At 41.5% G+C, this 142613-nt stretch overlaps 8 protein-coding genes and 22 non-coding genes across 35 annotated transcripts; 2 read left to right on the forward strand and 28 right to left on the reverse strand.

The window, feature by feature from the left end:
- Window positions 1–624: 624 nt before the first annotated feature.
- Window positions 625–2569, reverse strand: LOC147858003 (small ribosomal subunit protein uS19-like). The gene is made up of 5 exons (XM_087327959.1): window positions 2422–2569; window positions 2133–2281; window positions 1338–1395; window positions 1123–1257; window positions 625–943 (listed from the first exon to the last, which is right to left on the reverse strand). The coding sequence occupies exons 1-5, from the start codon at window positions 2422–2424 to the stop codon at window positions 830–832; spliced, it is 459 nt and encodes a 152-aa protein (XP_087184085.1). The 5' UTR covers window positions 2425–2569; the 3' UTR covers window positions 625–829.
- A 2604-nt stretch (window positions 2570–5173) lies between these two features.
- Window positions 5174–6644, reverse strand: LOC147858004 (uncharacterized). Its single transcript, XM_087328026.1, has one exon. The coding sequence runs from the start codon at window positions 6586–6588 to the stop codon at window positions 5446–5448; it is 1143 nt and encodes a 380-aa protein (XP_087184152.1). The 5' UTR covers window positions 6589–6644; the 3' UTR covers window positions 5174–5445.
- A 4002-nt stretch (window positions 6645–10646) lies between these two features.
- On the reverse strand, window positions 10647–18043 carry LOC147858005 (TIM-barrel signal transduction protein). 2 transcript variants are annotated; one of them, XM_087326906.1, is made up of 9 exons: window positions 17818–18041; window positions 16522–17193; window positions 15930–16136; window positions 14168–14383; window positions 13867–14056; window positions 13116–13363; window positions 12837–13015; window positions 11834–12087; window positions 10647–11077 (listed from the first exon to the last, which is right to left on the reverse strand). In XM_087326906.1, exons 1-9 carry the CDS (start codon window positions 17923–17925, stop codon window positions 10914–10916), a joined length of 2238 nt encoding a protein of 745 aa, XP_087183032.1. In that variant the 5' UTR covers window positions 17926–18041; the 3' UTR covers window positions 10647–10913. The 2 variants fall into 2 exon arrangements, with proteins under 2 accessions (XP_087183032.1, XP_087183033.1); XM_087326907.1 differs by lacking the exon at window positions 10647–11077 and having other exon boundaries at window positions 11958–12087; window positions 12799–13015; window positions 17818–18043.
- Window positions 18044–22473: 4430 nt separating this feature from the next.
- On the reverse strand, window positions 22474–37621 carry LOC147858006 (MADS-box protein AGL42-like). Of its 2 annotated transcripts, none has more exons than XM_087327317.1 (8): window positions 37493–37621; window positions 36447–36810; window positions 33064–33145; window positions 32077–32138; window positions 31817–31916; window positions 29751–29792; window positions 22980–23021; window positions 22474–22795 (listed from the first exon to the last, which is right to left on the reverse strand). In XM_087327317.1, the coding sequence occupies exons 1-8, from the start codon at window positions 37596–37598 to the stop codon at window positions 22598–22600; spliced, it is 996 nt and encodes a 331-aa protein (XP_087183443.1). In that variant the 5' UTR covers window positions 37599–37621; the 3' UTR covers window positions 22474–22597. The 2 variants fall into 2 exon arrangements, with proteins under 2 accessions (XP_087183443.1, XP_087183442.1); XM_087327316.1 differs by having other exon boundaries at window positions 33064–33148.
- Window positions 37622–46718: 9097 nt separating this feature from the next.
- On the reverse strand, window positions 46719–47889 carry LOC147858007 (uncharacterized). The gene has a single exon (XM_087326605.1). It carries the CDS (start codon window positions 47832–47834, stop codon window positions 47109–47111), a length of 726 nt encoding a protein of 241 aa, XP_087182731.1. The 5' UTR covers window positions 47835–47889; the 3' UTR covers window positions 46719–47108.
- Window positions 47890–52174: 4285 nt separating this feature from the next.
- On the forward strand, window positions 52175–65486 carry LOC147858008 (histone deacetylase 5-like). 4 transcript variants are annotated; one of them, XM_087327099.1, is made up of 13 exons: window positions 52176–52384; window positions 54130–54334; window positions 55071–55217; window positions 59116–59228; window positions 59340–59551; window positions 61630–61694; window positions 61811–61984; window positions 62088–62186; window positions 62260–62682; window positions 63629–63822; window positions 63919–64036; window positions 64797–64861; window positions 64940–65486. In XM_087327099.1, the coding sequence occupies exons 1-13, from the start codon at window positions 52245–52247 to the stop codon at window positions 65109–65111; spliced, it is 2127 nt and encodes a 708-aa protein (XP_087183225.1). In that variant the 5' UTR covers window positions 52176–52244; the 3' UTR covers window positions 65112–65486. The 4 variants fall into 4 exon arrangements, with proteins under 4 accessions (XP_087183227.1, XP_087183226.1, XP_087183225.1 ...); XM_087327101.1 differs by lacking the exon at window positions 64940–65486 and having other exon boundaries at window positions 52175–52384; window positions 63919–64040; window positions 64713–64844; XM_087327100.1 differs by lacking the exons at window positions 64797–64861; window positions 64940–65486 and adding an exon at window positions 64168–64693 and having other exon boundaries at window positions 52175–52384.
- Window positions 65487–67481: 1995 nt separating this feature from the next.
- On the reverse strand, window positions 67482–69796 carry LOC147858009 (Ribosomal protein L3 family protein). The gene is made up of 2 exons (XM_087327459.1): window positions 69101–69796; window positions 67482–68065 (listed from the first exon to the last, which is right to left on the reverse strand). The coding sequence occupies exons 1-2, from the start codon at window positions 69741–69743 to the stop codon at window positions 67776–67778; spliced, it is 933 nt and encodes a 310-aa protein (XP_087183585.1). The 5' UTR covers window positions 69744–69796; the 3' UTR covers window positions 67482–67775.
- A 42379-nt stretch (window positions 69797–112175) lies between these two features.
- Window positions 112176–112248, reverse strand: TRNAA-AGC (transfer RNA alanine (anticodon AGC)). Its single transcript has one exon. It is a non-coding gene; the product is annotated as a tRNA-Ala (tRNA).
- A 752-nt stretch (window positions 112249–113000) lies between these two features.
- TRNAA-UGC (transfer RNA alanine (anticodon UGC)) lies at window positions 113001–113073 on the reverse strand. Its single transcript has one exon. It is a non-coding gene; the product is annotated as a tRNA-Ala (tRNA).
- A 207-nt stretch (window positions 113074–113280) lies between these two features.
- Window positions 113281–113353, reverse strand: TRNAA-AGC (transfer RNA alanine (anticodon AGC)). The gene has a single exon. It is a non-coding gene; the product is annotated as a tRNA-Ala (tRNA).
- Window positions 113354–114105: 752 nt separating this feature from the next.
- Window positions 114106–114178, reverse strand: TRNAA-UGC (transfer RNA alanine (anticodon UGC)). The gene has a single exon. It is a non-coding gene; the product is annotated as a tRNA-Ala (tRNA).
- Window positions 114179–114385: 207 nt separating this feature from the next.
- On the reverse strand, window positions 114386–114458 carry TRNAA-AGC (transfer RNA alanine (anticodon AGC)). The gene has a single exon. It is a non-coding gene; the product is annotated as a tRNA-Ala (tRNA).
- A 752-nt stretch (window positions 114459–115210) lies between these two features.
- On the reverse strand, window positions 115211–115283 carry TRNAA-UGC (transfer RNA alanine (anticodon UGC)). The gene has a single exon. It is a non-coding gene; the product is annotated as a tRNA-Ala (tRNA).
- Window positions 115284–115490: 207 nt separating this feature from the next.
- On the reverse strand, window positions 115491–115563 carry TRNAA-AGC (transfer RNA alanine (anticodon AGC)). Its single transcript has one exon. It is a non-coding gene; the product is annotated as a tRNA-Ala (tRNA).
- Window positions 115564–116315: 752 nt separating this feature from the next.
- Window positions 116316–116388, reverse strand: TRNAA-UGC (transfer RNA alanine (anticodon UGC)). The gene has a single exon. It is a non-coding gene; the product is annotated as a tRNA-Ala (tRNA).
- Window positions 116389–116595: 207 nt separating this feature from the next.
- Window positions 116596–116668, reverse strand: TRNAA-AGC (transfer RNA alanine (anticodon AGC)). The gene has a single exon. It is a non-coding gene; the product is annotated as a tRNA-Ala (tRNA).
- Window positions 116669–117420: 752 nt separating this feature from the next.
- Window positions 117421–117493, reverse strand: TRNAA-UGC (transfer RNA alanine (anticodon UGC)). The gene has a single exon. It is a non-coding gene; the product is annotated as a tRNA-Ala (tRNA).
- A 207-nt stretch (window positions 117494–117700) lies between these two features.
- On the reverse strand, window positions 117701–117773 carry TRNAA-AGC (transfer RNA alanine (anticodon AGC)). The gene has a single exon. It is a non-coding gene; the product is annotated as a tRNA-Ala (tRNA).
- Window positions 117774–118525: 752 nt separating this feature from the next.
- On the reverse strand, window positions 118526–118598 carry TRNAA-UGC (transfer RNA alanine (anticodon UGC)). The gene has a single exon. It is a non-coding gene; the product is annotated as a tRNA-Ala (tRNA).
- Window positions 118599–118805: 207 nt separating this feature from the next.
- TRNAA-AGC (transfer RNA alanine (anticodon AGC)) lies at window positions 118806–118878 on the reverse strand. Its single transcript has one exon. It is a non-coding gene; the product is annotated as a tRNA-Ala (tRNA).
- A 752-nt stretch (window positions 118879–119630) lies between these two features.
- TRNAA-UGC (transfer RNA alanine (anticodon UGC)) lies at window positions 119631–119703 on the reverse strand. The gene has a single exon. It is a non-coding gene; the product is annotated as a tRNA-Ala (tRNA).
- Window positions 119704–119910: 207 nt separating this feature from the next.
- TRNAA-AGC (transfer RNA alanine (anticodon AGC)) lies at window positions 119911–119983 on the reverse strand. The gene has a single exon. It is a non-coding gene; the product is annotated as a tRNA-Ala (tRNA).
- Window positions 119984–120735: 752 nt separating this feature from the next.
- Window positions 120736–120808, reverse strand: TRNAA-UGC (transfer RNA alanine (anticodon UGC)). Its single transcript has one exon. It is a non-coding gene; the product is annotated as a tRNA-Ala (tRNA).
- Window positions 120809–121015: 207 nt separating this feature from the next.
- On the reverse strand, window positions 121016–121088 carry TRNAA-AGC (transfer RNA alanine (anticodon AGC)). The gene has a single exon. It is a non-coding gene; the product is annotated as a tRNA-Ala (tRNA).
- A 752-nt stretch (window positions 121089–121840) lies between these two features.
- Window positions 121841–121913, reverse strand: TRNAA-UGC (transfer RNA alanine (anticodon UGC)). Its single transcript has one exon. It is a non-coding gene; the product is annotated as a tRNA-Ala (tRNA).
- Window positions 121914–122120: 207 nt separating this feature from the next.
- TRNAA-AGC (transfer RNA alanine (anticodon AGC)) lies at window positions 122121–122193 on the reverse strand. Its single transcript has one exon. It is a non-coding gene; the product is annotated as a tRNA-Ala (tRNA).
- Window positions 122194–122945: 752 nt separating this feature from the next.
- On the reverse strand, window positions 122946–123018 carry TRNAA-UGC (transfer RNA alanine (anticodon UGC)). Its single transcript has one exon. It is a non-coding gene; the product is annotated as a tRNA-Ala (tRNA).
- Window positions 123019–123225: 207 nt separating this feature from the next.
- On the reverse strand, window positions 123226–123298 carry TRNAA-AGC (transfer RNA alanine (anticodon AGC)). Its single transcript has one exon. It is a non-coding gene; the product is annotated as a tRNA-Ala (tRNA).
- Window positions 123299–124050: 752 nt separating this feature from the next.
- On the reverse strand, window positions 124051–124123 carry TRNAA-UGC (transfer RNA alanine (anticodon UGC)). The gene has a single exon. It is a non-coding gene; the product is annotated as a tRNA-Ala (tRNA).
- A 1363-nt stretch (window positions 124124–125486) lies between these two features.
- EMB2813 (DNA primase, large subunit family) lies at window positions 125487–131010 on the forward strand. The gene is made up of 19 exons (XM_087327936.1): window positions 125487–125689; window positions 125809–125870; window positions 125965–126065; window positions 126334–126415; window positions 126519–126578; window positions 127597–127654; window positions 127751–127770; window positions 127853–127936; window positions 128019–128083; window positions 128174–128222; window positions 128302–128349; window positions 128438–128527; window positions 128639–128698; window positions 129015–129074; window positions 129166–129240; window positions 129325–129410; window positions 129919–130012; window positions 130127–130231; window positions 130619–131010. The coding sequence occupies exons 1-19, from the start codon at window positions 125542–125544 to the stop codon at window positions 130682–130684; spliced, it is 1413 nt and encodes a 470-aa protein (XP_087184062.1). The 5' UTR covers window positions 125487–125541; the 3' UTR covers window positions 130685–131010.
- Window positions 131011–142613: the final 11603 nt, after the last annotated feature.

Below are 142613 nucleotides of genomic sequence, written 5' to 3' on the forward strand. Positions count from 1 at the left end.
TCTGATCATTTCAGCAAGTATTTGGAAGCTTTCAAACCACCATAAGTACATGATTTGTTCTATGGTTTACAAAATTAGTATAATATTGCCATAGGGTCAATATATGGGATAACTCTTCCCAACCTCCCTATTCAATGGATCAAACTACAATATCCATTAGCGACTCTAGTTCTTTGCACAAGCTTTGTAAAGTTGGCAACTCATTTCAATATTGGCATATCCAATACAACATTTGGCTGCATTGCACAATTGGCTACTGAACTCCTTAATAAATTCATTACTTTTTTGAGATCTTAGTAGAATGATTTGGCTTCGCCCTCATAAAGAGGTATACAAAAGTAAGCTGCTCAAAACAAATAATAAGAACATATAATTTTGAGCGTATCATATGCTACACCAGTCTAGTCTAACCTTTTGACTGTTTCAACACAAATATATCTCAACAAAATAAGACCACAACAGCCTATGATTACAATCTTGACAGACACCTCAATGCCAAGGACATGCCTCATTGTCTGCAGAGTACACCTTGCAAAAATCAGAGATTCAAACATCTAGCAAAATAATTAGAACTTGTTATATGTAAATTTACTAAAAACGATCTGATAAACTAAAATAAATCACTAACAAATCCTCTTTTTTTAACAAATAGTCCCTCGGACATGTGAGTGAACATAAAAAAAGGCTTACAAATCAAAGAGAGACAATAAGCATTACTCAAATGTCATACAAAATACCAAAATGATTCACAGCATTTTTGCCAAAATGCCATACAAAACGCTTCTATCTACTTCAGAGGATTGAACCGAACTCTACAAAACACTTCTATCTACTTCAGAGGAATGAACCTTGAAGAGTGAGTAGCACCAATACCAGGTCTACCATGCTTCACAGGCTTGTAACTGATAGAAAACTCAGCCAAGTAGTGTCCGATCATCTCAGGCTGCAATAGAAAACATAAAGCAATCAGACAATCTGACGAGTCAAATAATTGTCTTATGAAATTATTTCATCACTGAAATTGTAATAAGAGATATATATATCTATCAGATTGAGATATAATCACCTTTATTTCAGCATGTTTTAAGGCCCAAACTTGGAATAACAATAAAAACGGATTACCTTGATTTCGACTTGGTTAAAAGTCTTTCCATTGTAAACACCAATGATGCTTCCAATCATCTCAGGTACAATGATCATATTCCTAAGGTGCGTTCTCACAGGCTCAGGTTTCTCTCCAGCAGGTGCCTCACGTTTCTATTAAAATCCAACATACATCTTATGTCAGGAATAGGAAAAACACCTCATAACTACGGATGGAAAGAAACTATGCATACCGCTTTACGAAGCTTCTTTATCAAAGCCATAGGCTTTCTCTTCAATCCCCTCTGGAATCTGCAAATGAGCAGAACCATTGCAAATTACTCAACTTGTAAGAGAGAAAATCTGTGCAAAAAATAAATCCCCGAAAAACTTGTAGCTGGAAGCAGAAAGTTCATGTCAAATGAAAACAAAGTAAAACTCCTATTTTGCTAATGTCTTGGAAAATAGAGATAATTAAGAGCACAAATTGAAATTTTCAAACTAATACATTAAACAAGATGGTACTATTTCAGCCTTTTCTAGACACTGATTCTGATCAGACCAATTTATATAAGGCTCTAAATATGTAAAGCAGGCACAACCATAAAAATTAGATTAGATGGGAAATTATAAATGCAAAGGAAACCCTGGAAGATAAAAACATGGTAAATAAAAGTAGAAAAACTGAATACACATTCCTGAAAAGATGAGCTCAACATCTAAGACATACGTAAGGTTTCGAAACTCATTTTTAGATTAATAAAGCTGATGAGCATTACAGTATACCGAAGCAAGTAGAGTAAAGCTTTCTCAGATCTAGTGAAGATCATTCACGTCAAATTTCTTCGTGAACGCCAACAGATTTCGCGTACATACATTTAAACAGGTAGAACTTCTCACTCGGATAAGCTTAGATGCAAGTTGCGTCCGACTTACAGAAAAGCATACAGAATAAAATATGGTAGCAGTTTACAAAAGCAGATTTACAGAATTATAAGCGAAACAATGAAACCAAAACTTAATGATATAAACGTGAACAGAAGGATAACCTTCGTCGAGCGCGAGCATGGAAAAGCTCAACGAGCTCCTCGGAGCTCATGTCAAGAAGAGCATCGAGATCTACGCCACGGAAGGAGAACTTCTTGAACGTCCTCTTCTTCGGCTGAAGACCAGAAGCAGCAGTCTCATCCACATCCGCCTGCAGACATAAACGCAAAAGAAGATGACGAAGAGGTGTAGACGAAGGAAGAGCAAGCAGAAAACGATGAGCTGAGGTACACGATTGCTGGAACAGAAGGTAAATTCGTAGAGAGAGAGAGAGAGAGAGAGAGTGATCACCATAGCTGCTTGTACTTCTGAGTTTAGCTTCCGCGGCCGATAGACAGAGAGACAGAGAGCGAGAAGGAGAAGGAAGAAGGGGAAGATAGGAAACAAAAATTAGGGTTTTTGGGCAGCAGAAAGCAGGTTCTTGCATTCACATTCAAATGGTGGTGGTCTAGTTTTGGTTTGGACGATGTCCGGACAACCACGGTGTGAATGGAAACCCATCATCACCCACACACACCTCACAACTGGCTTTCCCGACGGAAGGCACCCCCACCCCACCCACCCTGTCACTCGAACTCCCCGCTGCCGATGCCGGACACAGGACATCCCACATCATCTACATACCTCTACACCTTGGTAGACGAAATGACTAGGTGATATTTACTTGTCTCTCCACACATCTAGCCTGCTCGAAGACGGCACCCATCTATTGCAATCCATGCGATCGTTAATCATTAATAGCCTCTTTGTGGGGACGTTGGTTGTCGAGACTTTGTATATATGTGTATGTGTATTGTGCGAACCCTTCTTTTCTTAGAGCAATCTCCTTCGCCCTGCGGCCTTTGCCGCTTCCACGGGTTTGGGCTGGGAAGGTCTCAGCATACTTGTCTAAGACGAGTACGTAGAGATCTCCATGGTACCGTTTAGTGTATGAGAGGAGGTATCAGTAAACACGCACAATAGTATCTATCACGGAAAGCCGTGCCTTCTTGGACAGACTCTCGAAAGTGACTTATAGCCCGATGTTCATAGAAGGAAGTGTGTGAGAGATACCCAACCAAAATTTGATTGATAGTATGTATGTGTATGTGCATAGATTGACATATTCTCATTCGTGAGGTTTCCCATTCGAATGAGTATACGAATGCCTGGGTCAAGTATTCGTTTAAAAAAAAGAGAGTACATGAACCTCCTTTTTAGTTTACTAGGATATAAAAAAAGGATACTTAACTATAAAAGAGGTACTTCACACTAATAAAAATTTATAGTAAATGTAAAGGTATTCGTTTTATTTTTAATAAATAACTAAAATAAAATAAAGGAGAGTTAATACTAATTATATTTTTATAATCTACTAATGAATGGTTGCTCCTTTTTTAGTTTTTGTTTTCATTTTAAAAAAATTAATTAATTAATTTTTGTACATTTATATAATGCAAAACGAATGGTTTTATAATATTCTTGGGGCCATTTTGTATTCTCGAATATTGCAAATCTCGTTCATGGAGAATATCACGAATATCACACATGTGTCAATGTATGTGTATGTACATATATGATGGTACCATCGTGCGCTTTTGTGGAGTAGTGTGAGGATATAGTTTTGTTTGAATCTACACAGCCATATGTATGTACATACTTAACCTTGGTTGTCATCAATATTGGCCCTACTACCCCCATACCAAAATAACCTAGATGTAGGTGATCATGATGTGTGTTGAGCCACCCTGTATAGAAAATAAAATAGGTTTAGAGTTGTTCATCATGTGTCCCATGTCTTAAACCATTTTTAGGTGACACATACCTACCCAATACACAAAGAGGACTTTGCTTTCGTTTGTTTTATGTGGCTTTGTAGTTGGATTTTCAGGAGCATTGTGTTTGAACTTGTGTTGTCATTTATTCACCTTGTTTAGATATCTATAGGCTCTCATGATTGCATTGAACTTGTGTGGCCTCATTTTGGTTTATGTGAATATCATCAATGGGGCATCATTTTGATCCCTATTTGCCATTGTAGAAACATCTCACATTGCCTAAATGTCGTCCTTGTTTACTTTGGGTATTTGCATGGAATATACTTTTACTAACAAGGTGTGAATGTGCCACACAGTTTATTTTTAAAAGATTTTCTTCGATAGTATTAAGAAAACAATGGTTGAAGGCTACAACTTGAACCTAGATGCCCAAGAGGCTACAACTTTTTATATACAATGATGTAAAATAACCTAGGACCAAATATCGAACTTCGTAGAACATGTTGAAATTTTTTGATATTCAAGAAAGATTCAATGGAAGTTGATAGTGCCATTGAGGCCCTTGAGTTGACATTTGTAAACAAGGGCAACTTTTTCCATAAGTGAAGAAGCTTTTTCCTTCTTGTTTACAATGTGCCACATAGTTTACTGCTTTGGTATTTGGTTCAATTTGATAGATATCACTCATCTTACTTTGACTCAATGCTCTAGGCATGACATGTTCACTATTCGTGGGTAGACAACACTAAGATACTTGACGGAGTACATTACTTCAAAGAGCTGTCCCTCATAAGTAAAATGAGGAATCAAGATATATCTACGGTGGTTTGGTTTAGATTGTCATTTTGTAGGTTTTATCTAAGTTGACAAGAGGCTTCTTGTTTGGCAAAAGTCTTTAATGACACACTTGTTTGAGGGAATGGACTTTGATGTGCGACCATGTCCATGTGCAGATATTTTAATGATAAAAAAGGTAATAAGGGTTAAACAATCCTATATGAGCCAATGCTCACACTTGATTTATGGTCAAGACGTGGACACCAATAAAGTAATCGAGATCTAAGTACAAATAGGGAGACACTAAATTAATATAATATACAACAAATCAAAACACGATTTTTGGGTGACGACACTACACTAATCAAACAACATCATCACTAATAATACAAGGTGCATGAAGCAACAATGGAGTTCATCAATTTTGATTTATTAGGGACACATTCTAGAGTTGAAAACTTACAACTCGAATCACATACTAACAAGAAAAACAACCATCCCAGTGAATAGACTCTCAAGGGTATATAAGATTATTAATTTCGTAAGTGGTTGATCATAAGTTTATGAAATTCACAACTGGGATATGAATTTCATGGAGGGGGAGAGTACATACAAACAACATGGGGGCATGATGTTTTGATATGGCCATTATTCAAGAATGTCCATATGGATAGATACAAGTCTCGAAGCTTATGGAATAATCAAGATGATATCCATGGAATAATCAAGATGGTATCCGTGGACCAAACCTATGGACCAAATGAAGATGATAACAAGAAACTTACACCACACGGCCACAAAGTCCTCCTTTTTGGAGGGTGAGCACGAAAGGATCATTGCAATCATTGTAGATTCCTAGGGATTCAGCCTTATTGAGGAACCGTGACAAGATGGCTCGGTTTAGGGTCGGTCGACGCGACAGGACGAAGAGGGACCTGGACACGGTGCCGGCGAACGCGGAGCACGAGTAGACGAGGGCGGCCGAGTAGGATGGGTGGGAAGGCGTCCCGGAATTGACCAAGTCGATGATCCAGTAAGGTGCGGACGTGACACTGATGGGCGTGACACTGATGGCCACGCGGAGCTTACCCGCGGACGTGGCGGGGTCGGGCTGGGTAATGGTGCCGTTGACGAACGTGACAGGACCCCTGTAGTTGGGCTGCCCGTTGGAGAGGAGGGCGGACGCGGCGGTGCGGATGGCTGCCAGGGCAGCCGAGGCAGCGGCAGACGTGGCTCGGATGCGCACGGCCGCCGCCTTCTGCTCGATGCTGCCTTTGAAGAGCTCAGCCGCGAAGAGGTCGAGCGTCTCGAGCCTCCGGGCCGCAGACTGGGCTGCGTTATTCAGGGCCGCCACGGTCCGCTGGAGCCCATCGGATCTCGAATTTGGATTGTACCCGCCTTCGTTTATCTTCCCATTGAGCAGCTGTATGTGGGTGATGTCGTCCGAGAGCTTGGACAGGGCCGCGCTGGCCGCAGCCGCGGCGCGCGCGAGCTTCCACGTGGCGTTGCCCGATTGGGCCACATCGGCGCACGCCTGGCGTGCCGCGGCACAGATTCCACGCGTGGCCACATTGATGGCCACAACCCCGAGGATCGCCTCGTCCGACAACACTTTCTGGCCGCTGTTGAGAAGGCGGACACTGCCCCCCTCTGAGGAGCTGTAGAAGGCTTGGTTGCAGCGTAGCCCCGCTTCCGAGAGGAACTTGAAGCTCGCGGTGCTCCCGATCTCGTACCAGCGGCCCAAGTAGGCGGTCAGATTGAGGGTGTCGACGGTGGGCGGGTTGGGGCAGGTATTGCTGGACGCAGACCTCAAGCAGAAGCCACTCTCTTTGGTACCATGCCCATCAACAATTTGGCTTGAGCTGCATAGTGATAGCACACACATGATGAGCAATGCCATCATCCTTACACAATTCATCTTCATCTTCCTTATCCTTCTCTTTCTCTTTCTCTGTGTGTTTGTGTGTGTGTCTTCCTGTCTCTCTATTTCTTGTGAATCTACTACTACAATGAAATCCATACAATGGCCCTGCTATTTTATAGTGGAAGGAAATTGTCCACATCTGCTTTCCTTTGTCAAATGTCCGCATTCACACCTGCTGGCCCCTTGGAACGGAGCCTAGCCTTTTAATATGGTGCTCTCCCTCCTACTATGCTGCCACACGCTTCCATAGCTATCTATGCATGTGATGATGCCATTTGTGCGATGTCTCTCTCATTTCCATGCTTCTTGTTAGCTGTGAATTTCTATCGATTGTCACGCACATGTGGCTCATCGGTTAGGAATTGTTGTCATTGTCTCTCTCATTTCCATGCTCGCGTGCCCCTTGAGATTTAGCTATACCATCGGCATTACGCCTTTCCACCAACTATTCTCTTCTCTAGCCTAACTACATAATGGTATCAGACCATGGACTTCCAAGCATTTGCTGTAAGCTAGTCACTATAAGGTAAGATACATGTTATGATCTGATAACCCCCTAACCCAACCCCCATTCTAACTTAATAGATTCTTAAGCTTCTTACACATAAAGGGAGGAACCCACCAATGCTAGAAAGCAAAATCGTGTATCTTTGGTGAAGGATAAATGGGAATGTAACGAGCATGTATTTGTTAACATAAAATATAAATGGGCTTCGGTTGTTTCATTACAAATGATAAATGGGAACCATATGGGTGCACACAGTTAACATGAAAATAAATGGATTATGGTTGTTTAGTTCCATGGAAACACAAACACGTCGTGTGTCTCGTGTTTCAAGGATGTTGGCAATTAAGTTTTTATATGTTTCAAGAGTATCAAATTAATGAATTGTCTAAACATAAATGCTATATAGTCAATATATTTCATCCACATACCCATGAGTTTTTTGGTGGTTGGGTGTGTGTGCGTATGCTATGAGGACATTGAACTCAACCGCTCAAAGATCAACATTACTTCACATGCACGCATTGAATTCAAGCCACACCAAATAGTGAGTGTTGGAATACATTCCCAAATTATATTCCAATGCTACATGTACACAAAACTATATTAAGAATCCCATGTCCATTATATTTAATCATCCATCTAGATGCACACACCTTAACTTATAAAGAATTCAATGTGCGCTTCAAAGGTATGTAGATCTTGACCATATCCACATGTTAAATTGTCCCTAAATATAATGCATCAGGGTATTGTACTTTAAAAGAAGTACTTTAACCAGCATGTCAACCAATGAGGAATAACAATATTTAGTTAGAGTGTCTTTTGGCAACTTTGCCATCTTATTTGGATTATTACTAAATTAGACAATGAGTGATGGAAGGATGTTTCTCCATCGTCATATTAGCTTGCAATCACATAGACTTTAGATCTAATGTATTTTCTTGTCATACCACTACTCATGATTGAAGAATGGAAGATGACATGAATATAATTAAAGAATATTGAACATTGAAATTTACTTTTGCAGCTTGTATTTTTAGACAATCCACACACTCCTCTCTACCGTGATATAGATTATTGAATACACATTTGTCAAGTTTGCTCATTTATGGAGGTGCTTGAGCCACCTAATCATCTGAAATTTTCTTCATGTGTTCATTCTCATATAAGCAATATATGTCCCTTTGTATTAATATCGAATAATGACAAACTTAGCAGTCATTGGTCTTTCTCAAACCCCTACATCCTTATTTTACTACGAATTTGATGCTTACTCTCTCACAAGGAATAGTAATGATAATGTATGGTGATATTAATGTTGTTCTCATGGATTAATCGTTTATTAGTCAACACCCCTCAAATGCAACGTATACAAGTGTCATTTTCTCCATTACTGTTTAAACTTCACACAAGCCGACCGAAACTTTCTTCGAATTTCACAATCTTGTTCACATACATACTAATTTCTTAACCTCTAAAAGAAATGAAATTCATGTCTTCATAAGATAAATTTCCAACTTTAAAAGGAATCTTTGCCAACTCATGCCGAAGAGAGTAAGTGCTCGATATCCAAAAACAATGACACAAAATAAAAAAGTCAACATTGTAGTTTCATTACTTTTTCCGTAAAGTAATAGTATAGTTGTATTAGAGAATATAAACATTTTTCTTGGATCATAAGTCAATTATGATTTTCAGCAAATAATTTAATTGAACCAATTTCTCAAATTAATTGCATTACAAGGAATATGAATGGTTAACTACATATCCACGCTCTCCCAATCAAGACCAACCAAAATTTTTATTTTTTTAAATTTTTTCCGTGAAAATACAACATATTCAATAATTGAAATAATTCAAGCATTTCTTACATCTTCCGAACATGAAGCCATGGTGGTAGAAAATAGTGCTCGGCAAACCTTTTGACTCCTACCGGAAGTGTTCCTACTACTCATCAACCTAACTAAAATTTTAAAGTTTTAATTGGTGACACTAAAGGGCGGTTTGTGCCTGTAAGTGACGACGACGAAGATGGTGACGGTGACAACAATGATGGTTTCGACAAAGAAGAAGGTAAAATGTAGCCTATCTACAAGTTGCAGGATGGAACGTGGTGCGAGTCTCATCATATCTCCTAGAGGTCATCCTGTGCATGTATCTCACTCGTACCATTCGGTACACCCCCTAATGGACTATGTACTGCTAATAAAACATGACTTCGTGTGAGTTGTAGCCTTCGGGCAAGCCAAAAAGATAAAAAAAATACTAAAGTAGTATCTATAAATGGAAAAAAAATAAATTTGGTTGTTTTCATATGAGTGTTCGTGTCATCCAAGACAATGATATGCCGAATAACAAAAAAAAACCATAGTGCATGGATTGCATCTATTCTAATAAGAGTTTCAAAGTAAAAACTACATTATCATTCGTAATTAGAAGATGTGCATAAACAAGATTCTCTTTACAATGAGATTCAATAATCTATTTGTATGGTGACCCATTCACCGTACATATGTGAATGCATAATCCAAGGTAGTAAAAAGCTTAAAAATGTGGAATTCCCCATATTATTGACCTAAACATTATAATCAATGTACATAAAGTTATACACATAAATTGCAAGAGCATGCTTTTTGGTATGAGTTGCTGAACTCTAGATGCCCACTAGCAATCAAAGATTTAAACATAAAGGGTGATGTCCCATTATGTTCCCAAAATCATAATCACCGGGAAAGCACTAGGTTGTATGCCCATCACCATTAGTGCAGCAAGATTCTTCAAAATGTTTAGGCTATTTAGAAGACCAAGTAACTCATTCACCAATGATTCAAATATGTGGGTACAAAAATGTCATTGTTCTTTTCATGATAAGTCCTTCAAAGAAAGTCATGTAATACGTATATATTTTGAAAAAGGCAACACATGCTCCAAGATTTCAAAAGGAAGACCAAATAAACATAGTAGTGCGTTATGAACAAATATGTATACATTTATATTTCATAACCTTATGTGAACATATTTATGGATAACCTCCAAAAACTTTTTAAGCCCATGCAATCATAATGAAACTGCAAACTGCCGCCCATGCAATTAGCGCACATTCATATCGCCATGCTCATATATTTATATGAAAAGTACATCAATGTAAAGTGAAAGAAAATCGAGGCTTGACTAAAAAGTTAGTACTAAGGGCCACTAGGTGGTGAACTGAATTTTCTTACCGAATAATAGGAATTTCTATTTTTTTGTCATTTGAATACCATTTAAGTGTCTCAGAATGAAGAAAATGATAAAATAGAACATTTTGTACCTCTCCCCTTCCCTTTTATTCCGTTTTCTTTGGAAAAATGCAGGTCTTACTACCAACGATGATATGGTTTCTGGACATAGGACGTCTGAGGTCTCTTTGGTTTCTTTATTAGACATGTTGTTTAGTTATTTTTGCATCGTATAGTAAATTTTATAATTACCCATCAAAGAAAAAAAAGAGAGAAAGACAGTTTGTCCAAGGCCAAGTAATCTACTACTATCTGAGACTGCAAAGTTTAAATAGCAAGAAAAGCATGATGTATTTACAATTTCATAAATTTGAACTCCAACCACCAAGATCATGGAAGTAAAAAATAAAACAATTACCTAAATCTGGAAGGAAGTAAAAATAAAACAATTACATAAAACTTGAAAGGAAATGAAAGCCAGCTGAGTTGACTTTACTTATGTCTTCTATGATTTCCATCCCAGCACCCATCCCTTGTTCCTTCAAACATACTCCAAAAAGAACACTTTTAGCACATTATAGCACACATACTATTTTGTTCTAGTTTTGTTCACATCGAAGAGCGATTGCCTTGTAATCCTGCACTGTTTTCGTAATAGCTTCTTCTACAGGTAGTCTCTCCATGCTTGATGCTCCATAAAATCCATGCACTCCAGATGCCTTTTGTAGGATAAATGCAGCTTCTTTGGGTCCAGATATTGGGCCTACCACATCAAATAAGTATAAATGACCAACCTAATGTTCAAAAAAGAATAATTTATATCTCAATATTTGAAGGTTTTGTTTGAGACATCCCCAAATTTGAAGGATTCAATTAGGGGTATTTTCAAAGGAGAAATGATCACCAATTTCTGCACTTGAACTTCATATCTCCTATGAGGGATACTACGTGGAATGCAAGGGAAGACATCTATGCAAAAAAAAATCCTGGGGTAACATATTTGGGCGAAGTGACCTTCCACATGATGATTCAGAAGAGAGTAGTTTTTACATGGGGTCTTAAACAGAATACAACAGTTAAGATGTGAAAACACCATATGTGTAGACCAATATTGGTTATACAGAAAATTATGTTGGTTTAAGATTTCCAAGAAACATAAAAATGGTCTTTGCATAGTGTAAACATCACTTGTTATGGGGCAGAGTCTGATGATTTTAATCTCCATACTGGAGCACAAACTTGATGGCACCCTTCAATTTCAAAGTTTAACAAAAAAGTGATTTATGAACACTGCAAGACCAATGGTTTAATTGTAACTGTGCAGAGTTGAAAGTTGATTTTCAGATATTGCAAGTTCAAAATTTTAAGGTTTTGCTGACAGCAATGTTTCAAAGTGGTCTTTAGCTATGGAAACTGCATATATTTCATTAAACTAGAAATATTTTATTGAAATTGATGAAAGCTAACTGATATGTGGCTATACAAAGCTTTCAAAAGCGGGACGTATTTGCAATCTTACCTCCATGACAAAGAACTATAATATCTGGGTTTATCTTATGAGCAGCATCCGCAATTTTCTTGACCTGTGTGACACTACTCTCCAATGACAAAGCAGTTTTTGCTCCTATTGACCCTGACGTTGTGAGACCCATATGGGCGACAATAATGTCTGCACCTGCTTGGGCCATTGCAGCAGATTCAGCTTCATTGAAAGCATAGGGCGTGGTCAAAAACCCCATCTCATGTGCTTTTCGTATCATATCTACCTCTAACCTGCATTAAAAACCACCAAAATAAGTAGCACTGCACAATTAACCTACTAAAGATGAATGATTAATGAAAACATATAGCAATCTAAGAGTTTTCCTCTCCACAACCATAAATCCAGGCCCATAAGCATTACATGCAGAAATATTTTAAAGTAAACTGAAATGTATAAGTATGATATTAAACTATAGTATACAAATTGAAATATAATACATCAACGTCAATGTAAATGTTGGGTGGACCATGGTGGAAGGATGCCAGGAAAGAAATGTTTGAAATTGGGTACAGAGAGCAAGAAAAATCAGCAAACATTCAAAAACTTGCAATGAAAGAGACGCGCAAGAATGAAGGTAATTTAGGGCAGGGGAACAATTCAATTTATGGACGTAAAACCTGTGAGGAAAAACAGTTATAAAGAAAAAATTGGAAATGGTGTAAACATGAGGAAGGCAATAAGAGAAGAAATGCACAAGGTTCTCCATATATATCAACAAACCCTAGGTCCAGGTCTAGACCACAGTTGTCAATAGGCCATGTAACAGGTAATGGGCATTCTCTAGTCTCAATTAACTTCTTTATAGTTAGGCATATGTTCTTATGGTTTGACCCAGAGTAGGTTTCTAACCTTCAATGTATTATCATTAACTATCTAAATTGATCAGTTCCTAGCATTGTGCTTATACAGCTCAATTCAGTATTAGAAGACATAATACTTACTTCAAATACGCTTAGCCTAGAAAAAGTAATAAAAATACCCATAGCCCATTCCAGTTTCTTCCAAATTCTGCCTGAAGTTCCCATCAATAAGACCCACTGTTGGGAAATTCTGAACACCCGCAAATCCAATGTCTTCAAGTTTCTTCAGAAACTTGTCCATTTTTCTGAAAGGATCTGATGCACATACCCCAGCAAGCACTGGTACATTCTTTACAACCTGCACATCAAAGTTTTTTTCTAATTGCGATTCCTTGATACTTAACCTTGTATCACCATGAACTTTTACGCCATCAATGCTGAAGTCAAGCAGACTCTACCGGTATCACTTCATCTGCCATTTCCACTACAACAGCATTTGCATCTTTGTAGGGCATAAGACCTGATAAAGAACCCCTTCCTGCCATCCGAAAACGACCTGAATTATAAATGACAATTAAATCAGCACCTCCTTCCTCCTCAAACTTCGCAGATATTCCTGTACCAGCCCCTGCTCCAATCACGGGAATTCCCCTAGAAATCTGTTGCCGCAGCCTTTCCAGGACAGATTGTCGAAGCCTCAACGTTTCTGCAGAAGCACAATCAAAATGACATGATCCAATACATGGCCATGAGCATCATCTCATATATTCAGAAGAAGTCTTAGACATTTTCCTAGCTGGGAAAGATGTTGGGGTCTAACTCATATGCAACACTTGATGTTTCTCACTTACTTCCAGTATATAAAACGGATTACTTCAAATGACCCAAAACCATTTCATTATCATGATATCCCTCTCACTCTCTTTCTCACCTTTGTAAGAAATCATGGAGTACACGCCACCATGATTTCTAACAAAACAGGCCACTGTTCCTCACGTTTCCTAATGGTAGATATACATGAAAATTATTATTAATACATAATTGTGAGCATTCGTCTTGTACACAAGAACTATTAGACATTCTCTGCAGCCTCTTTCCCCAGTGGTTAGTGAGTTCCAAGTTATCCACTTCTACAGGCAACCCCTAGACTTTTTGTGTTAGAAAGGGCAGTAATCTAAACAGGGAAAAGGAGAGAGAAAGTAAAAGAACCTGGTCTGGCATCCGGAGAAATTGGTGGAATTCTTATCAACTTGGTGTCCGATATTATTTTTGGAATCTCTGAATCTGGCTTGGATATTATACTTCCTGGCATTAAATGCGATGGAAATATTTCTAGGAAAGCCCTCACCAATGCATCAGCAAACTTGGGATCATTTATATGATAAGGGAGCCTTCTAACCTGTCATGAATAGTTCATAGAGAAATGATCAAATTGACAATCAACTGATATTAAATTTAAGAAAAATTTGAGAAATGAATAATTCATTGCAAGCTCAAATATCAAACTTACATCTCTTTCAGCGGTTTTTTCTATAACGTTCTCAAGCTCTACAAGTAGAGAACTTGTGGCATCTTTATCATAAAAGGGTTTATCAAAACAATCAAGTGCAGAAATGCCCTTTTCTGGTAGAAGTACTCGAATTGGAGCAGCTGAGAGATTTATTTTGTTTGCAATAAACCGAGCAGCTTCCTTGTTTTCTTCAACTGTTGTTCTCATTAATGTAACCTTAGTCAAAATAAAGAAAACATCAAGATAATGGATATAATTAAATTTGACCTGGATTTAATTGAGAGTTGGAAAGAAGGAAAGATATACTAATGCCTCGAAAAGACCATAATGGCTTGAGAAATAACAAAGATTACAACTGTTTATGTTGTTCAGATAACAAGCTGAACCATCCACATTGAGTGTGAACACAGGCTTGGGAAATACATGTGCACTGGAGACCACCTCTCTTGTCATACCTTAAGAATGTAACCTTCCTTGCCATATGTAAAGAATAACTCCCATAAAGAAAATAAATCCCACCCACTCTCATTGTGACAAGGAGTGAGAAGGTAGTTACAAAGTAGTGAGAAGGTGGAACTATGTAAACCAAGTTGCTCTTTTGTATAAAGTGTTGATTACATATCAATTAGTAGTCAATTAGCTTTTGAGTTAAGTCTTTCCTGTAATCTTCCCACATTTGTTATTATAAGCTCTTAATCTTTGGTACACTGTCTTTCTACCTCTTTCTATTAGAGAGAAGTATGCTACTCTCTATGCAAATTCCACCACCATTTGACAAATGATGGAGAAGGCCGACCCATAACAGTTTGGCCATTTGTTGCTCGACCTTCAAGCATACGGGGTGCATTGATAATCTTACATCATTGATTTCTTCCATTGCTCTTTACCTCCATTAATATCCTGCCAAGGAGTCACCATCGAACGAGAAGAAGAATACCGGAGTCTCCGTTGATGGTATGGCACATGTGCCATACCATCACCAGATCATGACTCACAATGTTTGATCCACACAAGGATGCCCAGATGCACTTGTCAATGTTTACTGGAATTTGCATTGAGCTAGGAAAGACGATCTTTTCACTGTCAATATTGACAAGTGCTACTTGTCAATGCCCAAATGCTACAATGTCTTTGGTTCACAGTAAACCTAGGAAAGACGATGTCATGATCTTCTACACATCTGTGCCAAGTCATCAACAAGCTGTCTTCAGCCTATCAGGATGTCGTTGAAATAGTGGATTCCTATGTATATCTAAGAGTCGCATTTACAAGCACAAGTGGGCACTTCTCTATGACCCAAGCTGCAACAGATAAACTGATTTGACGATATGCAGCTCTTTCAATGCTAGAACGACAGTACAACCAGGCTCACTTCCAAGAGCCTGGTACCAAAGTATGATTATTCAACACCATGGTCACCCCTGCCCTCATGTGTGGTGTACACATATGGGCTTCAAGGTTCCCCACGAACATGTGGACTCAAATAGGGCATCCTTTAGTCCTGATGTTGCCATTGATGATATGTAGCAAACCATCTACCCCACACGAGACTGAATTGACAGCACCCCTATGATGGTAGAATGTTCTTAAACATAAAAAATCCATGGTAGAATGCAGCCTAGCTAGATGCCTAAACATGTATACACAACATCATTAAAATAGTGATGCCAGATTCCTGGTACAAAAGTAGCTACTGAAATTTCTTGCCACTTGGTCAAAATTTTCAAATAAGACTTCCAATAATATTTCCAATCATGTTTACCTGATCATTGTGAACAAATAGCTTCCTATGTGCAAATTTGGCAGGAACCGTATTCCTGCTCCCAAAATTAACCATATCTAGTGCTCCAACACTCAAGACCACTGGAATTTTCTGGTCTATCGCTGCCTCAAAACGATTGCTATCACAAGGCATCACGCCACCAACCACATGATCTGCCACTTCAGTGGTGGTAATGTCCAAGATTCCCTATCAATAAAGAAATCAGCCAATATTGAGCAGAGCACCATAAATTCTTACAACATATTTTACTCAAAAGTGTTAAGTGATCTTTGGTAACACCCACATTGGATTATATGCCTAAAACTCATAACTTTTAGTGATGGAGATCTTAGGCACCAACTCACATTCGATCAGAAAACCATTTTCCAATGGTAACATTCTGGACAGTTGATCTGATTGTTCAAGATCTTGACCACTATAAAAATATCAAGAGTTCAACTCCTGGACCCATCCCAAATTCCACAAATAACATTCTGACATGTAATAGAGAAAACGTGCCACTCCTAGACACTACTAATTTTGATTAACAAGCAATAATCTTGATTAACTCTGAAAGTTGTGAATATAATACCTGCAAGAAGCCTTGCCTTATGAGACTCTCCATGGCTTTTCCTCCAGCACCAGTAGCATGAAATACAAGTGTCTCGAAACCTGTTGATTCCAATTTTTGTCGTACTGCATCCACACATGGGGTGGTCACTCCAAACATAGTTAACCCCACGGTTGGGCGTTCTACTCGTCTCTTCTCACCATTAGTTGCATCCAAAGCATTGGATGCTTTGGATGCAACCATACCGGCCAGTGCTGATGCGGCATTGGAAAAGATGGCCTTACTAACACTATTAAGGCCAGCTATGTCTACCACCGATGGTAGCAGGATTAAATCCGATGTGCCTATATATGGTGACGTATTCCCACTAGCAATCGTAGATACTAAAACTTTGGGAAATCCCAAGGGTAGAGCACGTAAAGCTGGTGCAATTAATGACGTACCACAACTTCCACCTATGCCAATTGCCCCTACTAATTCAGCTTTCTTGTAATATGATTGCAAGTAATGCTCCAGAGCAGTGCTCAAAATAGATAAAGCTGAAGTTTTGTCACTTGGAAGAGACAAAAGTGACTTCCTTGAAGGAACTGGGTGATGTTGAAGAACTTCTTCCACACTAACAATATTTGCTCCAGTTGTGGACTCCGATTTGTCATGAAACTTTGTTGATACATCAATAATTGTAATCTTTATCTGTCATACAGGGATTAAACAATCATGGTTAAATTCAACAATCAATGTATACAGGCATAAAACAATCAGCATATACAAGTATAATGATTTTTTATGATGCATTGACTTTTGATGCCACGTACTATTCCATAATTAAAATAATTGCATTCTTTCTTGTGAAAAAGAAAGGACATTGAGATGAAATCCTATACCCATTTCACATGACACTCTGTGAAGACATCAACAATTTTAGTCATCATCTGCTGTAGTTATGATAGAAAATACACTAAACAATCATGATAATGAATTAGATTCGTGTATATCAATGTGCATTGCAAATATAAATACCTATCATGTATCTCATGCAACTATACCTACACGCAATCTTTGGCATGCCATTGACATGTTCGATAAATCTCACTGTATGAATCTTATCAACAGGAAAGCAATTACTTCTTTATGGTATTCAAGGTGTGAGCAAACAAGAACAAGGAATTTATCAGAAACAAAAATACATTTAAAACGGGAACACATACAAACAGATTATCAAAGTAAAGGAATAAATAAAGATTTTTCGAAAAATCGAGAGAAGGAAGAGAAAAGGGGAAATGTAGTAGTATGTATCGATTAGTTTAAGATTTTTACCGGATGCTGTGAAAGGAATCTGTGCAGAGATGAGGCAATGGCGTCGGAGAGGAAATGCAGCTCATTTCCTTTGGTGTCGAGAGTGCCAATAACAGCGAGAGTGGCCATGGGAGCGTCAAGCGAATCAGAAGGGAGAGCCAAGCCCTGGGAGGAACAGACAGAGAGATGAACGCATGGATCTAGATGTGTGCGAGTGCGTGTGCATCCATCCAACTTACGACATCTCTGTCTCTTCTGCTTCAATTCTTCACTCATTCATTTTCTTCTTCCACAAATAGTAGTAAATATTACTACACACTATTACTTCTTCTTCTTCCTCTTCTTCTTCTACAAGTAGTAAGTAGTAAATACTACTACCACTATGTTGTACTTCTTCTTCTTCTTCTTCTTCTTCTACAAATATGTCCTACCACCACTACCACTACTTGCTACTTCTACTACTACTACTACTAATGTTGCTGCTACTTCTGCTGTTGCCGCCTCTTTCTACCTTTCTTCTCCGAATCAAATAAAGCAATTGTGATAGTTTGTTTCGCAAAACTATGGAGTCACAAATGACTTGAACCTTGTACTTCGGACCATCGGCAAGTTTGAACTCGAGGTGATGGAGGAACAACCCAATCTAGAGTAGCTAGCACGATGCTTACACTTTTTTATCCTCTCTAACAATTTTTTTATTCTTTTTTTGAAAAAATATTCTCCATTGGTATTAAAATTAAAGTGGCCAAAGGCAATATACAAAAACGGTCCAATAGTCCAATCTTTCTAGGTAAAAATAATTACATTTCGCGCACCCTCAAGTTGCATTCTCTCATAAAGCTTGAGAGCTTCATCTCCATTTCCATGCTCAACATATCATATCCAATAAATCAGTGTCGATAACTAGATCTCTTTCTAATATTCCCACTCTTGCAATGATAACACGTATTTCTATCTGCAGCTTGCACGCTTCCACAAACTTTCAACATGGAAACAAATGCTTAAGATGTGTAGGAGAACTGCCATCTCTGGTTCAACTTCAATCTTGCCCTTATTATCCAACAAAAGTAATCTTATATTAGATGTTAAATGCATGAATTCTACCATGTCAACTGATCTGATCTTAAATCACCATCAAGAAGGAAGAATGTTATAGCAAGATAACGACAGTGTTTTCCATTAGAACATGTGCATTTTAATGCACAACCTTTTTTTTTTCTACTCAGCTTAAAAAGACTCATTAAAACATTATTGTGTTGTAAAGCAAGGTATAACAGTGCACAAGTTTGGGGATCCTTTTTAGACAAATATTGCACTCTAGCTAGCTTCTCCATCCTTGCACGTAGCAGACCAACATCGGTTAACCAAAAACCGATTCCCAATGATCGCACGACCTGTCATTCGTGTTTATGTAGATGCACTCAATATGAAAGGTCACATCTCTGTCGAAAGCCATGGTCCCTTTCAATTGTTCTTGGACTGCTATAAACATATGTATGTCCCAAAGCATTAGTAATAATAGTTATACATGAGCACATGCCTCATGTCAGTGGAGGAAATACCTAGCGTGGTGGTTGATACATTCAACGTATACCACCATTAACCATGTAGAATACCTTCATCCTTTCCCATCTCTTCTTAAAAACCTCTTGCTTTCGAAAGACTACATCTAAATCACCTTTGATAGCATCATATTCTCCTTTTAGTGTATCTCCTCGACTACATCTGCAACATTCCATTGAATTTGCTAAAATATCCTTTGACATCTACTAGTCTACGAAACCCATATGATTATTTAACTAATCGTCTCCCAAACCACTCCATTTTGTATTGAATTAATAGGCATACATGGCGACACTTCCTCAACATATCAACCTCTTGTATATAATGCAAAGTTAACCTTTTCTTTTTCGTAATCTTGTACCTCGCCCTTAATATCAAACCACATCACTGCCCCCCATTTATATACTTTAGAGCCATAAACCTCATGCAAGAGATGTAAAAACCTTTTCAAAACCAATTTGGCAACCATACATGACCAAAATAGGTGATGATGCGACTCCACTTCTAACCCACAAAAATCACACATCTTATCCACATCTTTACAATACATCCAAAACTAACAAGAACCGCATAATGAACAATCAACCATCTAAATTGAAGGGAAAAGTACCAGGATACCCCTAGAAGTTCGTCTATTTACTAGAATGCCCCTGGAAGTTCCAAATTTACCAAACTACCCCTATGTCCAAAAAATCACACTTTATAAAGTAATTATACACTCAAATCTTTGATACATAGGGCTAATCCAAGGTCCATTTCTTCCATCTTTGGTAAATAGGGCTTGTAGATTTGAGTGTATAATTACTTTATAAAGTGTGATTTTTTGGACATAGGGGGTAGTTTAGTAAATTTGGAACTTCCAGGGGCATTTTGGTAAATAGACGAACTTCGAAGGGTATCCTGGTACTTTTCCTTAAATAGAATAATATTCTTTGGAATTTGCATATCCCACAACCATTTCCAAAATGTTGTCATGTGAGTAGGATCAACATTATAAGTCAACCATGTTGTAGTTGTTGTTGGCCAATTGGGTATCCTACGTCTTGTCGTCTCCCTCCTCGATTGAACGGAATATTGAAAAAACAGAATCATTCTAACATCCTCCCTAGAATACGATGTAGGTAGCCACTGCCATTCTCGTGAGTCCCATTCCAATTCACATAATGGTATCCTCTATAACAATTAAACAATTGCTATTTGAAAAGGCCTTTCTTCCTATTTAAAATAAATTAAAATTCTGCAAATTTTCATGTTCCTTGTTGGACAACTAACACAAGTGTTCTATTAAAATTAGTAATATTATCCCTCATTGAGAAGCAAAGGTGACAATAGCAAATGCATCCAATGTAGAGCCTTCCTAAGTATTTCTCTTTCCACCGGAGAAGATTAGAAGCATCTCGAGGTTTTGTGATCAACACACAACTTTCTTCTTCATCAACAACCAACTGAAAATGATGGGGCTAGTTTGCATTCTATGCACGATTGGAAGAAGGCTCTAAACTATGGCTAATAGCAGTTCACCTAATTCCTAATACTTACACATTTTCTTTGGAAGCATAGACAAAACCAAGAAAATTACACGTGTCAAGTGGTGGTTACACCCAACGTATAAGGAGCGTGGGAAGTCCTTTGTAATTATTTTTTTAGGTCATTTTGGTAAGTTTTTTTTTTCCAAAAAACATAGAGGTAAGTTTTTTGTTAATCAAGGACAATTAAAATGTCTTCATAATGACAAGGGATTGAGTTTCCTCACCGTTGAATATAAAGAGAGGTTTTAATATCTAGGTAGAGAGAGAGAGAGAGAGAGAGAGAGAGATAAAAGGAGTTTGTTTCTATATCGTGGTCATTGGAGATCAAATATGGCTCATGGGGCCAAACTAAAGCATATTCATGTAGTGTGTGTGTGTGGGTGTTGTAAACCGATTCTCAATGTGGTTGAGATTCAAGAAATTTGGTTATGCATGTTACAAATTACAATCGAGACAAAGTGAGTACCACAAAATGTTATGATAAAAAATGTAACTAGATTTTCACAAAAGCATCAAATCACTTTATATTATTCATAAATACTAAGAAGTTAGAATCAAGAGACAAAATACAAAGATATTCCTTACCTAATCTTGTTTTTGTTAAATCACGACAAAATAGGTGCCATCTATGATAGTTTTTCTCCCTATAAAGTATCCCTCTACTTGAAATTAACATTGAAACAAAGAGCCTAAGATTTTAACTATATATTACTCACTTCTAAATGTGACCTTCAAAGCTGAACAACTTTGCACAACCCCATTGGTAATAACACATTTGAGCACATAATTCCTGGATTTAAGATAATAGTTTAGTGCTTGCTTCTTACGAAGTCGATAATAAGTTCAAACTAGAGAGAGTAAGGTTTCTTGGAAGCACCCATGCCTTCAATTGGCATTTCACTCTTGTTCAACATTCAAATTTTTGTCTCTCCCTCATGCGACATCCATTTTGGGTCATTTTGTCTTGCTGGTTTTAGATCAAAACTCAATTAGATTGGCCAAGAACATTGTCTAGGAGCATGATCTAGGTCTAAAACTCCCAGAAGCCAACACTTTGAGACGTCTTTCGAAACTTTTGGTTCATCAATATTCTTCTTGCATTATATGGTACAATGTTTTGTAACTACTTATTTTATTAATTCATTCTTATTCTCTTCCATGTTACAATGTTTTGTAACTAGTTCTTATGCTCATTCTTTCTCCTCCTCTCCCATGTACACCTCACGACTCTCGTCCATTATTAGTTCTTTTCATTATCTCCTCTCTCTTATAAATTGATCTATCATGAGCATGGTTTTGTATTAATCCTTTGTATGCTCTCATCATAAAGGAAAGTCTATACAAAAACTTTTCAATGCATTTGATGGCCTCTTTGAGTACAACAACTATTCAATGTACAAAGATAAAGTCTATTTTGTAGGTTATACTTACAAATGGTGTTGGTTATTCATATCTAATTTATATTTTGCACGTCATGCTAAGGTATAATAACTACATTTTCATACTAAGGGATATAGTTAAATGCCACTTTTGATATTCTGTATAAAAGTGTTTCAATGTATTCTACATACAAAATAGATTTAAGAGAGTGAAAAGAGTAGTTTAATAATAACTTGAGATACAACTAAACCAACATGCGTTGATTTAACTGTCTCATTCCTTACACATAATTCCGTTTGATGAATTTTGATTTTACCATCACGATCAAGTTAACAAAAAAGATCAGCTAACTCTAAGTTGACATCTTTTTCATTGGGTGTTGTGTCTAGTTGTAAGGATGCAACCTCTGTATTATCAATCGAAGACATATCCACGTTCTCACTAAATGACCCTTCTTGAATGTCTTCACCGAGACTAAATGATGGATTCATACTCTCAACGTGATTAGTTGGAGAGGGGTTTGAAATCTTTAAAGGTGACAAAAACATATGAGTATTAGTAACAATACCAAGTATCTATATCATAGTTTAGCACTTTATGGAGATTTCGGTTACCTTATGCATACACATATTTTATACAAAATGACTCACTATATAAACATATTTTGGAAAGAGAAAATATGCAATTGGCGAAACAACATTTTAAACCTACCTTTGATCTCAATGCCTCATTTTCCCTTTGCAAAAGTTTCTCCTGGACAATAAAAAAAGCTTTCTATTATATTAATGTGACCTTTAAACATACCAAGGTAGGTCAATTTTGTTAGAAAATTTGAGTGAAGGAAACTTTAAGACATATTCATGCTACAAATATATAATAATTAAAATTGTCATGATAAACATGGATAGCATACATTGCTTGAAAGCAAATAGAAAAAGAAATGTACATAAGCTAGATAGATATAATAGTGCAATATCAAAACGTTTTTAGGAAATACCTCCTCAATAGCCATAGGTTTGACCACTTTCAACACAAATTGTAAACTTGATACACTTCCATCAAAAGTAATGTGCATAAGTAATGCTACTTCCAAGTGAATAAATCGTGAAAAGTAACCCAAGCTATCTATCACCTTAGACTTGATTTAAGAGTGTTCATTTATATAATGATTCTAGATACTTTTATACCAAGCTTAGATGAGAATTTATTCCAATTTACTTAAGAACTTACCCACTCAAGTTATACGTCAAAGCCCAAAAAGCACTCGAAGACCATTCTAATCGTTGCAATGTCATCACATGGTCTGCAATAATCTCTGGGTATGCTTGAGAAAGCATCATCTTCAAGATGTGGTATCTAGATGTGGTATGCTTGAGAAAGCAAGAAAAGTACTGGAAGAGCTTCATCTTTGAGATGTGGTATCTAGATGTGGTATGCTTGAGAAAGCAAGTAAAGTACTAGAAGAGCTTCATCTTCAAGATGTGATTGCTTGGTCAGCTCTTCTTGTTGGCCATGCTCAACAAAGTCAAGGACATGAAGCCCTGAAGTGTCTCAAACACATGGAAAGTGAGGGCTTATCTCTTGACAAGATAACTTTATTATGTGTGCTGAGTGCATGTGCTCACTCTGGGCTCATTTATCAAACTCAACTTTTCTATTTATAGTGATTTTATAATACCAGGGCGTATCTTTTATCTTAAAAAAAAGAAAAAAGAAAGTTATACGTCACAAATTTTATGGCCCCTAAATGTTGTTTGATAGAATCCTATAAGCTAGTATGGTCCTATGTTAAAGACTAAATGAACAAGGTCATGAAGCCATTGAGTGCCATGTGTGTATGCAAATATCTAGGGGTACCCGGACATAACTTAAAAGGTTAAAGGTGATGTTTTGTGGAGGACAAATATTTGGAGGCTTCGCATTAGTGGGGCATGTTTGAAGGGTAATCAATAGTTGGGAGATATTGCGACCATTATTCCCATCCTCAAAATTAAAACATTGGTGGTAAAAAATGGTAGATAAGACAAGGGATACTAATTAAAAAATCCCTCGTGCGATCTTGATTTTGCATGTTGAATAGCTAGACATCTCACTTGTTCCTAACCACAATGAATATAGGATCTTACACCAAAACAAGCAACTTTAGCCAACAGTTCCACACCCCATAATATTGGACCATTCCTAATGGACCAAGAATGGTGGTGATCACTCTATAAAGAGAATGGTGGCCAAGCATCCAATTTGTATGTTCGTCTCACCTCCCTCCCACTTACATCATAATCCTCTCACAAAGGTGAATGTTGGACTTTCATACTAATAACGCCCATTTAGATATCTTTAGACATAAAATATTGGCCCCATTTTAATTATTGAATTTCATAACAAGGGATGGAATACCAAGCTTCCCTAATAGCTTTAATAACAAGAGAAACAAGAAATTGTAAATTCAACATAAAAACATTTACTTGTTTTTTTTAAGTTTCTCAAAATATAATTGTGACTTGTTTAGAAGAAATGAAGATAGTATGAGGTGTTCCGAAAGTCACACATGGACAAAAGTGAGAATTTTGATGGGTTGGTTGTGGAGATTGCTATTATTGGTAGTAAGAATATTGTTGGGCATGATAGTTCACTCTAGGTGATTGGCAAGGCCATTGCCATGATAGGGTACTTCATACAAAGGGAAGGATAGGGATGATTATGTATCCATCTTACACTAACGACTATATTGGCATTAGGGAGAGGGAGGTGAACCATTCCTAGATAGGTACATCATGACTAGTCAAAGCTTTTGATGATATATCTTCGCGTAACAATAGACAAGAATGGTATTATTGTGGGTATCATGTCTATGAGGTTGGCTTGTAGGTGCTCCAGCATGATGTGATTGTGGCAACACTCAACACTACATTGACTCATGTTCTTACAACATTTGTACACTATTAGTTCCCACAATAACATTGGATGTTGAATAATCGAAATGATAACTTAATCCTTGGAAATAATTTCCTAAAATGCCCAATGAGGCAAGCTACAAACCACATGGATTTGGGATTTTGCTAATGTGGTTGAGGTTGTTCCATTGTTTCATCTCCAAGCATGAATTTGAAGAACCAAGAGTAAAGTCAAGGGCAATAGTACAGAAAACAAGTTGAAGAGAAAGCTGATTAGAAAACCCTTCTCTTCAATGACTTTAATGAAATGATTATAAGGTTCCCAGACTTCTAACAATGAAAATTCCATCACAAGTTGGATAGAACTATCGGATGCATGGGGAATCAAAATAGATCACAAAGAAGAGGGTGACAATGTCATGGAGTTTTTGGTGGTAGATTGGAGTCAAAACAAAAGAGGATGAATACTAGAAAAAGAATTGGACCCCAAGATAGCAATGAAAAGGAAGCAAATAGTGACAAGTCATCAACAAGAATCAAGCACTCAAGGCTGATTTAGATGGAAGTAACAATGAGCTTAGTGTAGAGTGCTAATCACAATCATAATGGATGAACGATACAACAAATATGTACCAATAAGCTCATAAGGGTGCATATTGGAGTTTTCCAAAATGATTATCATTAAACCAATAGGATTTGTGGTTAGGATTACAAAGGACCATGTAAACTTAATGAATTACCTCCTCAATCATTGTCACAAGCTCTACCAATGCTTGTGTATATCAACACTTCTCAATTGTCCATCAAGTCAATTAAGCCTTTCCATATCATTTTCAATATCACACATAATTGTGGACTCTCGCTTCATAATGTGGTTCCATGAACTCTTACATCACTCAACTACCAAATTTCAACATGGTATGCTTGCTAGTACTCTCCCACACCCTAGATGATCTATAATAGATTTTTTATTCTCTTGGCCCAAGGGCATTTGTAAAGGGACAAGAATCTTTCAACTTCATCTTATCATCGATCCACTTGGTTCCAATTAATATATATATAGTATATTTTTACTAAGATCCATGCATGACATTTGCATCTTCCTCTATTTTAACATGCCAAAAGTGTTTAGAGCTAATAAAGTTAGCTCAAACATATAGTTGTTTTTTTCCATAGAACAAAATGTTATCACACTTGTGGCACAACTTTCTACAAAACAACTCCTTTGGCTTTTGCACTTCTCCTTGTCTACCTCAGTAGAGATAAGAAGATGGGAAAAAAGTTCTCCTTTGCGTGAAGGTCGCCTTTGTTGACCTCAAACCAAAAGGTTCAAACTCTTGAACTTTGATTTGATAGTCATTGCCTATATGTCATTATATATCACAATTGTGGCACAACTTCTTTGGCATTTGCTATTCTTCGTTTGGTTGTCTTTTGGCTTTTATAATTTAAAGCATTCTACTAATTCTCAATCTCCATCTGCATTTCTTTTGGTTGAAGCAAAACGAATAGAATTTTGTTTTAACGTTCAATTTTGTGAAACCACCAAACTTTGGAGATAACATACAAATATACCTTTGTGCCAATCATCATGCACTTGAATAATCTATCTATCTCAACCATTTAGTTCCAAGGATTAGGTTTTTGAACATCTCAAGTTGTTTATTTTGTTGATCATCTAGATTTTGAGTTCAACAACTTTCATTCTGAATCTCATATTAATTATGAAGAACTTCCCTACTAAGTATCGATTTCTAGCTTGAACCTATGATGAGTTACCAACAACAACACTAAATAGATTATGCACATCATGATGATAAGAACATTAATTCCCTTCACCTTCTTCAAGTCAAAACATTAGCAATGCATGGAAGAATCAAGACCGTAGGGTTCCTTGGATCAAGATTTTCTACAATTGCATCACTTAGACTACAAACATTATGTCCAAAAGCTTGTAGTAATCCAAAATGGTTTCCATCTTGAGCTTCCAAGACTAGTTAGTCCCTTATGTGATGAGACCATCAAACTTCTAACCTATTATGCAGACAATATCTACCTTGATTCTATGCCAAAATTCACCAACCCAACTTGTACCTAGTCATTGCCGACACTTACTCAATTACCAAGAAACTTTCATGGTATGGCATGGTTAGCATGAAGTCAGAGGATGACATCAAAGATGATGCATAATCATGGCACTTGTCTTGAGTAACCTTCAACATGTAGTTTATCCCCTTAAAGTTAGTTTATAATATTAATACTTGTTATGGTTTTTCCTTGCCAAGAGTTTACATACCTTATTTAATGGCAACTACCTCTATACAAATTTCTTGTCAAACAACTGTTGCATAAACTATCATGTGAAATATAGAGAAATCGATAACACAAACTTAGAAAGAATCTCGAGGTTATATTATTTAGTACAGTGTTGTCCCATGATTACAACATGAAATGATTTATACAATGAGAATGTAAGAATCACAATTAATGTTAATTGAATAAAATAAGGAGGTAGTAAGGATGAAAGGGTGTTAGACTATTCGACCACCCCTAACAAAGGTGAGAGATGATTCATTGTGTCTCATTGGTGTTGCATACCACTAAGAAGAGATATGGATTGTACCTTGGCTTTGAATTAGAAGGAGGAACACACATATGCAACTAGAGCTTTGCCACACCGACAAAGTTTGCACGTATTAACACTTGTCATCTTCATGCGGGTAGCTAGCCTTCTTCAATAAGCTCAAACCCTAGGTCATCGTGAGTTCACACTTGGCTATCTTCATTACAAGTGGTCAAGTGATGAATAGTCAGACGTTATCTCCCAATATAGGATTGGGAATAATCGATCAATACTTACCCTTCATACCTAATGAACAAGCCCATACCTACTAACCTAAAGGACATTAGAAACCTACGACGATGTCGTGATGTGGCAGCCCAAATGTAGAAAATGAAGAAAAAGGCAAGTCCCAAAAACTATAAGTACACAAGTGTAAAAAGAAAAGTAGGACAATAAATGGTTAATAACCAAACTATTAAGACTATTGGTTTGAAGATTTTGAAGATTTTGAAGATTGGTTTGTGCTCGCATGGGAGTAATCTACTGTTTTTGCATGCTGATGAGAGGGGGTAGGTTGGCATTTATTGTTGACCTTGATGAGAGAACTAATCTTATTTCGTCATACCCTATGTTAATTAAAGGGTTTTCTCGTTGTAATTGAAATTATATTGTTCTAGTCCATCTAATATTTGTGGTACAATTTTTTTAAAGTCTTAATCTTAGTTGAATTCATTATGTTACTACGAGAGAGACAAAAACAAGCTGATTCACACTATCATGAAGAGAGAGCTCTCAAAGGGGTCAAATCCATGAGCACCCATCCAATCCACGAGTGTTGTTCAATCCACAAGCCCCCACTCATCCCACATGAAGGAAATCTACAAAGGGGGATTACATGAAGTCAATCCACGAAGGGATTGCATGAATCTAACCCATGAAATAATTACGCAAAGTTGGATTGCATGACGGCAATCCATAAAAGGATTTTTTTTAAATTAAAAAAAAAGAAAAAAGATACGCCTTGGTATTATGAAATCATAAGAAATACAAAAGTTGTGTTGGATAAAACAAATATACCAACTGATTCCCTTGTACTCTCATCATAGCCGATTTGTTTAATCCATAAAAGGATTAAACGAAGGTAATCCACAAAAGGATTATATGGAAGGAGAATTCACGAAGCTAGTTCAGGTCTCCCACGGTCCTACTTGAATAGCACATGCACGTGTGCATTCACACAACAACTTCTCATTATACCATGTGATTATGCTCATATAACAAAGAGATCTTTGGTCATGTGCTTATGGAGTGAAGAACTATCATTACCACTCTCACTATGATTCCTATAAGAATTCATCTTCTTCATATTTTATTGTGTTGGTGTTTGTTTACATTAAGATATTGTCCTCTAAACCTTCTTTCAAAAGTAGGCACGAAGAGGTTTTATCCATTCTGATTCCTACTAGATGGAGGTATTCCTGAGGCACCCTCATTATGGAGGATCCTAGAACCCTTGAGGTGGTACTATGTCAAATCTCCAATGTAATAATAGCTTATTTTAGTCTAAGCACAAGAATTGAGAGCTGAATATTAGCTTCAATTATATGAGCAATATTCAAAAAAAGAGTTACAAGTACCAATTCCGTGGCCACAAATGGGTGATGTCAAGCTTCTATTGTGCACTCTAGAGATGGTATGGACTACAACATAAATATCATATAATATGGATAGTTCCAACATTTTGAATTGTACTTTTTGAGCTCCTTCATATAAAATACATCTAAATTATAAAATATCCAATGAATATGCTTTTTTCATGAGGGGTGCCTTATGAATATCTCCTTCGAGTGGGAACCAGAAAGAATCTTAAGATGGATTTTACGGGCATGACCATAATTTATCCCGTGGTAAGTTGTACCGTAATTTGATATGAATGCATCTTAATTACATGCAAGTACCATTACTTTGATATAATAACCACATGTAATACAAAAATATCTAGAAGCGGAGATTTGAAGTGTTTACCTTTCTTCGGGACTCTTGGATTTCCTCCACCATCATTCTTATCTGCATATGAGAATAGGAAATGTTTTCAATGGTGAATGCCCAAAACTTGAAGTACTTATTGACTAAAGTTTTGATGATTTAAGAGAGCAATTAAATTTTAGGAGGACATGTAAAAAACATATTAGAAATCCTTATATTATACATTAGAATGTAAAAAAATCATTAAGCTTGTTTATTTCAAAATTATCCATATATGTAGAAAACATATTAGAAATCCTTATATTATACATTAGAATGTAAAAAAAATCATTCAGCTTGTTTATTTCAAAATTATCCATATATGCTTGCAAGTTACACTGGAAACAACTCCTACCAGCTACATAGAAACTAGGATGACACACTGCATGTCTAAAGAAAAAACAAACATAGGTCAAAACATGCATTTAACCTATACACTTAATGATCTAGACAATCATAATAAACGGCCATATAATCTTCATTGATTTAGCTTCCCATATTCTAATATGCCAAGTAGCAGTATATATTATTTTGCTAAATAGGAGGATTATCAAGAAGCAACTGAGTGTCTTGATAAACTAGGGAACAATGAATCAGATGATCATTATGTGGGAATTTGGGCAACTGAATGATTCCGGATCCGGGTTCCATAAACAATTAGATGATGTCAAAGTTTGCGCGATATAATTTAAGATTGAATCAGAAGAAGCAACTAGTGTAAACAACACATTCAATGAGGACCTGTTAGTGTGAATCAATTGTAACACTCTTAAAGTGTGTTCAGTTTGACTTATGAATCATATTGGTTAGTCATAAATGTTAACAAACCAATATGACCCCTTATTGGTATCATATTCAAGAAGATTGACATGAATAGGTTGTGCCCATAATGGATTCCAATTGGAGCCCATAATCCGATTATAATTAGGCAAGTAATTTGGGATAAGCGGCTCGTTTGGTAAGTTAATTAGAAATATTTTTCACGACCACTTTTACTAATGTTTCTTAAACTAGAGTCGTTTATGGTTAAGTGGCGTCTTAAGGTGCAAATGATGCTATTGTGTGTGTGCAAAGACATTAATCATATTCTTTGGAATGATCATGTAATTAAGGTAATGATAATTAGTAGCATGAAGAACCTTCTCCATGCATGCTTATTTGGCCAAAAATAATACACATTTGCGAGATTTGTCGAACCAAAACGCTCTCAATATGTACATGATATTCTTTAATGTGCATACTAACCACAATATTAATCACTAGATTTTCAATTGGTAACATGGTTTTGCCCATGGTAGTTGGTCTACCCCTCACTTATGGAAAACATTGGAGTAAATATTGGTAACACTTTCAACCAACCTAGTAGTTGAATCATGATGAAATGTTTGACATTAAACATCAAATGGGAACCCAAGAAATGATGACAATAAGATTCGATGTCATTGGCAAATTATAAGAAGTTGCATGATCTTGAATCGAATAGGCGAGAGAGAGTTCAGACTGATTAATTATTTGTCAGCACAACGTTTGTAAGAGGTAATCTTTTATATTTTGGATTGCCAATTAAACTAGCTTGTTGCATTAACATAATTTCCTACTTCTAAGATAAAAATCAATTTTATTATGTTATATAAACTGCTTATTATTATATCTTATATAGTGTTTTCCAATTTTAGCCTATAGTTGGGGAAATTCTGGCATAAATACATTGGTACGCTGTGTTTCCTCTAATTTCAGGCAATACATACATGTCCCTTTAAGTGCTAGAATTTTTTACCACTAATGACAGCTTCTAAACATTATTTGAGATGCCATACAAGCTCTAGTCTATCACTCATATATATATATAGGTCAATTTTTGAGGAAGAAATCAAGTTAGACATATTTCAACTTGGCTATTATAAATCTTATACACCTCCAAGGGTGGGCCTTACGAAACTGCAGTATTAAATACTAGACGACTTATATCCTCTCCACAAAATAATAATGCTCTTTATGTGACCTTATCCACATATTATATTCTTATGTCGGTCAATTGTATGATAATGATCATGAAATGTATGTACCTTCCTGGACCTCACTCTTTTGATTCCGTGTTGGAGTTGATTCTCAAGCTTCTGCAGGTCTTTCAATGCTAACGATTCCAAATCCTCCCCCACCAGCTTCCTACGATTTCAATTTATACAGCAATATTATGATTAAGAAGAAGAATGTAATAATATAGATTAAGCATTGTGGACGAATTATTGTCAAACAAAAGATAGTATTCTCATCATCAATTGTTATTTGTTGTACTCTCATCATTAGGAATTAATTCTTTGATCACCTTGTTTCCCCTTCCAAAACCCGTATTTGCTCTTGTAGTTGTCCAACCTCGTATTTCCAATACTGTAACATTTATCAACCAAATTTAAGTGAATTATTATATTCTTTCATTCATAGGTATAGTCCTATATTTAACTCTATATTGTCCATGGATCAAGCATTCATAATCATGTAAATATTTTAAGCAATGTACAAATAATATTTAAGATTGTTCGTGGGATCATGCCCTTGTATATAAATTAAGCTTATAGCTGCTCCTTTGGCATTAACTATATTATAACTTTAATGACACAAACCAAAATTTGTGAGACGCCTGATCCAAAAGGATTGGTAAGAGAATACATTAGAATAAAATTTAAAAAAAACATGCATTGTGATTCTTTATAGATACTTATTATAACTTCTCATGTCAAAACCCCATGTTTAAATTATCGTTGGTGCCAGCATGATCAATGTGGTGTTAAAACTTATAATGACCTTCACATAAAACACAACTCACGCGCATGGTGGCAATTTGATGATGTAAGCCGCCGATTGTTATGAAATTATGTGACCTACTTTGACATTATAATGTTTAAACCTTGTGATTTGCAACAATATTAAGGTTGTGTTAAATTAGGTTGTCAAGTATTGCAATTTTAAGGTTAAGGCTTGCATGGTAAATCAACGTTTTAGCAATATGTTTGTTGTTATGCAACATTTTCAATATAAAATCTCCCATTTTAATCAAATGCAATTCTCATTTATCACGGGATTTTTTTCCATATCAGGCAGTATTGTTTATAATTTTGGGTTTACTTAATAGACCCAGGAAAGGAAGGGCAAATATTATGCCTCTGATTATGAACGCAGAGGAGAAACCTTTGTTAATCTTCAAATTATGTAGTTATTTGTCTGATATCAAATAGGCTAATAACTAATGAAAATCTTGCAGTTGTTTTCTTGAAATGACATTATATTTTTATTGAATGTAAAAATAAATATATACCTCAACGTCTTTTTCCTGATCATCGTTGGCACCTTCCGTTGTGGACGAGAACTTCTTGTACCTTTGAAGAGTCTTCTCCATGCTACTATATTTTTATAATCAAAACACATTAATGTGAATGATCTGCATCATATTGTTTTTGGTCGTCTTGATTAATATTACACCACTAGATTATTACTACAGAATATGTAAATTATCACTGCATTTCTTTTGTAAACATCATGAATTCCAAACATCTCACATGGTTAGAAATACCAATTTATGAAGTCCTAAAAGCTTGCTAAGAATCATGTCATTGATCCATATTAATAACTCTTGCATAGCTATAATGCATTTTCAAACGTGTTGCTAAATAGTACAACATTTTTTCGAATAGTAGAGCATTATGAAATATCGATGCATGCACAATCTTGGAAATTCTTCTACATGTTAAAATGTGCATTAATCGCCAGTGGAGATTACTAATCATTGTTTGTGAACTTGTGATTTTGTGATGGAAATATGGAAAAGAACCATAAAACTATTAATGCTAGTATATCCTCTATCATTGCAATATACTTGGGGACCGGTATTATGGACAATTGTACGAGGGCAACCAATGTTGTATGAGTAGGAGGATATTGGAGACTTTTCTATGTAGAGACGCATCTTATGCAAAAAACAACTATACCCCTAAATCTATAAATAGCCTTTGGTGAAAACAAAAATATGGCAATTGCCCAATGGTATTCTGGTATATTTGGAAGGCCGGGTGCTTCAAGGTACTCCAAAATGTCTTAGAAAGGCGTGGCACTTAGTCAGTTATTGAGGTAACACTCAGTGAGCAAAATTATGACGTTGGGAGTTTCATGCCATATGGGACAAAGGTATATTTTACACGCGATCTCTTGACAAGGTGGAGTGGTCTTACTCTAGACTTAAGTATTTATTTAAGCCGATAGCTAGAAGTTAATCTTAGTAAAAAAATGGCGGTAATTACTTATATGTACGTATTTCATCTAGAGCCTTAGGGCATTTCCTAAAACCAGTGTATATCTTTTATTGTAAAAAAGAAGAAGAAGCGATGATAAGGAACCTTTTGAAGTTACTTTGAGAGAAACGTTGACTAACAATAACTTTCATACAACTCCAACCTAAGCAATCATTTGTATATAAATAGGGTTTTCATGAAAATATCTGGGTAAACTTTTCACCATTAAATTCACAACGCGGAACCATATTGATGACATGCCATTTCTTTGAAAGCTCAACATTAGGTCGAAATGTTTCCTAATGATGGGTTCTTTAATATAAGATCAAACCCATTATGTGTTATGATAAACCGTAGACGAAACATTACATAATCCTCCAACTCGATTAGCTCGAACCTTCAAACTAGGAAAATCAATTGAACTCCTTACACTATCGAGCTGAACATTAAACATTTAAGCAGTTGCGCTCCTTGTCTCCTCTATCTTTCTCTTGTACAGAACTCAACACTCTTGCGCACACACTAAAATTTGCATTAATCAATGTTCTTGAGGTTTTTCTAATTAGAATGAAGAAGACAAAATGTACTCAAAGACTATAAGTGCTCTATTATCATTAAATGCTAGAAATTAAGATTTCTAACGTTTGGACCTCCCTTTAGATGTGAATTGGGATGAATGCATGAATGTAATGAAATCTAAAATATACGGAACCATGCTAGGGGCCAACAAAGCTAAGGAAAAAGAAAACCAAGAAGCTTTGGAGGATCTAGTTGCAATGCGAGTGTGGTTTAATGTAATGCACATTGACTCCCTTAGTTCTCTTAGGAAAACATTAATAAAAGATACATGGTGTGGAAGCAGAGAAGTCGATTCGACTAATAGATTGTGAGAATTATCCAAGCAACCATCATAATATGCCCACTGGTGGTGTAGTAGACCTTCCAATGTGCCCATTCATACAATGCTCATTTTCATATCACACTAACCTAATTACGAAGGATGATTTGTACACAAAATTAGGTTCCCTATTGTAAAGGAGTGGTCCCATCTATATTTTACGGGTGGTTTTTTGACGAGGTGGAGTGGTTTTGCTCTACACCGAAGTATTTATTTAAGCCGAGAGTTAGAACTTATTTCATGTACCTATATGTACCTATTTCATGTACAACCTTAGGGCGTTTGTACTATCTCTTCTTGGAAAATAGAAAAAGAGTTGTCCCATGGGCTAACGTGTGAGCTCACAAATATTAATAATATTTAGTATTAATGATAAATTGATTTATTAGCAACTCTTCATGGGCATTGGTAATTTTGTTAGAAGAATGAGATTAGGAAGGCATTATAAATTTCTTCTATGCTCATCGAGTAGCATACTAGAGGTATCAATTGTCATGCCCTTGTTAATGTTAGAATAATATCAACGTGCTATAAATGTAGCTTATAAGATTTAATAACCTTCCATTAACTTCGTATAGCATTCAAAATACTCATACTAATTAATTTAAGCAAAGATTGATCCTGACTTAATCACATGTGGTTAATTACGCCTTAAGAATTTCACTCAAATGAGCCCACACATATACTTATTGTGTCTTAATTCGTGAAAATACTACCCAAGAATTAGATTAGTTTGTAAATTGTGCGCTTACATTTAATCACAATGTGGGTACCATGTACCATAATATGCATTAATTTTCAATAACTGCACTTCTAATATTCAAGAATGCAGACATTGGATTGCACTGACTAAGAAAACTAGAAATGTCAGCGTGGATGAATATTGTTTATTAATTAGGAACTTAATGTTATAGCGGAGATTAGGCGAAGGTATGTCAGTATCCCGTTATATATATATATATGTCCTGTGTTGCTCGTTAATATCCTTCATTAATAAGTAAAAGTAAGCATATATGTATGCTTGTATGTACGGTATATTAATTGTAGTTTATAATATGTGGTCGTACATATAAGCTAATCATGAATTGGGCAATTTCCCCAATTCTCAATTGTCATGAGTCATGACGTCCAGCAGATTTCGTAGAATACCCAACACTATCTAATGATCAAGCTGGGAAAGAAGTTTATAGGACATGGAATGCAGGAATCTATAATGACAAAAAGCCGGGTAAATCCTAGGCTCATCGTTGATCGGCTACGCTACTACAACATGGGCATTGATCCAGCTTACACCCATTCATTCATTCATTCATTCATCACCTTCCACTCAAGTATGATCAAGGAGGGCTTGCATAAATTCAAATATACATACAGACTTCTATATATGATTTGTACGCAAATTACTGCATTCATAGATACATATATACATACATATATATATATATATATGAGAATTAACACACATACTTGTATTACAGCATATGAATTTGCAGTACAAAGAGGTATTTAATGTACCCGGAGCTGGCGAATTCGAAGAGCTTCCCGGATGAGCCTGCAGACGAGAACACGATGAGTGCGATCTCGGCATCGCATAGCACCGACAGCTCGTGGGCCTTCTTCATTAGCCCATTCCGGCGCTTGGAGAACGTCGTCTGCCGGCTTATGTTGTTCTCGATCCGGCGGATCGGAATAATCCGGCGCCGTCTCTTATTCTCCTGCTCTATCATCTCCGCCACATTTGTAGTCCATGGAGCAGGAGGAGTTATTGTTGTTGCTGTTTTTAATGTCGATTGCTGGACCTCCACAGCATTAATGCTATCATTATTATTGTTATTATTATTGCTCAAATGATTTAATCTGCTCCTTGAAGCTTCCATACCTGCAGTAATCATTATTGGACACTTCGGTATATAGGATCCTAATGCTAATTAATGCATACTCCTGTCCTTAACCCTCACCCCAATAATTTACCACTCAGTTTAACGTATGGCAAACCTTAATTCAACCCATAGTATATATACTGTTTTAACCCTCACCCTAAACCAGCTGCTCAATGGGCAAGTACCAACCCTAAAGCTGAACAAAAACCATAGAGCTTAAAAGAAGTATTAGTACTAGCCGAATTCATAACCTGATCCCTAACATGTTGTTTTGTGCATCAAACCCTTATTAAACTAAAACATAAGAGATAGAACTAGGAGTATACCAGTAATTGCCCTAATTAGGCTAAGCCTAAACCCTATTTAAGCATATGACCAATGTGACTCTCTAAACTGACTCTAACCAGTAGTAGTAGTAGTTGTGGTTGTAGTAATAGTAATAGTGGTGGTGGTGGTGGTGGTAGTAGTAGTAGTAGTAGTCATCATAACCTGATCAATAAACTATTGGGCACCAAGCCCTAATTAAAGTGAACCCTAAAAGATAGTAGCATGAGTGTACCAGCAGCTGCCCGAATTAGACTAAACCTAAACCCTAATTAAGCATATGACCAATGTGATTCTCTAAACTGACTCTAACACCATAGCCCTTAATGTGTAAAAGGAGGTAAAGCCCTAATTCACCGTGATTCAGCTGGATAGACAGCTCCTTCCACTCGAGGCCTGATCTAGGATGGCGTTGCTGCTGCGTCATACCCATCTGTTGATCTGGATGAGGATGATGTTCCATGTCTTGGGATGATTGATTATCTACAGAAAAAGTGATATTTGTCTAGTCTAATTCGAGCCCCGCTAGCACTGCAAAAAAAAAAAAGGATCGACAGTTGTGCCTTTTTGCTCTTGTGCTTCCCTCTAGTTGTTCTAACTCTCTCTCTCTCTCTCTGTGTCTGTGCCTGTTGTTCTAACTTCTGTGTCAACTGTAGCTACCAAATGTGTATTGCCTGTGTTTTCTGGTCTTATATAACACGAGAGAGAGAGAGAGAGTTAGAGAGAGAGCGTGACGACATGCACTTCTCTCCCCTTCTTCGCCTTCATTCAAATCTCTGTCTCTATCTCTACACTCTCTCTGTCTCTGTCTCTGTCTCTGTCTCTGTCTCTGTTGGTCTGACTGACTGACACACATACACTCTCTCTCTCTCTGCGAGCAGACAGAGAGAGAGAGAGAGAGAGAAAGTGTGTGAGAGAGAGAGAGTGTGTGTGTGTGTGTGTGTGAGAGAGAGAGAGAGAGTGTGTGTGTGTGTGTGTGTGTGTGCATGTGTATATTATAATAATGTATGTATGTATTGTGTGCTGCATAAATATGGAAACTGAATTGAGTAAATAGGGGAATTAAATCGTAATGAATAATAATATTATATATATATATATATACCGCATAAATCCAAGATTTTGGCATGGCGTTTCCTCTTTCTTATTCTTCTTCTTCTTTCTAAAGTTGACTGTCAATCCCCCCCCCCAACCAATTCCCTTCCTCTTCTTTTCCTCTTTTTCTTCCTTTCTGTTTTGCACGTACATTCATTCATTCTTTACCCCTCTCTGCATCCCCATCGCTATGCATGCATGCACATAACATACATACATACATACAGGCATATACATACATATACGTAGCCGTACGTACGACTTTTCACACGCGCGCATATATATTATATATATATATCATATATGTATATATATGTTGTATATATAACGACCAGACCACAATGCCTTTCTACGACCGGCACCACCAAACTCTACCTTCTACGCCTAGGCCCTACTACTACTACTCACCAGGGCTACCTACCTAGTACAATTGTTCATGAATCAATAATAATAATACATACTAAAATAATTCAGCTAGCTAACATTAAATGACAGTGAAGCTAATCCATCCATACTTCAATTCCTTTTTAATCAGTGCAAATCAAATTACACATGGGTGTACCTAATATGTAATGTTACTCTGGCTTTATATAGGTATGAATGAATATCTATGAGTCACAACAATCAGCAGCATGTACATATATCAAGCATTAAGACTAAACATTAATTACTACCATTAGACGGGCACATTTCTACGGGCTTTATTAAATTTTAAGTGACTATTAACATTAATCCCAGATGATCACTACAACAAAATGGGCATGGTTCAACGAGTACCCTCGAGAGACATATATATCTGGAGGATATGAAAATTGTGGGATCACTATAATGACAAAATGTAGATCGAACAGTCACGGCGAGGATTGCCGGAAATGCAAACAATCGTCATTTTGGCAATAATTGTACACAAGTTTTCATTCCCGGCAATCCTGTTGAAAGAAATCTGTCATTATTGGCATCTATCTCGAAATTATCATTTCCACAGATCTATCTAATGCCGCAGATTTCCGGACGGAACTTCCATTTGCGTAGAATTAAAAAGGAAAATTAATGGAAGATGATGATCTTTATTGTAGAATCAATTTAAGGCATATAATCTTATTTTGAAAGTAAGTTCAAATTTGGTTTAGACACTGACAATATATATTATATTATGGCTAATTTTCAAGAGAAAACTAGATGGGCAAAGGAATACCTGCAACCACGGCGTATAATTTGGCTGGTTTGATTACAGAAAGTTTCGCCCCTGGTGCACTTGTTACATTAAAACAAGTTCGAGGTATTAAACGAATTTCAATGTACCTAATTTTCTTTTTTAAGGGGGTCTCAATTATGTACCTAATTTTTAGTGTAAGTTTATGGCATAAACTACCTTTAGCTGAAGCAGCAGCATCTTAGAACTGTCACCTTGTTTTGGTCTTACTGGGATGCCGCCCCATGTTCATGGTTTTTGCCATTAGTACTCTCTCTGATCGAACTTCCACTCTTACGCAATTCAGCCCAACATGATAACCTACCTAAACTAGTAATTAATTCCTCCTCATTTGAGATTTTGCTACTTCGATCTAAATTGAAACGAATATCCAGATTTTGGTTTGAATTATAGTGATATAAATCTGATAGAAATTGCAAGCAGGTGATCATCACATTGAGATTTGAAGGTTCGATATTGTTATTAATGATCTATCCTAGAAACAGAAATGCAATTAACAATAAATATATGGGATGCTTTATCTCATATACTTCTGACATAAAATTGCAAAAAGAAAGATCCTAATGCAAAATATTGACTGTAAAAAGAAGAGGATTGGAATCCACAACGTTTTGAATGAGCCGATAGGCCATCATTGTTGGGATCCACAGTCATTTGCAGTTCCCCAATTGCTTGCTTGCTCCTCAGGCACATTATTGACTGCAATGGGATTGAAAAATAGACCCCCATAGGAATTCTACCATTATTAGGCAAGAGGGGAGTAAGAGCTACAAGATTATAAAATAATAATACCAAAGATTGTTGTTGAGCCCAAATGGTTTGACAAATCTTATCCTTTATCTTTTTGGGGTATCCTAGAAACCTAGGCACATCAAACATAATGATATCCACGTAATGGCAGTCTTCCTATAATATATTAAATCATTGTGTACTCATGCAAGGGTAAGTATATATCAACACTGATCTCCAATCTTGGAAATTAATTAATATGTACCACTATACTGCTAATCATCTTTTATGTGTTTTAAGGTAATAATTTTGTATGTTTGAGGTATGTATGTAAGTTAGTACGTTAATTCTATGTCTATATGTTGAATCATGTATAAACTTGTGTGTCATATCTATATAAACTTGTATGTTATGTTATGTATGCATGTACGTTTTTTGTATCTTTACATTTCTTTTTTGTTATAGTTTTTGGGTATATACTATATATTGGTCTTTTTGGTTATGTGTGTTTCATATATATGTTGGTCTTTTAATGTTAACTAATTTGTGTGTGTGTGTAACATGTTTCAAAACTGTGACCTATTTGTTAAAAAGAACAAGATATATATGCTGGTCTTCTTTTCGATGTGCGGTCGTGATAGGAGAATGGCATTCTAGCTTTGAATCATTGGGCACAATCCAATTACTTGGGCGTTGTTGTACCTTTGGAACTTGGCGTCACATGAAAGTTTCGTTCTATTTCCGCGCTCACATTAGCATTAGTTAACATGAAATTCAGGGAATTGGTGAGCATCTTTTGAGAAGATAGGATTGTTGTGGAGAACACTTTCATTTGGCACAAGTGTGCTGTTTATTAAATGCCAAGTAAAAGCAAATCACTTCCTTGATATTTTACACTGAATCTAGCTAGATAAATATAGTAGAGGTTGGAACTTGGAATATCCACTTGGGGTATGAAGCAAAAGAAAGTACGGAGTACATTGAACATTGGAATTGGAAAGGCAGCCCACAAGAATTATATTCTTGCCTTTAAGACAAATTAGGAAACAGAAGAATAAAGGAGACGAAAGAAATGTTAGAAGCAAATGTATATATCCCCCGCAAGAAAACAAAACAGAAAAGAAGAAAACACCATAGGGGCTCCTATTCCCTAGAAACTTGAGGGGGTGGGCCAGGCCCAGAATTCTCTTCCCTCTCTTTTTTTAACCCCTAGTAGTTTCAATATTCATGTGGCATTGTGTAATTGGGACAAAACCTCAAGTTTAATTTCTTGATCAATCATTTTTTAGTACATGTGATTGCTTTAAGTTGACAATGCCAAACCCAAACTTAACGAATCGTGTATCTAGCTTAACTAACTCCTTCAAATTCAGTAACATGTGAAAACGCTAAATAGTCAAATATTTATACCCAACCTCGTGTCATCTTCGACCACGTAATTTTACGACTAGCCCTTGCTTGTCTTCTATAGAAAATGCCACTACATTAACTACAATTGAGTTTGCTAGCTAACAACCCCCCCCCCAAGTGCCCACCTTGCAACAACTAAGCTCGCAAGTGTGGTGAACATAATGATGTAACTAGCTAGCTAGTAGCATTAGTAGTAAAAATTGATCCACATTAACTAGCTTTGCTTTAATTGTACAGATTGCTTACAAATTATTGGCACGATAATCATTATTGCATTATTAGTTGAGCAACATTCAACGTTAATTGGTTGTCATATATTAATTATACTTTGATGTCATCATACTATCCACGATACCTAGTTATATATATACACTAGTCACATCAACTAGTCTACATTTACATTATCATTTTCATCTATTTCTTATTATTGGACATGTTTACGATCAATTGTTAAGCACCGATAACAAACACTTTGTTGCTTTGGCATATTAAACGAAAAGTTGCTATCAGTGTATCACAACTTCTCGCTTCTAGTATTAGCTATTAACAATGATCATTCAAATGTCCTTGAAGTCGTCATCAATTGTTAGGATTTTTAGTGTGAGATCATAGATGATGTGGATCTCCATCTACATGTGTACATGAACTATTTTACGTCAAGTAAATGCAACAATTTGCTTTATAATCTTTACGCTAAACATGGTCACCATCATGGATGCCCCAATGGTGCTAGCATTTGCTTGTGTTTTCCATAAAAGTCGGCAAATTGACTGTTATCATTAGGTAGTATCTTGTTGAATTTTATTTTCAAAATTTTCACATTTATTACAATATTTCTAAATTTTAGGCCAGCATGATGAAATAGTCACTCTTTAATATTGCCAAAATTTGCATGCATTGCTAACACCTATACGAACAATTTTGCTCTAAACCAAAAAGCAGTCAAAACAATGAGCACCCCGAAAATGTCGAGCAAAAGTACCACCATTTCTAGTGCTTTTAATGCCAAATACTCAAAATAATTTAAGCTTAAGTGTTAACCTTTTATTGTACAAAACACACAAGTGAACAGAGATATAAAACGACAACGAAATTGATTTTCGCTATAAAGACATATTTGTATTACAAGAGTTACTCACCATTAACTAATGCCAATCCAAATTGTAAATAAAAAACCATCTTACAAATATTGGGGAAAACCTATACTGCATTACATTATTGATCCCTAACAGTATCTACCACAATCTCACGCATTGTATCAAAATTAGCATAGATGTTATCTTTGTCGTTATTTACAACAGCCATGTGGTCTTCGATACATGTTTCATCATGCATTTGGACCATCCAAAAAACATAACAAACAATCTCACGAGATAAATGGAGGCAAATAACCAAAACTTCTAACCATCCAATATTTGTTGCAAATATTCATGAATGCATATGTTGATTGATTTGGTATCATCAATTAACAAAATTATTAAAAAAGGAGTGACTAACTCTCAAGTTGTGCAATTATCTTACTTATTGACAATTGGGTGAATGAAGAAGAGATAGTGTAAGTATGTATCAACAATTTGTCATAACTATCTAGCTCGCTAAGAATGGTCATCATTATGAGACATGTGCTAGCCTTACCATCCAACATACATTCACGGTTTTGCTCGTTGAAGAGAAATACAATGGAAACAACAAGCACTAAGCTTAGAAAGCCAAATTGCTCCCACAACGATGGTCATGGAGGATGGAGAGGAAGACAATCAACTAACTCCACAATCAAAGAGTGGAATGATGGACGAGTTTGATATTTTAATTCATGAGATATATTGGACTTCCAATTCCGGGGAAAAACTAGAAACAAAAGAGGAAACTTTGCCAACATGGGGAGTTTTTATGGCAAAGTAACCCACCAAAGCAAACCAAAGTGTTGATATTGGGGTAAGCTCAATCCCTTATCAAGGTGGATTTTCGTAAAACAAATAGTGATGTCTCCAATAACTCGAAACTTAGTAACTACGTCGTCAAATTTTGATAATGCCACTTACGATAAAGTGTTCGTTGTTCAAAATGAGTCATAAAACCTATTCTATGATAGTGAATTGTTGTTGGTCCACTAACATCTGGTTGTCAATACTAGGTGTCCAACCATACATCAAATCATGGAGAATTGGTTTTGCAAATATTAGTGAATATTGAACTACCCAACTAGGTGGAGAGGAGTTATGATTTGACTCGTCCAAAGGCTACAACAATTGAATACTTTGCCAAAGTGGATATTTGACTAAATGAAACAACAATTGAAATACACATTACCAACCCAACCATGAGTATGATGAGCGGGCGTGGAGAGTCATTAAAGTATTCGCTAGTTTAAACATGGCATGGCTCAATGCAACACGATATTCATGTGACACAATGTGGTTTAGCTTAATACAACACTCAATGGACATGCTCAATGAGTCATCAAGCAAACGAGCTTCAGGAAAAAAACCCTAAGTGGGAGGTATGTTTGGCGACTTGCTTGATTGCTCACTTGACAACACATTCAATGACAGAATTGTGGGTTTCATTGATTAGTGTGACATATGCAAATTGGTGTGGGCACTCACTCTACATTGTATACTCGATCATGTTCCTTGAACAAAGGAAAGGCAAAGATGCTTGAACATTATGATGAAGACCGTCTCTGCTCCAACTAAGATATCTTGGAATGCTAGCCCAATAACTCTACAGCTCATATCAATCCTTATATGGTGTGTTGATTATGCAAACACTCAAAAGTAAAGAGAGCCCAAAAAAAGGAAAGTGAATATTTTACCTTACTTAAGAAATGAATATGATCACCTAGGTCACGCATAATTATTCCATGGCATAACACTATTGTCTTTTTTTATGATGATAGTGGCCACCCTCAAGTTGGAAAGCTTTACAAAAGTGAGCTACAACCCCCCAATGGTAGAGGACATGCATGAGGAGATGTAGGCTCTCTACAACAATGGAATATAGAACCATGTCTTGACCTTGTCATATTTGCACCAATCACTAGATGGTGGACATCTTCACAAAATAATGGCTCTCAACACAACAAAGATCATATAACTTTCAATATCATATGACCTACATCTATCTCATTCACTAAACGTTGGTGCCAACTACCCACCTTGTGTATGAGCTTACACTCCTTGGGACACGTGTATAAAGTCCACTTTTGCACTAAATGTATAGGAGTTTCTCTTTGTATTGAATGATGTGGATATTGTATGATACTCCATGCGTTCTCATATAAGGATATATTGGTTTACACTTCTCTGTGAAGTACAATTTTCTTTACAAAAATTTTGAATTTGATATTCTTCCTCAATGAGAGGTTTGCCCTATCACTACAAGCAACTACCATGTAGAATTATAAAACATAAACAATACTCTCCCGATTAATCAGTGAGCTCACATCAGTGAGCTCACAATCACACTAGTTGTCCGGCCTATGAAGACCCAATGCCAATCTACCAATCATTAATGGTAGTGAGCTACTACTTGATGATGATAAACATTGAAACCTTAACATTCTAGATGACATCATTCATACAACAATTCGAGATTCCCTAAAACAACAAACCTCTTCATTTGATCAACTATAAATCCAACTATGCAGTGTGACACTCATGCCTACCATCATTTCTCACCCCAATGGGTTGTTGACAAGACCTTGCTTCAACACCAATATTTAATCCAAACTCAATAATTTTTTGGAACATTTTCCAATCCATAACCTTCACTTCGCATCTCGAAAATATCTTTGCATAAGTTTCTTAAAGCTCACGAACGAGGATCTAGTTCAATATTTGTAGTTCACATCCAACCTTGACTCATAATGCATTTGCAAAATCTACTACCAAACTCCCTAAGGAGTATCATGATTTCCAAGCTATCAAGCTTCACAATTCAACCTTGACTCATAATGCACTTGCAAAATCTACTACCAAACTCCCTAGGGAGTATCATGATTTCCAAGCTATCAAGCTTCAAAAGAGCCATTTTTATGAAGAGTTATTGATGTCCAATCCAAGATGATATTTGTCCCATATATTGCTTCTCACTTGTAGAACTAGAAGTTGGAGGTTTTATGGGATTATGTTAAAGAGTGAATTTAATCATCGATTTCATCTAGGATTTCCAATCATATGCTAGAAAAATTATCTTCTTCAATAAGGACATTTCTTTGCCATCTGGTTTTGATCATCTTGGCCTCAACAAAATTATTGAGTCCAAAATTCAAAATGGTATCCACTTCCTCTTATCGCATAATTGTTGGAAAACCTCTAAGGGGTGTGCTATTTCATGAATATTGATGTTCATGATGCCAACAACCTTAACTCTGATTTGTGAAGGTGATTAGAAGACAAAGTTTTTTACTCATTATGGCCATTTTGGGTACACAAGTATCCCTTTTGTGTGTAGCGTGGTGAGTGGACTAAAGCATTTCACTAAATCTTTGTCTTAGTCATCCAAACAAAAAACCTATCTTTAGTAGAGTTCTCAATTACTTAAGAAGAAAACATTATACACAATAAGCTTCTTATGGGAGCAATTACACCTCTTCAAACACTCCAGGCAAAAACTTGCACCACTGTAAAATCCAACCTTAAATATCAGTGGACCCATTAATGCGTTCATAAGATAACAGTTCATGCATTTCCCAATAGATGTGCTTATAAAATTAACCATTCACATGCATCAAGAAAGAAGAGACGAGCATTTTAGTTCCAATCTATAGATATTGCATTAAAAAATCAGAAGTAAATCAAAGAAGTACAGCCACACACCATGCGTATATGTAAAACTAGATAGAGGACATGGTGATCCTCTTGAACCCGAATGTCATCCAATACAATATGACCCAGATGTAATCATTCTGTTGAAGTTTATCATCTAATAGTATATGATTCGATGGGTATACTCGAGGTGTATCCAACAAGAAAATATCATCTGATACCATATGCCTTGATACAAGTATGGATATATGAAATCTCTCCAGCTAAAATAAGCATATACTTCTTTCAACTATGATCATGATGATGATGCCAATGCATATGTCTTCAAATGATGATCTTATTATGATTGATCCACAGAAGCATAGGCTACTATATAACTTGATGGGTATATATAAAAATATATGAAAGATTTCTGACAGCAATCTCGTGAAAATTCGTACAATAAATTATTGAATGATGACAAATTTCTTCATATGATGATGATGATTGATCCCCAATACATCTGATAAACTATGACTCTACGAATAATAGAACCCATCCAACAAAAAAAACACAGCAATTTATTGGATGATCCAATGGGAGTATACGGAACAATTTTGACAAAAAATCATACACGGACTCTTGAATGATTTGTGGGTATATATGTGTGTGTACATGAAATCTTTATAAACGAAAATTGTATAAGTTGAAGCCACCAAGCTTCACATGATGATGATTGATAGATTTGAAGTGATTCGAGATCTTACCTTTCTCTCCATCAAAGAGAGGGTTTGGGGTTTTCTTCTTCTTTTTCTGGGTCAGATTCCAGATCGAGGCGAGCGGCATCTTTAGCCCAATCGACAATCAAGTTCACTTCAGACTCTGAGTTCGATTCATCGTCATCATCGTCATGGCGCATCTCCATAGTACGAAGGCTACTATGTTTGTAACCTGAAGAAAATTTACTGCCACCCGATTTCTTCTTCTCGAGGCGAACCAAATCCGCGACGGATGCAAGGAGCTTTCCCACATCGTCTTCATCATTGCCCACAACAAGAGATGGGGCATCAGGGTTCCCGGATCCAGGGCGATTTTGGGAGTGGAGACCTACAGTATTAGGATTAGGGACACCGGGGTGGTTTTTGGAGAAACCAGTGGTTTTCAAGGCAGCAAGGCGAGCCGCGAGGTCAGAGCCGAGGACTTCATCAGGATCATCTAAAATTGAAGAAGAATTTCTTGATGGAGCAGGGGGGGTCTTTATGACATTAGGAATGGTGGAATTAGAGTTAGTATTACTACTGCGAGGTGTGGGAGGCGGAGCTTTCAAGCGTTGGAAACGAGCGAAAAGATCATCGCATCTGTTATCGTCCACTGCTACTTCAAAAGATGCAGACGAAGAAGAAGAAGAAGAAGAAGCCATGAAAGGAACCCTGAGCTTTAACAGAGCTTCATCTCCGTATTGCTCTAACAATTCCCTCACTCTGTCATGGTCGTCATCGCCCATGTTCTTTCTCTTCTCCTTCTTCGTCTTGCTTCTTCTTCTTCTTCTTCTTCTTCTTCTACTACTACTACTACTACTTCCCCCTGTCTCTGTTCTGTTCTGTCTATCCTCAAGCCATACCCACACAAAAGACTCTTGACCACGTGGCACTTGTGAACATTGACTATTGACAATTGACCCGAACTGTCCCCCCCCCCCCCCCCCTAAAGCCATACCGATACAAAAGATTCTTGACCACGCTGCACTTGTGGACATTGACAATTGACAATTGACCGGAACGTGGTCTATAGGATTGGCCTTCATTACGTCTTCATCCTTCGTTGTAGCCCATCCGGACGAGTTTGTACCATGGCAACATGGACACGTCTTTGCCTGACCATACCATTAACCATTTCAATCACACATATGTTTGTCAAAATGACCTCTTCGAGAAGAAAATGGCAACTCATCACGAGAGAGTCTAATGCTACTTCATGTGACTCAAGAGTGAATCATCAACATATATAGAACTTGTAATGGAGTATATTATCAACAAATATGAAGCAATATGAGTAGGTTTCAAGATCACTCTCTATGAAGCTTCAACAAGGAGACACTTGACATCATAGTATGTAATACACTCAAATGCATTGGCAAACATTCTTTTTCATACGAATGCGTATGTTATCAAAACATTCGTATGTTTTTTCTTTACACTTTTTACCTTATAACAAATAATGAATACAAAAGTATGGTATTAACCATACTTTGAGGGTGTTTACCATACTCAAATGATTGAAAATCACAAATGTGAATGCACGTATGGTTCACGCTATGCTTGACATATTGCAATGGCTAGTTTTCCCACATATATACTCAATGACTATTGCCTTCGTTTGTATTTCATACAATAACAAAATAGGGGAGAGGAGACAGGAACAAGCATTGCAGTTTGATAGAAGGAAGATTTATAAAGAAATGTTCCCTTTACAAGGAGTCCAAACGACAAGACACCCTTGCACTTAAACGATGTATCTTGATCTCCTCAGTTTTGGCCCTCATAGAATACGTGGATCTCTCGATGTGTTGATTAATCTCTCGGTAATTCAAGCTTCATAAGAAGTCTTGCACAAATAGACTCCCCACCATTGGTATAATGATTCCCTAAAAACAACACCTCATGCAACGCACCCATTCAAACTAGATTGTGACTTTTGATCTTCCCATGATTATATATGTAACCACCATCTATCCATTGACACGGTTCCAATACTTAATTTTGTTTGTCATCCAATGTTGTATAAAGTATCACATGGTTTATTAATTAGAAAAGGAAGAACATTGTATCATGGGTAAAGCACGCCACTCAACAAAATACTCATTAGGCTTATAAACATTATAAGATGTGTGTTGTGTTGTTACTCTCGAAGACTGATATAAATTGTATGTTGTGACCTTGTGAAGTTAGGCACTTTGAGTGTTGGGAATGTTCCCAATTTGTTGTTTATTGGATATTTTGGATCATTTGTTATTCTTGGAAAGTTTGGAGATGTGGCATATCATTTGGATTATCCAGGTATAGATTGGTTCATCCTACTTTTCATGCTAGTTGTCAAAAACAGAGCATTGATCATAATTCCTTTATTATTTCTCTGAATGTTGTGCAACCCAATTTCCAATATAAATATGTTTTATTATTGTGAATGTTGGCACGCATGTTACCATGTATACTACTAGATGAACCAAAATAAGTTATGGATTTGAATGAGAGGAAAACCAAACAAGTTCTCCCAAAGGGAAAAGATTCAACATTATTCAACCATTATTTTTGCAAATTTGTTTTTTTGTGAATGAAAACCTTTCTCCGAGGTAGGAGCACATGAGGACTATGGTCCTCTTCAAATTATGCGACCGTGATATATGTACACTTATATGAAGATTTGGGGTTGATAATAGATACGTTAGATACGTAGCCTTAGGGGTTTTCATAGTTTTTTATCGAAATATCATCTTGATTTTTCATATAATTATATGCAAGTCTTTAATACAAAGGATCAATATATGTTGGATTTGTAGTGCCCTACTCCATTGAAACATTTATTGCAAACGACTCATATGAAAAGATGTCACATTTACCACATAACCTCAATGCAAATATTAGCAAGGAATAGCTCAAACACAAGTCTTGATGTTCAAAAATCACATAAAGCCCTTTGAGTTGCGGCATTGATGGATGATTGGAGATAATGAACCAGAGCTCTGGATTCAAGATTGAATACCACCAAGTAAGCTAAACAACAAATGAAACCCTCTCCTAAGTATAATTTTTACCTTGTAATTGACATAAGTATCGACAAATAAAAAACTAAAACGACATTTGTGCAAATGAAATGATATTGTGCATTTGTGTATATTTGATTCCAAGCTAGTAAGCATGATGTATATGGATGATTTCAAGGACATTACTTTACGCATCGTGTGAACTTTAGGGGTAGTAAAAAAAGAACACTCCTTGTAATATATGGGGTTCATTTAATGGACCTTAAATTTTGATTAGAGAATCATTGTGTTCTAGTCTTTAATCATTTCCTTCTCCCACAAGATATAACCAGGAAATGATCGAGCAAATTTGTTGCATTTTGCACACATCATGCTCAACTATTCAATCTTCCTCATCTCATGACATCCTTCGTACAAAAGCATTCGGACATAATAGACACTCTATTGAAATCATTTGGCTATATATTTCATACCTTGTATTAATGTAGAAACATCAAAAAATTGAAGCTTGGTTTGTTTACTTTATCGGCAAAGGGCGTTTCAGACAATATTCAGGGGCATAAAGGTTCCGAGTATTTTCAATACAGCTTCGCTAGAAATCTAGATGTATGAGAACAATCGACTTCAAACACAAGATATGAGCCATTGTATCTAGGATGTTTGAACATTGAGTAGTGTTTGTGTGCTTGTGGAATACTGTCTAGATAGATGTCCGAGCCCAAAACTTGAGAGATCATAGTTTGTGCTTTGAGCTGCACGAGGTGGTTCTGTAAAGCCTCGCAAAGTGTAATTAGGGTGTGCTTAGAGTCGAGTATTACTTAAACTTACTTAATTGTTATGATGTTTGGAAGAGGAGCTTAAGAATTCTGGCTCGATGCGGGGTTGAAGTTCAGGTAACAAGTGCAACCGTTGTTTGGTTAGCTACTGACTTGGCTGCATGGTTTCATGGGTGGAATGGAAATAGCCCTTCTTTAAAGGTGGTGAATGGTACAGTTTAGCCTCCAGCTCAAGGAGATTCATACTTCATACAGGACCAATATGTAGATGTTTGGATTTTAGTGGTTGGCCTTACTGTTTGGCAAGTATGGGTATCAATGTGTAAGGAGTCTTTTACCAGGAAGCGAACCCCATCGGCTGAGAGTTTAATGATGATTTGGTTTAATTTGATTTCTACACTACGAGGTAAGTTTGATAGCCTTCAAGGGCCCTCTGATGCGAGTGAAGCTAGGTACCGCTTCCTTTTAAAATGGAGAGGTTCCTCAATGTTACAGATGGTGGATGGCAATGCAAAGTGGATATATCAGCCTCCCAGATGGTTGTTCCCTCCTAGGGTACCAAACATAAAGGTAGGTGCTGAATTGTGAAGTGATTGGCGGGTGTCTTTGCTGAATGTGGGTGTGTGAGGCTCATGTTGATGGGCGTCTGTCGAGTAATTATGTGATGAGGCTTAGTTCCTTCATTTATACATGATGTTTTGTTGTAGCCATTGCAAAGTGGCTTGTAACATATGAGTTGTATATTATTCCACGTACTTTTTCTTAACTAATGGAAGTAGAATTTTTTTGGAAAAAAAAAAGAAAAAAAAGAAATTGTGCGCTTTGGTTGCATGAGGTGGTTCTGTAAAGCTACTCTAAGTGTTATTACTGTAGTATTCACTAAGCGTAATTAAGAAGAGTAATTAGGGTGTGCTTAGAGCCGAGCATTACTTAAACTTAATTAATTCTCGTGGTTGGTTGTACACCTCTAGCCTCTAGGATACTGGCTGTCTCTCTCAGCTCTCTGTTCGCAGAGTCACAAAGTTGTATATTTATTCCATGTACTTTTTCTTAACTAATGGAAGTAGAATTTTTTTGGAAAAAAAAAAGAAAAAAAAGAAATTGTGCGCTTTGAGCTGCATGAGGTGGTTCTGTAAAACCACTCTAAGTGTAATTACTGTAGTATTCACTAAGCGTAATTAAGAAGAGTAATTAGGGTGTGCTTAGAGCCGAGCATTACTTAAACTTAATTAATTCTCGTGGTTGGTTGTACACCTCGAGCCTCTAGGATACTGGCTGTCTCTCTCAGCTCTCTGTTCGCAGAGTCACAGAGTAACAGAGACGGAGTGACTCAGACTCGGACACGGACACGGACAGAGCTTCGAGCTCTTCCGCAGCTATGGCCATTCGCAGGGTTGGTCTGGTCTATGACGATCGTATGTGTAAACATGAAGATCCATACAATCCGTATCATCCCGAGAAGCCTCAGCGCATCTCTTCCATCGCTGAACGCCTCAAATCTGCCGAAGCCTTCCAGAAGTAATTATTCATCTCCATATTTAAGCTCTTCTGTCTAGTGCTCTTTTTTCTTTTTTTCGGTTGCATGGGCAAACACACCTGAATTTCTCTTTATGTCTCTCCCCCCCCCCCCCAAATACCCCCAAAAGTTTGGTTATTTCTCCAGATGCTCCCGAGATTTCAGTATTTCGCTGCATGCCCCCCTTTCTATAGCTGCTATGTGTGCTGTTTAAGCAGTTCAATCCATCTCCGTTTTCACCAAATACTGGTAAACTTTTATTCTCTCCAAATGCTGCTGGTCAACTAACTCTCGAGTAATGTGGTCCAAGTCATCTCCTTTTCTCAATTACACATGCTAGTTGAGCAATTACATAGCCAATTCATCCCCTTCTTCCCACATTTCCATTGGTGACCTGGTACATTTGGAAAGATAAGGACAACTCAAGAATAGTCAGAGGTGTTTTGGAGTTTTCACCTTTTCTCTACATTCATGTCAGTCCATGTTAGAATCTGTATACATCTATAGTTACATGGTGAAATAAAGGTTTCACGTGGATTGCTCTAAGGATTAGTAAGAAGAGAAAACAGGAAATTTAAACTTTATATCTGTATATGGGGAATTCAAAAGTATCCATAATGTTTCTTGTTCTACTACAATGCACCTTATTTATATATAACCTGGTTAATATATCGATAATGCATTCCGTTAGATCAAGAGCACTGTGTTTTACCACAAAAAGAAATGAAGAAAAGGCCTCTATTGTTGTCATTGTTGGACCATAAACTGTAGATCCTGGTTCAAGATAATCTCTCTGTCTCTTCCCAGCAAGACAATGGATGTTCCACTGCTCACAAATCAAGTTGAGCTGGAGAATGACTAACACTACGTAGTTACAAGTGCCCTCGACAACAATCATGGCATCTCCTATGTTGATGAGTGGGATGACATGCCTGAACTTTCTTTGGAGTTTTTCGTAATCAGGGATATTTGTGTAATTCGCGACTGCTTCATCCTCTAAGCAAGAGATGGAAGAGAGCTCTCAAAAAGAGGAGAGAGAAAGGAGACACGGGAAATTAATAACACTTGCATTAAGCAGAAAGGAAAACATGTAATCCAACACTAAAACAATTAATACAAAACTAAATGAGGACATGAATATACACACCAAATGGTAAGCACAATTGTTGCCTGTAGAGTTTCTTGTTCAAACCGCAAGATCATCATCTCCATCATATATAGCCTAAACATATATTCACATACAAATACTGTTTGTCACTGTGCTATATGGTGCATTTGCATAGGAAAATGACCTTTCCAGATGATTCATGGGCTTTGTTTTACAGATATGGGTTATTGATTATCATATGCATATGATCCTTGAGTAGTTCTACATAGGAAAATCACCTTCCTAGCTAATTCTTGTGCATTGTCTTAGAGAAATTTTCATGGATTTTTTCTTCCAAATGATTTTTGAATAGTTTGACACAGGAAACCACCTTGACATTTTTTTAAAGAATATAAATTCATTCCGGTTCCTAGCGTATGCACAGGCATTTCATCTTGAGAGACATCTTTCAGTTGCATCAAATAATCCTTTTAATGCACATTGAATTAGATGCCTCCCTTAAAGAAAACAAAAGAACCTTGCCTCTTAACATTAATATGCAGAAAAAAAGGCAAATGGTTGTAAGCATGTTCCATAACTATATCTAATAGATTTTTTTTATGAAATCTCAAGAGCACATTGTTTTTGAATTTTGATCAGATGCATACCTATTGAAGCAAGAGAGGCCACAGATGATGAGCTTGCAACTGTGCACACACAAAAGCATGTTACTCTTATGCGAAAAGTCAGTAGCAATGAGTATGGTGATCAACATAGAAGGATTCTATCCCGCCGTTACAATTCTATTTATTTCAATCGTGGATCATCAGAATCTGCACTTCTTGCAGCTGGTTCAGTTGTAGAGGTATTTAATGCCACTTGGATATCCAAAGTAAAACTTTTTTTGTTTAAATGTTATGCATTGCTTTCTCTTGAGTGACTGAGTCTTGATAGAAGAAATATCATTTACATTCTTGGGGACGAATTGCATGTATTGTTAGGTGTTAACTTTCATTTTAATATTTTATAGATAAAATCTTTGATCCCCACTTTTGGCTGCTCTCAGGTGGCTATACTGTAAATCCTTTGAAAATTTGGAAGATCTAGGAAGAAAGGAAACAGAATTCAGGGTCCCCAAGTCAGTATTACCTATGTCTGTATTGTTATGAATTTGAATTATTGAGTACAACACTTCTGAAAACAACTGCTTCTTAATCATCCTTCTTTCCTTCACTAATTTTTCTGTTCACACTAGCCTAGAAAGACTCTTTATTTAGTTAAAGCTGAACGTATGCTGTTCTTAAGTTAGTTGAGGCAGCGAAGAAAAAGGGGTTATTACACTGTATATTGCTATGCCATAGACTATTATTAAAGTAATTGATGTCATGGACACATGTTTTCTAGTTTACTATTACTCATTATATATTTTTATCTGTGCTCATTTATCATCTTGTCATTTGATTAGGTAAATTTATCATAAAAAGAAGAGTTGACATCATGTTTGAAGTAGGAGCCTCTATTCATTTGTTTGCATTGCAACTGTGTATTCATAGGTTTTGGGAGTATCTTTCTGCTGAGATATTATGTTCATTTTCCTTCAGCTATGTCTAAGGGTCGCAAAAGGTGATATTGAAGCTGGCGCAGCTGTTGTGCGCCCACCAGGACACCATGCAGAGGCTGATAGCGCTATGGGATTTTGTCTATTTAATAATGTGGCTGTGGCTGCCCATGTTTTAGTCCATGGAAAGGTGTGTTTGAAAATTCATTATCATATCTATTTTGCTGTTTATCAAGAAAATGTTTCAGAGTTTTTGAAGGTTTAACATGAAAATACTCAGGAAAGTATACAATTCCTGAAGTAAAAGAATCAGATTTCAATTATTATGTTGAAACGAGTGAGGTGGGTGCTCCTAAATGAAATTTGAGCACCCTAACTTGCTGCAGCATAGCTGCATTGACATATGATTAGATCTCAGTTGTCATTTATGTGTTAAAATATCTTGGATTTATGTTTTTATAATAGTACTCTAAACAAATCTATTTTATTTTGATTTTCGATGATTGGTTATGCATCCCATTATTGTAACCAATTGTCCCATGGGTCAAATTCGGTCTTAGAAGACGTTAATATATCTTTCTTTCTTTCTTTCTTTCTCATTGTTGCTTATTCATTTTACATTTCAAGACATTTAGTTTAAGGAAGCTATAGTAGAAAGATATTGTTTCTTTTGCTCATGTGATGAGTTAATATAGACAGTTCTAATCTTTCTCATAGCCCATTATGATTGTTTAGAGACATTATATATATATTTTTTCGTTTTCTGAAGTCTTCAAGTTAATGTGCAATTATTAAGATGCATGTCAACAGAAATCTGCTGTCTGTATGGATGTCTGATAGAACTATGGCTCCTTCTACACGGTGTTGCAAAAATCTCTCTGTCAATAGCAAGTTCTAAGTATCCGTGGATGGATATTATACAATCATTTGCGGGTGATTGTCATGGCCATCATCAAGTGAGGATTTGTATGGATATGTGGGAATATAGATATTATAAGGGTTATTGTAAGAGCTATTTTAAGGGCTAGAAATAGTGAGATATTTTAGAATCTTGACAGGTCTCTATGATTGTGAGGTGACATGAATAGTCTGATGCATTTCACGTCTAATATTGTAGAAGGGTGATTTCCCCTGTAGTCGATCTCAAGTCAGACGTAATCATAGCCTTTGTTTTTACTCTGGTTTCTTACTCTCTTGTTCTCTTGTTGGATCTCTTTCTTGACTTTCTCATCCCGTCACTTGTCACTCAATCCAATATAAAAAGGTTGTTGGGGTGAGGGGGGGTATCTGATGTGGTGTGATGATGGATTTGATCATGTGAATATGCACGTTGGAATTGCGGTGAGGCGTGTTTGCTTTTACATCACGAGAATGTTGCTAGCAGTATGCCTGCAGAAGGTATCTGTCAACTTCTTTACCTAGCTAGATCTGTGAGTGTTGCCCTCTCCCTCAAGAGGGCCTTCCTATGTCTCCTTATCTCTAGAAGGAAGAGCATTAACTATGATCGATGGAGAGTTCTAAATCATTCTCAAAAGAGACCATGATGTCTTTCTGAGATATTATAATATACTGGGTAGGGAGACACGTAATGTTCCTCAGGTTCAACTTCCTGATTGCAAAGCTCGTTGAGTGGTTCTTTATATATTTATATTATGAAAAATCTGTTATGAACAGTAGTAAGGTTCCATAGAGCCTAGCAGCAGCAGAAAAATTACTATCAAGATCTGTAATTCTTAGTGAGGTCCAAAGCCTTAAAATACAAAAATGAGATCGGGACCGGGGTTGTAACAGATGCATTTATGTAAGGGAATAAAATATTCCCAGGAGCATGATGAGTTGTAGTGGAGGGAAAGTGATGTAGTAAATGCAGTAATGTAAGTAGGGGTAGTAGGTTCAGAAAATCAGATGAAATAAACGCTGTAATAAATGCTGAAACGTTATAGAGAGAGTGTGTAGAAGGGAGAGATTAGTTATGGGGCTGTCACTCTCGAACATTTCCTCTCAGCTCCAGATTGGTGCTCCTACATTGGGATGGGGTAAGGGACTGATCAATGGTGTCCCTTGGAAGTGGCTTGGAAAAGAGATTAGTTATGGGGCTGTCACTCTCCAACATTTCCTCTCAGCTCCAGATTGGTGCTCCTACATTGGGATGGGTAAAGAACTGATCAATGGTGTCCTTTGGAAGTGGCTTGGTAAAGAAATCAGTCACATTTTCTCGAGTGGGAAAATAATCCAATCTGATGATCTAAATAGTGCAAAGATTACGAACAAAATGGTAGTGAACTTCAATGTGTTTAGTACTACCATGAAAGGATGAATCGTGTGCTAATTATAATTAATGCATGAGCACTCTGGCTATTGGCGAGAACTGGAATAGGAGTGGCATTTGGAATTCTAAGATGGTCAAGGATTTGTATTAGCAATAAGAGTTCACAATATATATCCAAATAGGCACGTTATTCAGCTTATGTATACAAAGTGGAATCTGAAATTTGTTTCTTGGACTTTCAAGAAATCAAACCTGACCCAAGTAGAAAGCAATGGCCAAACGTAGATCATCTTGTGTCAATGTCTCTTACTCAATCTGCATTTAAGCAACCAGTTAACCCAATGTCTCCTCTGAATGAAAGGCCATAGTCAGTTATGCCTACTAAACACCAAAGAGCACAAACGGCTGCTTGCCAATGAACATGGTTTGGAGCCTTTGAAAACTAACTGAGATCATTAACACTGTAGGACAGACAGTTCAGGTCGCGTATGTAAGATGAATGAGGGATCTGATCAAACTCCTATACTTTTTACTATCTTTAACAATAGGAGAATGCTCTTCACGAGAAAGCTTGAACTGTGGACTTGTGGGACAAGAAAAGGCTTGCAATCAGTCATGCTATAGGTTTCAAAAAGTTTTTGAAGATACCTATGTGGCTCAGCAAATGCCTCCATTTCATCGATAAATTTCCATGCTTAGAAAATAATGTAGAAGACCAAAATCTGTCATTTCAAATCATTGCAAAGTTCCTTTATCTTGGCTTCAAGAGAGCTTCGCATTAGTAAGATATCTACATATAGAATAACTAGACATAACAAGCCATCTTAGGAGAGGACATAGACATCACTGTCAGTAGAACATTGTCAGAATCCAATAAAAAGTCAAACATGTCACATCAAGCCTTAGGAGTTTGTTTTAAACCATATGTAAAGAATCGAGTGTGATTCTGTGCAGTGGAAGAGATATGAGAGAGAGAGAGAGAGAGAGAGAGAGAGAGAGAGAGAGAAAAGAAAACTGTATATACAAGAAAACAATAACCAACTCCGTTCCAAAGAAGAGGAAAAGATGCTTATGTAGTCATCTTCTCTCTATATTCTCTCACTACAACCACCTCTTGGGAAGGAGATGGAGAATTAACTGCTTACTATGTGTCATAGGACTAACTTCTATGACACACTAGTTATGATACAAAGTTGTGGGGTGTTCACACACTTGGCTATTCCTAAGGTGTGTTCCCACACTAGGGAAGTTGAGTTTGATTCTCAACACCAGAAGGCTTTTTTCAGCCTATAAACCTTACCGTGCTGACCTGAAATCTCAAAACCAGGGGGCTGTCCACATAAACTTCTTCTATTAAGGAATATATACTAATTATAGTGGGCAGCAAGTTGTAGGCTATGCCAGATTGAAGTTTCCTTTTCTGTTGGAGAAAATGTCCCCTCATAGCTGCACCTTCAACTGGGCATACCCTTTTGCAACTAATGAAGCTTTGTGTTTGTCCAATGTACCATCTACATGATATTTGGTTTTGATATCCCTTTAGAACAATAATATGTTTGTCTTGAGGACGTGGAAACAATTCCTATGTGTGATTCCTTTCGGTGGAATCAAATTCTATCTGCATGGATTCCATCTATTTAGTAAGAGCAAGGGCTTCTTCATAAGCAATAGGAGATGAGGGTTGAATAGGGGAAGTTGACATATAGAACGAGCTTCCGGAACGCATTATATTTGTAACAACTATCTATCAATGTGCTTAATTTATTAATATGGTTCACTGCAATTTGATGAGTTATTATCTCACATTTTGCATGTACAGCAAGATGTTGGCATTCAAAAAGTTATGATAGTTGATTGGGATGTACATCATGGCAATGGAACCCAAAATATGTTCTGGAATGATCAACATGTTCTATATTTCTCCGTCCACAGGTATCATATTGAAAACACTGTAATTGATAAAAATCAAAGTTGGATTATTTGAATATGGTCGAAACTTTTCACAGACAAGTAACCACAGTTGCATTTTCCTACATTATATAGATATGACAATGGATCCTTTTATCCAATGGGAACAGAAGGAAACTTTGACAAGATTGGTGGGAGTGATGCTTTAGGTTTTAATGTCAATGTACCATGGCCACATGGTGGATTTGGCGACTTGGATTATCTTGTTGTATGGGATCACCTGCTTCTACCTATCGCCAAAGATTTCAAACCTGATATGGTACTTATTTCAGGGGGTTTTGATTCAGGTACACACCTTACTCTAGAATTTATTTCCTCAAACATTAGCATTCTATATGAATACTGATTCCCTTTCTGGGTTTTGAGCTTTAATTTTGGACTTCTGTTTCGTTTAAAAAAATATGATGTGGTTTTGTAAATAAAGTTTATACACACAGACATACATGTCCGCATGTTGCATTATTGGAACTTTATTGTTACGCACACAATCTTAATATATTATATAATGGCCAACATTCTAATGGTTTTAAAGGTATCTTAAGAATTGAGGCAACTCACATAAGGTCATGACACATGGCATGTACATGCAGTGGCCTGAGGACCTAGAACGCAAGTATAAAATGAGTAGCTTACCTCATTAGGGAGAGGGGAGATTATTTTGGTCAGAATGTTATTGAGACACTGGTGGTGTGGCAAGGCTCTTGCTAAACGATAGCACTTTGTGGATTTGCATCCAATGTACAATCCTAGGCAATATAGTGGTATGGGACACGGATGGTGTTTAAGATCTGTCTCAATTTCTTTGCTTGGGAGTGTTTGGGAGGAAAAGTACCCTTAATACTTTTCTTTCCTTAATGATATGTTCATTTGCTTAATCATTAGTTCTATCGTTGACATTGATTGATGCACCATAAATATTATATATGCTCCGTGAAGATTGATCCTTGGTCAGGATCATAAATTCAAGTGTGCCACTTTAAATGTTTATGGCTTTGAACATACCAATGGGCCCACAGCATTCAACATATAATAAGTAAGAGTATTTAAATGATTTTCTGGTGAAATTTCTAGACAATATCTTAATTATCTCTAAAAGTAAAGAACATTTGATGCCAAATTGAAAAATGTTGAGTTTCTAGTATATTGCATCTCCAGAATTACATTTCTGTGAACCCATTGAAGGTCCAATGTATACAGGAGTTGAATCAGTTAGAGAAGTTCAATCCTTCTTGGGCTTCAAAAGTTATATCAGTTTTTTATCAGAGACTAAACTAACAAGAAAAGGTAAACTTCCATGGAAGCAGCTTTCCAAGGATAATTTTACATCAATGTCAATTTTAATCCATGTTTAACTCCACACACTTCTTTGAAGCTGATGCATTAGATTTACCGTTTAGTTGATGAAGATGATCGATTACATCACGTGGCTTTCCATTTTCTGAAGTTTATGGCTTTAGAAATCAACTGTGTGATCTATGAGGAACTTCTAGACATTGTGGATCTTGTGGCATATGAGAACATCTTTTGGAGTGAATCCTTACAAGATCATATTATATGCAGAATATAAGAAGTGTTTCACTACATGTGTCTCTAATTCTTGTCAGGGTTGATGGAATAATTTGCTTTCAAGGTTTGATTTGTAGTGTTCGTAGGGTTAGGCATCAACAAGTATATTTAAGGCACACACATCTTCATGAAAGGTGAAGCAAACTTTGGTAGATAAAAATTATGTCTTGCTTAAACTGGAGCAAATCAAGATGTCAGCAGTCTCTAGTAAACTTCCAGAAGATTTTGATTTCCTGCTGAGAAAAAAGAACAAGATTCAAGGATCATGAACAAGAAGATCAAAGATAGAGAACCAAGAACAAAGGTTCAAATTTGCGATTTCAAATTCAAGATCCAAAACCTCATCAAGATTAAGTTTCAAGATAGCTGAAAATCATGAAGAAAATTATATTTAAAATAAATAAATTCATTGTATAGAAATTCCATATGGACGTTTCTCCAAGTGAAACGTGTAGTGTCAGCTCTTGCTTGGCCATTTCACACTTGACCCTTTAAAAATGCATTTCATGGTCCAAGTTTTAATTCCCAGATTTGTAAAGAAAAGCCTCATACAAATCTAGGCTATGAGGTGATTTTGAAAAATGGATCAAAATTTCCTTCAAAGAAACATGTAGCATGTATGTAGCTTTTTTATATGAATTCTGGATCAACGTTTTCTTTAAAGCAACATTTTTATTGACAGATAATTGTTGTTGTACACAACTGATAATTATATAATGAATTATGAATATGGTTTTTAATGGTACCACATTCTGTTCGCATATCTGCATTCAAAATTCTGGTCCTTATTTTGTACCAGCTGAAGGGGATCCTCTAGGAGGCTGTTGCTTGACACCATATGGGTATGCTGAAATGACACAGAAGGTGAATATCAAAGAAGCTTGCATATTTTCATCAGAACTTTATTCTGATTCTATTTACTATCTTGTGAAATATATTTCTAGAAATCGTGATAATTTAAGTTGGTTGATTGAAAACAGTTGATGGATTTAGCTGGAGGTCGTGTAGTTCTCATTTTGGAAGGAGGCTATAATCTTCAGTCGATTTCTGAATCTTACTTGTCATGCCTTGAAGTTATGCTTGGAGTTTCACCATCTTACTCATTGACTCCTACCAAAAGCACATTACGTAGCACATGGGATGTTGTTCAAAAGGTAAGATTATGATTGAAATTTGAAGTTTGAATAATAGAACCTATCCAACTACTAACTTAACGCTTGACCCTGATTTTTGAATTGTTGCATATTGCATAAAAAGGTGAGAAGTGCCTTGAAGAATGTGTGGCCTGTTTTAGACAAGCAATCAGCTTCTTTTGAAGAAGAATTGGAGGCAGCTTTGCTGGTTTCAATAGAAGAAGTGAGAATTACACATTCAAACTATTTTCTCGCTGTGTTTTAGATTTGTAAATATTGTTTTTATTCTGGTGCAGAAGCTTATACATGTAGCCCTAAGTGATACAGAGTCTGATGAACAATTAGAAGTAGATGATTGTCACACTCAGAATGTGGAGAATGTAAATGTACCTGTGGAACCTGTGATTACATCAGATTTTTCTATACAAACTAGTGGTGTAAAAATTGACTCTCAATCAGGGGACAATGCTAGTGATCAGCATAATTCGAAATCTATAGATGATATAGTGTCTTCGTTGACTATTGACACCAATGGTGATGACACTGCAAGTGAAGGATTCATAGAAACAAGCTTGAGCGTGGAATCTGAAGATGTTGCACAAATGATTGTGGGGAGTAGCGTCAATGCTGATATTGAGGCTGTAGCCTATGTTTGGTATGCTTGCTATGGGTCAAACATGTGGAAGGATCGGTTCTTGTGTTACCTCCAAGGAGGCCAGGTAAATGAGATGCCTCTTTCTATCTCTCCACCCTCCCTCTGATGCCCATATTCCTTTCTTTTACTAACCACAATGATCTATCAATAAAATAATGTCCTTCTTGGTTTCTTGTAAATTTTTTATCAGACATTAGTGATGATTTATGATGCAATATCTTATGTAGTGAAGAACACAATATCAATGAAACAATGACTTAGAAATATTTTCATTACTGCTCGTACTCTACATATGTTGGCTGCATAGTCATTATAACCAGATTAGTGGCAATTGGAAAACTGATGACCACCTGCAAATGGGGAAGAAGGCCAATGAGGGAGAGTAGAAGTTTGAGAAAGAAGGCCACAAAGGTACTGTATTTGAATAGGATGGAAATGCATCTCTAGCACCCAAAGGCACAAGAGCCTCTCCTGCTTGTGCAACTTACAGTTGTCTACAAAGTTGATCTCAATGTTGTTTCGGAGTAACTAATATTGAACTACCAACCTTTGTAAAGATTTTGGTCTATGAAGAATCTCTCCACCTTTCATGTCATTTTGACAATGGGATTTCCAAATGTGCGAGTCCTCAATAGCCCAAAATTTCAGAGGGGTTGGGTGGGGATCTACACAAGGTTGCCAATGTTCTGCAGGAATTGCTTGATATAGCCAATATTGAGAAATGTGGAAGGTTCATAGGAATAGACATCCATATTGAGCATGGAATGCCTGCGAAGGACTAGGAGAGGCTGATTCTGTATGTTTGGTATATTAAATCTGCACGGTTTGCAGATGTATACACTCTCCACTTTTTTTATGCAGTACACATTTGGACCTCACCTACACAGGGAGTGGGACCATGTATTAGACGTGGACCTTGGTGGGAGGAAGTAGAATGCATCTGACTGATTTGGGACCCTTGTCATGTTGAATTATCATTTGCAAATAGTTTACTCTCCTATTGAACTCAGGTAGAAAGAATGAAAAAGAAATGTGTGGGATCAAGGCGCCAGACACCTCCCACTGCGACAAGTTGGATAGAGGTGGGAAATCAGATGTTTTTTGGCCACTCTTACACAGCAACATGGGGTCATGGAGGTGTTGCTTTTCTACAATCAAGGCCAACTGAAGGTGTTTCTACCTACATCCGTTTATACAAGATCACGTAAGTTTTTTTTCTTTCAAGAGGTTTACAGGAAAGCCTGAAAATGCTAATTTTATTGTCCTCCTTTGAGCCTTTTAAGCTTCTTAAGGACTGCAGGCTGGACCAATTCAATGATCTTTTTATGCAAGAAAATTGTGTTCTGGACTATGGGAGTGACTTGATTGATAAATCTCTAATTGATAATTTAAGCCAGCCATTGGTCACACTTCTCAAGGTATGTCATTTTGATAAGTCAGTTCTTTCATGAATTCCCTGGATCACCATCTTTGTGTTTGATGTGTAATCTAGCTAAGGTACTTAACCAAAGATATATCATGAAATGGCTGCTTCATTCCACAAAATTAGGTTTCCCTAGCGGCTAGCATGGCTTCAGAATATGCAGGTGTCATTTTGTGGAGGTAAAATCAGAAAGAGCACATGTGCGGTACAAGCAGACCCATCCTTTGTTCTGAGAGTATGTTCGGCCATGTAAGAGAGTAATCTCTAACTGAAATTAGAAATTTATCTGGGAAGAGTTCCATAAAACCTAAGTTATGATATTCCAATTTAATCGATGATGCCACATGGAGCAACAGGGTCAGAGATCGACAGGGATCTCACCCCCTCTGATGCCCTTTCTATGGGTAGGGGACGTGGGCTTACTCTGTCATAGACTACGTTTCTCCAGACTTCAGTTCAGTCACACACGGAAGCTACATGATTTTCAAGCTGGCCTCTTTCTACTTTGCCCGCTGCTAACTAGGGAAATCTTTGTTAGTCTCTTTTCCTCTGCTTAGTTATTGTGGTGGGTATAGGCAGTTGCAATCAACAAGGATTAGGAAGTAGGTATTAGTTAGCTTGTACGTGTTCATCTAAAATAGGGTAGTTACGCTACAGTTGATGCAGTGTAGCCGGTTTTGATGTTGGTACAAATTTTGCTGATGATGCAAAGTAGTCATTTTGGTGCTGATGCTAATGGAAAGGAAACTATGCAGGATTGCTGGTATGGGACTGTTCTCCACCTGGGTGATAAAGATGGGTTGCCGATACTATCAATCACGTTAAGTATCTAATGTATGCTTTACAGATGAACAATACAGCTGATTTATTAAGTTTAAGAGTGTTGTTTTTATTTCAGTTGCTCTGAGGATGATTTAGAGAAGTTTAGGTCAGGAGCATTACCACTATCCCCTCCATCTGAAGAGTACAAATTTGCTGTAGCCAAAGGCTTGATAGATGATTTGGGACTTAGCACACAGGAAGCATTTGCCTATGTGTCGACAAAAGTAAGGAAAATGTCTCGAGTCTAACTGCTGTTGGATGGAAAGTATTCTCTGATGTAGAAAATATATAGAAATTAAGGTCTTTCTATGAAGGATTCTCTCTCTCTCTCTCTCTCTCTCTGGCTGTTAGCTTCATAGTTTGCATGGTGGCATGTAAGTCATCAAATTGAAACAACGCAAATTCAGTTATCCACCGCAGACTTGGCCCCATCTCATATAACTTGTTTCATTTACCTGCTCTGTCATGTCTTGACATGTTTTTCATATGTATCCACGAAGTGAGGTTTTATTGGTCTATTTTACTTCATAGAAGTTCTTAATTCAGACAGACATTGTCATCCATAGCAGCAAAGACTATTTGCTAATATGTACAATACCTAAATATGAATCACTTTTGCAAAATCAATTTCCTATTGATTGGTCTTTTTTTTCCTAAAAATGCATATTAAACATGGAAGCAGAAAATTAGCTTAACAATCTGTTTGCAGGAAATCCTGAGGTTTTGTTGCTGTTTAATTCTAGGAATTTTTTCAAAGTGAGCATTTTATTATGCCAAAATTTTGAATGGTTCTTGATAAAAATTAGAAATAACTTGAGAGTGATGGTGATGATACATTAACTACGATGGTATCATGTATTTAATGATGATTGGAAATTTGACAATAGGCATTTGGTTGTCAATAGTATTTTACACCTCTTTTTTCCCCCCATACAGGTGGTGTCATGATATAACGCCAAGATATGAAAATCCAATGTCGTTATCTCTATGTTTGTGGTCCCTTGTATATGTATGAATATGGTGTAACATTGAATAACAAACATGCAATTAAGCTGCCAAAAGCCAGAACAACAAAGAGAATAAATGCACGGCGAAATTGATATGATTTAAGAGTCATTTCAGTCCATTTTAATGTTTCTCTCCCCAAGATTTTACTACTAAATTGAGTGTTATTATATTTGCATTTTCACTCTTTTTTCCTGGGGCTTTTCACTAGTGGAAATTCTAATGAGGAAAGTTTACTAGAATTACTTGTGTACAAGTAAGAGGTTTCCAAAATTTGGTTCTAGGATTCTTATTTCGGGATTTGGGGTGTGGAAGGAAGGGAAATAGTTTCTGTTTTCTACCCAACCACATATATGTGTCTTGGGTGGAGGGGAATCTATTAAGTAGGTAGAATAAATGCTTACTAGGGTGTTGGGCATGTTTAAACCATTTGTTAACGCGTTTCACACGCCTAGCTAACTGTTTTTTGGTCTACTAGTTTGTGGGTCTCTTAGTGGCTTGGTAGGGGGGGGGGGAACAAGTTTTGCTGTGGTTCCTTCTAACCGCACATGCTCGAGGATGCAAAGAAACAGATTGCAATGTGCCTTGGTGCATGTAAGCACACCAAACAAAATAGTCTTGGACATCTACTCTTTTTATTTGTGAGATTTCTTGCTGACTGTTTGTGCTGACAGAATTTGGATAGAGATTGTGAGTAATTAAAGAGGTTCTTGTGTCGTTTCTGTGTGTCACTTTGAAGCACCTCTATCAATCAATGGAGTTCTCCCTCCTATAGATGTCATTTGCTTGGGGATATGATCTACTTATACCCTATTGGTGGCGAAATGGGCGGGGGTAGTTGTCAAATAACCCCGAGCTGCTAACTCACTTAGTATTATGTAATTAATGTTAGTTTCTCTCTCACACTCTCTTGCCTGCTCTCTTAAACACTTAAGAAACAACTGCGCTGCTCTCCTCCAATCTCCCCCTGTAGGCTGGTGTCCCCCTATCCATGCTTCAGCCTAACCTTCTATTATGTCATGCAAATTCATGACCAGCACAGATTGTTTTATATGTTAATCTATACCGAGTGGGTTATTGTCTATCTATTTTTCAGAGTTGCTTTTTTTTCAATCTATGGTCTGATGTGAGAATTGAACTTGGGTTCTCTCAGGTTTAAGACCTTTGATGCTATGATGTAAACCACTAAAAACGAAACTTTGAGAAAGAGCAAACAATTAAGCTATTACTACCACTGAGCACTAGGAAAGGAAAAGAAGAAACATGAGAATAATCTGTCACATTACATTAAGTACAACCATTTTACAATTAGAATGTGTATACGCTCAATTAAACAAAATACAAAACGGGAAGAATGAAAAAGCATAATTATACTTTAGGGCCCACTTTCCCTTCAATTCATGCCACAGATTCTATTTACTAGTCTCACATCTTGCCATTAAATTCAATTTAAGATCCAAACATTGTTGTGCACAAGTAATTATCCGCTTATTTCATATTTTAGTTGATGAATATTATTCCTTCTTTATCCAAAGAATAGAGGTGAATTTAATCGCAGCTTCTCTGCTTGCAATTGATAAAGGAAAAAAAGAAGCAATAGTTTTTGGATGCTCAATGAAAACTTCTGATGCAACTTCATTAGAGTTGTATAATTTAGGACATGGTTTGAGAGGACAAAAACCGAAAATGAAGTTGTGCTATGGTTTTCACACACACACACACTCCCAAGTACCTAAAGAATCTCATCTCTATGAAAGAATTAAAATGAAGATCTTAACGTTATCGAGTTAAGTGCCTAAACACCTCATTTCCATGAGCAATTTAACATACACAATCTATCAAAGGTGCCTACCATTACCAACCAAACCAATACAACTTCATCAAAAAATGGGGAACGAGAAAACTGTTTAGCTCTTTGGTATATTCTTGCCCACAATCTTCGCGGGAGTGATTCTCAGGAGGTTTCCTGCTTTGCCAGGGACAGCTCCTTTCACAATAAGTGTCCTCAGTTCAGTATCCACTTTGATGACTTCAAGCTTTCGTATCTTTGTCTTGGTTCCACCAAGCCTCCCAGGCATCTTCTTTCCAGGGTAAACACGACCAGGCGTTGTCCCCGCTCCAATTGAACCTAATTGTCTATGACTCTTTGAACCGTGAGTCATCGGCCCTCTTTTGAAATTGTGCCTCTTAATACCACCTGCAAATCATGACATATAATTTATTCTTAGATATTGATAATTTTGTTTATTTGGGGAGAAGGGGAACTACAAAATGCCCCAAAATTTCTTTATTTGCCAAATGCACCTCCTATGTTTTATTTATTTCCCAGATGCCCCAATGTTTTTCCCCCCCCTCAAATGCTCCCCATTCAAACGCTGAAAGAGGCAAAAGGAAAAGGATGGATATCATAACAAAAAATGACACACATTGTCATCATCTTTTGAATACTAATTCTAAGTAAATTCCAGGTTGGAACATTGCATTTCATTTCAGATTATTCATGTCGTTTAATTGATCAAATGAAGGTTAAAAATGAGGTTCTTTTAGGGCATTTCAGATGATTCATATTGCTAAATGACTGAAAATAAGGGTATCACAAAAATACCAAATCAGGAATAGGCATTATCAATAATGGCAAACAGCCTAGCATATTTTGTTTTCTAGAGAATCATTCACAACCAGGGCCGATTTACATGTTGCTCTCCAGAAACATATAACCCAATGCTTAACAAGAGAGCATCCCTCCATGAATCAAAAGCTCTATAATGATCAATAAACGCCAATTCTATCAATAACACCTCAAAATAAACCTCTATGTTCATTCTCAGACTGACAAAAGAATGACCCATGTATCATCACACACAAAACAATTATATTGGACAGAGAGAACACGCTTTCCTTACAGCTCATCTATATACTCGCAACTTGCTGTAGGATACCTGCACTATATGGAAATTCTTAGCTATCAACAAGAAATATTTCTTCTATCAATAACACTACAAAAGAACTTGTCTTCAAGCCGAGAAAATGACATGCCTACATGAGTATGATCAAAACACTAGTTTTCATGGGAATGACTTGATTCTAATAACGCCATAGAGCACACTGAACTGTTCCTCAGGGGATGAGACAATGCTAGCGTACCACATTCAATGAAAGCATTCTTAGCTTTTCAAAACTCTCTCTCTCTCTCTCTCTCTCTCTCTCTCTCTCTCTGTATATATACACATACCTTGGAATCCTTTACCAATTGAATCGCCAGAGACATCAACAAGGTCACCTTCTTTGAAGATCTCTTCAATGTTGAGCCTTTGCCCGGGCTCAAACCCATCCACGGAGACGAGCCTGAATTCCTGAAGGTGTCGTAGAGGGATGGCCCCACACTTGGTTAGGTGGCCCATCTCAGGTTTGGTCAGCTTCCGATCCCTCACTCGCCTGTATCCAACCTGGACAGCATCATACCCATCAATCGCCCCTGTCTTCACCTGAGTCACGATGTTTCCTTCCCTGAAACCAATCACTGTCACCGGGATTGCCTTCCCTTCCTCCGTGAAGTAAGTCATCATCCCTACCTTGTTCCCCATCAAACCTACTCCTGCCTCATAGCTCATGGATATAGTGGACCCCAAGTTCCTTCTTGTTGTTGACGAAGGAGATGATGAAGATGAAGAAAGATGTCTGGATATGGATGAGAGACGTACATGTGAAGTGGAGATACGGAGTCCCTGAAATGATGGAAGGATGCAAGACGAGGAGACGCAGAAAGACGAAGGTGGAGATGACGACGATGAAGAAGAAGAAGAACACGAAGGAATGAGAGATTTAGTGGAGAGAGAGGGTCCTGATACAGTAGAGCTGGCCATCGCCATCGCCATCGCCACGGTCACGCAGCAGGAAAGAAGGAGAAGATAAGGCTAAGCTAAAGCCGTCTTTGCTACCCATATAGAATCCAAGCCAGACAAGACAACACACACTCTCTCTCTCTCTCTCTATGTATGTATGTAAGTATGTATATACAGTATATGTATATACGCTAGTTTTGTTGGGAACAATGAGATCATTGTTTCTTGTTGGGGCATGAAAATGTCCTAATGCCTAGAAAAAACATGTATGTGACTTCAACTCATAAGGAGTTTCCTTTGCTCCGGTGATTTAACGGGACTACCGGTTGACTGATTGGTTGCAATGCATTCCTCTAAAATCGTGTTTTCACAATTTAATCCGATGTCTATGTTTCTTGATGGATTTGCAGGAGCACCAGCTGACCCCGTTGGTTGCAATGCCTTCCTCTGAAAATTGTGTTTTGTTGAGAATCAAACTCAACTTCCCCAGTGTGGGAACACATGATAGCATACTCAAGTATGTGAACATCGCACCTCCTAATATAGTAACTAGTGTGTCATAGAACTTTAAGGTTCTGTGACACATATTTAGTGTAAACGATTACTTGCAGAAGCGTTAGAAAACAGAGAAAGTAGGGAATACACAGAGTACGCGGGAGAGACAGAGAGAGCAGAACGCAAAAGCTATATTCAAAAACGATATAATTACTCTGCACGTACAACTATGCTTAGTAGCATTATTTATACAAGTCCTAGTGGGACTGACAAAAGTACCGCGTACTTCAATGCTCACATGAGCATCTGACACTTACTACGAGACTATAATTGCCTAATAGTCTACACTAATATTAGGCTCCCGATTACTGATTGGATTTGGCTAATCGGCTCCCCAGTTCACCGGCTAGGTTGCTTGCCGGCTCGGTTGCTCACAACTTACCAATTCGTCTCGCTTGCCGGCTCCAGTTGAGCTTGCTGCTCAACACTCCCCCTCAAGCTCAACTTGAGGTTGGATCCTAGTGTCAGTCTCTGTGGCAGTTGGTTCTTCCAACCGACTTCTCCTGGCGTCGCTCCGCCTTGCTCACGCTCCTCGTCCGGTTCGGTTTTGTTTGCCGCGACCCCTCTTGTTCTGCGCGCCTTGATCTTCTCGGTTAGTATGTCTGCTCAATAGGCCCCTCTCAGCTCCTTCGCTGCTATGACTCCGGTGCTTGCCGATCCATCGGTTCCTCCGTGATGGCATCGACTTCTGCTGCATCCGTGTCTGCTTGGCCTTGAATTGATCCGGTTCTTCTGAATTTGTCTGTTGAACCGAATCGACTGTCTCCGATTCGTTCTAGCTCTTGTCCGAATCGGTTGCTCCCGATTCGTCTTTTGGTTCCAAGCCCTTCACCACATCTGACCATGTCCGGGTCTTGGCCTTCTTCCTTCGGTCGGCTCTGTCCTTCTTGACTCTGCCGCCTTCTGTTCTTCCCTCATTGGCGCAATCGGCAGTCTCTTTGCCTTTGCCTGTTCCAGTGTCTTTGCCCGTTCTCCCCCTCAAGTGTGGCACGTCGAGATGCTGAACACCAAGCATTTCGGTGAAGTGTTGCAACTTGTCCGAGCCGAGTGGTTTGGTGAAGATGTCGGCAACTTGCCGATCCGTGTGAACATACCGAAGTTCAACCTCACCGCTCAGGACACGCTCACGCACGAAGTGATAGTGCACTTCTATGTGTTTTGTGCGAGCATGGAATACGGGGTTCTTGGCGAGTTGCATGCTGCTTATGTTGTTGCGGTAGACCAGAATCGGGGTCGGTACCTCGATCCGTAAGTCTTGCAGTAGTCGCCGAAGCCAAATGGCTTCACAGGTGGCAATGGTAGCGCCCCGATACTCAGCCTCAGTGCTCGACAGAGCAACTGTTGGCTGCTTTTTGCTGCTCCACGCAACAGCCGCGCTACCTAGGGAAAACATGTAACCAGAGGTTGATCGACGATCTGATGCATCGCCGGCCCAGTCGGCATCCGTGTAACCGACAAGCTCTTCGGTTATAACAGTCCCCGGTCATTGGTGCCGCTGACATACCGCAATATCCGTTGCGCGCACTAAAGGTGCTACATGGCTTTTGCATGAACTGACTTATCATTCCGATTGGATAGCTGATGTCGGGTCACGTGATAGTCAAGTAAATAAGGCTTCCGACAATTTGTCGAAACCGTTGCTCGTTGCAGGCTGGTCCGGAGTTGGGACGAAGCTTCTGGTTCCGGTCCAAGGGTGTGGATACAGGTCGGCATTCTGTCATGCCGAACTTGTACAACATATTCAAGACGTAATGTCGTTGTGAGAGCAATATGCCGTCCGGGGTTCAGATCACCTAGATCCCTAGAAAATAATGAAGGTCCCCCAGATCCTTCATCTTAAATGCGTCTGACAACTGGGACTTGGCGCGGTTGATTTTTGGAACACCTGGTCCAGTGATGACTAGATCATCAACATACAACAATACACATACCAGACTGACTGGGCCTTGCCGGATGAACAATGAAGAGTCCGATTTGGAGGCCACAAACCCCATCTTACGCAACCGGTGCGTGATCTTCGCAATCCAAGTTCGAGGGGCTTGCTTTAGGCCGTACAACGACTTCTTCATCTGGCATACCGCCAATTTGTTCATCTCCGATTGAAAACCGGGAGGCTGAGTCATAAAGACTTCTTCTTCAAGATCACCTTGAAGAAATGCATTCTTCACATCCATCTGATGAAGATGCCACCCCCTTGCCGCAACAACTGCCAACACCACTCAAACTGTCGTCATCTTCGCTATAGGAGCGAAGGTCTCATCGTAGTCGATTCTGTGGGTCTACGCATATCCCTTCGCCACTAACTGGGCCTTGTACCGGTTAACTGAACCGTCAACGTTGTACTTTACTTTGTATATCCACTTGCATCCGATCGGTTTACAGTGACGAGGAGGGTCAACCAGGTCCCACGTCTTGTTGACATCAAGTGCCCGCATTTCTTCCTCCATAGCAGCACGCCAATTTGCGTCCTTGGCCGCTTCTGCGTAGCTCTCCGGCTCACGCACTTCCGCCACCTTAGTAAGGTACGTATAGTGATGCGCCATGTACTCATTGTACACGTACCGCTTGACGGGATCCTTCTGGTGGGTGGACTGATGTAACTCACTGTTACCTGGTTTGAGGCCCTTCTTGGCCGGTTTGGTCTTCGTTGCCGAAGATCCGCCTTTCTCCTTGCCGGAGTCGGACGTACACCGATCCGACTCATCGTTGCCGGATTCGAATTCCTGCATCTTCTTCTTCCCTGTCTCTTTGCGCGTGAACCGTTGTCGTGAAGGAAACCGTCCCCAGGCGCAAACCGTGTATAGTGTGTGTGAACCGGCCCTTACACGTGGGCACGCCCCTTGTTGTATAGTAGATAGGTAGGCGCAAAAGTCAAATCCTAGGTAGCAATATTCTATAGGGGAAATCGAGGAGTATCTCTGTCCAAAAGGACAGAGAATTAATGTGATGTAAACGGGTGAGACGGTCTCCCTCCTTGAGCTATAAAAGAGAGGGAGACGGGGGAGAAGGTATCATGCGCTAGAGGGGACGAAGTGCTGTCGGACTGGGACTGAGCTCTTCTTCTCTCCATAGCTTTCTTTTGCGTAGGTTCTCAGGAGGCTGATTCTGCTCCGTGGAACGCCCGTGTGCTTTCGGCAGAATCTCCATCTTGCTCCCCTGTGTGCGTGGGTGATCAGGCGTCGACATTCATCTCGCCGACCTGATCGACTGTAACTGTTCGAGTCGTCTGCATACATATATTTACATACATACTCTAGTGTTCTCAACTCGTGTCTCCTGTGTTGTTGGGCCGCGTCCCCGTGCGCTTCTTTGTCTATACGTGAGTGAGCGTCTCTCTCTCTCTCTCTCTCCCTTTTCTCACCTATTCCTCGGTCCAAGTCCCCAGTGGTCCTGCCTTGTTCTCCACGTACGCGCGTAACAATGCGACATATTTGGTGAACCCGACGTGAAAAGGCGGCAGAGGAGTAGAAGATGAGGGGGTCGGACCTCGCAGAAGCCATGGCTTCGGTTGTGGACCGTTTAGTGAGTGCGCGCGAAGGCACCGACGCCCTTGATAGGGCTATCGAGGCGGTTGTCGGTACGATCAACCGGTTTAGTGGGAAGGATGCCACGAGCTACTTGGCATCCTACCGGGCTGAGATGGTAATGAGGGACATTCCGGAAGAGAGGCATCTAGCCGGATTCCCTCGAGTGGCGATGTCGGGCATCCATACGGAGGTGCTCGAGGTACGGGCCGAGAGCCGGACCTGGGAGGAGTTTGAAGGTCGGCTCCTCGAAAAATACGGGCTTGAAGATGCGCTTTGACTTTCGAAGCGGGACTTCATGGAGTGGGTGGAGACCCCCGACAAAGGAAGGAATGCGTCGGTGCTCCTCCGGGAGTTTGAGGAACGCTTCGCGCGCCTCTCGGTGCTTGACCGGACCATTCTGGACACAAGTCGTGTCCTATTGTTTGTTAAGTCAGTTGACGAGCGGGATCGGGAGCAAGTAGGCCTCCTATTGGAAACTGATGACGGGCTGACGGCTGACTGGGCCGTGGTGAAAAGGGTCTGTGGCCGTTTCGACAAACGGGGGGAATGGGTTGACAAAGGATCGACGGGGGTGGGCTCTGTCGTAGCAAGGAAGCACGAGCCAACACCACCAACGCGAGGGGAAGAGACCCGAGATTGGCTCGAGACCGGATCGGTTTTGACCGGCATGGTCAAGGGCTCGTCCAGGGGAGCAGCTCTGGAGGAACTGACGCGAATGGTAAAGGATCTCCAGATCGCCCATGCATGGAGGGACGGAGGCGAACAGGGCCGTGACCAACGACCTCTGGCTGGAAACAGGTGCATGTGGTGTGACGTGGTTGGCCACATCCGGAAGGACTGCGGGGACTTCGCCGAGGCGATGAGAAGCAATGTGGTGTACCTATGGAACGGTCGGGTGCACGCCAGCGAGACCCGAAGGGCCCTGGACCTGAATGTCCGGCGGGGAGGTATGAAAAGGCTGATGGAGGAGGTGGTGACTCGTCATGTGGAGATCGTCCACTACTCGACGTCAGCTGGTATTCGGGTCGGAGGTGGCGAGGCCCCGAAGACGAACAAAGCCGGGTTCTGGCCGACGATGCTAGAAGGCCTCGCTGGCGCACGACTATGGAAAGAAGAGGCAGACCGCGCGGAAAAACGGGTCCGGGAGGTAACCGGATGGAGTGATCCGGTGGAAGAAAAGACGGGCTTCGTCGAAGTTGCTTGTCAAAACTACGAGGCTCTGGTGGAGGACAAGCGGGTAGGGAAAACCGGAGGGGCCGGGCCCTCGCAACGATATGAAACTCGGTTCGGGCAACGGTGGAATGAGGCCGGTGTAACCGGCGCCCAGGATAATCCCAAGAGGGGCGGGTACCAGCTGGGCACAGAAATCGAAAGAACCACGGACCTACGAAAGGTCCTGGAAGAACGAATCCTCGACAACAAGGTGGAACTGTCGCTGAGGGAAGTGCTCGGGATCGCCAAGAAGGAGTTCCACGACTCCATCGTAGACTTGGTGAAGAGGAAGAGGCTGTCGACGGAGGAAGAACCAGAGAAGCCGGTGGAGGTGCGAACGACGCACATAGAGGACATGGCGATGGAAGACGAGTTGGCGGAGAGCCACTATTCGAGGCCGCACTGGGCCAGAGCGACTACGGAGACCCCCGTGAAGATCGGAGATGTTCATGAACCGGTGGTGGCGTTGGTGGACCACGGTTCAGAAATCAATTTGATGTCCATGGACTTCTACAAGAAGGGGAAATGGCCGATCAACACCAAGCATGGGTGGAAGATACGGGCAGCGACGCGTGGCACCGAAGAACTGCATGGAGCCTGCCCGAATGTACGAGTAAAGATTGGCGATGTCGAGATTGACCAGCACTTCTTCGTGCAGGAGACGTCCTCACATCCGGTTATACTAGGAGAACCGTACATCATAGCAGCACGGATGGAGACCAAGGTGCTGGACAACGGCTCGGCCTATGCGAGGGTCAAGAGCCAGGATGGGCGTCACTCGGTCCAGTTCTTGACGGTGAGACCGAACCATGAGAGGAACCGCGAGACCCTCGGGGGCGAAAGCCGGGAGGATTTTTGAAGAGGGCTATCAAGGCGTGGGGCCGTGATAGTCCGGACACTCTGGGAAAACCCCACAAGTGTACGATAGCGAAGAAGACCTATACTATGGGTAGGAAATTTTGGTTCTCCGACAACGGAGGGTGTACGATAGTCGACGTCGTTGGCCGGAAGAAGAAAAGGGCGGAGGAGCGACTTCGGGCGTGTGGTATCCTCGGCCCTGGAGAGGAAATCAACGGAGCCGTGGAGGCGGTCTCTTTCGACGATACCTTGGGGGAGCTATGAGAGGTAGTCGGAGGAGTCCTTAAAGAGGACCGGATGGTTCCGGTATGTTCGGAAAGGATGTACGAAGTCATCGCGGACTTCAGTAAAGGGCTCGAGTCGGATTGGACGGCCCGGGTGGGCACGAGATACAAGACTGTGGACCAGAAGGTGAGGCCAGTCGTGGCACCCTTGCCGGAGGGCAACGAGGAGCGGATAAAAGGGGTCGCGTCGGACCCAAGTTTACGAAATCCGGCTGGCATAGGGCACCGGTTCACCGACCTAACGCTACGGGAGCTCAAGGTAGGTGGGGGCGGCTTCCTACTGGCGGAGGAGGAGGACCAGTTTCAGAGAATGCTCAGGAGGCATGGGAAGGCTTTTGCATTCTCGCCGGAGGAGATCGGGTGCGTAGACCCGACAGTTGTCGAACCGATGGTGATCTTCACGGTACCGCATGTACCGTGGAATCTCAAGCCGATTCTAGTGCCAAGAGCTCACATCCCGAAGTTGATGGAGCTCCTAAAGCAAAAGGTGGAGATGGGCATTCTCGAACCATCAAGTGCCCCGTATTTGAATCGGTGGTTTACGGTGCCGAAGAAGAACGGCACGCTGCGCTTTATTCAAGACCTGCAGCCGGTCAACGAGGTGACCATTCGAAACGCAGAAATCGGACCGACAATAGATGAGTTCGCGGAGGCCTTCGCCGGAAGGTCGATTTACTCAGATGGTGATCTCTACTCGGGGTACGATCAGTTCCAACTAGCCATAGAGAGCAGAGACATCACGACAATGTGAACTCCTCTCGGCCTAGTGCGGATGTGTACCCTAGCGCAAGGAGGGACGAACTCGGTGGTGCACATGGTGAACGCAATGAACAAGGTGCTGAGGGATTGTATCCCGGACATCACCATGCCGTTTTTGGACGACGTCCCGATCAAGGGATGCTCGGTGGAAGAAAGGGACGAGACGATCGGACCGGACGGATGTCAGAAATTCGTGGCGACGCACATCAATGACTGCGAGAAGGTGTTGCAGAGGTTAGAGGGCACGAGGCTCACCTTTTCCGGGGAAAAATCGGCCTTCGGGCAATCAGAGATCATGGTCGTCGGACACCTATGCGGGTCGTACGGCCGGAAACCGTCTCCGGCTAAGGTAGAAGCCATCTCCGCGATGAAGCACGACTGTAGCTCGGTCACGGAGGTTCGGAGGTTCTTGGGAGCATGTGCGTTCTACCACATATAGATCCCGCATTACGCCCAGGTCGCAGAGCCGTTATACGGGTTGTTGAAGAAGGGGCGAAAATTCGAGTGGAGAGACAAGCATATGGAGTCTGTCCGAAAGATGAAGGAAGCACTTGCCGCAACTCCAGCGCTCCAAAAGGCTGTCTACGGAAAGAACACTCCAATTTACGTAACGGTAGACACGAGTTTGACTGGGATCGAATGGGTTGTCAACCAAGAGGATGAGGACGGCATGCGTTTCCTGATCCGGTTCGGCGCGAAGGTCCTCAGCGAGCGACAACGAGGATACGCCCAGGTTAAACGCGAGCTCTGGGGTATCGTTTCGGCGGTAAAGGCCGACAAAGACTACCTGATCGGGACAGAGGTAATTATCGAGACGGACTGCCTGCCAATTCTTGGCATGGTTTCCGGATGCGCGGCGCCGGACCTGGCAATGCTCAAGTGGATAGCGTACATCAAGTCCCTGAATCCGGAAATACGACACATTTCCGGGAAAGACAATGCCATGGCCGACATGCTTTTAAGGGCGAGGTTCAAAAATGAGGGCGGCATGGTTTCGGAGGACGAGGAAGTCGGCGTAGACTTCTTCGAGGCGGCTTACGTAACAACCGGCAGGGAGTGCACTCAACGCTTAACGATTTCGACGAGAGCAGGTACAATGGGGAGTGGCTGCAGATCGGCGGGTTCCTGAAAACAATGACACCGGACGCGGCATGGACAAAGGATGAGGCCAACCGGATTTGGAAGAAAGCGTACCGATTATTTCTCCGGGACGGGTACATATGGAAGCACCCGAAGAAGAGGATTGACATCCCACTCCGAGTGGTGGCGAAGAAGGAGGAACAGGAGGATCTATTGACGGTGTACCACGACAGTCCTTGGGTTGGACACCGTGGAACGTGGGCCACGTTCGAAAAGCTAAAGGGGAAGTACTGGTGGCCGAGACTATACCGGGACGTGCATCAGTTCGTGACAACTTGCGAAAGCTGTCAGTTGCACTCCATGATCCGACACCAGGACGAGCTTCACCCGACCTACCCTCCGACCGTCCACTTCAAGTGGATGGTGGATTTGGTGACAATGCCAATGGGGGTAGGATAGATGCGGTATCTGGTGCTGGCTCAGGAGGATCTAACGAACCAGGTTGAAGGCCGAGCCCTGCAGAACAAGATGACTACAGCCGTGTGCCGGTTTTTGATTGAGGACGTGGTATGTCGATACGGGTGCGTAGGGAAGATCGTGGCTGACCGTGGTGAGTTGGACGCAGAAGAGGCCGAAGAGCTGTTCGACCGGCTAGGAGTCAAACTTTCGCTCACCATAGCGTACAATCCGGAGGCGAACGGGAAGGTAGAGCGCGGACACGGGCCGATTGTCAAAGCGCTAGTACGGGCGTGCGGAGGCCAAGTCGGGAACTGGCCACGACTGCTACCTTATGCCTTGTGGGCGGACCAGACTACGCACAGTTCGGTAACCGGGTTCATGCCAACAGATCTTATGTTCGGACAGAAGCCGATCATGCCAACAGAGCGAACGATCTCCTCGTGGGCCACGGTGGACTGGAGGGATGAGATGAGCCAGGAGGAACTGTTGGCGGCGTGGCTTCGACAGCTCGAGCGGAGGCTGGAGGACGTAGAGCGAGCCGTGGAGAAACTTCGGGTAGCCAGGATAAGGAACAAAGCCCGGTTCGACCGAACACACCGGCTCCGGCCAAGGAAGATCGAGGAAGGCGACTAGGTGCTAGTCTACGACAACAGCCTCGACAATCAGCACAAGGCCACGCAGAAGTTCGCGAGGAGGTGGTTCGGGCCTTATGTAGTAACAGGCGCCAACGACAATGGGACGTACCATCTTGCGGAGCTCGACAGTACGAGAATGGCGATACTGGTAGCGGGGAAGAGGATCAAAGCGTTCAAGAAACGACACGACAGTGAGCCGGAACTAGGGGGCACGGACAGCAACGACGAGCAGCCCGAGGCGGGGGATGAACCGGTAAACGAGGAATAAAAGCAAGGACCGGTTTTCTCTAGTAGGAACCCAATTTTGGCGCATACCGGTGGATGCGCGGTTAGGTGGGGGCGGATGTCGTGAAGGAAACCGTCCCCAGGCGCAAACCGTGTATAGTGTGTGTGAACCGGCCCTTACACGTGGGCACGCCCCTTGTTGTATAGTAGATAGGTAGGCGCAAAAGTCAAATCCTAGGTAGCAATATTCTATAGGGGAAATCGAGGAGTATCTCTGTACAAAAGGACAGAGAATTAATGTGATGTAAACGGGTGAGACAGTCTCCCTCCTTGAGCTATAAAAGAGAGGGAGACGGGGGAGAAGGTATCATGCGCTGGAGGGGACGAAGTGCTGTCGGACTGGGACCGAGCTCTGCTTCTCTCCATAGCTTTCTTTTGCGCAGGTTCTCAGGAGGCTGATTCTGCTCCGTGGAACGCCCGTGTGCTTTCGGCAGAATCTCCATCTTGCTCCCCTGTGTGCGTGGGTGATCAGGCGTCGACATCCATCTCGCTGACCTGATCGGCTGTAACCGTTCAAGTTGTCTGCATACATATATTTACATACATACTCTAGTGTTCTCAACTCGTGTCTCCTATGTTGTTGGGCCACGTCCCCGTGTGCTTCTTTGTCTATACGTGAGTGAGCGTCTCTCTCTCTCTCTCTCTCTCTCTCCCTTTTCTCACCTATTCCTCGGTCCAAGACCCCAGTGGTCCGGCCTTGTTCTCCACGTACACGCTGTCGAGGTATTCCTCGCGGATGCGTGGAATGAGGCGGGACCTCGGGGGTCCTGTACCGAAGAGCAAGGGAGAAAGGAGAGGGGAAGAGACCCACGAGGTGCGAACGTAGATTCACAGGGACACGGCCCTTCGACACGAAGACGCGAGTGGGACAGCGACACAGAGAGACACGAATCTATGTATGTATTAAAAAAGACAAACAACAAGACATGAAGTCGGTTACAACCGAACAGGCCGGCGAACAGATGCCGATGCCTGTTCGCGAACGCTCAGAAAGGAAAGAGTAGGTTGGAGGTGCTGTCGGAAGCACTCGGGCATTCCTCAGAGCAGCGCGAGCCTCACGAAACCTGCACAGAAAGAAGCTATGGAGTATGGAAGAGAGAGGAGCCTTCGACCGACAGCCCGACAGCACTTCGTCCTCTCTGATTCCGCGATCCCCACCCCCTCCTCGTCTTCCTTCTTTTATAGGCAAGGAAGGAGCCGTTTCTCATTAATTTCCTACCTACCAAATCTACCTACATAGGATCTTCTATGTACAACATACGGTGTACGTTCATGAAGAGCCGGTTCCTATGCTCCGGCGCACCGATTCCGCTCGTGGACGGTTTTCTTCACGACAGCGCGTAACAACGCGACACCGTCTCCTTGGTTCCTTGCATGGGGAGTGCACGACAGAGTCTCCACTACTCGCCGGTTCCTCATCGGACTGGTCCGATTGACTCAGTCTCTCGTTCGGCCCACTCAACCGGAACGATTCCGGACTCTCATCCTGAGTCCACGCTTCATCATCCTCTACTTGGGCCGGTTCGGGATCACTAGCCTCATCCACCAACATCGGGTCAGATTTAGAAGTCGGAGTCGGTAAGGAGTACCACGATGCCGATTCATCAAACTCGACATCTCGACTAATTCAGACCTGCTTTGTCCGGGGGTTATAACACTTATAACCCTTTTGCTCTTGAGCATAGTCGATTAGGATGCATGTTTTCGATTTTGCATCCAGCTTCCCCCGCTTCTCATTCGGTACATGCACAAATGCAATGCTACCAAAGATCTTAAGGTGTCTCAAATTCGGCTCTCGCCCGAAATACAGCTCGTGAGCTGACACCTTGTCACCGATCCGGTTCTGGATGTAGACAACCGTTCGGACTGCCTCCGCCCAGTAGAATTTGGGCATGCTCTTCTCCTCCAGTATTGCCTTTGCCGCATCGATAAGCGACCAGTTCTTCCTCTCGGCAACACAACCCCATAAATTATCCCAATTACAATGATCCTTGTCAAACTCATCTACATGTATTACTTCGGCATATGTCGCTTTTTTCTCATTAATTTCCTCAATGCCCTTAAACCTCTTAGAGCTTCCAATGTCTTCCCTTTCACGATTACATTCAACCATCACATTACTCTTTTTTGGATTAATTGTTTCGATATCAATGTCCCCCACAATTTGAGAGGAATTCATGTTTATATCCATTATTCTTGATGTGATAGTGATCTTGTAAAGAATAGTGTGCGGAAGCAAGTAGAAAACCGAAGACAGAAAAATACGCAAGTTTAATGGAGAGCTTGAATATACACAGTACGCGGGAGAGACACACAGAGAGAGAGGACACAATACTCTATTAAAAAAATAACAGTTCTCTGTAATGCTCTGTACATCGTATGTGTTCAGTGAACACTTTTATACAAGTCCATACGGACTGACAGAAGTACGGTGTACTTCAATGCTCACACGAGTGTCTGACACTAACTACGAGACATTAACTATCTAGTAGCCTAGGTTGCTACTAAGCTTCTGGTTACTACTGGATCTGGCTAACCGGCTCCCCAGCTCACTGGCTCACTGGCTCACTTGCTCACTTGCTCACCGATCCGGCTCAGGCTTATTCAGGTGATCCGGATCTGGTTGAGCTTGCCGCTCAACACTCCCCCTCAAGCTCAACTTGAGGTCGGATCGTAGTGTCAGTCTCCATGGCAGCCGGTCCTTCCACCCGACTCCTTCTGGCGTCACTCTGCCTCGCTCGCGCTCCTCGTCCGGTCCGGTTCCATTTTCCGCAACCCTTCTGATTCTGCGCACCTCGACCTCCTCGGTCGGTTTGTCTGCTCAACATACCCAATTCAGCTCCCTCGCTGTTATGACTTCAGCGCTTGTCGACCCGCCGGTTCCTTCGTGTTGGTGTCGACTTCCGCTGCCTTCTCGTCCGCTTGGCCTTTAGTTGATCTGGTTCTTCTAAATCCGTCTGTTGAACTAGATCAACTGTCTCCGACTCGTTCCAACTCTTGTCCGAATCGATCGCTCCCAATTCGTCTTCCGGTTCCAGGCCCTTCACCACATTGGACCATGTCCGGGACTTGGCCTTCTTCTTCTTGTCTCCCCCTTTGTCGGTTCTTCCCTCACCGGCACAATCGGTAGTTTCTTTGCCTTTGCCCATTCTGGTGTCTTTGCCCGTTCTCCCCCTCAAGTGTGGCATGTCGAGATGCTGAACACCAAGCATTTCGGTGAAGTGCTACAACTTGTCTGATCCGAATGGTTTGGTGAAGATGTCGGCAACTTGCCGATCCGTATGAACATACCGAAGTTCGACTTCACCGCTCAGGACACGCTCACGCACGAAGTGGTAGTGCACTTCTATGTGCTTTGTGCAAGCATGGAATACGGGGTTCTTGGCGAGCTGCATGCTGCTTATGTTGTCGCAGTAGATCAAGATCGGGGTCAGCACCTCGATCCGCAAGTCTTGCAGCAGTCACCGAAGCCAAATGGCTTCACAGGTGGCAACGGTAGCACCCCGGTATTCAGCCTCAATGCTCGAAAGGGCCATTGTTGGCTGCTTTTTGCTGCTCCACGCAACAGCCACGCTACCAAGGGAAAACATATAGCCGGAGGTGGATCGCTGATCCGATGCATCGCCGGCCCAGTCGGCATCGGTGTAGCTGACTAACTCTTCGGTTATACCATACCGGTATAACAGTCCCTGTTCCTTCGTGCTGCTCACATATTGCAAAATTCGATGCGTGCATAGAAGGTGCTCCATAGTCGGCTTCTGCATATATTGGCTGATCACGCCGACCGGATAACTGATGTCGGGCCAGGTGATTGTCAAATATATAAGGCTTCCGACGATTTTTCGGAACCTCTTCTCATCGTAGGCCGGTCCGGAGTCGGGACGGAGCTTCTGGTTCCGGTCTAGGGGTGTGGAGATCGGTCGGCATTCCGTCATGCCGAACTTGTACAACATATTCAACACATAGTGTCTTTGTGAGAGCAGTATGCCGTCGGGGGTTCGGAGCACCTCGATCCCAAGGAAATAGTGAAGGTCCCCCAGGTCCTTCATCTCAAATGCATCTGACAGTTGGTTTCGTCGAGTACAAGTCCGGTGATGACTAGATCATCATACAACAAGATGCAAACCGGACCGTCCGGACCTTGTCGGATGAACAACGAAGAGTCAGACTTGGAGGCCGCAAACCCCATCTTATGCAACCGGTGCGTGATCTTCACATTCCAAGCTCGGGGGGCTTGCTTTAGTCCATAAAGTGACTTCTTCAGCCAGCATACCGCCGACTTGGTCATCTCCGACTGGAAACCGGGGGGTTGGGTCATAAAGACCTCTTCTTCAAGATCGCCTTGAAGAAATGCATTCTTCACGTCCATTTGGTGAAGATGCCACCCCCTTGCCGCAACAACCCCTAGCACCACACGAACTGTCGTCATCTTCGCTACCGGAGTGAAGGTCTCGTCGTTGTCGATTCCGTGGGTCTGTGCGTATCCCTTCGCCACTAATCGGGCCTTGTACCGGTTAACCGAACCGTCAGCATTGTACTTTACCTTGTACACCCACTTACATCCGATCGGTTTATAGTGTCGAGGAGGATCAACTAGGTCCCATGTGTCGTTGGCATCTAGTGCCCGCATTTCTTCCTCCATAATGGCATGCCAATTTGCGTCCTTTGCCGCTTCTACGTAGCTCTCCGGCTCATGCACTTCCACCACCTTGGTCATGTACGCATAGTGATGCGCCATGTACTCATTGTACCCGTACCGCTTCACGGGGTTCTTCTGGAGGGAAGACCAACATAACTTGGTATTACCTGGTTTGGGGCCCTTCTTGGCCAGGTTGGACTTCGTTCTCGAAGATCCACCTTTATCCTTTCTGGAGTAGGATTTGCTCCGATCCGACTCATCGTTGCCGGTTTCGTATTCCCGCATCTTCTTCTTCCCCTTTTCTTTGCGCGTGAACCGTCTCCTCGGTTCCTTGCACGGGGAGAGCATGGCAGAGTCTCCACTACTCGCTGGTTCCTCATCCGATTGATCATCCCGACTCAACCGCTCATTTGATCCACTTAACCAAAACGATTCTGGACTCACATCTAGAGTCTCGAACCCTTCGTATTCTAACTGGACCGGTTCAGGCTCACTAGCCTCATCCTCCGGTATCGGGTCGGGGTCGGAAGTCAGAGCCGGTAAGGCATACCATGATGCCGTCTCATCAAACTCAACATCCCGGCTAACTCGGACTTGCTTCGTCCGGGGGTTATAACACTTATAACCCTTTTGCTCATGCGAGTAACCGACCAGGATGCATTTCTCCGACTTCGCATCCAACTTCCTCCGCTTCTCATCTGGCACATGCACATATGCAATGCTACCAAATATCCGAAGGTGTCTCAAATTCGGCTTGCGCCCGAAATACAGCTCATGCGCGGACACCTTGTCACCGATCCGGTTTTGGATGTAGACGGTCGTCCGGACTGCCTCGGCCCAGTAGAAATGGGGCAAGCTCTTCTCCTCTAGCATTGCCCTTGCCATGTCAACAATTGACCGGTTCTTCCTTTCGGCCACACCATTTTGCTCCAGTGTGTATTTGCAACTAAACTCTCTCCGAATTCCTTTTTGCTACAGATAACTGTTGAATTGGCCGGAAAAATATTCTTTTCCGCCATCCAACCGCAGGCACTTGATCTTGCTCTCTGTTTCCCGTTCAACCAGGCTCTGTTGTGGTGTGTATCTGCAGCTGAACTCTCGCCGAATTCCCGTTTGCTGCAGATAACTGTTGAATTGGTCGGAAAAGTATTCTTTCCCGCCATCCGACCACAGGCATTTGATCTTCCTCTCCGATTCCCGTTCCACCATGCTTTGGAGACTCCAGAAACACTTGAAGACTTCACTCTTACGCTCAATGAGGTAGATCCATGTGTGTCGCGTATAGTCGTCGATGAAGGAGACGAAATATCGACTCCCGCCAAGACTAACATTCTATGCCGGTCCCCACACATCCGAATGGATTAGGTCGAGCTTGTTACGGCTCTGGTTACGTTCGGTAGGGAATGGAAGCCAGTGTTGCTTTCCGAGTTGGTAGGCTTCACATACTTGGGCCTTCCGGCCGCTGAACTTCGGCAAACCGAAAACAACTTGCTTCGTTTGCAAGTCTTGAAGCCTCCGGTAATTGACATGGCCTATCCGCTTGTGCCATAGGTCGATGTCCGATTCGACCTTCTATCCTTTTGCAAACAGAGCGGTGCCGACGTCATTGGTGTCGAGGATAAACATCCTCCCGTCTCTGCGCCCTTGCACAATAATTTGGCCCTCTTCCTCGATGAAGCACCCGAGGTGCGTAAACCGCACCTGCATCCCTTGGTCGACGATCTGTCCGATCGACACCAGGTTCTTCGTGATTGTCGGAACGTGTACTACGTTCATCAGCTTCCCCTTCTGTCTGACGTGGCTCAAAGGGACTTCTCCGACGTGCACGATTGGGTGAGGAGTGTTGTCTTCGGTTTCAACTACTCCTGGTTGATCCGGTTTTTCCAAAAAGGAGAACCACTCTTTGTGGCTCGTCATGTGGTTCAACGCACCGGAGTCAACATACCAGACTTCCTCCGATTTGGAAGCGGTCTTCTTCATCGAGTTCGCATCGTGCTTCATCACCAAGGCTGGCCCGTTACCGTTCTTGGATCCTCCCGATCCCTTCGCATAGTGTGAGCTTTGCCGGCCATCCTTGCCGGCCTTGTCGGATCCGGATTTGTCCGAATCGGCTCGTTTTCTCCAACACTCGCTTTCTCTGTGGCCCTTTTTGCCACAGTACCAGCATTCCGTTGCTGACTTCTCTTGCCGTCTTCCGGTGTCGCCATGACTCCCCCTGCCTGTGGAAGTCTCGGAACTGTTGTCGGCACGTTCTCTGTGCCTTCTTTCTTGCTCTTGCCGGCCGCCTCAATTGCGTGCTGACCCGCCTCATCCACCACGCCCACAGGACCGATTTGCCTCTGTGTACAGCATCCGGCTGTTAGTGGGTGCGCTAGTTGATGCACTGGCGTGGTTCTCCTCTACAAGGAGCATCAACTGTAAGTCGAAAAATGACGGCATATTCTCCCTTGTACACACCGCCGTTCGGAATGCTCTGAACTTAGATGCCAGGCCCCCAAGATAGACTTGTACCATCTTGTCTTCCTCTACGGTAACGTTGATAGAGGCGAGCGAGTCATAGATCTCTTTGATCCGGGGCGTGTAATTCGCCATCGACATGTCCTTTTGTCGGACATTGCTCAACTCCTGTCGGAGTTGCAGCTTCCTGGTTGTAGTGCTTGCGGCGAAAACCTTCTTCAGGTTCCCCCAAGCCTCCTTTGGCGTCTTGGCGTCTCGGATGTGGCTCAACAGCTGGTCTCAGACACTGGACGCGAAGCAATACATCACTCTGCTTGCCGATTGTTCCCACACTGGGAAGTCCTTATGTGCCGCATCAGGTGCTGTTTCGTTGGCTCCTTCGACGAAACTCAAGTAGCCATGCCCAAGCAAGTACTGGTGCATCTTATACGACCAAGATGCATAGTTGGATCTGTCGAGTTTCTCCACAGGGAGCTAGCCATCCCTCTATCCATCACTTCTCTATCTGCTGTTTTATGACCTGTTAGGGTTTGATTTCAAGCGTTTTTCGGCTGTAGAGGAGGTTCTCAACCCTCGCGCTCTGATACCATGTAAACGATTACTTGTGGAAGCGTTAGAAAACAGAGAAAGTAGGGAATACACAGAGTACGCGGGAGAGACAAAGAGAGCAGAACGCAAAAGCTATATTCAAAAACGATATAATTACTCTGTGTTGTCCAAAGGACAGAAATGTAAATTAGGAAATTAACGAACGGCGGTAGTGTATACGAGTAGGAAAGAACTCCAGCGAGCGCCGAGTCCAAGTATCACGGGCCAACGACGGCTCGGCTGTGTATTAGGGGAAACGTTATTTAAACAAGGTCGAGTACCTCAAAGAGGGGGTAGAGAAAAAGTATAGGCGGAAGCACTAGCAAATTCCATCGTAATTAGATACTATTGTAAGGTCACCGGCCGTAGGCCGCGCTCTGTAACCCTTTTGCTGTCGCATTAATACATATCAGTTATTGTGCCCATCTTGCTCCAGGAGTCTGTGTTTTCTCTCGTGTTTTTGAATTAAGCGCCGTCCACGCCTATCAAGATCTCACTAGTGTTCTATCTCGGATTATTTTCTACCTCACGACGCCTCTGTTTACGAGCCTTCACGTAACACATCCTTTGCTATCGATAACTTAAGGTCTATCGAAGGTGTCACCCAAAGGAACGGGTAACACAATTTGGCACACCTGGTTACAGTTGTGAGTGCACAGCGAATTTCATTGAAGGTAACCACCAGCTGCCGTTATGGTGCCCTCTCGCACCACGAGGTCTCGGCCACCTGCCCGACGCCCTGAGCCAGTCGAAGGAACTTCCGACTCGGCGGTCACTGACCAATCCTTTCCCGAGCAATCAGAGGCTCCCCCAGTGCAATCCTCACCACCGGACACTCAATCGAGAGTTGATTTCCCACCACAACCCCCGCCAAGCCCTCCGGAGGTCACTCAACCGGAACTAAACCCTTTCCCGGTGCTACCAGAAGACCCAGAGTACATCATGTCGTACCCATACCCACGTTACACCGACGGACCAGACGCGGAGTCACACATCCGTGCCTTCATATCTACGTGGCAGGCCAACCACTCAACGCACCGCCTCACGCCAGCCGAAATCGATGCCTCAAAGATTGCCGAGTTCACACTCTCCCTCGATGGACCGGCCGCACGATGGTACTCTCGCCTTGAACTAGGAGAGGGAACCACCTTCCAAATCGTGCGCACAAAGTTCCTTGAACTCTTTCATCGTGAGGTGCCCAAACGGGAACTGCTCCGGCAATTCTTCTCGATATGCCAAGAACTGCACGAAACAGACGCGCAATTCACGATCCGGTTCCAGGATCTCTACAGACAAGTGGCCGACGATGTCTCGGCACAACATATACCGGACACTTTCCTGTCCAATTTACGAGAGCCTCTCCGAACGACTCTCGCACTTACAAATTTTGCCAACCAAACTATCGAGGAAGTCATAGCGCGAGTCCTCGCCCTCGATCGATCCCAACACAGCGCGGCCTTCTCTATGACCTCCCTACAGAATGCCCTTCCACAGGAGGACAACCGCTTTCGCCAAGCCCTCCAATGCACAATATGTTCAGGCTCGGGTCACCTAGCTCTCGAATGTCCTCATCGCCCACAGTGTCCAATTTGCCAATCGCGATCTCACACCGTCGAACAATGCGAGTACAACATGCTCAATCGCACTACGACCGCACCAGTTCGCCAGATCGAGCCCAGGAACATGTACTCTCGACAGGATGAGTGTATTTCCTATCGAGACAACGATAACGATCGCCCACGATCACCGGATAGACGACGTCGGGATGACGATTATCGTCGAGATGACCGTCGGGATCGCTATCGCAACGACCGGAACGACGATTATGATCGTAACGACGATGATCGGGATGACAGGTATGATCGGAGGAACTCACGTAACGATCGGCGAAACGGAAACCGCAACTCACGCAACAATAGAAGGAACAACGACAACCACCGACGAGATGCTCCTCCAAACGACCAACGGAACACCAATGCACCTCGGACCAACCCACCACCAAACGAGACAAGGAATCAACCGCAACAACTCCCACACACAGACCGGGCTGACACCAGCAACTCGGCCAACGTTACGTGTTTTAAATGTAACCAACTCGGCCACTATGCCATGCAATGCCCAACAACTGACCTTGGCAAAGCACCTGAGGTGAACAGTATCATGGCCGATGTTCAAACCGTCACTACCCAGAGTAAAGCGCAGACTACACAGTGGCAAATCCAGGATGAAGTCCGTCAGGCAACAAAAGAATGGATCGACACGGCCAATAAAAAGAATGTCGTGCGCATGCAAACTGACATGAGAGACGTGCCCAGCGAAGCACCACAAACCTCGGTACCATCCACGTCGTCGGAGGACGACCAACTATGGGATGTTCTTACCAACTCCCGCATCTCGCTGCCCCTAGATAAACTGTTACCACTCATGCCGAGATTTCGGGACACCCTGGCGGCACTCCAGGCCAATACTAAGCCCGTGACGCCACCGGTACACCTCACCGAAGTAGCCACAGGTCCACCACTCATGGATTCTCAGAACCCAGCCGTGCGAATGATCATTAAGGGACAAGACCTGCACGGATGCATCATCGACGACGGATCCAGCGTAAACGTTATTAGCGAGTCAACGTGTCACAACCTCGGCCTGAATCAATGGGAACCATGCCCCTTTTGGCTTCGGATGGCCGACACCCACTCCGTTCGCCCCATTGGTTTAATCCGCCATCTCGACTTCACACTCGGAGGCCACATGTTCATGATCTTGGCCGTCGTGCTAAGACTGGAGACACAAGGCGCCTACCCAATGTTACTAGGTCGACCATGGTTGCGTACAACGAATATCAAGCAACATTGGCAACGCAACATGATCTCGTTCCGAAGAGGCAAGACAAAAGTCCGAATCATCACTGAAGAACGAGTCCTCGTGGCCCTCAACACTTCGCCGTTATACGCGGAAGGGGTCCATATGCTTGACGGTTTGGCCGATGAGGAGGTCGATGACTTCCTAGATGATCATCCCACGATCATCCCTCTCTTCGAAATCAATACCATACCAACCATCAAGCCACCTAAAGACGAGGAAGTCACGGAGGAATCACCACCCCAAGATGAACCAAATCCAACCACAGTTGCCGAGCTACACCATGCTTGGGATGCTTTTGAACGCGAACTCGCCATTTCACAACGAGTCAAAGCATCAACCCTGGAAACCATAAACCTCGGCTTGGACGAGAATCCCCGTACGTTACAAATTGCCAATAATCTACCAACCGGAGAACGGGCATCCCTCGTACGATTGCTCACTGACTACCAAGATGTTTTCGCTTGGTCTTACACCAATATGAAGGGGCTAGATCCTCACTACTACCAACATCAAATCCACCTCTTACCCGACACTCGGCCGGTTTAGCAGAGGCACTACAGGATGAACCCCAACTACGCCGCTAAAGTCAAAGAGGAAATCGACAAACTACTCCGAGTGGGCTTCATTCGCCCTGTTAAACGGGCCACGTGGTTAAGCCCGATCGTAGTAGTCCCAAAGAAGAACGGAAAAATCTGCGTCTGCGTCGACTATCGGAAGCTTAACACGGCAACAGTCACCGACGGTTTCCCTCTCCCGTTCACGGACAACGTCCTCAACACGGTAGCTGGCCACGAATGCTACAGTTTCCTCGACGGGTTCAGCGGCTATAACCAGATAAGAATGCACCCGGAGGATCAGGAGAAAACCGCTTTCGTCACGGAATGGGGTGATTTTGTGGCAGAAGTAATGATGTTCGGTCTAAAAACGGCGCCGACTACATTCCAACGCATCATCACTGAAATCTTTCATGACTACGATCCAAATTTTGATTTCGCCGTGTATGGCCATCGACGGGAACACATGACCCAGTTACGACTCTGCCTGGACCGATGTCGCCAAGCTCGATTGAGCTTAAACCCGACGAAATGCGTGTTCTTAGTCACCAACGGCAACCTTCTGGGCCACATTGTCAGTCAAGAAGGCATCGCTATGGACCCGGATAAAGTAAAGGCCATCCTGACCGCCCCCGCACCCTCAAACGCAAAGGCACTAAGCCGATTTTTGGGACAAATCCGGTGGCACAGTCGAATGATACGGCATCTGGCCGATTTCGCGACACCTTTACACGCGGCAGTCCATCGCCTTCCCTTCCAATGGACGTCAATCGAGCACACGGCCTATCAGACCCTGAAACTAATGCTCTCACATGCCCCGATGGTCCAGCCTCCGGTTTGGTCCGAACCGTTTCATGTCTTCGTAGATGCTTCGGACATCGCCATCGGAAGTGCCCTGATGCAATGCACACCCCCGAATTGGTATAGGCCCGTGTACTATGCCAGCCGACGGCTCTCGACCGCGGAAAAGAATTACTCCACCACTGAGCGGGAGGCCCTCGGTATGATTTATAGCATCAATAAATTCCGGCATTACCTCTTGGGCCGGAAGTTTACCTTTCATGTGGATCACTCGACCCTTCTTTATTTGGTCAATAAACAAGCCCTCACCGGACGGTTGGCTCGGTGGATGCTCCTACTACAAGAATTTGATTTCCAGATTCAGCATCGACCCGAGGTACAACACGCCGTCGCCAACTACTTGAGTCGTCTTGAGTCAGGGGAACCGGCGGAAACAACGTACGACGAGCTACCGGACGCCAACCTATTTAACCTGACCATGATGCCAGACGATAACGAAGATGAATGGATCACGGTGATGACCCATTTTCTCACTACCGGCTTACCTCCCGAGCACATGCCCCTTGATGCGAGAAAACGCCTAGTAGTGCGTAGCCGGAATTTTTGCCTCGTCTCAGACATTCTCTACCACAAAGGCTCAGACGGCATATGGCGCCGAGTGATTCGGCAATTCGAGAAGAACGCCGTTCTTCAAGAGGCCCACTAGGGAGTAGTCGGGGGGCACTACGCCGGGGATTCCACGGCAAGGAAGGTTTGGCAAAGCGGATTGTGGTGGCCGACAACGAAGAGAGACGCTCATGAGTTTTGCCGGCAGTGCGATTTGTGCCAACGATTGGGGCAACCAATGGAACAATCTGTTGGGAGACAGGTCCCTCCGGATGGGAAGGGAGAAGAACAGTGCGGATGAACAAACTCGGCCGAGGCCGAAACCGTATGAGGAGTACCCGGCTACGGAGAGCCGGATGGTGCAGACCCGGTGAGAACCGGATGAGGAGTACCTGGCTATGAAGAGCCGGATGGTGCAGACCCGGTGAGAACCGGATGAGGAGTACCCGGCTACGGAGAGCCGGATGGTGCAGACCCGGTGAAGAACCGGATGAGGAGTACCCGGCTATGGAGAGCCGGATGGTGCAGGCCCGGTGAGAACCGGATGAGGAGTACCCGGCTACGGAGAGCCGAATGGTGCAGACCCGGCAAAGAACCGGATGAGGAGTACCCGGCTACGGAGAGCCGGATGGTGCAGGCCCGGTGAGAACCGGATGAGGAGTACCCGGCTAAGGAGAGCCGGATGGTGCAGACCCGGTGAAGAACCGGATGAGGAGTACCCGGCTACGGAGAGCCGGATGGTGCAGGCCCGGTGAGAACCGGATAAAGAGACATATTCGTAAATATGTTTTTGAGAGTCCATTGTGGCCAGGCCGACCAAAGGATACACGAGTAGAACGAAGCACTGGGCCGGGTACAAGCGCAAGCCGCGGGCAAAGAAGTAGAACTCAAAAGCAAGCTGGAGGAATACGCGGCCACAATGGCAGAGAAAGAGAAGGAGGTCCTAGACCTACAGGCCGCGCTCGACAATGCGAAAGACTGGAACCACCGGCAGGAGGAAAGAAATCGCCAACGGGAGGAGAGAATGATCGCGGAGAATGCTGAGCTGCAGAGTCAGCGTACGACCCTCAAAGAAATGGCTGACGAGTTTTTCATCAAATGCAAGCTACTTTCGGAGCAAAAAGACGAATTATCTGATTCCTACCTCGCCCTACAAGAAGAGAGAATCGTCAAACAGGAACAAGTCCGGGCCGAGTGTCAAAAAGAATGGGAGAAAGCTACCGAAGAGCTCACCAAGCATTACGAGCAGTCTATCCAGCTCGTAACCGCGGACGCAAAGAACACTCAAGCCACCTATGAACTACTCGCAAAGAAGCTTCAGGCCGAGGTCAATGGCTTAAAAGAGGAATTGGCAGCCGTCCGAGCACAGCCCGGCATGGATGAGACACGCATCAGCATACTGATCGAGAAACAACGCCATCACCTCACCAAAAAGGTCGAGGAAACATTAAGTCGCGTAGGAGAAGAATGGGCAGCCCAAGCTGCCGAATTGCATATTTTACGCGCCGATGCCAAGAACCGACGGAAGGAGGGCCGCGACTTTTACAAAATGGACGAAGCCAGCATTCAAAACCTCTGTGCAGATTTAACCGAGGATTACCAGTCCTTGGCAAAATCTCACACCGTGGCAATCGAGCAAATGCTGGAGGACTTCAATGACGATCATATGTTGTTTCACCTGGAAGGAGAAGCCCTCGAACGAGAACGACTCGCAGCCATCCAAACCAGCCCTCCAACGGCCACAGAGCAGAAGGAAGAACCTCCCAGCGAGGAGATCACGGACACGGCACAAAAGGAACTTGCCCCGACCAACAGACCTCCCGAGGACGCCCACACGGTACCGTATCCAATCGAAGTAGAGGTCAGCCCCCTCGAACCCACACCACCACCAGACGAATCGGCCGCACCTGAGGCGAACGCCCGAGAGGATATAACACCCCCGGACCAAACTCAACCCCCCGCACCGACAATCCAACCAGACCACCTTGCCACCACCCCGGACCCCGAAAACATCCTCGACATCTTAGAAGAGGAATGAAACGAGGATCACGCCTAAAAGGCAATTTTTGTAATGTTGTTAGTATTTTGTAAGTCGTGGGTCCGACGGACAAGGTCCTGTCCCACGGGCGTGCCAGGTGTTGTCTAGAGGACAAAAATGTAAATTAGGAAATTAGCGAACGGCGGTAGTGTAACCGAGTAGGAAAGAACGCCAGCGAGGGCCGAGTCCGAGTATCACAGGCCACCGACGGCTCGGTTGTGTATTAGGGGAAACGTTATTTAAACAAGGTCGAGTACCTCAAAGAGGGGGTAGAGAAAAAGTATAGGCGGAAGCACTAGCAAATTCCATCGTAATTAGATACTATTGTAAGGTCATCGGCCATAGGCCGCGCTCTGTAACCCTTTTGCTGTCGCATTAATACATATATGTTATTGTGCCCATCTTGCTCTAGGAGTCTGTGTTTTCTCTCGTGTTTTTGAATTAAGTGTCGTCCACGCCTATCAAGATCTCACTAGTGTTCCATCTCGGATTATTTTCTACCTCACAACGCCTCTGTTTACGAGCCTTCACGTAACACATCCTTTGCTACCGATAACCTAAGGTCTATCGAAGATGTCACCCAAAGGAACGGGTAACACTCTGCACATACAACTATGCTCAGTAGCATTATTTATACAAGTCCTCGTGGGACTAACAGAAGTACCACGTACTTCAATGCTCACATGAGCATCTGACACTTACTACGAGACTATAATTGCCTAGTAGTCTACACTAATACTAGGCTCCCGGTTATTGATTGGATCCGACTAACCGGCTCAGTTGCTTGCCGGCTCAGTTGCTCACAGCTTACCGATCTGTCTCGCTTGCTGGCTCCAGTTGAGCTTGCCGCTCAACATTTAGTAAATAGTTAAGTCTCCACCTCCTTTGTAAGTGGTGGTTATAGTGAGAGAACATGGAGAGAAGGTGACTACATAAGCACCTTCTCGTCCTCTTTGTAACTATTGGATGTTTTATTCTCTTGTTAATACAAATTTCTGGTTTTCTATATAACTATGTGTTCTCTCTCTCTCTCTCTCTCTCTCTCTCTCTCTCTCTCTCTCTCTCTCTCTCTCTCTCTCGGTAAAAGCACACAATTATACTAGTTGTATGTAAAATCTACTTAGTTACAACACTCCTTATTCTCCTCTACCTATCATATGCTTATGTAGGGAGAGGGACATCCAGTAATGCTATTAAAAAACCTGAATAAGCATTTGAGGAAATGATCCCCTCATGCGTTAACATCCAAAAATTCCACATGAGAATACCTTTCAACTTCTTTATATAGGCTTTCACCCCATGTCTATTATCAAACATGAAAGCATTACACATCTCCTCTAAGTAATTCACCCCACCATTATTACTTAGTCCATGGTTGGGTGGGTTTGTCTCCGTTTAGCCTCGCCCCTCGTTGTATTGGTTCCTATCTCTATCGGTATAAAGAGGAGAGGACGAAAGGAAAGAAGAATGTGGAGGATGAGCGAGCCAAGATGAAAGTGTCCACGTTCGGAAAACCACTTGACACTTGATGAAGGATCCACTATACATTAATGTGCTATGAGGCGTCGAGATGGGATGGTGCCTACAAATTACGAAACTTTTTCTCAATTATTCCATAGTGTTTTCCATGTGGTCGACAAAAAGTTGATGCATGTGGAGTTACGTCGGGGAAAATGCGTAGAAAGAGCTTGGTTCCCTCCAACAATGTGCCTTTAATGTCTCCACTGAATGACTTCTTTGTCCAAGAAAGTTTATAGTTATCCTTGACGCCACAACACCAACAAAATGTCCAAGTGTGCTCTTGGAAATCCATGAGTGTGCGTCGGCTTGGGCGGGACCATGGGGGTCTTGGACTAGGGAGTAAAACGGGAAAAGGGAGTTTATCCCTTACAGCCTCCGAGCTCAAAAGGGTAGGAGCAATGTGCGAAAGATTAACACAATAAAGAACTAGAAGATTCAAGGTTCATGAAACTAATTTCATTATAAGGCAAGATGCTACAATATGATTACAATTGCGGCCATTTAGGCCGGACTCAAGCACAACTAGAAGAAAACGACAATGACTAGAGAGAGACAGACAGACAGACAGACAGAGAGAGAGAGACAGAGAGAGACAGAGAGAGAGAGACAAAGAGAGAGAGAGAGAGAGAGAGAGAGAGAGAGACAAAGAGAGAGAGAGAGAGAGAGAGAGAGAGAGAGAAGGAAACCCTAAACCTTCCTAACTACTACCATGATGACTAAATGAAACCCTAAAGCGAAATAGGGATAAGAAGAAGAAAAATGAAAAAGTTCCAATGTTGAGGATTGCGGCACTTATATGAATGAGCTCTTCACTAAAAAAATCGTATGGATTCCTAATTCCCTCATTTCGACCCTACACAAATTATCCAATGTTTGGATGCAACATTTGAGGCACCTAGAATACTGCCAATCCCAATTAGTAGAGGATTAGCATCCACCACACTAATCTAATGGTTAACATGGATTACACCACCACATATCATAATGGGACGTAGTCAATGTGAAATATTGACATGCTCTCTTGATAGATGGTACTATAACTTGTTCTCATTGTCGATCATAGTGAGTGGGACTTGCTCGGTTGTTGAATGGTATTTTTTTCCATAAAAAATATGCTACCTTGGTATTAAAATTAACAATGCCAAAGACAATCTACAAATTACATACACAATAGTTTCCACTCCACAAGTATCTATCATAAAAAAAAGGACCAAATGTTACCGTACGGGATGTACGGAGAGCGAGGGTGGAATGTTATAATGTTGTTTATGTGTATGTGTAAATGTGTAAGTGTAATTGTGAGTGTGAGTAATTACGTATGTGTACACATGCACACGTTGTCGTGAAGAAAACCGTCCCTTAGCGCAATCGGTGCATAGCGCTCGTGAACCGGCTCTTCACGCGTTGTCGTGAAGAAAACCGTCCACAAGCGGAATCGGTGTACTGGAGCGTAGAAACCGACTCTTCATGCACGTGCGCCTTAAGGAGATCCTAGGTAGATTTGGTAGGTAGAGAGTAAAGGGGAAATGGCTCCTTCCTTGCCTATAAAAGGAGGGAGACGAGGAGAGAAAAGGGGGATCGCGGAGAGTCGAGGACGAAGTGCTGTCGGACTGGGCGCGAAGGCTTCTCTCTCTCTCTCTCTGGTTCGCAGACTCCATAGCTTCCTTCTGTGCAGGTTTCGGGAGGCTCGCGCTGCTCTGAGGAATGCCCGAGTGCTTCCAGCAGCACCTCCAACCTATTCCTGTCTTTCTGTGCGTTTACGAACAGGTATCGGCATCTGTCCGCCGGCCTGTGCGGTTGTAACCGACTTCGTGTCTTGTTGTCTTCATGTTCTTGTTGTTTGTCTTGTCAATACATACATACTTCCGTGTCTTTCCGTGTCGCTGTCCCATTCGTGTCTTTGCTTCGAAGGGCCGTGTCCCTGTGAATCTACGCTCGCTCTCTCTCTCTCTCTCTCTCTCTCTCTCTCTCTCTCTCTTACTCTTCGGTACAGGGCCCCCGAGGTCCCGCCTCACTCCACGCATCCGCGAGGAATACCTCGACAGCGTGCGTGCCCTTTAATGTATATAATAGGGAATTAGGTACATAGGGATATCCTAGGTAGTTAGATTCGGTAGGTAGGAAGTAAATGAGGGAGACGGCTCCCTTCTTGAAGCTATAAAGGAGAGGGAGACGCGGGGAGAAGGGATCGCGCATTGAGGAGGACGAAGTGCTATCGGACCGTAACCGAACGCTTCTCCTCTGTTTGTTCTCTGTTGCTCTTCTCTGCAGGTTTTCGGGAGGCTCGCGCTGCTTCAAGGAACGCCCGTGTGCTTCCGGCAGCACCTCCATCCTATCCCCTTTCGTGCGCAGACAAGCAGGCATCGGCATCTGTTCGCCTGCCTGTTCGGTTGTAAGCGCTCACGTGCTCTGTTGTTTATTTGTTATTCGTTAATACACAAACTTTCGTGTCTCTCGGTCTCTGTGTCCATTCGTGTCTTCTGCGTTGACGGGCCGTGTCCTTGTGTTCCTTTGCTCATATGCAACCGGGCGTCTCTCTCTTTCTCTTTCCCCTTCTATCACCTGCTCTTCGGTTCAAGACCCCGGTGGTCCCGCCTTGTTTCTCCACGCACGCGCGTAGCAACGCGACATATTTGGTGAACCCGACGTGAACAAGGCGACAAAGGAGCAGAAGATGAGGGGGTCGGATCTTGCAGAGGCCATGGCTTCGGCCGTGGACCGGATAGTAAGCGCGCGCGAGGGACCGGCGCCCTTGATAGGGCTATTGAGGCGATCGTCGGTACGATTGGCCGGTTCAGTGGAAAGGATGCCACGAGTTATTTGGCGTCCTACCGGGCGGAGATGTTGATGAGGGATATTCCGGAAGAGAGGCGTCTTGCCGGATTCCCTCGAGTGGCAATGCCGGGCATCCATGTGGAGGTGCTTGAGGTCCGGGCGGAGAGCCGGACCTGGGAGGAGTTCGAAGGACGGCTCCTGGAGAAATACGGGCTGGATGACGCGTTTCGACTTTCGAAGCGGGGCTTCATGGAGTGGGTGGAGTCCCCCAACAAAGGAAGAAATGCGTCGGTACTCCTCCGGGAGTTTGAGGAACGCTTTGCGCGCCTTTCGGCGCTTGATCGGACCGTTCTGGACACAAGTCGTGTCTTACTGTTTGTCAAATCGGTTGACGCACGGGATTGGGAGCAAGTGGGCTCCTTACTGGAAACCAAAGACGGGCTGATGGCCGACTGGGCCGCGGTAAAAAGAGTATGCGGCTGTTTTGACAAACGATGGGAGTGGGCTGATACAGGGGCGACCGGGGCGGGTCCTATCGCAGCAAGAAAGCTCGAACTGATACCGCAGGCGCGAAGGGAAGAGACCTGGGAATGGCTCGAAACCGGTTCGGCTTCGACCGGCGTGGTCAGAGGCTCGTCCGGGGGAATAGCTTTGGAGGAGTTGATGTTATGTACACATAACGTTGGTGAGGGTAGGTCACTAATATTTACATTAGTGAAGGGTATGTTCACTATTATTAAAAAGGGGACTAATGATTGGATAGAATGAATGATATGTGCATGCACTATCATGATTTAGACAACCAATGAATAGAGAGCCTTTTAAAAAGGCACATCTATTCAAGGGGCCTAGGAAAAGGTATAAATATGAGGCTTAGCTACCCTCATAGGGATCATCACGTCGGAAGGCTGCTGTCGTAGACACCGGTGGTGCGGGCTAGGCTTTCGTCTCGACGATCGTGTTTATCTCTTCCAAGGTATTAGTCATCCTAATATCCGGCGGTATGGGACGTCGGTGGTAGGTTGGCTATGTCTAGATCATAGCTCGGGGGTGGTCGGGTGGAACGGGTTCTTCTATCCAATCTATTTTCTTCCTTTTTACTTGATTTGGTCTATTGATTAGTAATAGACTCTTAACAGTGGTATCAGAGCTTTTACTAACAATTTTTTTGTTGTTTTGATGTTTTTTGCGTGTGAGCGAGGGGGAGCTAACAAGGCTCGTCATGATCTTCTCAGGATCAAAACAACACTCTAAACCCGGTATTCTTCTTTTTTGATCTCTTCTCTTTTTCTATTATGCGTTCTTTATGGTCGAATCAAATTGGTATTACGTTTTATTCTCTTTCTTTCTACCTCCTACTACGCTACGATTTTACTTATTATTATGCATCGGGCCGAGCGTGTTTGCACTAATCGCACACGCTCAACTCATGGCCTTTTGCATATTGCGATATATATCCCACTCTCTCCTCTCTTGAACTCTTACGATAATAATTATTCTTGTGCATTGGGTCGAGCGTGTTTGCTCTAATCGCACACGCTTATCTCATGGCCGTTTTGCATATGATGTTGAGTATACCACTCTTCCTCTCTATTGAGCCATCACTTGGCCGATTCTAAGGGATGATGTGGCCTTGACGAGGTGTATGTTGCCTACCTATGCCACTCTACTCTCTATTAAGCCATCAATTGGCCGATTCTATGGGATGTTGTGGCCTTGACAAGGTATATGTAGCTTACATATGCCACTTTCCTTTTTAATTAGCCATCAATTGGCCGATTCTAAGGGATGATGTGGCCTTGACGAGGTATATGTCACTTACCTATGCCACTTTCCTCTTTAATTAGCCATTACTTGGCCGATTCTAGGGATATGTGGTGGTCTTGAGGAGGTGCATGTCAACTACCCTAGGGTTTCGTATCTTAGGGCATGTTTGATTCCATACACCTAATTGTTGATTATTCTAATTAAATCTTAATTTCATAAGTATTGTTTCACTTATATGATTTTCTAGTAATTATTATTTACCCGCCCACAATTAACTCTCCTTTTTCCACTTCCTTTTCATGTATAAAGTATTTACATGTTTTATTTTTAATGTAACCTTTACGTGTAGACTATTTTTTTCGTATGGAGTGGCTTGTTGAACGATTTTTTTTCAACGGGTCATCTAGGTTTAACTCTTATCATCAAGCCTTAGAAAACGAGTAAAACCATATGAGTTCCCTTATTGATGTTTTACTCATGGATTTGAGTATTACATCTTTGCGCACAACACCGTCATCACTTGTATCAATTTGTGGCTTATGTCACAATTGTGCAAGTTATAACAATCATATTGGGATGTATATGTGCATACCTTGCACTTCCCATTTATTTGTGACATTGTTTTTTTCGTAGGTAACACATGGGTTCTTTTTTTTTTACCCTTGTTTTCATCACTACTTAACTCTTATGAGTAGTGCCTTATTTTATCATTTTATCATCACGTTTGCTTATTGCTCGCAAGACTAGAATATTACTTGTGAGTGCACTTGTTTTTTCACGTAATACACTTTCTCGACCATATAATACATGATGGGTTGGCATTAATATAAGGCTATCTAGGAAATTTCATTGATGTAAGAACCATGGTTGAGCCTCGGGGAGCCGCCATGATTACTCAAGATAGAGATCCGAGAAATACATCTTAGCTATGTTTTCCCCCATGGTTTTTAAAACACCATAGTGTTACCATAGTTATCGGATCTCGAATCACATCTCATATGTCTAGAGGGGTAAAGACATGAGATACTTTCTTGGATAAAGTTCTTTCAATCAAAATTTCAAGCATTCATTTTGCTTGTGTATTTTCTGAACCTCCTTATTTTATTGCATACCCACAACGTGCATCATGGAACAAGTTTTGAACGCGGTTGGAACGATCTCTCCAAATGAGACCTCTCAACCCCAATCCGCATCTCGCACACAAGCTGAGATCACTATTGAGCAATTGCTCACTACTACCTTGAATCAATTGGCCGAAATGAGAAAGGCCAATATGGCATTGGAAAAGAAATTCCAAGAATTAACTATTGAGTCCAAGAAAGAAGGTGAACCTTCCTTCGTAGTCACGCCTTTCAAGGGAGATAAGAAAGAAAGAACCGAGGAGGCTATTAGCACTTGGCTTGGTCGTTGGGAGTCTCACTTTGAGCTTCATCCCAAGCCCGATGCAATAAAAATTGGTTATGTCGGTCGTGAGTTAGGTGGCCGAGCTGCTGCTTGGTGGCGTGGCCTAAGGACCGCAAAAAACTTACCCACAACTTGGGAAGGTTTCGTTGATGTTTTTAAGAAACAATTCTTGCAGCCACCTTCTCAAACCGAACAAGCGCAACACTTGCTCACATTGTCTAGTAAGCCATTTACCTCTCTCGAGGATTATGTGCATCACGCACGGACCCAGATCCAAAAATCGGGACTTACGGGTGAGAAATGGTTTGTCGCTTGTTTTTTGAATGGTATTCCCAATGGGGATTATCATTGGATTGTCCATGACAAGGACCCCACAACTTTCGAGGAAGCCGTCAACATTGTGCTGCGATACCATAGGACTTCCAAGAAAGACCACAATAAACCTGAGTTCGCCAAAACTCCGAATGTCAAGTTCATTGGGAAACGTAAGCAATCCAGTGACACTCTTGACCGCGACTCAAAGAAACCGAACCTCTTCTGTGCATATTGCAAGAAGCGGGGCCACACAAAGGATACCTGTCGTCGTCTTGAGAGGAAGTCAATGAACACCCCTCCTCAAGACAAATCTACGAGTCACACAGGTGAGTCTTTTGATATTGTTGAAGTTCATACCAATCACTTAAGTTTATGTGAATGCACTTTTCCTTCACATTTACTTGGACCTAATGATTTACTCCGAGCAGTCGGATATATCAATGGAACACAAGCACATTTCTTGTTTGATTCCGGTAGTTCTCACAATTTTCTTAATGATCACTTTGTGCAGCAAATGGAGCTCCACATAAACGCAAGTGATCATATCTATCAAGTTCACATGGCAAATGGAAACGTTCAATACATCAGTGGCATTGTTTGTCAACTGCCAATTCAAATAGATACTTATTTGGAGAAGCTTGACTTTCATGTTATGAAATTACAATCCGCAGATGTCATTTTAGGATATCCTTGGTTTTTTAATAAAAACCCTTCTTTGTCCATTGATTGGGTTAATCACTCAATCACATTTGAACTTAATAATTGTAAACATTTTATTCAATGTTCCAAACTTCCTTCTCATTCACTTGTGTCTTCTAAATCTTTAAGTGAGTATTCTAGTTCATTAATTTATTCGTGTGTAATTGATCCTGCGGTTCAATTTTATTATTTTAATATTGACGCCACACAATTACCACATTTTGAGCAACGATTACTCGACTCTATTTTAGAGGATTTTCAAGATGTGTTTCCTACTGAATTACCGCTTACTTTACCACCTAAACGTAATGTGGACCATCAAATTGAACTCATCCCTAGGGCTGCTCCTGTGAGCATTCCACCTTACCGACTTAGTCGATTAGAAGAGGATGAGATCGCTAAACAACTTAAGGAATACTTGAGTATGGGCCACATTAGGTATAGTAAATCACCTTGGGGTGCGCCAGTTCTATTAGTCAAGAAGAAGGAAGGTTCGTGGCGAATGTGTATCAATTATCGCCGTTTGAATAAAATGACAATTAAGAATGCATATCCATTACCTCGTGCCGATGATTTGATTGATCGTTTGCACGGGGCTCGATATTTTACGAAAATTGACTTACGAACTGGTTATCATCAGATTCGCATCGCCGAGGATGATATTCCTAAAACCGCTTTTCGTACGCGCTATGGCCATTATGAGTTTTTAGTCATGCCGTTTGGGTTGACTAATGCTCCAGCCACATTCCAACAAGCGATGAATGATGTTTTCCGAGATCAACTCGGTGATTTTGTTGTCGTCTTCTTGGATGATATTTTGATATATAGCCGTACCTTGCAAGATCATGTTCAACATGTTCGATTTGTTTTGCGAAAGTTGTGTGACAACTCTTTCTATGCAAAACATTCAAAATGTGACTTCTTCCAAAAATCTATTGTGTACCTAGGTCATTTAATTACAGAAAATGGCATTGAAATTGAACTTTCTCGTATTGAAAAGGTTAAACTTTGGCCCATTCCTCGTAATATTCGTGAACTTAGATCATTCTTAGGGTTTGTTGGATTTTTACGAAAATCAATTCGTAACTATTCCAAATTGACTACGCCATTAACTGACCTTTTAAAAGGTCATCCACGTAAGTCTGTCAAACCAATTTCATGGAATGAACAACTTGACAAATCATTTGAGACACTCAAGTAGCATGTGTGTCAGGCTCCCACTCTTCTATTACCAGACCCTTCTAAGCCTTTCTCAATTGAAACCGATGCTAGTGATTATGCTATTGGTGCAGTTCTTTATCAAGGTGGTCACCCTATTGCTTTTGAAAGTAAGAAGCTTGATGCTGCTCAATCTCGGTATTCGGTTCAAGAGAAAGAGTTGTTTGCAGTGATACATGCACTTAAAACATGGAGGCACTATCTCTATGGAAATAAATTTGTGGTTACAACAGACCATCAATCATTAAAGTATTTTTGTGACCAGCCCGATCTTGTTGGTCGTAAAGGCCGTTGGGCTGACCTTATGCAAGATTTTGATTTTTCCATACGCTATCGCAAGGGTTCTATGAACACCGTTGCTGATGCTCTTAGTCGCATTAAAGAAGTTAACATGCTTAGCTTCACGGAAATAAAATCTGATCTTTTAGATCACCTTCGAGGGAAATACCTTGATGACAGTTATTTCTCAAAATACTGGACGAAAGCCGAATCTGGTTTAGATGCCGATACTAGCACCCTACCCTCGAAGGCGACCTTTCACATTACAAACGGTTTGCTCTACCGTAGTGGAAAGGTCTGTGTTCCAGATTTACCAAATGTTAAACAGAAATTTTTTCATGAATGTCATGATGCACCATTTGCTGGTCATCCTGGAATACAACGCACACTCGTTCTCATCTCGTGTACTTTTTTCTGGCCTAAGATGCGCTCTGACGTGCATAAATACGTAACTCAATGCTTACAATGTCAGATTAATAAGTCGGAACGACTTAAAGCTGTTGGTCTTTTACATCCCTTAGATATTCCCAACAATAAATGGGAAAGTATCTCGATGGATTTTATTGTTAGTTTACCTCGTACACAGAGGGGTCATGATGCCATATGGGTTGTCGTTGACAGGCTAACAAAATTAGCTAGATTTATTCCTACAAAAACCACGGTAACCGCTCAACAGTTGGCTTATCAATTTGTTGATGAGTTATTTCGTTTTTATGGATTACCGATGGATATTGTTAGTGATCGAGATTCCAAGTTTACTAGTGACTTTTGGACTCAGGTCTTTAAGAAACTAGAAACTACGTTGAGCATGAGTTCCGCAGATCATCCTCAGTCTGATGGACAAACTGAACGAGTTAATCAAATTATTGAGGACATGCTTCGAGCTTATGTAGCAAAAACCCCTTCTAAGTGGGAGCAATACCTTCCTATCTTAGAATTTGCCTATAATAGCTCTAAACATACATCTACTGGATATAGTCCTTTTATGTTGATGTATGATTTTCAGCCACGTGCCCCAGTTGATGTCACGATTCATCGTGATACATTAGACAGTACACGCAATTTTTTGCAAGACATGAACCAAATGTTGCATATTGCCAAAGAAAATGTCAAGACAGCTCAAGATCGTGCTCAATTTTATGCTGATCAGGATAGACGTCCTCGTGCATTTACTATTGGTCAAAAAGTTTTTTTGCGTGTCCCGACTGATTCTACGTCATTATCTACGGGCAAGTGCGCTAAGTTAGCCCCACGATATTGTGGCCCATTTGAAATCCTTAAGCGAGTTGGGTCATCTGCTTATCACCTTGCCTTACCTCGTAACGTTGGTATTCATCTTGTTTTTCACGTCAGTCGTCTAAAACCATTTTTAGGCTCTGGTGATAACACCATCACAATCCAAGATCTTGTAACATTAGAGGATTTTTCTTACAAACCTCATGTTCCTGAACGAATTCTTGATTCTCGTACTAAACGTTTACGTTCTAAAGAGATTCGGCTATTCAAGATCAAATGGATGGATAAACCTATTGATGATGCCACATGGGAACGCGAGCATTCGCTTAAGGCACAATTTCCTCACTTTATATTGCAAGAGTGCAATCTTTTGAAGTAGGGGAGTATGTTATGTACACATAACGTTGGTGAGGGTAGGTCACTAATATTTACATTAGTGAAGGGTATGTTCACTATTATTAAAAAGGGGACTAATGATTGGATAGAATGAATGATATGTGCATGCACTATCATGATTTAGACAACCAATGAATAGAGAGCCTTTTAGAAAGCCACATCTATTCAAGGGGCCTAGGAAAAGGTATAAATATGAGGCTTAGCTACCCTCATAGGGATCATCACGTCGGAAGGCTGCTGTCGTAGACACCGGTGGTGCGGGCTAGGCTTTCGTCTCGACGATCGTGTTTATCTCTTCCAAGGTATTAGTCATCCTAATATCCGGCAGTATGGGACGTCGGTGGTAGGTTGGCTATGTCTAGATCATAGCTCGGGGGTGGTCGGGTGGAACGGGTTCTTCTATCCAATCTATTTTCTTCCTTTTTACTTGATTTGGTCTATTGATTAGTAATAGACTCTTAACAGTTGACACAGGCGGTAAAGGATCTCCAGATCGCCCAGGCTCGGAGGGAAGACGGTGATCAGGCTCGTGACCGACGGCCTCCGGCAGGAAATAGGTGCATGTGGTGCGACGAGGTCGGCCACATCCAGAAAGACTGTGGGGAGTTTGCGGAGGCTTTGAGAAGCCGGATAGTGTACCTGTGGGAAGGTCGGGTGCACGCCAGCGATACCCGGAGGGCCCTGAACCGAAACGACGGGCGAGGAGGAATGAAAAGGCTAATGGAAGAGGCGGTGGCCCGACACGCGGAGACCGTCCACTACTCAACGTCAGCTAGTATTCGGGTCGGAGGCAGCGAGGCCCGGAAGGAAAACAAAGCCGGGTTCTGGCCGACGGTGCTGGAAGGCCTCGCCGGTGCCCGACTAAAGAAAGACGAGGTGGACCGCACGGAGAGGCGGGTCTAGGAGGTAACCGGGTGGAGTGACCCGATCGAAGAAAAGACGGGTTTCGTCGAAGCAACTTGCCAGAACTACGAGGCTCTGGTTGAAGACAAACGGGTAGGTAAAACCGGAGGGGCCGGACCCTCATAGAGATACGAAACCTGATTCAGGTCGAAACAGAATGAGGCCGGTGAGACCAGTGCCCGGGATAACCACAAGAAGGGCGGATACCGGTTGGGCACGGAGATCGAAAGGACCACGGACCTACGAAAGGTCCTGGAAGAACGAATCCTCGACAGCAAGGTGGAACTGTCGTTGCGGGAGGTGCTCAGAATCGCCAAGAAGGAGTTCCACGACTCCATCGTAGACTTGGTGAAGCGGAAGAGGCTGTCGACAGAGACAGAGCTGGAAAGGCCGGTGGAGGTGCGGACGACGCACATAGAGGACATGGCGCTGGAAGACGAGTGGGCGGAGAGCCACTACTCGAGGCCACACTGGGCCCGAGCGACCACGGAAACCCCGGTGAAGATCGGAGATGTTCAGGAACCGGTGGTGGCGTTGGTGGACCACGGTTCGGAAATAAACCTGATGTCCATGGATTTCTACAAGAAGGGGAAATGGCCGATCAACACCAAGCACGGGTGGAAGATACGGGCGGCGACGCGCGCCACCGAGGAACTACACGGGGCCTGCCCAAACGTGTGAGTCAAGATCGGCGACGTCGAGATAGATCAGCACTTCTTTGTGCAGGAGACGTCCTCGCACCCAGTCATACTGGGAGAACCGTACATTACGGCAGCGCGGATGGAGACCAAGGTACTGGACAACGGGTTGGCTTACGCGAGGGTCAAGAGTCAGGACGAGCGTCATTCGGTCCAGTTCCTGACGGTGCGACCGAACCACGAGCGAAACCGTGAGTCCCTCGGTGGTGAGAACCGAGAGGATTTTTAGAGAGGGCTATCAAGGCGTGGGGCCGCGACAGTCCGGACACTCTGGGAAAACCCCACAAATGTACGATAGAGGCGAAACCGAAGAAACCTTGTACCATAAGTAGGAAGTTTTGTTTCTCCGACAATGGAGGGTGTACGATAGTTGGCGTCGTTGGCCGAGAAAAGACAAGGGCGGAGGAGCGACTTCGGGCGTGCGGAGTTCTCGGGCCCAACGAGGAAATAAACGGAGCCGTGGAGGCGGTCTCCTTCGACGATACCTTGGGAATACTGCGAGAGGTGGTCGGAGAGGGCCTTAAAGAGGACCGGATGATACCGGTTTGTTCAGAAGAGATGCACGAAGTCATCGCGGAGTTCAGTCGAGGGCTCGAGTCGGATCGGACGGCACAGGTTAACATGAAGTACAAGACTGTGGACCGGAAGGTAAGGCCAGTCGCGGCACCCTTACCGGAGGGCAGCGAGTTGCGAATCAAGGGGGTCGCGTCGGACCCTAGTTTACGAGATCCGGCCTGCATAGGACACGCCTTCACCGACAGAACGCTACGGGAGCTCAAAATCGGTGGGGGCGGGTTCCTACTACCAGCGGAAGAAGACCGGTTTCGAAGAATGCTCGGAAGGTACGGGAAAGCCTTCGCATTCTCACCGGGAGAGATCGGGTGCATAGACCCGACAGTCGTAAAGCCGATGGTGATATTCACGGTACCGCATGTGCCATGGAATCTCAAACCAATTCCGGTACCGAGAGCTCACATCCCGGAGCTGATGGAGCTGTTGAGGCAGAAAGTCGATATGGGCATCCTCGAACCGTCAAGTGCCCCGTACTCGAACCGGTGGTTTACCGTACCGAAGAAGAACGGGACGTTGCGCTTCATTCAAGACCTGCAACCGGTCAACAGAGTGACCATTCGGAACGCAGGAATCGGACCAACGATAGACGAGTTCGTGGAGGCCTTCGTCGGAAGGTCGATCTACTCGATCGGTGATCTGTACTCGGGGTACGATCAGTTCCAACTAGCCGTAGAGAGCAGAGACATTACGACGATGTGGACTCCTCTCGGCCTAGTGCGGATGTGTACCCTGCCACAAGGAGGGACGAACTCAGTGGCCCACATGGTGAATGCGATGAACAACGTGCTGAGGGATTGTATCCCGGACATCACCATGCCATTCTTGGACGATATCCCGATCAAGGGATGTCCGGTGGAAGACAAGGACGAAACGATCGGACCGGACGGATGCCGGAAATTCGTGGCGACACACATTGACGACTGCGAGAGGGTGCTGCAGAGGCTAGAGGACGTGAGGCTCACCTTCTCCGGGGAGAAATCGTCCTTCGGGCAATCAGAGATCATGGTCGTCGGACATCTATGCGAACCGTATGGCCGGAAACCGTTTCCGACTAAGGTGGAAGCCATCTCCGCAATGAAGCCTGACTCTAACTCGGTCACGGAGGTACGGAGATTCTTGGGAGCATGCGCGTTCTACCACATATGGATCCCACACTACACCCACGTTGCCGAGCCGCTATACGGGTTGCTGAAAAAGGGGCGAAAATTCGAGTGGCGAGTCGAGCATACGGAGTCGGTCCGAAAGATGAAGGAGGCTCTTGCTGCAGCTCTGACACTCTGGAAGGCTGTCTACGAGAAAGGCACTCCCATCTACATAACGGTAGATACAAGTCCGACCGGGATCGGATGGGTCGTCAACCAAGAAGATGAGGAGGGTATTCGGTTCCCAATCCGGTTCGGCGCGAAGGTCCTCAGCGAGCGACAGCGAGGATACGCCCAGGTTAAACGCGAACTCTGGGGTATCGTTTCGGCGGTAAAGGCCGATAAAGACTATCTGATCGGGACAGAGGTGACTATCGAGACGGACTGCCTGCCGATTCTCGGCATGGTTTCCGGATGCGTAACCCCGGACCTGGCAATGCTCAGGTGGATAGTGTACATCAAGTCCCTGGATCCGGAAATACGACACATTTCTAGGAAAGACAATGCCATGGCCGACATGCTTTCGAGGGCACGATTCGACGACGAGGGCGGCATGGTTTCGGAGGACGAGGAAGTCGGTGTGGACTTCTTCGAGGCGGCTTACGTAACAACCGAGGGGGGGAGCACTCCAGCGCTTAACGATTTTAACGAGAGCAAGTACGATGGGGAGTGGCTGCAGATTGGAGGATTCTTAAGGACGATGACGTCGGACGCGTCATGGACAAAGGATGAGGCCAACCGGATCCGGAAGAAAGCGTACCGATTCTTTCTCCGGGACGGATACTTGTGGAAGCACCCGAAGAAGAGAAACAGCATCCCGCTCCGAGTAGTGGCGATGAAGGAGGAACAGGAGGAGTTGCTGAAGGCCTACCACGACAGCCCCTGGGCTGGACACCGTGGAACGTGGGCCACGTTCGAGAAACTAAAGGGGAAGTACTGGTGGTCGGGACTGTACCGGGACGTACATCGGTTCGTGACGACTTGTGAGAGCTGTCAGATACACTCCATAGTCCGACATCGGGACGAGCTTCACCCTACATACCCTCCGGCCATCCACTTCAAATGGATGGTAGATTTGGTGACGATGCCGATGGGCGTAGGGTAGATGTGATATCTGGTGTTGGCCCAGGAGGACCTGACGAACCAGGTGGAAGGCCGAGCCCTACAAAACAAAACGACCGCGGCAGTGTGTTGGTTCCTGATCGAGGATGTGATATGCCGGTACGAGTGCGTAGGGAAGATCGTGGTTGACCGCGGGGAGTTGGACGCCGAAGAGGCCGAGGAGCTGTTCGACCGGTTAGGGGTCAAGCTCTCGCTCACCACATCGTACAATCCGGAGGCGAACGGGAAGGTGGAGCGCGGACACGGACCGATCGTCAAAGCGCTAGTCCGGGTATGCGGAGGCCAGGTCGGGAACTGACCACGACTGTTACCTTATGCCTTGTGGGCAGACCGGACAACGCACAGTTCGGTAATCGGGTTCATGCCGTCAAAGCTCATGTTCGAACAGAAGCCGATCATGCCGATGGAACGGATGATCTCCTCTTGGGCGACAGTGGACTGGAGAGACGAGATGAGCCGGGAAGAACTGCTAGCGGCGCGTATACGGCAGCTCGAGCGGAGGCCAGGGGACGTGGAACAAGCGATGGAGAGACTTCGGACGGCGAGAATGAGGAACAAAGCCCGGTTCGACCGAACGCACCGGCTCCGACCAAAGAAAATCGAGGAAGGCGACTGGGTGCTAGTCTACGACAGCAGCCTCGACAACCAGCACCGAGCAACACGGAAGTTTGCAAAGCGGTGGTTCGGGCCTTACATGGTAACGAGCACCAACGACAACGGGACGTATCACCTGGCGGAACTCGACGGTACGAGGATAGCGATACCGGTATCAAGGAAGCGGATCAAAGCGTTCAAGAAGCGCCACGACGGCAAACCGGATCTAAGAGGCTTGGACAGCGACGACGAACAGTCTGAAATGGAGGACGAACCGATGGACGAAGAACTGGAACTCGGACCGGTTTTCTCCAACCAGAGCGCAATTTTGGCGCATACCGGTGGATGAGCGGTTAGGTGGGGGTGGATGTCATGAAGCAAACCATCCCTTAGCGCAATCGGTGCATAGAGCGCGTGAACCGGCTCTTCACGCGTGCGCGCCCTTTAATGTAAATAATAGGGAATTAGGTACATAGGGATATCCTAGGTAGTTAGATTCGGTAGGTAGGAAGTAAATGAGGGAGACGGCTCCCTTCTTGAAGCTATAAAGGAGAGGGAGACGCGGGGAGAAGGGATCGCGCATTGAGGAGGACGAAGTGCTGTCGGACCGTAACCGAACGCTTCTCTGCAGGTTTTCGGGAGGCTCGCGCTGCTTCGAGGAACGCCCGTGTGCTTCTGGCAGCACCTCCATCCTATCCCCTTTTGTGCGCAGACGAGCAGGCATCAGCATCTGTTCGCCTGCCTGTTCGGTTGTAACCGCTCACGTGCTCTGTTGTTTATTTGTTATTCGTTAATACACAAACTTTCGTGTCTCTCGGTCTCTGTGTCCATTCATGTCTTCTGCGTTGACGGGTCGTGTCCCTGTGTTCCTTTGCTCATACGCAACCGGGCGTCTCTCTCTTTCTCTTTCCCCTTCTATCACCTGCTCTTCAGTTCAAGACCCCAGTGGTCCCGCCTCGTTTCTCCACGCACGCGCATAGCAACGCGACAACGTGTGTGCATGTGGACGGATACGAGGAGGTGTGAGTGAGTGATTGGTGTGAATGTCCGAGGGGGCTTGCACCCGTGTGTATCTACTCTTTTGTAACTATTTAACCCCTTATGGGGAATGAATGAAGAATGAAGGAATAGTTCTCTCTCTCTCTCTCTCTCTCTCTTGTCATCTCTCTTTCTCTCTATCTTCCCTTACGTTGAAACCCCTTGGGAGGGGGGTGGAGCCATTCTAGGCACCACCCCCCACCCATCAATGCTTGTCAACATCTTCATGTTCTCTCTCACCATCATACCATTAATCATCTCCACTATTAATCCATGTCTATCTTCATCATCAATCATCATCATTATCATAAATATTAACCCTAAAACGTACAATACCTTTTGGCGACCACAAAGCCGACCCCCCTTTGAAGATGAAGTCGAAGACTAATAAATTACAAAGCCAAGACAACAATAAATGTCCAAGAAATCAAATTGACGCATGATGACGGTTGGCCGACAAAGACGACAACAGAACCGGATGAGGAGCGGTGCCAAAGCGGCGATCAGACAACAGAATGGACAAAAGGAGAGACAGTTGGACAATGTATAAAATGAGTGGAGATGCACGGTACCAAAATAACACAATTGGAGATGCGGGGTATCGATCCCCGTACCTCTCGCATGCTAAGCGAGCGCTCTACCATCTGAGCCACATCCCCTCTGAAACTTGAAACTCGAAACTTCCAACTTCCAAATACTATCCACCCTCCCATTTGGGTACAATGCCTTTCTCTAAAATCTAACAAAATACAAAAGTGTCATCACATCTATTTGACTTCAAGTACGTAGTCGCGATACTCCTCTTTAATGATGGTGACTTTATCCTAAGAGAGTGGAGACGCATGGTATTCGCATAAAAGAATCGGAGATTCGGGGCTTCGATCCCCTATACCTCTCACCTAGGGAGAGTCGTAAAGTCATAAACGGACTAATGTATTGTGATGTTACATGTTAGACATGCAAGGTAGTGGTTACGAAACCGGAGTTGCGGGGTGTCGATACCCGTTCCTCTCGAGTGCAAAGCGAGGGATCTACAGTTTCAGTTACAACACGATTGGAGACGTGTGGTGTAAATCCCCATACCAACTCATTTATTGCTTGCAAATACCTTCAGGCTCTCGAATCGTGCTGTCATAAACAAATATGTGGATAGTCTCTCATGCAAAGCGAGGGCTCTACCATTTGAGCGACAACACAATCGGAGATGATGTGTGGTGTAAATCCCCATACCAATTCATTTACTGCCTGCAATACCTTCAAGCTCTCCAATCGTGTTGTCATAAACAAATATGTCGATGGTTCTTACATCCTCTTTAATCTGGTTCTATAAAGCATGTCTCATGATAAGGATAATGACGTAAATCCATAGATGCGAGGTGATTGGAGATGCACGGTGTGAAGATAAGGAAATTGGAGATGTGGGGTATCGATCCCCATGCCTCTCGCATGCAAAGCGAGCGCTCTACCATTTGAGCTACATCCCCGTTAGGCTAAAGCATCATTACATGATAAAGAGGTAGAGAGCGTAATCTCATGTGCTGCTTTTATGATCTCGAGAAATACCGAGATACGTAGTGGTTGCAATGCATACCGCAAAGCAAAGCGAGCGAAAAAATGCTTGAGCATACTTTATTCCATCGTTCGACAATGTGTAAAATGAGTGGAGATGCACGGTACCAAAATAACACAATTGGAGATGCGGGGTATCGATCCCCGTACCTCTCGCATGCTAAGCGAGCGCTCTACCATATGAGCCACATCCCCTCTGAAACTTGAAACTCGAAACTTCCAACTTCCAAATACTATCCACCCTCCCATTTGGGTACAACGCCTTTCTCTAAAATCTAACAAAATACAAAAGTGTCATCACATCTATTTGACTTCAAGTACGTAGTCGCGATACTCCTCTTTAATGATGGTGACTTTATCCTAAGAGAGTGGAGACGCATGGTCTTCGCATAAAAGAATCGGAGATTCGGGGCTTCGATCCCCTATACCTCTCACCTAGGGAGAGTCGTAAAGTCATAAACGGACTAATGTATTGTGATGTTACATGTTAGACATGCAAGGTAGTGGTTACGAAACCGGAGTTGCGGGGTGTCGATACCCGTTCCTCTCGAGTGCAAAGCGAGGGATCTACAGTTTCAGTTACAACACGATTGGAGACGTGTGGTGTAAATCCCCATACCAACTCATTTATTGCTTGCAAATACCTTCAGGCTCTCGAATCGTGCTGTCATAAACAAATATGTGGATAGTCTCTCATGCAAAGCGAGGGCTCTACCATTTGAGCGACAACACAATCGGAGATGATGTGTGGTGTAAATCCCCATACCAATTCATTTACTGCCTGCAATACCTTCAAGCTCTCCAATCGTGTTGTCATAAACAAATATGTCGATGGTTCTTACATCCTCTTTAATCTGGTTCTATAAAGCATGTCTCATGATAAGGATAATGACGTAAATCCATAGATGCGAGGTGATTGGAGATGCACGGTGTGAAGATAAGGAAATTGGAGATGTGGGGTATCGATCCCCATGCCTCTCGCATGCAAAGCGAGCGCTCTACCATTTGAGCTACATCCCCGTTAGGCTAAAGCATCATTACATGATAAAGAGGTAGAGAGCGTAATCTCATGTGCTGCTTTTATGATCTCGAGAAATACCGAGATACGTAGTGGTTGCAATGCATACCGCAAAGCAAAGCGAGCGAAAAAATGCTTGAGCATACTTTATTCCATCGTTCGACAATGTGTAAAATGAGTGGAGATGCACGGTACCAAAATAACACAATTGGAGATGCGGGGTATCGATCCCCGTACCTCTCGCATGCTAAGCGAGCGCTCTACCATATGAGCCACATCCCCTCTGAAACTTGAAACTCGAAACTTCCAACTTCCAAATACTATCCACCCTCCCATTTGGGTACAACGCCTTTCTCTAAAATCTAACAAAATACAAAAGTGTCATCACATCTATTTGACTTCAAGTACGTAGTCGCGATACTCCTCTTTAATGATGGTGACTTTATCCTAAGAGAGTGGAGACGCATGGTCTTCGCATAAAAGAATCGGAGATTCGGGGCTTCGATCCCCTATACCTCTCACCTAGGGAGAGTCGTAAAGTCATAAACGGACTAATGTATTGTGATGTTACATGTTAGACATGCAAGGTAGTGGTTACGAAACCGGAGTTGCGGGGTGTCGATACCCGTTCCTCTCGAGTGCAAAGCGAGGGATCTACAGTTTCAGTTACAACACGATTGGAGACGTGTGGTGTAAATCCCCATACCAACTCATTTATTGCTTGCAAATACCTTCAGGCTCTCGAATCGTGCTGTCATAAACAAATATGTGGATAGTCTCTCATGCAAAGCGAGGGCTCTACCATTTGAGCGACAACACAATCGGAGATGATGTGTGGTGTAAATCCCCATACCAATTCATTTACTGCCTGCAATACCTTCAAGCTCTCCAATCGTGTTGTCATAAACAAATATGTCGATGGTTCTTACATCCTCTTTAATCTGGTTCTATAAAGCATGTCTCATGATAAGGATAATGACGTAAATCCATAGATGCGAGGTGATTGGAGATGCACGGTGTGAAGATAAGGAAATTGGAGATGTGGGGTATCGATCCCCATGCCTCTCGCATGCAAAGCGAGCGCTCTACCATTTGAGCTACATCCCCGTTAGGCTAAAGCATCGTTACATGATAAAGAGGTAGAGAGCGTAATCTCATGTGCTGCTTTTATGATCTCGAGAAATACCGAGATACGTAGTGGTTGCAATGCATACCGCAAAGCAAAGCGAGCGAAAAAATGCTTGAGCATACTTTATTCCATCGTTCGACAATGTGTAAAATGAGTGGAGATGCACGGTACCAAAATAACACAATTGGAGATGCGGGGTATCGATCCCCGTACCTCTCGCATGCTAAGCGAGCGCTCTACCATATGAGCCACATCCCCTCTGAAACTTGAAACTCGAAACTTCCAACTTCCAAATACTATCCACCCTCCCATTTGGGTACAACGCCTTTCTCTAAAATCTAACAAAATACAAAAGTGTCATCACATCTATTTGACTTCAAGTACGTAGTCGCGATACTCCTCTTTAATGATGGTGACTTTATCCTAAGAGAGTGGAGACGCATGGTCTTCGCATAAAAGAATCGGAGATTCGGGGCTTCGATCCCCTATACCTCTCACCTAGGGAGAGTCGTAAAGTCATAAACGGACTAATGTATTGTGATGTTACATGTTAGACATGCAAGGTAGTGGTTACGAAACCGGAGTTGCGGGGTGTCGATACCCGTTCCTCTCGAGTGCAAAGCGAGGGATCTACAGTTTCAGTTACAACACGATTGGAGACGTGTGGTGTAAATCCCCATACCAACTCATTTATTGCTTGCAAATACCTTCAGGCTCTCGAATCGTGCTGTCATAAACAAATATGTGGATAGTCTCTCATGCAAAGCGAGGGCTCTACCATTTGAGCGACAACACAATCGGAGATGATGTGTGGTGTAAATCCCCATACCAATTCATTTACTGCCTGCAATACCTTCAAGCTCTCCAATCGTGTTGTCATAAACAAATATGTCGATGGTTCTTACATCCTCTTTAATCTGGTTCTATAAAGCATGTCTCATGATAAGGATAATGACGTAAATCCATAGATGCGAGGTGATTGGAGATGCACGGTGTGAAGATAAGGAAATTGGAGATGTGGGGTATCGATCCCCATGCCTCTCGCATGCAAAGCGAGCGCTCTACCATTTGAGCTACATCCCCGTTAGGCTAAAGCATCGTTACATGATAAAGAGGTAGAGAGCGTAATCTCATGTGCTGCTTTTATGATCTCGAGAAATACCGAGATACGTAGTGGTTGCAATGCATACCGCAAAGCAAAGCGAGCGAAAAAATGCTTGAGCATACTTTATTCCATCGTTCGACAATGTGTAAAATGAGTGGAGATGCACGGTACCAAAATAACACAATTGGAGATGCGGGGTATCGATCCCCGTACCTCTCGCATGCTAAGCGAGCGCTCTACCATATGAGCCACATCCCCTCTGAAACTTGAAACTCGAAACTTCCAACTTCCAAATACTATCCACCCTCCCATTTGGGTACAACGCCTTTCTCTAAAATCTAACAAAATACAAAAGTGTCATCACATCTATTTGACTTCAAGTACGTAGTCGCGATACTCCTCTTTAATGATGGTGACTTTATCCTAAGAGAGTGGAGACGCATGGTCTTCGCATAAAAGAATCGGAGATTCGGGGCTTCGATCCCCTATACCTCTCACCTAGGGAGAGTCGTAAAGTCATAAACGGACTAATGTATTGTGATGTTACATGTTAGACATGCAAGGTAGTGGTTACGAAACCGGAGTTGCGGGGTGTCGATACCCGTTCCTCTCGAGTGCAAAGCGAGGGATCTACAGTTTCAGTTACAACACGATTGGAGACGTGTGGTGTAAATCCCCATACCAACTCATTTATTGCTTGCAAATACCTTCAGGCTCTCGAATCGTGCTGTCATAAACAAATATGTGGATAGTCTCTCATGCAAAGCGAGGGCTCTACCATTTGAGCGACAACACAATCGGAGATGATGTGTGGTGTAAATCCCCATACCAATTCATTTACTGCCTGCAATACCTTCAAGCTCTCCAATCGTGTTGTCATAAACAAATATGTCGATGGTTCTTACATCCTCTTTAATCTGGTTCTATAAAGCATGTCTCATGATAAGGATAATGACGTAAATCCATAGATGCGAGGTGATTGGAGATGCACGGTGTGAAGATAAGGAAATTGGAGATGTGGGGTATCGATCCCCATGCCTCTCGCATGCAAAGCGAGCGCTCTACCATTTGAGCTACATCCCCGTTAGGCTAAAGCATCGTTACATGATAAAGAGGTAGAGAGCGTAATCTCATGTGCTGCTTTTATGATCTCGAGAAATACCGAGATACGTAGTGGTTGCAATGCATACCGCAAAGCAAAGCGAGCGAAAAAATGCTTGAGCATACTTTATTCCATCGTTCGACAATGTGTAAAATGAGTGGAGATGCACGGTACCAAAATAACACAATTGGAGATGCGGGGTATCGATCCCCGTACCTCTCGCATGCTAAGCGAGCGCTCTACCATATGAGCCACATCCCCTCTGAAACTTGAAACTCGAAACTTCCAACTTCCAAATACTATCCACCCTCCCATTTGGGTACAACGCCTTTCTCTAAAATCTAACAAAATACAAAAGTGTCATCACATCTATTTGACTTCAAGTACGTAGTCGCGATACTCCTCTTTAATGATGGTGACTTTATCCTAAGAGAGTGGAGACGCATGGTCTTCGCATAAAAGAATCGGAGATTCGGGGCTTCGATCCCCTATACCTCTCACCTAGGGAGAGTCGTAAAGTCATAAACGGACTAATGTATTGTGATGTTACATGTTAGACATGCAAGGTAGTGGTTACGAAACCGGAGTTGCGGGGTGTCGATACCCGTTCCTCTCGAGTGCAAAGCGAGGGATCTACAGTTTCAGTTACAACACGATTGGAGACGTGTGGTGTAAATCCCCATACCAACTCATTTATTGCTTGCAAATACCTTCAGGCTCTCGAATCGTGCTGTCATAAACAAATATGTGGATAGTCTCTCATGCAAAGCGAGGGCTCTACCATTTGAGCGACAACACAATCGGAGATGATGTGTGGTGTAAATCCCCATACCAATTCATTTACTGCCTGCAATACCTTCAAGCTCTCCAATCGTGTTGTCATAAACAAATATGTCGATGGTTCTTACATCCTCTTTAATCTGGTTCTATAAAGCATGTCTCATGATAAGGATAATGACGTAAATCCATAGATGCGAGGTGATTGGAGATGCACGGTGTGAAGATAAGGAAATTGGAGATGTGGGGTATCGATCCCCATGCCTCTCGCATGCAAAGCGAGCGCTCTACCATTTGAGCTACATCCCCGTTAGGCTAAAGCATCGTTACATGATAAAGAGGTAGAGAGCGTAATCTCATGTGCTGCTTTTATGATCTCGAGAAATACCGAGATACGTAGTGGTTGCAATGCATACCGCAAAGCAAAGCGAGCGAAAAAATGCTTGAGCATACTTTATTCCATCGTTCGACAATGTGTAAAATGAGTGGAGATGCACGGTACCAAAATAACACAATTGGAGATGCGGGGTATCGATCCCCGTACCTCTCGCATGCTAAGCGAGCGCTCTACCATATGAGCCACATCCCCTCTGAAACTTGAAACTCGAAACTTCCAACTTCCAAATACTATCCACCCTCCCATTTGGGTACAACGCCTTTCTCTAAAATCTAACAAAATACAAAAGTGTCATCACATCTATTTGACTTCAAGTACGTAGTCGCGATACTCCTCTTTAATGATGGTGACTTTATCCTAAGAGAGTGGAGACGCATGGTCTTCGCATAAAAGAATCGGAGATTCGGGGCTTCGATCCCCTATACCTCTCACCTAGGGAGAGTCGTAAAGTCATAAACGGACTAATGTATTGTGATGTTACATGTTAGACATGCAAGGTAGTGGTTACGAAACCGGAGTTGCGGGGTGTCGATACCCGTTCCTCTCGAGTGCAAAGCGAGGGATCTACAGTTTCAGTTACAACACGATTGGAGACGTGTGGTGTAAATCCCCATACCAACTCATTTATTGCTTGCAAATACCTTCAGGCTCTCGAATCGTGCTGTCATAAACAAATATGTGGATAGTCTCTCATGCAAAGCGAGGGCTCTACCATTTGAGCGACAACACAATCGGAGATGATGTGTGGTGTAAATCCCCATACCAATTCATTTACTGCCTGCAATACCTTCAAGCTCTCCAATCGTGTTGTCATAAACAAATATGTCGATGGTTCTTACATCCTCTTTAATCTGGTTCTATAAAGCATGTCTCATGATAAGGATAATGACGTAAATCCATAGATGCGAGGTGATTGGAGATGCACGGTGTGAAGATAAGGAAATTGGAGATGTGGGGTATCGATCCCCATGCCTCTCGCATGCAAAGCGAGCGCTCTACCATTTGAGCTACATCCCCGTTAGGCTAAAGCATCGTTACATGATAAAGAGGTAGAGAGCGTAATCTCATGTGCTGCTTTTATGATCTCGAGAAATACCGAGATACGTAGTGGTTGCAATGCATACCGCAAAGCAAAGCGAGCGAAAAAATGCTTGAGCATACTTTATTCCATCGTTCGACAATGTGTAAAATGAGTGGAGATGCACGGTACCAAAATAACACAATTGGAGATGCGGGGTATCGATCCCCGTACCTCTCGCATGCTAAGCGAGCGCTCTACCATATGAGCCACATCCCCTCTGAAACTTGAAACTCGAAACTTCCAACTTCCAAATACTATCCACCCTCCCATTTGGGTACAACGCCTTTCTCTAAAATCTAACAAAATACAAAAGTGTCATCACATCTATTTGACTTCAAGTACGTAGTCGCGATACTCCTCTTTAATGATGGTGACTTTATCCTAAGAGAGTGGAGACGCATGGTCTTCGCATAAAAGAATCGGAGATTCGGGGCTTCGATCCCCTATACCTCTCACCTAGGGAGAGTCGTAAAGTCATAAACGGACTAATGTATTGTGATGTTACATGTTAGACATGCAAGGTAGTGGTTACGAAACCGGAGTTGCGGGGTGTCGATACCCGTTCCTCTCGAGTGCAAAGCGAGGGATCTACAGTTTCAGTTACAACACGATTGGAGACGTGTGGTGTAAATCCCCATACCAACTCATTTATTGCTTGCAAATACCTTCAGGCTCTCGAATCGTGCTGTCATAAACAAATATGTGGATAGTCTCTCATGCAAAGCGAGGGCTCTACCATTTGAGCGACAACACAATCGGAGATGATGTGTGGTGTAAATCCCCATACCAATTCATTTACTGCCTGCAATACCTTCAAGCTCTCCAATCGTGTTGTCATAAACAAATATGTCGATGGTTCTTACATCCTCTTTAATCTGGTTCTATAAAGCATGTCTCATGATAAGGATAATGACGTAAATCCATAGATGCGAGGTGATTGGAGATGCACGGTGTGAAGATAAGGAAATTGGAGATGTGGGGTATCGATCCCCATGCCTCTCGCATGCAAAGCGAGCGCTCTACCATTTGAGCTACATCCCCGTTAGGCTAAAGCATCGTTACATGATAAAGAGGTAGAGAGCGTAATCTCATGTGCTGCTTTTATGATCTCGAGAAATACCGAGATACGTAGTGGTTGCAATGCATACCGCAAAGCAAAGCGAGCGAAAAAATGCTTGAGCATACTTTATTCCATCGTTCGACAATGTGTAAAATGAGTGGAGATGCACGGTACCAAAATAACACAATTGGAGATGCGGGGTATCGATCCCCGTACCTCTCGCATGCTAAGCGAGCGCTCTACCATATGAGCCACATCCCCTCTGAAACTTGAAACTCGAAACTTCCAACTTCCAAATACTATCCACCCTCCCATTTGGGTACAACGCCTTTCTCTAAAATCTAACAAAATACAAAAGTGTCATCACATCTATTTGACTTCAAGTACGTAGTCGCGATACTCCTCTTTAATGATGGTGACTTTATCCTAAGAGAGTGGAGACGCATGGTCTTCGCATAAAAGAATCGGAGATTCGGGGCTTCGATCCCCTATACCTCTCACCTAGGGAGAGTCGTAAAGTCATAAACGGACTAATGTATTGTGATGTTACATGTTAGACATGCAAGGTAGTGGTTACGAAACCGGAGTTGCGGGGTGTCGATACCCGTTCCTCTCGAGTGCAAAGCGAGGGATCTACAGTTTCAGTTACAACACGATTGGAGACGTGTGGTGTAAATCCCCATACCAACTCATTTATTGCTTGCAAATACCTTCAGGCTCTCGAATCGTGCTGTCATAAACAAATATGTGGATAGTCTCTCATGCAAAGCGAGGGCTCTACCATTTGAGCGACAACACAATCGGAGATGATGTGTGGTGTAAATCCCCATACCAATTCATTTACTGCCTGCAATACCTTCAAGCTCTCCAATCGTGTTGTCATAAACAAATATGTCGATGGTTCTTACATCCTCTTTAATCTGGTTCTATAAAGCATGTCTCATGATAAGGATAATGACGTAAATCCATAGATGCGAGGTGATTGGAGATGCACGGTGTGAAGATAAGGAAATTGGAGATGTGGGGTATCGATCCCCATGCCTCTCGCATGCAAAGCGAGCGCTCTACCATTTGAGCTACATCCCCGTTAGGCTAAAGCATCGTTACATGATCAAGAGGTAGAGAGCGTAATCTCATGTGCTGCTTTTATGATCTCGAGAAATACCGAGATACGTAGTGGTTGCAATGCATACCGCAAAGCAAAATGTGTGAAAAAATGCTTGAGCATACTTTATTCCATCGTTCCACAATGTGTAAAATGAGTGGAGATGCACGGTACCAAAATAACACAATTGGAGATGCGGGGTATCGATCCCCGTACCTCTCGCATGCTAAGCGAGCGCTCTACCATCTGAGCTACATCCCCTCTGAAACTTGAATCTCGAAACTTCCAACTTCCAAATACTATCCATCCTCCCATTTGGGTACAATTCCTTTCTCTAAAATCTAACAAAATACAAAAGTGTCATCACATCTATTTGACTTCAAGTACGTAGTCGCGATACTCCTCTTTAATGATGGTGACTTTATCCTAAGAGAGTGGGGACGCATGGTATTCGCATAAAAGAATCGGAGATTCGGGGCTTCGATCCCCTATACCTCTCACGCAGGGAGAGTCGTAAAGTCATAAACGGACTAATGTATTGTGATGTTACATGTTAGACATGCAAGGTAGTGGTTACGAAACCGGAGTTGCGGGGTGTCGATACCCGTTCCTCTCGAGTGCAAAGCGAGGGATCTACAGTATCAGTTACAACACGATTGGAGACGTGTGGTGTAAATCCCCATACCAACTCCTTTATTGCTTGCAAATACCTTCAGGCTCTCGAATCGTGCTGTCATAAACAAATATGTGGATAGTCTCTCATGCAAAGCGAGGGCTCTACCATTTGAGCGACAACACAATCGGAGATGATGTGTGGTGTAAATCCCCGAACCAATTCATTTACTGCTTGCAATACCTTCAAGCTCTCCAATCGTGTTCTCATAAACAAATATGTCGATGGTTCTTACATCCTCTTTAATCTGGTTCTATAAAGCATGTCTCATGATAAGGATAATGACGTAAATCCATAGATGCGAGGTGATTGGAGATGCACGGTGTGAAGATAAGGAAATTGGAGATGTGGGGTATCGATCCCCATGCCTCTCGCATGCAAAGCGAGCGCTCTACCATTTGAGCTACATCCCCGTTAGGCTAAAGCATCGTTACATGATCAAGAGGTAGAGAGCGTAATCTCATGTGCTGCTTTTATGATCTCGAGAAATACCGAGATACGTAGTGGTTGCAATGCATACCGCAAAGCAAAATGTGTGAAAAAATGCTTGAGCATACTTTATTCCATCGTTCCACAATGTGTAAAATGAGTGGAGATGCACGGTACCAAAATAACACAATTGGAGATGCGGGGTATCGATCCCCGTACCTCTCGCATGCTAAGCGAGCGCTCTACCATCTGAGCTACATCCCCTCTGAAACTTGAATCTCGAAACTTCCAACTTCCAAATACTATCCATCCTCCCATTTGGGTACAATTCCTTTCTCTAAAATCTAACAAAATACAAAAGTGTCATCACATCTATTTGACTTCAAGTACGTAGTCGCGATACTCCTCTTTAATGATGGTGACTTTATCCTAAGAGAGTGGGGACGCATGGTATTCGCATAAAAGAATCGGAGATTCGGGGCTTCGATCCCCTATACCTCTCACGCAGGGAGAGTCGTAAAGTCATAAACGGACTAATGTATTGTGATGTTACATGTTAGACATGCAAGGTAGTGGTTACGAAACCGGAGTTGCGGGGTGTCGATACCCGTTCCTCTCGAGTGCAAAGCGAGGGATCTACAGTTTCAGTTACAACACGATTGGAGACGTGTGGTGTAAATCCCCATACCAACTCCTTTATTGCTTGCAAATACCTTCAGGCTCTCGAATCGTGCTGTCATAAACAAATATGTGGATAGTCTCTCATGCAAAGCGAGGGCTCTACCATTTGAGCGACAACACAATCGGAGATGATGTGTGGTGTAAATCCCCGAACCAATTCATTTACTGCTTGCAATACCTTCAAGCTCTCCAATCGTGTTCTCATAAACAAATATGTCGATGGTTCTTACATCCTCTTTAATCTGGTTCTATAAAGCATGTCTCATGATAAGGATAATGACGTAAATCCATAGATGCGAGGTGATTGGAGATGCACGGTGTGAAGATAAGGAAATTGGAGATGTGGGGTATCGATCCCCATGCCTCTCGCATGCAAAGCGAGCGCTCTACCATTTGAGCTACATCCCCGTTAGGCTAAAGCATCGTTACATGATAAAGAGGTAGAGAGCGTAATCTCATGTGCTGCTTTTATGATCTCGAGAAATACCGAGATACGTAGTGGTTGCAATGCATACCGCAAAGCAAAATGTGTGAAAAAATGCTTGAGCATACTTTATTCCATCATTCGACAATGTGTGGTGTAAATCCCCATACCAACTCATTTATTGCTTGGAAATACCTTCAAGCTCTCGAATCGTGCTTTCGTATCTTAAATTATGGTGTCTCATTATGCAGAAACTCACAAAGACAATATTTACATCCACAAAATAGGCTAAGGTTAGTTCATATATCCACAAAGTGTATTTTCCAATGTAATGGTTGATAATCAACGAATGGCTCCTCGTTCATGAACATTTGGATAAGAGTTTTAGTCACATCCTTCACAATATGAGCCCCTAATTGTTGTATAATTTCTGATGGGAGTATATAGAGATGCAAACCACTAGACAAAGTACATTCACGAGGGATTTGTTAAATCACACTTTTCTTTTGATGAGCCCTACATCCATGCATAGAAGTAGTGTATCAAGATGCACAATATATGTGGCATATGAGCTCTTGGAGACACAAGTCTTATTTATTGCGCGATATTATTTCAATCTCAAGGGATCCAAAGATGCAAAAATAAAAGACTACCACAAAGGAACAGATAGAGGTTTTGAATCACCCTAATCTAACGTGTTCTATCATAGGGGATTTGATTTGAGGTACTTAACTCGAGGGAAAATATTCTTCATGGGAGACGTCAACCAATGGAGCATGAAGTTGACGAAAGATGATTGTTGAACACACAATGCTTAGAACCAAACCTAATACGCACGGGTGTCAGATACACAACTTCTCGAAATCAACCATACGCGTTTTCAAAGTCTTGAGCTGTTCGTGACTTGTTCGAAGCTGTATAGGGTATCAGATCACTCTCTGGAGGGATGGGTGGGACTAGAATCAATCACCACATCCTTATTTTTTTTAGTGGGGCTCGGTGTAAGGCACAGGTCGGTCAGAGATACACACAAAAACCCTCCCCAACGCCAACCCAACTCATACGCCGAAGAAACGGACGGACAAGAACCATAAGCAGCCTTCACTACCGAATGTGTTATTGTGAAACGAGAAACGTACACGAATACCGCAAACACAAGCAATGCAATGCCAGTGACGTCAGGTGTCGGCGTCAATGTCGACGTCAACGTCAACATCGACGTCAACGTCAACGTTAACGACAGGGAGTAGCGTTTCGCGCGCGCTTGCAGCATTTTTCCCGCGCTTTCTTTTGAAGGCGAAGGAGAAGAGGATCCGACCTCCTCGCCGCCGCCATCGCTCCTCCGTCTCTGTTTCCCTTCGTATCTCTCTCTCTCTCTCGCTCTCGCTCTCTCGCTCCACCCATGGATTTCCGTGTGGCCAACAGCAGCAGGGTGTCTTCTGTGGATCCTTCTTCTCGTAGCAGCAGCATCTCCTTCTACTCCTCTCCTCCTCCCTCCCTCGAGGTCTCCCTTGAAGATTTCGAGCAATTCGCTCTGGATCGCCTCAGAGGTACAGAGCGTGTGAGACAGAGAGAAGCAGAGAGAGAGAGAGAGAGAGAGGGAGGGAGAGATCTGTGTGTGTGTGTGTGAGAGAGAGAGAGAGAGAGAGAGTTTGAGCTTTCATTTCAGTCCTAAAAGGTCTCGAGGAAGCTTTGTCACGCGGCAGAAGAGGCGAAGAGCTAGACAATCTGGTAAAACATATCTTCCATCTTCTTTCCATATCGAAAGCAACGTTTCTTCTCTCTTTCCGAAATGGTTCGAAAGCTTCTCGCTTTTCCTGCTCAGGTTAACGATCTTTGGAGAAAGTACATGCGCACACCAAACGGATCTGATATAGCAAAGGATGTCATCTCACATTTCGTGTTAAGGCTTGTATATTGCAGAAGGTATATATGTCTTTTCAATATTGAACCTATGCACACTGTGCATCATTGCCTGTATGTTTATTTTTCCATTTAGATTTTACATTTTTTGCTATAAGATGTTGCCATTGTTTTCTCTGTGGTATCAATTCAGATTCCTTGAAAATTCTGTGCAATTCTTTTGGCGTAGTGTTATTTGGGTTTGATTTTATGTATCTTATAGCAATTCTTTTTGTTTTTCCAACCGGATTTTTGCAATTCTGTTTTGATGTAAACATGCTGTTAATTGCAGTGATGAGTTGCGAAAATGGTTCCTAGGGTTTGAATCCGCTCTATTTCGATGTCGATTTCATTCCGAGTCATCTGAATCTCAGGTATACTCACCTCCATGTTCTTTATTGTATATACACTCAACTGAATATTTGTGATAATCTCATTTAGTCTTTCATCTTATATTTTGGCAAAATCCGTTTACAGAGGAAATTTATGGAAGATAACAAGCTTCCTTACAAGGGGATCACCTCAGCAGAGTTGGAGGTAAATGCCTTCCAATTCATTTACGTCTATTTTAGCTCCAGTGAGCTTTGGTGTCTTGCTTCAATATGCTATTTCAATGGAAAATCCGTTCTCTCATTCTCAGCTCAAAACTATTGAAAAATATTTGACCATTTTATTTGATGCTTTATTCAAGAAGCATCGAACAATTAGAAGAAACTTCTATGGGTATTTGAATGAAGAATCAAGATTTACCATGGACAGTCCCAGATGCACATTATGACACTTTTCAATATAGTACCACATAGTTTCTTTAGGATTGTATCAAGACTGTAGCCGTTTAGAGGTCAGAGTTATTGATCTACCACAAATGGAGATGGATATAGGGTTTTATATCTGTAATAAATTCAGGTTACTTGTTTTCCTTTCTTTTTCTAGTTTAGTTATGTATCTTTGTCACTGGGTTTTTAGTGGTGAGGTTGATTTGTTTCCCTTTGGATGATTACATACGTGCTTCTTGCTACTTGGTCATAGCCATTCTCATGCTTATATTATTTGAGATCATCAAGTGCCCATAGACCTTACATGGTTGTATCATGTGGATCATTGATCAGGTCTTTCTAAAAATATGTCATTTTCTTTGATTTTTGTGAGACTGACCTCGATTATAGGCTAGAGGTAAGTACCCAATGTTCTTTTTGAAGTTCATATCAACCTCACGATAAGTTGAGTGGATAGGATATTAAAAAATCCTATATTATGCTTAAATTCATCACTTTTGCGTTGTTCCTTAGCATGTATTGCCTTGTTATTTTCTTCTGTCCATTCTCTATCCCTCACCATTTAACTAGGCACACATACATATGCTTCATGTTCGTTATAAGTTTATTAATACAAACACTGTTTAATCTATTGTTTTGTGGGTGTAAGATTTGATTTCGTTGGAGATAATGTGTATTGCTGTCACAGTAATTAGGGGTGTTTAGTTTTACAAATTTCAGGGGCATAATTTTGTTAAATGTAATTTTATATAACAGTATCTTTTTACGTGCATTGGCAGTCTATAAAAGATAAGCTTGGACAAGTGGCAAGATCATTAAATCAGCCACTGCCCAATGGTAAGTGAACCCCTATGCACATGATTTACATCTAATATGGTGCAAATAGTTTGTAGAAAGTTATTTGACATGACAATACTTCTGTTATTGTTTCAGCCGATAGTATTTTCTACAAGGTTGGTGCTTCAACGTAATGGGTGCTTTTGTGCTACTTCATGGAAAGAATCATTATCATTTCAACTAAAATGGATGTATTAGGTTCCTTTTGAAGAAGTACCTGAGTTAGTTTCTGGACGGAGAGTATTTATTCAGAAGGGTTTGGCTTATGTTCCAAGTAACCAGGTGAAATTCTCTATCAAGTCCTGCTCATTCTCTGTTTTGGCCGAGATACCTATCCCAATATCTTTCATATTTTTTCTGGCAGTTGGCATCATTAGTTGTTGGCCAATTTCGGAGTAAACTTTCAAAAGCTTTAGTATTGACAAATCGGTAATAATTCATGCACTGGTTATTGATTATATGGGTTATAATGTACTGATTGGGATCATTCATCAATTTTACATTTGATTTAATTTGCAGAAAGTGGATGACAATGATAGCTGATGAAGAAGCTGATCGATTGACTCCGGTAGCACTAATTATCAACTACTGTTCTTTTCTTGCGCATGATATGTACTTGGTCATCAATATTGATTTGATTGTTGTAGATTGTAGAATCACTAAGCACACGATACCTAGGGCCTGACTATTCTCAGGTCAGAAAGTTTATGTACTTAACAATGATGTGTAGTCCAATAGATGCCGCTTTTGCTTTTCGCTGACAAAGTACTGGGTACTCTACAGGGTAAGGTTAAAACAGAGGTGTCATTACAAGACATAGACAACCTTGCGAGGACCTCATTTCCACTTTGTATGAGACATCTGTTTTTCAGGGTAAGAACTGCATAATCTATGTTAGTTCTGTAAAGATGATCAGTTGCTTGAAACATTGTAACTACATGCTAAATTGCAGAAGACCAATAGACTTTCACCTAATTTTTACAGCTCAGAGATGAACATCATCTGAAATTTGGAGGGAGAACACAACTTGGACTCTTTTTGAAGGTAAATTGCTGCCTTTCAAGTACAATGATGTTAACATATTTCTCCCATGAACTTTTCTAATTTTCTATTGCTAATTTATGAAACTACAAGACATTACGTACAAAATACAATGGTTATGTGTTGCCTTTAGAAATTGTAGGGATCAACACATCTGAAAATTGTAAGGATCAATTAAACTTTAGAATCCAATAAGAGAGATGATTTGTCCTTTAGTAGGGAATTGATAATGAAATAATGTATTCTTTTTCTTTAAATAGATAACAATGGTTGAAATTTTTTCATTGAACCTGATGTTCATTATCATTTTGTACTTCAGGGTGTAGGGTTGAAGCTAGAGGATGCCTTGGCTTTCTGGAAGTCGGAATTCAGTCAGAAGGTGAAAATATGGATGTTTTGCTTCTAATAAGGTTCATGACACCATCAACTTTTTCAGTTACAATTATTTGTCTCTTTCTCCACATTCACAGGTTGGTGTTGAGAGATTTGACAAAGAGTATGCATACAATATAAGACACAATTATGGTAAAGAGGGGAAGCGAACAGTATGTCTTTTTCCCTAATTTTTATTAAAAGTTTCTCATTACTTGATTTCTGTATAATAATTTACAAAATTGTCGTGAAAATAGGATTATACTCCATACTCATGCAATAAAATAATATTATCAACTCCTGGAGTAGGGGATCATCATGGGTGTCCCTATCGACATTTCAGGTATAAATTTTGTCTCAGCCACTAGATGGTTCAACTAGTCTTTCACCCCCTAATACCAAAGTCTGGCGAATGATTCACATGCCAGTATCGCCATGTCTCAAAAGGGTTTGAACATTACTAAGTTTACTTCTAGTCTATGAAGAAGAAGAATTAAATTAGTGAACGATCTTAGACTTTAAAAAAAACATTGAATGAAGATTGAAATAAAATAGCTTTAGAGAAATAAAGGGGACTGGCCCATTTAGTAATGCCTGTTAAGAGACCATCTATATTGCTTTGAATTTATTAAGTTACTGTAAAGCTTATAATTTTATGATGGAAAAACTTTTTATTGCTTTTATTATATGAAAAATGGAAAATTGCTATGGACATGTAAGAGTATGTCTTATTAGGACATGGAAACAAGTGCAAGACAATGTTTCAAGCATAAATTAAACATTGTTGTATGTCTTCTTTCAAGTGTAATAAGAAAATACAACTAATTTTGTTTAGAGCCTACATTTGGCAGTGAAGAGAATTTGAGGGCAGCCCTGGGAAGTATGAAAGTGACTGGCAGATCTGTAGATGACATTATGGAAAAAGTTCGGAATCGGCACTATCAGGTACCATATTTTCATTTATCAGAAATAAGTAACATTGTACACGTTCTAACTCTTAAATCTAACCTATTTGGTTTTTAAACTAAACTCTTTTCCTTATTTCTATTATTTGCACAGCTTGCATGTTCTATAGCCTTTGAGGCATTGCATGGGTGCCCTTCAGATGGTATCAATCACCCAAACCAATACTTCGAGCAAAGTCAAAGAGTTCTACTACCCAAGGTATATATATTATAATATCCAAAAGAGGGAATTTACAAAAAACATCTCCCTGTATTTTCCAGTAGTCTCCTAAAATATTCTCACTGTTTAAAAATTCCTAACATACCCTTTATGTTTTTGAAATTCTCTATAAATGCTTTCTCCATGTTGTTTTTCTCTCAAGTCTCTATATGGAGAAATTGTAAAAGAGAGACTGTAGAAGAGTCTTTTGAGAATTTTGAAAGATTAGAACTGTTTGAATTTTGCAAAATATAGGTTGTATTTCTAAGAAATTTTAAGTCAGGTGTTTCACACGATTAAAAACATCATCACTTCCAAATTGTGAAGTTTCCTTGGTATTTGTATTTGATTACCTAATACTCATATTTGTGTTGTATCTTCCATCAGGTTCCTCCAGTTGAAAATACAACTACAAATGTTGCTTCGGAATCTGCTCCAGTTACACTTCAATAACTTAATATTTGTGACACCATTTATGATGATGATGGTAAAATGTTTCTCAATGCTGAAGTAATCTTATATTCAAAGGAAATTGTTGAAAGAAATCAGCCATTATAAAGGCAAAGACGTGGACTCTTCACTCAATTCCTTACTTCTAAGAGCAATATAATGGAATTGTGTTTCCGTAGTGGGGGGTTTTCAAGGCAAAGCTAGTTGGCATATCTTCAAACCTGGTAAATCTCTGGTTACCTGTAATACTCGAAGCATGCTCTTCTGATGTATATGAATTGCACTGCTTAACCAGAAAAATAAAAAAGAAATCTCATAGTTGCAAGTAACTCCTTGGTAGAAGTTGGGAGTCAGACTCATTACACGAAATATTCCTTATAATTATGATATATATACTTACCTCAATGGCATGATAACCCTTGGTAATATGACTAACTACATTGGTATATTATATCTTCGGATCCCCTTTTCATTAAGCTCAGACAGTCATATGCTTGGAATAACACAATCTCGGAACCCTTTGTTTTATACTACATTAGTTTCACTGTTGTGATAGTATCCTGATTAAGCTACTAACTAGTAGTTTGAATGAAACGCACAATGAGCCTAGGACACTTTATTTCTAATGCATGCACAATGTGATGGGAATTTTACTCTACAGTGACTGAATTGGCGAGGCCCTGATTATCCTGTAGAAAGATGTGTAATACGAATTGTTTGAGCAAACAATGCAATCCAATTAGGATGCTAATATTTTGAGTACATGCTTATATACATGGGAATAACTCACTTCATTTGTACTTCGCTTCTATGGAGGACAACAAGACAATTGATTGTCCAAGAGGATTGGAAAAATAGTGGTCCTCCCTCAATCGACATTTTGATCTTCATTATGTGTGTAACTGCAATGCACCATGTCCCATAACGTTAGGTTGTTGCATCCAACATTTTCCCTTACTACAATGTGCATAATTCAAAATACACATCATACTATCCAACGTATGTTTGATGTTGATAGTGCATATAATGATGCTCATTATTTGATGCATAGTTGTTCAATGCAGAGAAATGAGTTTTTTTCCACAACTTAACACATGAACACATGCACAAGATGAAACATAATGAGCATTATCTTCATGATATATTTAATATTTTAGACCCCACAATGTAATCCTACAAACTTCTCCTAGTAGATTCTCAGTCCACAAGTTTAACTTTTCTTCATTATTTGATGCTCAACATATGCAAGGAGCCATTTAAACTATTTACTTATTCTTTGTGGTGTTACGTTGTAATTCTTTCTTTAACTTTAAGGCTAGTTATAATTTAGTTCTCCTCTCTCCCATGGAGTGGCTTGGTGGTTGTTGCTCTCTCTCTCTCTCTCTCTCTCTCGGTGAAAACACACAATTATATTAATAAATGTGTGTAAAAAACATTACTTACAATGGTTGTGACAATGGAGTATGGTTACCCACTAACTACACTACATGGGTAGGGGAACATGTTGAATTGCCAATACGCAAGATGAACATTCCACTGGTTATATGTTGTGTGTATGAGATAGACTTTCAGATTTTTTTCAATAGCACTATTCGTGTTAATCAAGGATTCTCACCCTCACCAACACTATTTGGTTTATGTATTGATGAAATAAAAGAAATGGTTACCAAGTTTGTAAAGGAAGAATGTGTTGAAGAAGTTGTCATTGGGAATGTTGTGATATGCTTTTGTTATATGCGGATGATATAGTGTTTTTTGTAAATACTTTAGGAGATGCACAAAAGCTTATGACGGCATTATAAGTTTTTGCTCTAAAACAAAGATTATGCTTATGAGGAGCCAAAAAAGGGGTAAACCATGCATTATGTACAACAATGAGCCACTTGAATGTGTGGAAAGCTTCAAATATCTTGACGTTCCTTCAAATCATAGATGGAATGAATGTGTTACACGTTACTTAGAGGCGGGTAAGCGAGTATACTATACATTTGAGAACACATGCAATCTTGGAGATATTAAATGTTGGGTCCTCAAGAAATATCTTTTCAACACTTTGGTGACAGTGTTTCTTCTCTATGGGGTGGTAGCATTTTCTACGTGGAAAGAGTTTGAAAATGTCCAAAAACATTTTCTTACAAAGTTTCTACAAGTTAAGAAACAAACACCTTACACCCTCCTCTTCCTTGAGACGGGATCGCTTCCCATTGAGATCATGGCCATGGAAAGGGTTGTTGAATACATGCTTAAGGTTCAAAAAAGCCCCTCACATCAATTTCTTAGAATTGCATGGGAAGGAAGCGAAAAGATCCAAAAGACGCATACAAGCAAAATTTTGTGTTTCAGTTAGATATAAGATATAAAAAAATGGTTTGGTAGATGGGATGTAAGACACTTGCTTCATAATGCATCACTACATTCCTCTGTAAATGAGGCCTTTTTGCAATGCCAATGTATCATGGCATGGGACAAATGTGGTGGCTCACGCTTCACACATTATACTACACATGTTGCACCTAACTACAAAACCATATTCCGATACATGTTAGAGCCCATTCCGATATCTACCATTCGAACCATTGCTTCCATGCGACTTAGCTCTCATGCATTGCGATGTGAGATGGGCGTTGGGGCACAAGTGATGAGAATGGTCGGCTATGCACACTTTGCCCTAAACAAGTTCGAGAGTCTAAGTATCACACTTTGATACAATGCTCTATCTTTAATCATATTTGACCATGCTTTTCACATCTCTTCAACCGAGCCCAATCCTTGCACAAATTTCTCTCACAACCACAATGTGCACTCTTGATTGCAACATTCATTGGTAAAGTTCTTGAACATCGAGAATCGTTACTCACTTTCACATGTATCACATGAAATTTAATATGTTTGGTTTCATAGGTCATATTTCACCTCTGAAGACAATAATATAATCTCTCTCTCTCTCTCTCTCTCTCTCTCTCTCTCTCTCTGTCTCTCTCTCATGTTTCCTAATTTACTAGTGTTGTAAGTTGATAACGCATATTAAATTAAGCAGCTTCATTGTGCACTTCAACTTTTTTTTTGAAAAATAGCATTAATTTCTTTATACAACCCGTCGCACAGACACTAGTTTATAGGGTGAGATGGGGGATTCATTAAGCTTGCATCCCGAAGTGCCTACTTGGGCCAGCATGCACCTATTCTTTCTTTCTTTATCAATGAGATACAAAGGAAATTAATCCACTTGAGTCACACATACGTAATCGGGATTGCGATAAAGTTGCTTGCACATTCGGTCAGGACCGTGATCCAACCTTACTTGTCGAGACGTACTTCAGTTTCTTGATTGAATGAAACTGTTGGAATTGGGCAACAAATAAACAAAGTAATGAAATAAGTTTGAAAGTTGCGCGAAAAGGTCTACATCGTTTCCATACGCATAAATCTTTGGTTATTGATAAGGCACATGTGCAATGTTTCTCTCAAAATAATAAATCCACACTATTTTTAATACCATGGCCATAATCTTGAAGAAGTTCTCACTCCATTATCCTTAAAAGATAAATAGTTGTTCAAAGCACACCAAATTTAGTTTCAAGCAGTACCCTCGTGGCATGCTTATTATCCACTATTGCTCATTAATTGTGGGCATGCCTCTTAATATTTGAACCTTTCGAGGGGTGAACAAGTACCATCCTCATTAGTCCCATTAGAGAGGTTGACCAACGGAGTGGACCACATTTGATAGTTTTATTTATTTATTTATAGAAAACATATCCTTCCATTAGTTTAAAAAACCATATCAGCTACAAAATACAAAATGATGGAAAGGAGATGATTATCCTTCCCCAACCCGTCTTGTGTAAGACAATAGCTAGCCATGAATCCTTCTTTTGATAGACTTGATTGAACACTTCCTCAATAGTTGAAACATACCATGAATTTGTATATGTTCAAACCAAATCAATCTTCCTCATCTGGTTCATATTCAACATATCCATATACCACCTTTGGGTCATCCATCACGTGCATCAAATATACCCCCACATTTACAATGACCAAGCATCCTCTATTTTCCATATTCAACGTAAAACTCAATCAAAGCATTATGGTATAGAGGTCATTTTGTATGCCTCGATCCATGATTCCAGTGTGTATGAACATATCGTCATGTAAAGCCATGTGATCAACACCCACCTTAAGGGATCTTAACCCTTCGACCAATTTATATACATCTGATAACCTTCCACATGTTGCATGCAATCAACATTGCTTCATGACACCATCCCTCACATAAGAAGAAACTGACTTCTTCCGAATGCATACATAAGAGCATCCCCCTCCACCTATTTCAATGACTCCATCCATCTCATAAGAAGAAATGGGATTCTGCATACATATCATTTAGCATTTTAGTGATTACAAAATCATGTTCCAAACCCTGTTTTCAAATTTCACTTTTTATCCTTTTCCTACTGCTCGAAGGGCAAAATTCTAGATAAGCCATGATGCCATAATTTCTTTTGATATCACCAAACCAGAAAATAAATCTCAAATGAGATTGCACAAAATCTCAATTATTTCTTTCTTTTCAACTGCTCATAGACTGCCATTGACATACGTAACTCCTAAGATGGTACCAATAACAGTTAACATATCCCCATATCTCATATCGGTGGAGGAAATACCTAGAGAGGTGGCTGATACCTCCAACGTATACAACAATCAACCATGTAAAATGCATTCATCCTTTCCCATGTCTTCTTAAAAACCTCTTTCTTTCGAAGGACTACATTTGAATCACCCTTGATAACGTCATACTCTCCTTTTAGTGTATTCACCAAGGTCAACCAAATTTCCTTGACTACATCCACAACATTCCATTGAATTTGCTGAAATATCCTTTGACATCTACTAGTCCACAAAACCCACAATGTTATCACATTTGACAGTTTTTTTTTTATTGTACAGTGTTTTCTTTCAAATGTATAGCTACACCAACACCAACACGCAATGTTAAAAATGAAGATGATAAAGACATTAAAGTTGGTTAACATTATTTCCTGAACACAACAAATCTTTGAAACTCTAAACCCTTGGACCATTTGATCTCCCAAATCCTTTTAGGGGGTTTCAAATAATTGAAAGTTCAATGTAAAAGGTGTAGCTACGTAACGCATTTGATATTTGTTGTGTAATGTCAGTGTTGAGCATTACACATAGTTCCTTGTTGTGAGGTTGTTTGCCTCTATTACTAATTGGTCAAATTTCTTGTGCCTCTTGAAGACCTTGAAGATTTCCTTATTAGTTCTATTCAATCTACAAAATGCAACAACACTACATTAAAAATAAATTATATGCATATGTAAAAAGTTTCCTTCAAATAAGGTAAGATCACATCCTCCATGTACGACCAACCTCAAATGTTTGCGAATGTGCAACTCAAGATTTTTTTATGCTCAACACGTTCACAATATTTTCCTATTTTGAGATTCAACACCTTTATAAGTCCACAATGTCCCATTCACAAATCGTTTACAAGTAAATCTTGCATGTGTGTGACCAATCATTGTTTCCCCCCCTTCAAAATATAATACATTGCTGCATGTTACTATGTTACATGCATCTCTTCTTTTTACTTCATTGGCAAGTTAGAGAAGAAGAATTATGGCATTGGGGAAGAAGGATAATGTGGACAATGTAAGGGTTTCTTCTTCTTCTTCCTTGGCAAGGCCACCATCCACCATGTCCCTCTTCCTTGACATTGATCCTTTTCATGGGGAGGAAGCTTTTACTAAGGTATAGTATTAGTGGGCAAGACACACGTACGATATGCGATGTACAATATACTATACTTCTCTCTTAATAAAAAATTGACAGAACATTTGAATATTCAAATAACTTTCGGCAAAGTTTTCATTCCACTACTGTTAAAATAAATTGTTGCTCAAGCACACCAAATGCATTTGCAAATTGTAGGTTGTCTCATGCTTATTATTAGTTCTTGCTCATTGATTGTGTGAAGGCTTCTTAAATTTTAAAACGTTTAGGAGCGAACAAGTGCAATAATCATTTGTTCCATAAAAATTTGAGTCATCGAGTGTGACATGGTCCATGGATAATAGCATTTTAACTGTACAACCTCAACTTTTCATATGTTTAGCTACCCGATCAACAACAAGAAACATGCAAAAAATGAAGATGATAACATACAACATATGGAGGTTAAATGAGTGTTGCCATGACAAGCTACGTCTTTGCTTTTCTTGTGGGGTCACAAATAATTGAAGCTAAATATTAAATTTATTTATTTATTTGTAAAAGAAATATCCTCCATTGGTATTAAAAGAGTCAACTATTACAATGAATATTGCATGTGAATGTGGTTGCATCAGGTTTTAGATCTGATTTCAGCATACATTTAGTTTAACATTGGACAACCATAACCATGCATGCATCTAGAAGATACTCTCGCATTTGGCATACATATCAACCAACATACTAGCAATAAACCTATCATTCTCATATCCCGTTGATTCTAAATGTTGTGATTAAGTTTGATATTTGTCAAATAACATTGTAGTGTTTAGCATGACAAATATTTTCTTGTTGTGAGGTTGTTTATCTCTATTAAAAATTAATCAGATTTTCATGCTCTTGAAGATCATGAAGTTTTTTTCAATACCTAAACAATAATTAGATATTCAATCTACGAAACACAACCATGCTTCATAAAAATAGATCTTATGCATATATATAAAGTTTTTGAAGTGATGCTGAAAAGGTTTCCTTGAGAAATATGATTAGGTTTCATTTTCCAGGTATGAGTGAAATCCAATGTGTGAGATTGTGCAACTCATGAATTTTTTATGCTTGCCACTTTGGCAACACTTTGTGAGTGTTTTAAAAATTAACCAACATCAATTCTGCATCTAGTCCACGGTGGTGTAACTAAATAATCTAGAAGAACATTAATTAGAGAGGGGTTCTTGGAAAGTGATGCTCGTGACATGTGGAGATATGCTCTCTTTTTACAAGAAAACTTGCATGCATGTCAACAATAATTTTTTATTCCATTGAAGATATATGATATCGTTGGGCGCTACTTTTACGAATTGTGTGTGTGATTTTAACATCACTTTACACAAAAAAGTCCTCGATTCATGGATAATGAAATTTGTTTTCTCCATAAATACTCAAGCATTTCCCCATTGTTATAACTTGAATGACTAAAAATAATCTATCGTGGATTTCACTATATGTTACGGCTAGATTTCAAAGTATCTTTGGTAGTCATAAGTTAACATTATGCACTTGCATAAGATATATGATATACTATCAAATAGTCAAAGTTTTCAAAAAACCCTAATTGTGTATATGTTCGTGGTGCACATACGATGTCTATCTAGACTATATTCGTTTGCTCAATAGTTTCACCAATCTACATTGCAAATATTCCCAATGTTTTGTGATTACAAGACGGATATAGATAGATAAATAGATGTGAAACAAAATGGCTAGAAATTCTTTCATGTTAGCACTAGTTTCTTTTTCTTTTTGAAACATGTGGTGTCCCATTTTGCAATGTGTGTTCTTGCAACATATCATCATCGTAGACATAGACCATAGATATCAACAATGTTCAAAACATAGAACAAAGCAATTCACGAACATCAAATTTGACCACTTCCTAATCTTCACTACATTCAAATATATTATATTTTTCATGAATGAAAATTTCCTAAAATATAAGCAATATCCCCCACGAATACCATAGCGGCCACATAGGGGGGACAAATTTTTTGAATGGTCATCAAGAGAGAGGACAATAAGATATATTTTCTTCATCCTATATCTCGATCATCATTACTATTTATTTTCTTTGAAGAAGTGAAATACCTCACATTTGAGTAATGTATGCAAGAAATAATTATCAAAAGCAATGAGGTTATGGTTTGGACCCCTCTCATGCATCAATATTAGGGAAAACACAAAGCTTAGTGTAAACATATTTGACAAATATTGAGTGGATATTTGATTATCACAAACAAATAGTGACATAAAGTTTGCTCTTGAATTGAAAACTACCTAGGTAAATTTAGAAATTCAAGTTTAGACACATGTTAATCTAGAGCTAGAACAATACCAATGAGATTAACTGCTCACATGTAAAAATTGACTTATGATACCAACTTGAAGCATTATTGGTACAACATATGTAATATAATGTAGGGTGGGGTGAGCTCGACATTTATCCCAAGATGTGATTAATTGCTTTTGGAAAAAAACTCTTCATTCACTGAGAATCCTATTGACACATCATGAAACCAATGTAATGTATCCTTTTTATAAATTACAGTCTATAGATTCTTTTTTGTTTTGTTTTCGGGTGTTAAGGATAATGTTGAGTCGTCTTGCCTATGAGGATACCAATTCTCTTCTTTTTATCCCTTTTTCACTATATATATATATATTTGTTTTTGGGTGAAAAGGATATTGTTGAGTCGTCTTGCCCACCGAGGATATAGTTTCTCTTCATTTTTCTCCCTTTTTCTCCATAAGTGGACCGAATATGAATAGCAACATTTTTCTTTCTTCTAATTCATACATACTTCTCTGTATGCATCTTTGTCTTCATTGAAGAGTTAAACATTAAAATCAATGTTCATTTTGTCTTTTTATCGCACCTTAACATCAAGCATAATGTAACGCTATAATGTAACACTGGAACTAGTATTGTTAACCAAGACTTTAAATCATTTTTTATGTTGAAGTTTTATATGTGTACAATGTTAAATTCTAATCGACATTTTTATACAAAATTGGTTGTGAAAGTGGTTATTGTTTTTTATGTTCTCGAAAGCTCTACTTGATAATATAACTAAAATCCATGGAAAGTGTGGAGTTCACTAAAAGACACATGGTTGATCTTGGATGGCATTGCAAAATATTGGTCACCACTTGGGTTCCCCCATGGCTTGACGTTTCTATTTCTCCAAGATTAACTAGATATCAAGTAAAATCTTGGATAAATCATAAATATTTGTATGTTGGAAATCTTATGCATGGTTATTTGCTACTCAATACAAAGTGACTTTAGAAATCATATTTATTATGGATTTTTATTTTTTTGACATTGCAACCATGAACAAAGAAATCACTTGATTGATTGACTCTCCATGAAACCATATATACATCTCTAACCACTTAGGTGAATCAAACCTACTGATTTGGATCATAGCTTCATCATGGCAAGTTGTCAACAATGCTAGGTTGATATGTAAATGCTCAAAAATTGACAGGGTTTAGTACTTGGTGGTCTCTTGGTAATGAAGTTTGAGAATTGTCAACTAACAACCTCTAAATTTATTTATCAAGAGGTACTTGCACCCATGCCACTTGGAGTGGGATAGAATTTTTTTATCTCAAGCCCAAATTCAATTCTATGTTGACTCATGGCTTAGTAGGTAATCACACAAAATGTTATTTAATACCACTTCAACAAATCATGGAAGTAGTGGCAAACAAACAATGGAAAGCTTGGTTATTTGATAGAAATAGGTCACTGTGGTGTGCACACCAACAACATCTCTTTGCAGTATGTGTTGGAGGTGAGATGATAATCTTATCTTCCATGCCATGCGGAAGTGTTTCTTTGGGAAACAATGGTGGGCAAAATACCTTTACCAGTAGTTCTAAAATGATGCAAAACTTTCGCAATGGGATATATTTTCTTTCTATGCAAAGCAATTAAGGAGGATGCTAGGCCACACATCCCTTACTTCAAATTACTAAAGCTATATTTGGTTGTTATGTTGCACCTTTGGGCATTTTTAAAACGACGCAAACCTTTCGGAATGGGATGCATTTTCCTTTTACAAAGAGTGGTCAAGGAAGATGCCATGTGCATATCCCTGGTCAAATTGCTAAAGCCATATGGGTTGTTATGTCTTTGGGCATCTTTAATTGGGAAATTTGTCACCCTATCAATGGGTTTTTGGCCAAGTGGACAACCACATAGTGCTTTACCCTGCCTTTCATATAAATTGATGTTTAACTACCCTAGGTGATAAGGTTCATGGAAGAATTGGAGTATGAGAAATGGGTTCTTGTATGCTCTCCATGGAGTACCAAACAACGTGTGCATGAAAAAAGGAAAATTAACTTGACAATTCCCACCATGGGTGGTTTTGTGGGCACAACCTCCTTGGATGAGTTGTCTTTATGTCTCCTCATCTTCCAACATCTTTGTGGTTAACTTAATGGCAACTATAAAATTGGTCATGACTATTGTTGTGCACTATTAATGTGCATGCAAGATGCAACATTAACACTCTATCCAAGAGAACGGAAAGAACATGAATAACTTTTCACTATCAATGTGCATGCCACATCTAATGTTAACACCACACTCAAGCATAATATGAAACTCAAAAACTAGATGAAGAAATCATACTACATATCATTGTAACGAATCACGATGTTTTAAATGCAACTAGACTAATCTTAAGAATGGAACCCATGAAGATAATTTAAATGGTTTGTCATTGTCTTTATCCCAAATCCAAGGTCCATCCTTAACACTCGGAACGCATCAAGAATTTCTACTCTTAAGTCATTGTCATGATCCCAAATGCAAGGTCAATCCTCAATGCTTTGACACATGAGAATTTTGTATAGTTTGTCACTGTGATGGTCTCGAATGAAATGATTGTCTCGTGATACTTCAACTTTTCAAAGTTGGAAACCAAAAGCTTTTTTACAACGATAACCACGATAACCACATGATCCTACTGTATTTTGCGAGTATTAAACGAGGCAAAGCCGCCAATACTTAGATATAGAATCTTATTGGTGTTGGATGGCGGGCTACGCAACGAAATTAAAAAGCTTTTTGCCTTTCGAAGTGGAATACGTGCCAGAATGCATTGATCATCCAACATATCCTCCTCCTCCTCTTCTAATTGTTTGGAACATGATGGTGGCCCGGTGGGGTGGGGGTGTGTCACGATGGATTCTCTACCTTTGAAAGAGCACGTGCTGGAACAAGAGAAAATGTCAACTTATGCATCCATCCATACATACAGACATGCTCACAACACATACATTCATTCATTCATACATACATAATATATATATATATATATATACATGCATACATTATACACATGCATATCTTTATATCCTAATACTTTCTCTTCTCTCCTTTTTTACTTCATTGGCAGGTTAGAGAAGAAGAATTATGGCCTTGGAGAAGAAGGAGAGTGAGGACAATGGAAGAGCTTCTTCGTCCTCTTCTTCCATTGCAAGGCCACCATCCACCATGCCCCTCTCCATTGACATTGTCATCCAACCATCCTCCTCGGCCTCGGCCTCGGCCTCACTTCCTCATCGTTCTGCTCCGGCCACTGCCAATTCTCGGCTGCATACAATGAAAGCCGTGCTTCCCGTTCGCCTTTCCCCGTTCGCACCATATACTGGTGGAAACCTCCGCGCTCGCTATAGTCCTCGTCCGCCACCGCCTCCTCCTCCGGCCACGAGCCCCTCCCCCATGAATGGCGCCGCGAATTACCAACCTACACCCACCTCTGCCACCGGTGGTGCCTCTCGGCTCGACCCCGGCCAGACTTCGGCCGAGAGGCCGGCCGAAGCGGCACCCGAGAAGGAGCTCACCCTCTTCGCCATGCGGCTGGCGGTCCTCGAGAAGATTGCGAGCAACTTGGGCACCCTGGCGTTCGTGTGGGCCACGGTCGTGCTCTTGGGCGGGTTCGCAATCACAATGAAGGAGATCGACTTCTGGTTTGTGACGGTCATCCTAGTGATCGAGGGCGCGCGCATCTTCAGCCGGAGCCACGAGCTGGAGTGGCAGCACCAGGATGGGAGCAACAGCTCGGGGAGCCTGTTCTCGAGGGCGTACGAGACGGGGTCGAAGGTGTTCTCGAGCTTGACG

This window comes from Azolla caroliniana, unplaced genomic scaffold, assembly GCF_043228905.1.
Source record: "Azolla caroliniana isolate FFs.n. ecotype wild unplaced genomic scaffold, voAzoCaro1.0.p SCAF_11, whole genome shotgun sequence".
Lineage (NCBI taxonomy): Eukaryota > Viridiplantae > Streptophyta > Polypodiopsida > Salviniales > Salviniaceae > Azolla > Azolla caroliniana.

Excerpts from the sequence above, each read along its gene's own strand:
- LOC147858003 (XM_087327959.1), bottom strand. Across the intron at positions 1,396-2,132 it reads CATGCTCGCGCTCGACGAAG|ATTCCAGAGGGGATTGAAGA; the intron begins GTTATCCTTCTG and ends GCTCATTTGCAG. Across the intron at positions 944-1,122 it reads TTAACCAAGTCGAAATCAAG|CCTGAGATGATCGGACACTA; the intron begins GTAATCCGTTTT and ends TTTCTATTGCAG.
- LOC147858004 (XM_087328026.1), bottom strand. The coding sequence starts at position 6,588 with ATGAAGATGAATTGTGTAAGGATGATGGCATTGCTCATCATGTGTGTG.
- LOC147858005 (XM_087326906.1), bottom strand. The coding sequence starts at position 17,925 with ATGGCCACTCTCGCTGTTATTGGCACTCTCGACACCAAAGGAAATGAG. Across the intron at positions 13,016-13,115 it reads TGGCAGATGAAGTGATACCG|GTTGTAAAGAATGTACCAGT; the intron begins GTAGAGTCTGCT and ends TTTGATGTGCAG. Across the intron at positions 12,088-12,836 it reads GAAACTGGAATGGGCTATGG|GTTAGAGGTAGATATGATAC; the intron begins GTATTTTTATTA and ends TTTTTAATGCAG.
- LOC147858006 (XM_087327316.1), bottom strand. The coding sequence starts at position 37,598 with ATGGAACATCATCCTCATCCAGATCAACAGATGGGTATGACGCAGCAG. Across the intron at positions 33,149-36,446 it reads TTCGAATTCGCCAGCTCCGG|TAGCATGGAGAAGACTCTTC; the intron begins GTACATTAAATA and ends ATAAAAATATAG. Across the intron at positions 22,796-22,979 it reads ATGAGGCATTGAGATCAAAG|ATTTCAAACCCCTCTCCAAC; the intron begins GTAGGTTTAAAA and ends TCACCTTTAAAG.
- LOC147858007 (XM_087326605.1), bottom strand. The coding sequence starts at position 47,834 with ATGGGCGATGACGACCATGACAGAGTGAGGGAATTGTTAGAGCAATAC.
- LOC147858008 (XM_087327099.1), top strand. The coding sequence starts at position 52,245 with ATGGCCATTCGCAGGGTTGGTCTGGTCTATGACGATCGTATGTGTAAA. Across the intron at positions 54,335-55,070 it reads CAGCTGGTTCAGTTGTAGAG|CTATGTCTAAGGGTCGCAAA; the intron begins GTATTTAATGCC and ends ATTTTCCTTCAG. Across the intron at positions 59,552-61,629 it reads TTCAGGGGGTTTTGATTCAG|CTGAAGGGGATCCTCTAGGA; the intron begins GTACACACCTTA and ends ATTTTGTACCAG.
- LOC147858009 (XM_087327459.1), bottom strand. The coding sequence starts at position 69,743 with ATGGCGATGGCGATGGCCAGCTCTACTGTATCAGGACCCTCTCTCTCC. Across the intron at positions 68,066-69,100 it reads AATTGGTAAAGGATTCCAAG|GTGGTATTAAGAGGCACAAT; the intron begins GTATGTGTATAT and ends CATGATTTGCAG.
- EMB2813 (XM_087327936.1), top strand. The coding sequence starts at position 125,542 with ATGGATTTCCGTGTGGCCAACAGCAGCAGGGTGTCTTCTGTGGATCCT. Across the intron at positions 127,655-127,750 it reads AAATCAGCCACTGCCCAATG|CCGATAGTATTTTCTACAAG; the intron begins GTAAGTGAACCC and ends TTATTGTTTCAG. Across the intron at positions 128,528-128,638 it reads TGAGACATCTGTTTTTCAGG|CTCAGAGATGAACATCATCT; the intron begins GTAAGAACTGCA and ends TAATTTTTACAG.